Source organism: Ambystoma mexicanum, chromosome 1p, assembly GCF_040938575.1.
Source record: "Ambystoma mexicanum isolate Mex_15411 chromosome 1p, UKY_AmexF1_1, whole genome shotgun sequence".
NCBI classification, from domain to species: Eukaryota; Metazoa; Chordata; class Amphibia; order Caudata; family Ambystomatidae; genus Ambystoma; species Ambystoma mexicanum.
In genome coordinates this window covers 724,484,841-724,629,019 of record NC_090921.1, presented here as the reverse complement: position 1 = coordinate 724,629,019, position 144,179 = coordinate 724,484,841, and positions in this window count along the sequence as shown.

The window sequence follows — 144,179 nt, the reverse complement described above, 5'->3', positions numbered from 1 at the left end:
CTTTTAAATGTTTTAAATGAATTAAGACTTGGCATCCTTTGTGTTCTTTCTTGCACCTTAACGTGAGAGGATTATCCTCTGCACACATGTTCCTCTTCAGCTTAGATAGCTGGCCACGACTTCTCAGTTCCTGACTTAATGCCACACAGCCTCCCAATTCAGCTCCAATAACCTGCTATTCTACTGCGACACAGCCTTCCATGCTCTCTTCATGATTGCTTGGCTTATTATTTCATGAAACCAATGTCCAGTTTCTGAACAACTCTGTCTGCATTCTATTCACTACTTGTAGCTAGCCTATACAATGACTGGATCTATCTTGCGTTTCAGCATGTGTAATTTGATTAAACTTCTGATATCTGCAGCACTTTCTAACATGTGATATTCTTCTTTTACACTTTTAAAGTTCACTTGATTCTTCACTTTGTCATTTCCCCTCTATGATCCATACATCATAAGCATTCAGTATTTCACGACGTTGTGAATACTTTCTTATGACATCATGAGTCCATCTTAGCTCTTTCTCATATTCTTTCAGGTAGTTCCTCCTTCAAGCTGTCATCAACTCGAGGGTACATTCGATATGGTGGTCTCAATGGATACCGTCTTCCAAATACTTGCTGCGGTATTGATACAATAACTGGTGTTAGATAAGACACGGTCTCATGTCTCCAATACAGGGGAGGCAGGCGGTAGGATCTCCTGCGGATGTGTACGTTTGTTCCTCTACACTTGGAATAGTATCCAGGCGGCAGAAGACTTTGTCAAGCATCTACTGTGATAATGTGAGCCTAAGTGGCAGGGGAGAGAGATCCAGCTTTCATGTGGGACCTTCCCTGGTCTTGGAAGCCTTTAAACTAAGCAGTTTCAGCTACTAGAATCAACTCTGCTGTTAAAGCTTTCCCCTCAGCATGTCAAGTCTGAGAGTTAGGCTCTCTGTTGGTTGACCCATTGTACATGAATACGTTTCCAGAAAAACTAGGGCTGTGCCTGAGTTCAGAATTGTGACAGTCTTTACTCTGTTCCATATAGACAAGGACATTATAATAACTTGTTTTGTTGAAGACCTGGCCACGCTTGAAGAATCCTCCACTATCTATATTGCCCCGGTTTGGAGGTTCTGGGTCTAGAAAGCAAGCACATCTGATTTCAGGAAATATTATTAACTCTTTATTTTCTATGGCCCAATCAATAGATGACTGGAACTATCAGTGGCTACTTTTAATCATGGCATAAAAGTGGCAATCAAAGACGCTTACAAAAGAGCGGGTAAGGAACTTCTGGAAGAAAGACTGGGATGCTCCACCTGTATAGTGGCTGTGTCAAGGGCAGTGCGAAGAGGAAGCGCTCTCTAAGACATATGCTATGCCGCAACATGGGCTATACGGTCTATGTTCATTCAACATTTCATACTGATGCTTGGGGTGCAGTCTGAATAGGATAGAGACTTTCAATTAGCCAGTGATGTGCCTTTACCTCACAGTGCGAGGTCCATTTCCGACGGGTCGCTGTGTCCTTTTTTATGAATGGCTACTTGTTCATATTGTGTTAGTGTGTCTATACCCTCACTAGGCAAGGAGTGTCACGAAGATCAATGGAAGAAGAGATAATGTTTAATTACATACCTGGTAATCCCGATTTCACCTTGTTCAACTCATCCCTGTCCATGTCTTCCATTCGGTCCCAACTCAAACATTAATTAGCCTTTGGGTGGCTTGGCAAGGACCAACCAGTGTGGTAGAGTGCTCACCAAGTAAACACTGGGACAAGGATGGTTTGGACTACTCGTGATGGGGCTTATGCGGTAATTAACATTTTTACCAAAATCATAGGAGAAGTGGATCAGACATCAAAGCTCCTACAACCCTTCACTGAGAAATCACCTACAGTGCCATCACATGCCCGTTGACTCTGATCCCTTTAAAAGAAGTGACACCACACAGCGTTTGAACCTGATAAAATCACAGGAACTGGAAAGGGACGCTAGCAAATACTTCACAAAACGTACATAAGGCAGTAAGAGGCAACCCTCGGTGACCTGTTTAAGGACAGACCTCCAATCTACTGTACCACAGACTGCCTGGCCATCACTTCCAGGCTGGGTCCGAAATGTGGATGGTGGAGAGTGTTGGTACAAAAAGGCACCTTTCTCTCGCCTGGGTGCATGAATATCATGACATGTTTCATCAATGAGTGCTTACATTCTGAGCAACCAAGGGGCTGCTAGGAAATCCATTGCAGGGGCCGACTATCGCCCCGGAAGAACGTAAAATGGCTTCAAGAGCCTGAACCGCCATCTTCGAACTGGAACAGATGGGAGGTGTTACGAAAATGATTAAACGTGCATCGTTGTTTCGCCAGAAAGAAAGGTGCATAATTAAATAACATGTCATGTCCAAAAATGTAAATAAAAAGCTTGTAGTAAAGCTCAAATAAATGGCAAATAAGGGGAGCCGGGCCATTTCCACTACTCGTGCTGCACTGCAGCGTGATTTTTCTCTTTCACCTCTTCTGTGTTTACAGCCATCCGGTGGATTGTCCAGGGAAGTCTAACTCCATTATCGCCCCCACCACCACCTCGCCCCCACCCCCTCAGGCCTATTGTTATTTTTTTTCCCTGTACATGCATATTGCAGTTAGGTTTGGCCGCCTTCCCTAAATACAGAAAGTACACACTTTTTCCGCCGTTTATTGGCCCACTTTAACTGCCGCGCTGAAAAGATATATATTTTTCATATATATGTTTTACAGTTAATGCTAACAAAAAGCACTACTGCGGCTTCTCGGGTTTATGGCGCGCGACGCCTCCGCTGCGGCGGCGGCTGGTGCTGAACCAGCAGGGCGAGCTATACCCTGCGCGTACTGCGGCGCAATCTCGCCTTTTACGAGGGAGGATGTGCAGGCAGGTTAATGGCCGCTCGGGGAGCTGTCTCGTGGAAGAGACACTCTCTTCTGCAGCTCTGCAAAGAGGACTAAGAAAGCGCTGGTATGCTCTTCAGCTGCGGATGTGGATGAGGGCGGTCTGGGCTGCCGAGGGGGGGGCCCCCCGGGGGGGCACCTCGGCCTTTAATAGGTGGCATTATATATATATACAGTTATAATTTCCAGGACTCATTTTTGTAACTTTATAATAATAACTTTGTATTTATTTAGCGCTTTTATCCATAGCTCTTTACATAGAACATGTTTGCATACATTATTATTACCCAATCGAAATTGGTACTTTATCAACCTCGGAAGGATGAAAGGCTGAGGCAACCTTGCCGGGATTTGAATCTGCAGATACACAACAGCTCACAGCAGCGAGCTCCCAGTGTGCTGAGCTATCTTACCGCTTAATTATTGTTCATAGTAATACTTCCCCAACAGTAGATCATATTGAGAACAATACACCCTCAAAGGTACACTATGCGAATGGTTAGGAATTGTTTTATAATACATATCTAAAAGTGCAGAGCAGTGGTAATCATTTCACTGGAAAGTTAGGGTGAGGAGCCAGGATTGGCTGCTCTTAAAGAGCAAGGATGGGCCATGGCTGAGGGGCAGGTGCGGGCCTTGATCTATGACCAGAGATGGACAATGAGTGTGGAGCATTGGCAGGCCACTCATAGTTGTGTGTGGGTCTAGTGGTTTACTGCGAGAGAGTGTCACGACGCCTCTCTAATAAAAGGGGCTCTGCTGTCACACACATGGCAGGGCAGCAGAGTCCCAGGAAGCCGCAACTCATGTCTGTGTCATTTGTGGTACTGGGTCTGCCACGTGATAGTAGCCTGTGTGTGTTGGGCTGGCCTGGGTGCCACCAAGGCCGTGGCCGTCGAGTGCTGGGTGCCCGGACTGGGCAGGGTGACCCTGCAGTCAGCGAGCTGCATGACCACAGCCCTCAAAGGACCCTTGTCTGGTGGGCCCGACATCTGGTGTGGCTTGCCCCTGTGACCGGAGGCGGGCCACCACATTGGCAACAAGGGCGGTCCGGCCCCGTGTGTGAACATCACTCGGCTGTGGGAAGCCCGTTCCGGAGCTGGTGCGCCTGGTGCGGTGTCAAGCCACGTGTGTGGAGGAGGGGCGGCCGCAGCCGGTTGTCAATGGACTCGCTACTGGCCAAGGGATCTCATGTTGGACATCCACGCGGGTCGCCTGGTGCCAGCAAGTGGCTGGGCGGCTGGTTTGTGTCCGGCCATTGAGGGAGGTGTTTGCTCCGGCCCCGAACAAAGGAAGGGGGTGGAGCCAACCCTTCTATCGGGCCCACGGCAGCCAAGGCGGAGGAAGACAGTGTTGAGGGCAACTGCCCGGAGAGGAGTGGCCGCCCGGGAGAATCATTTTCTGGTGATTTTTCCACCTGAGTGCGGCCTGCAAGGGGAGGGGCCTGCATGAACTGGGCTGCGACGTCAGAGCCCCATGAACAAAGAGAAGGGGCGGGGCCGAATTCCTCCAGGCCGCAGCAATAAACTATCCCATCATCCCGCCAGTGTGAGGGATGTGAGAGCGCCGCATCAGGACCCGGGCTGCTACATGGGGAAATCAACAAACCACTTACAATATTAAAATAGCATCTCGTTTTGCCAGCAGTGCAGCCTGTAAGGGGTTGTGGTCTCAACTGCTCGACCCCAGAGACAAAGGCAAGGGATGAAGCGGATCGTATTTCACACAGCTGGCCCTGGCGGTGAGGCTGCAAAGGGAGTCCATGAAGAACAGGCCAACAAAAACGGGAGGTGAATAACATTTTGTCCTTCTTCCATCCCAATCTACAACTGCAACTGCAAGGCAATAAGAGGGAGGAAGGTCCTCCCCTGTGGAGGGCTGAAGGGCCCAGGTGGCCGGTGCTCTGAGGGCAGACGCGATCATCAACCCCTCCATGTGTTTCTGCAGTGGCCCTAGACCCCAGCAAGGGTAGCGGCTCCCCGGAGAGTGCTTGTGCGCCCACAAAGCTGTCCACAAGTGGGCAGGCACCCTAAAACCCACCAGCGGTAGTTATATCTTGTGCCCCGCCCAGAGTTCATCATGTCGGAAGACGAGGGGGCATGTCGAGGATAGCTCACACCACTACCTCACTTTGACGTTGTGGGTGCGCCTGCCAGTCTGGGATCCCGGTGGACAGCCTGGGTAGAGAACCTGGAGCTAAACTTTGAGGCAGTGGAAATCAAGGACAAGGCCAAACGCCCAACCCTCCTGTACTCCACCGGACTGGCCGTTCAGAGGCTTTTCAAGACATTAAGGCCCGCAAATCAGACCTATGATGCAGCCAACGCAGCCCTGAATGAATATTTCCGACCCATGGTCAACAGGGACTATGAACGATTCAGGATGAGGTGTGCGAGGCAGGAGGAAGGGGAGAGCTTCAATGCATTTCATGGGAAGCTGCACGGCATTGCGCTGTCCTGTGCCCTGGGAAATTTTGAGGAGGACGAGATCAGGGCGCAGATCATATACGGCTGCAGTTTTTTAAAACTGCACAAGCAAGTCCTGAGGGACCCAGCGCTGACCCTCAACTGGATACTAGACCTTATCCGTGCCCAGGAACTGGCAGAGGTGTGGGCATCAGTCATGGACTTATCCAGACTACACCTCAAGCTGGAGGCCCCCATGCAGCGGGTCAAGCTGGAGGAGGTGTCGGGCCATCGGCAAGGAGGAAAGCCGATGAGGAGGGGAGATTGGCCAAGGAAAGACCCCAGTGCCACAATATGCCATCAGTGCGGATGGGATCTTCCACACCCGCAGGACTGCCCTGCTAAAGGGCACATGTGTGGGAGGTACGGGCAGGTAGATCACTTCGCACGGGTGTGCCTCGTCCCGACACCAGCCAGCATTGCGGGGACATCGGTGGGGAGTGAGCCGAAGGGGAGAAATACCCCCAGAGTGGCTGTGGTCCAAGTGGAGGAAGAGCAAAGGGGAATTCAGTATGATGTGAGGGAAGAGAAAGATGAAGAAAATATATTCTTCTTGTCCTGCAGCAGCGCCAATGGCCAGTTCGATCCCAGAATCTTCTGAGGGCCCGTGGTGTGCGGACTGGAACACACATGTTTGGTTGCAGTGTTTAAAGTTCAAGGTTTTGAGTAGCTATTAGGTCGTGCTCGGACTGGAATGCACCCTATGTTTGCAGTGTTTATGGGGGATCAAAATGGGTGTGCGGACAAGAATGCACCGAGTTAGACCCAGTAGAGGGTCGCGGTTTGTAGTGGGGGGTGATTTTTCTTTTGTTATGATAAAGGAGGGATGTTGTGTGTGGATCTAGTGGTTTACTGTGAGAGAGCGTCATGACATCGTCATGATGCCTCTCTAATAACAGGGGCTCTGCTGGCATGCACACAGCAGTGCAGCAGAGCCCCAGGAAGCGGAAACTCGTGTCTGTGTCATTTGTGGTACTGGGTCTGCCACGTGATCGTGGCCTGTGTTAGTTAGCCCGGCCTGGGTGCCCCCAAGGCCGTGGCTGTCAAGTGCTTGGAGCCCCCAGACGAGGCATCTGTCCAGTGATCCGGACTGGGCAGTGTGAGCCCTGCAAACGGCGAGGTGCGTGATCGCAGCCCCCAAAAGACCCTTGTCGGGTGGTCCCGACACCTGGTGGGGCCCGCCCCGGTGACCGGAGGCCGGCCACCACACTCATGAGGCTCACGGATGGGCCTTCAGTGAGTAATAGGGATTGGCCTTTTGTGCAAAGGAGGGTAGAACGAGTTGTGGAACATTTGGTCAGTCTCAAGTGAGAAGTGCAGCATGGTCCTTGGGTGATAACATGGCATACAACTCAAAATGGCTGCCGAGAGCAGTGAAACAGTGCCTCTCATGTGCAAATAAACGTCAGAGACTGTCAATTCAGCACCTCTGGAGTTAGGATGACATTAGAAACCCTATAGGAAGTACACGTTTTCAGAGGTATACAATTTCACAAAACATTTCCAAAGAAATATTCTACTGGCTCTATGTATTTAAAATCATGTGCAGTTCGATCTGGGGTTGCAGGGGTGGTGGATGGGGAAGTCATAAGCGGCAATGCAAAATTTGCATTTCCCACACAAAATTTAAAAGACCGAATTATGCTCGAGCAAGAACAAAAATCCCTTGACTGATATGCACGAGGAGCTGACGTCTGGTACCGTTCACATAATTTGCTTGGTTTGTTGAAAATCAAAACAACCGAGGCAAGGTCAGAGGGGGCACAGAGGGGTGCACTGAGTTCTTGAAAAATGCAAAAAAGTATTACTTTTTGCTGATCTACTCAAAGAACCAGTCCACAGTTTCAAGCCATGTTCTTTGGTTGAGCGAGACCTGGCTCAAGTCTGCAAACCAGGTTCAAATGTTCAGTCATGGCCCACAGATGTGGCATGGGGCCTGTGGCCTGCAAACCTGGTCTAACCCAGGGTTTAGGGGCCCTGTGAAGCTCGCTTGGCTTGGGAACACTGAGCCTCAAGCCTGGTCTCTGTCAGCTGAAGAGAGAAACAGAAATGCAGATGCCCCAAGTACCCCTAGAGTTAGGGGATTAGAGGATATACTGAAAATAAATCCTAGTTCAGTTTTTTTTATAAAATAAGCTTCTTTAATTCAAGATTCAAGATTCTTTTTACAGAAAAGAAATTGTTTAGGAATTAATCATACCGCCCCTTACTACCAACATAAATGCTCATCACAACCCCTTATGTGTCAATTATACACATCCAAGCTCATTCACTCACATTCAAATCCATTCCAATTCCATAAGAGATACATAATTACCTCAGAAGCAAAACCCACATCAATGGGGTACAAAATATCATCATAAATTAACAAATCCAAATAATGGGCTCTCAAGAAAATTCATGTGAAACATTATCCTTCTTAGCACCGTTCATACCGTTCACCGCTGAATAAACCATACTATAACCATATATATAGTAACCATACTATAGATAACATGTCTGCGGCCAGAGGCCAAGTCCTGTGTTTACTGCAGTAGAAACATGGCGTATAGGATCACACACAACGTGGAATTCAGACACCATGTCCAGAGGAAAGGCTATTGTGCTTGATCTCATTTTACAGTACAAATGTAGTGCCCTTGTAACCAATACACCTGGGATTGTGTTTTATTTATTCTGTGTGTGGAGGTAATCTGCAGCTGAATAAAATGACCGTTTAAAAAAAAAATCAGGTTGAAATGCAATTGTCAGTAGGGACTTTCAAGATTTTGACACACAGAAGCAGAGTTTTACCCATGGCACACATTTATGTAATCTTGCACACACTGCTAAATTATTATACTTTACAAGTTGACCTTACTTTAAATCAAACTGAATGTTGATAAGGCAGTGTGAGTCTAATGTTGGTAATGTGTGCACATTTGCGCTGATATCTCTAGAAGGTGGCAGGAGTTACCATAGAAAGATTACGGCTCTCCTGTCTCCACACAGAGAAACATTGTATTATTCTGAAGCAGTGAACCCCTCCTCAAAGAAGCCCTGAAGTCTTTTTCTGGCCACATTGGTGTTGATGTAGTCAAAATATATATATGCTGAGGTAGAGGGGGTGGAGTGGAAGTAACACAGGAGTCGGGATTGTTTGAGTGGTGTTTCCTATTTGCTCCTATGTTCACTTTGCAGTGCTGCTATTTAATTCCCTGCTCACTGTGCTTAGAGAGGCTCAGCTTCACCTCACCGATGATGCCCAACAAGGCTGAAACACGTGTATGGGGTTGCTGTTGGTACTCTTGTTCAGAGAGGAATTGCCATAGCATTTCGGTGCTGGACTGCCCATGTTGGCAGGACAAAGACTGATATGCAAATGGATATTTCCCATCTGTGAAAGGTACAGTGAGCAAAAAGCAGAGGGCTCTGAACTCTCAATGTGGTTAACAGCCACTGAACAGGTTATCATGCCTTGTTCTTCCGAGAGAGGGGCGCCTGCTACCTTTGTTGAATTATTTGAAGGAACCTGGGGTTGGTCACCCTAGGTTACCTGGGGGCAACCAGACATGGACTCCCTGCTCACTGTGCTTAGAGAGGCTCAGCTTCACCTCACTGATAATGCCCAACCGGGCTGAAACACTTGTATGGGGTTGCTGTTGGTACTCTTGTTCAGAAAGCAATTGCCATAGCATTTCGGTGCTGGACCGCCCCTGTTGGCAGGACAAAGACTGATATGCAAATGGATATTTCCCATCTGTGAAAGGTACAGTGAGCAGAAAGCAGACAGCTGCAAACTCTCAATGTGGTTAACAACCACTGAACAGGTTATCATGCCTTGTTCTTCCGAGAGAGGGGCGCCTGCTACCTTTGTTGAGCTATTTAATGTATGCCAAATGAACCTCACTGAGAATCAAATCCAATCTCGGATTTATTTGAAATGTTTATAAAGGTACACATGTATATAAGATATTTCAGAGAAAGGGCATAGTGTAAAGAGAGGGGATACAGATATACAATCAGGAAAAGATATAATGGTTGAATAGATCAAGACAATTACATATTTTTCACAGCATTCAAAATACTGCCTAAACGGCACATTCCTGTCTGGAATATGAATACACATTTAAAAACATTTGCAATTAGAATAAAGTTCTGAATTGAGTCCAAAATGTTACTGACTGATCACAATTGTCATCTCTTTGCTAAGAAAGCATTAGAGAACAGCAGGGTTTACATACTTTTTTTCAAATGAATATTAAAGGCTTAAAATTACATAGATGTGGCTATAATGCCCATACTCAAACAGGATCTAGCACATGTGCATGTTCACAGCAAATACATTACCTGGAATTTTAAGTCACACCTATTCTCTAGCTACAGTACAGAATGAGTGGGAAGGAATAGGTAGGAAAGGGAGAGATGATAGACCAAGCAAATCGGGTAAGGTTATATCAGGCCGAGCATTATATCTATAGTCTTGAAATCACAAATACGGTTCACTCAAGGAGCCCCGAGCTGATATTTACTCTTCTATGGACTGCTTTTTTGAAACAAAATATACGTTCACTTTTGCTGATAAGACTACCATACCATCCCTTACATTAATTTATTTTATATCTGGGTTTGTCACTTCCCTTCCATTTATTTACAATTTGCTTTTTCTACAGTATCAATACCCTGTATGTCCAATATCGATATGCGTGGCACTACATAACTTGCTAACAATTAGCTGCATTGAAGGAATCGTCCTACTATAGGACAATATTATCACATTCCCTAAACGTATATTATTAGGACCCTTTTTTCCTCTTCATGCCCAGCATAAGTCAGATAAGAATGTTCTTTCATTCTAGAGGTTGTCCAATATAAACAGTGAATGATCCTCTTGTGAGAATATCGCAAATCAAAATCCACTCTCGCATGAGAGTGTTTTTAAACACTTTTATGAATTTCAGGAGGTAGAGTTCCTCTCTTAGTCCCATTTGGAGTGTGTTCCACAGTTCTAGTAAACTACTGCCACCTATTTCCAAATATTTTTCATGTTAAAGTTGCCAGGGACACCGTGTTGGGCACACTGGGCCAAGGCAGCAATTGGGGTAGTGTATTTGACACAAAGGTTAGAAAGGTATTTGCGGTCAGTATTCAATGCTGCTCTCTTTGTGATACAGAGTACCCTGAACTTAATTTGGGACAGTTTTAGGAGGCAATGAAGATTTTGGAGTGCTTCAGTGATCTGGTCAAATTTCTTGACGTCGAAGAATTTTCACCCTGTTCTCTTTCGGATGGCCTGGATTTTTGTAATGTCTTTCTTTCAGTTACCCAGCCGAAAGCTGTTGCAGTAATCCATCTGAGATATAACCGTTATATAACCATTGCCTGGATTATGTGGATTTTACAGCCGGGCTTAGAACATCTTGCAAAGCAGATTGAGTTGTATGTGACACAGTCGCACTGTAATGGAGATTTGTTGAGAAAAGGAGAAGTCTTGGTATACAATGACAGTGAGGTTTCTGAATTCATTGGATGTAAAGGTGATGGTACTAGAACCTAGGGCCTGATCCACAGAACGTTTTCCTATGGGATTGTTCCATTATAATACAATTTGGGAAATAAGGATCTAAGGCTATACATGGATGTATCGGTTGCTTGGATTGGACTACAGAGGATGCTTTACGTCTTTCCTGGGTTGATGCAGAGATGCATTTCTGGAATCTGGGACTGGATGGCAGATGTTCAGTAGGCAATGTTTGAAGACATGGTAGTTGAATTCTCCGATTTGCTTGTTGTCCACACAGATATAAAAATGTACATTATGCTAGTTCAGCAATACTGTGAAGGGATCAGTCTATACGTTGGAGATCCATGTGGAGAGTGGCAAGCTCTTTGTGACTTCTCATTGCCTTGGATTTGAAATTATTCAATTTCACGCTGACTGAGTACTATATAGGAAGCCAGCAATCTGATTAAAGATAGTGCCCTCAATGCCCATACATTAATTTAGTCTAGATAGCAGATAGAGGTATCTACTGTGATGTACGTTGTGATAGACCAAGAAGGATGATTACAATGGGATGATTTGAGTTCATGTTCTGGAGCACTGTTGGCTCTGTACTTCTCGCTAGTCTGTCTCCAGTTTGCTTATCAAAGAATAACCCATGAACTTCAGTGTATTCTTCTAGTTGTTTGATAGCCATCTAATTAATGAGTTTTACTTCCTGAGGAAGATTGAGATTGGGCAGTAGTTGGCCAAGAAAGTTGGGTCTGCATATTGTTACTTGTGGGGGGGTGTAATGATGGCAGGTTTGAGGGAGGGTGGTTGAATAACAATGGAGAGGGAAGCATTGTGCATGGCTGTGAAGGGGGTTCCCAATGCAGACAGAGATATGTCCAGGCCAAGGACCAGCACTATCTGAAATGTCGTCAGGTCTAGAATGATAGTCGCTTGTTTTGTTCTTCCCCTCCCTTTCTGCACCCCTCTCCCTCACCTTTTGTTTTTCTCCGGCTCTACCAGAAATGTCGTCAGGCCTAGTACGGTAGTCGCCTGTCTGTTTCCATTTCCTTCCCACTCTCCCCCTCCCTTCCTTAACTATGTCTTAGCTCTTGCACTATCTGAAATGTCGTCAGGCCGAGTACGATAGTTAATTTCACATCCTTACTGTTCATGGCCTGTAAGAATGTGGTTGTATTTTCCCTTGTTCCCTCCCTTGCCTTGAAGTGCTTTGAAACACATTGTGTATAGGCGCTACATAAATAAACAATCATATCATATCAGACAGACTATGGGTTGTGTTTTCAATGATTTTATCTTTTCAATGGCATTCAATGTAAATTCAACTTTAGGAAGGTGGAATATATGGCCAGCATATTACCCTTTGGCTTAGGTTCAAGGGAAGAAGCACCTGCATTGAGATTCTAATAATTTTGGCTTTAGTAGTTTAGAAGGAGATCTGGTTGACCACAAGGGGTTTGTCTAACAATATATTAGAAAACACCTTTCTAACAAAAGGTTTCCCAGGGCATACACTACTAAAAGTATTAACTTAATTACACTTCTCTGTGGTAATATTAAACCAGGTGAAACAGATAAACACCATCACTGCTACCTCAAAGGCATATCCACATTGCTTGCACCACAATTTTGGTGAACTCTCACTGTACCAACATAACATGGCCTGAGTGCACAATGCGTGAGTTTTCACAGTGCAAACTAGACTGCACTTTAATATTTTATGCAGAGTGCGCAGACATCAGTGATGTCATATATCAGGGCATTCCTGATGTTATGGATATCGTCTGTGATGTAATCTGTTATATCATATGTTGGTGAGCATGTGCAAGGGGATCTAGGTCACCTGGCGTACGTACCACCCACCTTCTTAGCCCTGCCTCTTCCTTTCTGCTCTTAACTCTTAGATCAAGGGCATCTCTCAGCCAGGCATCCAAAGTGAAGAGCAGACGAAGACAAGGGCAATTCCAGTTTGGGCCTGTTTGGACCAGGAGGACCCAGGGCCTGAATCCCCTCCTCAGCTAACAGGTAATCATGCGCCGACATGTGCTTGCCCCCACAGGCCATCCCCACCATCATCAGGCAACACCAACGTCAACTTCTCAGATGCTGTGGTGAGGACAGGTGCTCCATGGCACAGTAAGTTTCGCATTTGTAAATGTTTTATTCTCGTTTTGCAGTGCTTGTGTGCCCACTCCCTCCTCCCTTTGTTCCTTCCTTGTTTGTTGGCCCTCCCTCCATCCCACTTTTCTCACATTGGTTGGCGGTCCCTTTAAATCAGCCACCCAAAGCACACCCTGCCGTTGTAGTCCTCTCGGCCAAGGACCAGAGGCTAAGGAGAGCTCCAGTGATGTCTGCTGGTGTCTGCCGTGGTAGCACGTAGCCTGCAGCCATTGACCTGCTGCGACTGATCAGGTAAGTCAAATCTGGGTGTGTTGTATTGTGCTCTGCTCAAAAACTTAGCCTTTTTCTCCCCCTTCTGGGAAAGTCGAATCTGGGTGTGTTGTATTGTGCTGTAATAAAAATATAGCTTTTTTCCCCTTTAAGGAAAGTCGAATCTGAGTGTGTTTTATTGTGCTGTGCTCAAAAATCTGCATTTCTTTCCCCTTCTGGGAAAGTCGAATCTAGGTGTTTTCACATTCCGGAACTATGGCATTGTTGCTGGTTCTCTCTAGGCTCCCACCTAGATCCCCTAGCCAAGAATGAGTGCCGTTCATTGTTGTGAGTTACTTGTTCCCCGCCTGTGTCTTCATTTGTTGTGACCCCGGCCCCCCTCCTCCTCCTCCCACTGCGCATTCTGAGTTGTGTGCCACAGGGCTGTGTGTCTCCCTCTCTTCACTCACCTCCTTCTCCTCCACCTATCTCCTTCGTACCCCCTATGTGCTCACTGTCTTTTCATTCTTCTCTAACTGCTACTCTATCTCTTACTGTAACGCTCACCTGGTATCCATGGGGACGTCACTCAGCCTGTTCTGACCTCTTAAGACCTCAAACCCTTCCCTGGAGTCTACTCGACTGGAGACTGGGCCTTGTTTTCTTGGAAAGTGTGCTCTCCGTCCTGCTTTCAGCGCAGGGGCGCGTTGATTGATGCAGGCTCGTTGCTGCCTAGTTACTTCACTGGCAAGAGTCCGACAGGTAAGTATAATGAGTCTTTTGAACAGTTCTCTAACTTTGTTCCTTTCCTTCCTTAGATGATGGCCGGCATCCGGGGATGGGTACGTACTGCTGAGATGAGTAGCGCTGAAGGTGAGTGAGAGCGCGAAGCGCGATGTGACCCTTTCGTATTTGTATTGAACTGAGTTCTTTTTCTTTGTCTTTTAGGTGGCGCGACATTTTCAGCGTGGATGGCGGATATAAAGAAGAAATGCAGTGAGTAAGCACGGTATGCGGCGCCTCTAGATGTTTCCACGCTAACCAGGAGTGTCTTTTCCCTCTTGCAGACGGATAAGAAGTTCTGGAGACAGAGTTCCCCCAGAGCGGCTGGGATTCAGGTAAGCATTTGAAGCTCGTACAGTCTTTAAAAATAAGCAAAGATTTGGTGAATGCTTACTAATGCCTTTTTTCTGTTCTTTTCCCTTTTCCTTAGGAAATGGCGTGCCGGGATGGGAATGACTCCGCCGAAGATGCCCGCAGAACAGAAGAAGCGATGAATGATGGGCAGAAGCGCCGCAAGGTAAGGATGTTCCTAACAGTGTTCTTGTTCTTGCAGGAGCTGAGCGCAGAAGAAAGATGCAGGCCTACTGGAGACCGATCCGAACACGGTGAGTGTCACGCTGCAGGTGCAGAAAACACAAAGAATGTTTCTCAGCCTGGGTGTGGCTTAAATAGTCCCTGGGTATCCCAAGTGTCTCTGGGCTGAACCACATCCAAAAGACTAGACTGCACATGCAGTTCTGGGAACCTAAATATGTGGGGGCATCCATCTTGTCCCCATCAATGCACTACAAGTCCAATCCCCAATGTTATCCTATGGGAGGGAGTGAGTGAGTCTGGTGCCACAAGCGCCAAGTCTGACTCCAAGTGGGTCTTTGGAGGGATGGAGAGGCCCTTGAGGGCCATGTAGGTGATTGTGGCCTGGCTCCAGCCTGACATCTTGGAGGGCTGGGGACATGAGGAGCAGGAATCATGACAGCACTCCCCCCCAAGGCCCCTCTCAAGGTGGCTCTTCTGTCTGGTCCTGGTTTGTTTGGATGGTTTTGATGAAATCTTCTAAGCAAGCGAGGTGCATGGATGTACTCACAAGGCTCCCATGTCCTGTCTTGTGGACCATACCCCTTCCAGTCTACTAAGTAGTATAATTTGGATCTGACGTACTTTGAATCCAGGATATCCTTGACTTCGAATTCTGGCTCCCCGGCGACTACTACTGGCTGCGGTGGCGTTGCTACCCGGGTCCTAGGTTGAACAGGTTTAAGGAGAGACACGTGGAACATAGGATGAATCTGCATGTTTGACGGCAAAGCTAGTCTGACCGCCACAGGATTTATCACGCAGGTGACATTGAGTGGACCGAGGTATCTTGGACGGAAAGTTCGGGTTCCGTTACTGGACACATGTTTAGACTCCAGCCAGACTTTGTCTCCCACTTGGTAGTTGGGGGCCTTTGCTCGGTGTTGATCAGCAAACTTCTTTTGGCGATTCTTAGCTTGAAGTAGGTGTTCAGCTGCCCTTTTAAAGGTTTGAGAAATGGTTGTGTGCAATGTTTTGACTGCTGGCATTTCCAGGGTTGTAGGAACGTCCAACTCAGAAGGGAATTGTTATAAGCATATTCAGCTATCCATAATAGGTCAAACCAGCTTCCTTCAGCTTGGTGTAACATGCAATGCAGATACTGCTTGGGCGTCTGATTTGTCCTCTCAGTTTGACCATCCGTTTGGGGATGGTGACTGGTGGATAGCCGGATGTCGATCTGGGCCATAGAGCAACATTTTCTCCAGAAGTTAGATACAAATTGAGTACCTCTGTCTAAGATTAAAACTGAAGGAAACCCATGGAGCTGTACAATGCCTTCAAGAAATACCTTTGCCAGAGTGGAAGCATTTGGGAGCCCCTTAAGAGGAATGAAATGTGCCATTTTTGAAAATAGATCCACAACCACAAGAATAGTGTTAAACCCTTGACTGGGTGGTAAGTCAGTAGTAAAATCGAGGGACAACGTGTGCCAGGGTGCTGGTTGGATTTCCAATGGTTGTAATAGCCCAGCCGGTTTCTGGTTGGATGACTTGTTTTGAGCACACACTCCACAAGATATGATGAATTGGATAATGTCTTTACGCCACGTGGGCCACCAATAATTTCGTTTTACCTTGGCTAGGGTTTAAGCGATTCCGGTGTGGCCCTCGATCAAGGAATCATGATAACCGGACATGACTTGTTCTCGTAGTTCTTGGTTTGGTAAGAATAAACGATTCCTGAAGTAGGGCAACTGATCTTTTATCATGTAATGTTCTCCTTGTGCACTTCACGCTTGTAATTGCTCTGGACTCATCAGGTTTTGGATTTCTTCATGTAATTCTTTCTGAATTATGGTTGCTGTGATTCCTAGGAGCTTGTCACTCGAGATGATTACTATTGGGTCAGGGGTCTGATACCCTTGCTCTTCCACCCCCATACGGGAAAGGGCGACGGCCTTCCTCTTTTTCACCCCTGGTCAAAATGTAATCACGTAGTCATATTCAGCAAAAAAAAGAGCCCAACGTAGTTGTCGTGAGGATTGGGCCTTTGCCGTTTTTAGGTACTGGAGGTTCCGGTGGTCAGTTATTACAGTGATTGTGTGTCTGGCGTCCAAGAGGTAGTGCCGCCATGCCTTAAAGGCTGACTTAATGGCCAGGAGTTCTTTGTCTGTGATACCGTAATTGAGTTGAGGGGGTGTGAATTTATGCGACCAGAAGGCAACATGGTGTAACTGGCCCATTTTGGGGTCCTTTTGTGAGAGGACGGCTCCCATAGCCATGCTTGAGGCGTCCGTTTCCACCAGGTATGGGAGATCAGGGCGAGGGGGCCGTAAGGTTGGGGCAGATGTGAATCTTGCTTTGAGTTCCTGGAAAGCTTCCTCGGCTTTTGTTGTCCACGGGAACATTTTGTTGCTTTTCCTTAGCAAGGACGTGATGGGATGCACGATTTGTGAAAATCCTGGGATGAACCGGCAGTAGAAGTTTCCAAATCCCAGCATACTTTGAAACCCCTTGAATGAATTTGGGGATGGCCAGTTCAGGATAGCATTTACCTTGTGTACATCCATTCGGATTCCATTCGGATTCCATTCTGGCTGAGAATAAAGCCCAGGATTTCCACCTCAGAGACATGGAATGAGCACTTTTCGAGATTGGCGTAGAGCTGTTGTTGACAGAGTTTCTCCAATAGTGATCGGACGTGTTTAACATGGTCCTGCTTTGATGTGGAATATACTAGAATATTGTCGATGTACACTAGAGCACAGACATCAATCAATTCCCATAGGACATCGTTCATGAAGTATAGAAATGCTGCAGGCGCGTTGCAAAGGCCAAAGAGCATTACTTGATATTCGTACAAGCCGTATTTAGTGCAAAAAGCAGTTTTCCATTCGTCCCCTGTTTTACGCGAATATGCCCCCCTCAGGTCTAGTTTTGTGTAGATTTGGGCATCTTTGACTTGATCAAGCAATTCAGGGATCAGTGGCAGGGGGTAGCAGCTTTTTACGGTAATCTGGTTCAGTGCGTGATAGTCGATGCGCGTTCTCAAGTCCCCCTCCTTTTTCGGTACGAAGAATAGAGGACTTGCTGCTGGTGACTTTGAGGGACAGATGAACCTGTTGGCCAGGTATTGGTCAAGATATGCCTTCAGGTGCTGGTTTTCTGGTTTCGTGAGTGCGTAAATTCGCCCACAAGGGATTGGTGCGCCGGGTATCAGGTCGATTTGGCAATCGTATGGTGCTATGCGGTGGTAGGGTATTAGCCTGTTCTTTCTGAAAGACATCTTGAAAGTCCTGGTATTCACTTGGTAGGGTGCCGATTGCCACTGTCGCAAGCGTGGAGGTTCTGGTGTCTATTGGTTGTTTCTCTTGGCGATAACATGTGTGGGTGCAAGTTTCGGGAAAGGCCAATTCCTTTGCTCACCAATCGATTCGAGGATTTTGAGCCACCAACCATGGCATTCCCAAAATCAACCGGAACTGTGGTGCCTTAGTGAGGTCGAAAACGATAGATTCTTGGTGTCCATCCTGGCACAGAAGGGTTAAAACTGCAATGCATTGGGATACTGGACCAGAAGCTATTTCCGTGCCGTCGACAGTGGTAACAGTGTCGGTGGTTGATTTAGGGCATAACGGAAGCCCCATCTTTGCCGCAAGATCCTGGTCGATGTAATTCCCAACGGCTCCACTGTCAATGTACGCTCTTACTGCGTGCATCCGAGATGGTTGTTGATGATTGATCAAGACCACAGATAGTGCAAAATGGGAGGTCTGTAGTTCACTTTCTTCGCTCGACAAGTGGACCCCTACACTTGCCGGGCTGAGGAGTTTTCCGATTCCTTGATGGTATCTTCCTTGTCCGTGGCCCCTACCGCCCTCCTCGGTGGCTTCACAGGGCATTCTTTAAGGAAATTACCTGACCTTCCACAGTACAGACATAACTGCTGCTGTCTCCTTTTATCCCTTTCCGCTTTAGTCAAGGGGGATCTGACCCCCCCGATTTGCATTGGTTCTCCTGAACCTTTCGTTGTGCGGGCAATATTGTCCTTTGAACGCACATACATAGGGCGAGGGTCCAGTCTGGTTCGATCAGCTCTTCGGTCCTGCAACCTATGATCCAGTTGAACAACAAGGTCAATGAATTGTGAGCAGTCTCTCGGGGGGTTCACTACTTGTGCGAGAACATCCTTGAGCTCCCCCAGCAACCCCCAATGAAATAACGTGGTCCTCTTCTACACTGGCCATTCTGCTTCAAATACGAGTCTATTGAATGTGGCTATGTATGTTAATAGGTCTTGATTTCCTTGGTGTAGGGACAGAAGTTCATTGTCTAATGCCTGCCCATGAATACGACGGGCGAATAGCTTTTCCATCTCCTGCTGAAAGCCCCTGAAGTCATGCAGCAAAGGATCATCATGGGCCACAAAGGGTACAGACCAGTCCGCGGCGCTACCACTCAGGTAGGATAGCACAAAAGCGACCCGGCTTAAATCATCAGTGCGTTCTTTGGCTACTATCAGCTCTCTCCTCAGGGTGTTGGTCTCCTGCCTGGCTGCATGTACTTCGGAACGTAGCTGCCCCAACATGTGGGCTAACTGGTCGGTTTCTGACGTTTCCATGACACCCAGGTGGATTTTGATGTGAGGCTTTGTGTTCTGTAACGCTCACCTGGTATCCACGGGGACGTCACTCAGCCTTCTCTGACCTCTTACGACCTCGAACCCTTCCCTGGAGTCTACTCGACTGGAGACTGGGCCTTGTTTTCTTGGAAAGTGTGCTCTCCGTCCTGCTTTCAGCGCAGGGGCGCGTTGATTGATGCAGGCTCGTTGCTGCCTAGTTACTTCACTGGCAAGAGTGTGACCCTTTTGTATTTGTATTGAACTGAGTTATTTTTCTGTGTCTTTTAGGTGCCGCAACGTTTTCAGCGTGGATGCCGGTTATGAAGAAGAAATGCGGTGAGTAAGCGTGGTATGCGGCGCCTCTAGATGTTTCCACGCTAACCTGGAGTGTCTTTTCCCTCTTACAGATGAATGAGAAGTTCTGGAGACAGGGTTCCCCCAGAGCGGCTGGGATTCAGGTAAGCGTTTGAAGCTCGTAGTCTTTAAAAATAAGCAAAGATTTGCTGAATGCTTATTAATGCCTTTTTTCTGTTCTTTTCCCTTTTCCTTAGGAAACGGCGTGCCGGGATGGGAATGACTACGCCGAAGATGCCCGCAGAACAGAAGAAGCGATGAATGATGGGCAGAAGCGCCGCAAGGTAAGGCTGTTCCTAACGGTGTTCTTGTTCTTGCAGGAGCTGAGCGCAGAAGAAAGATGCAGGCCTACTGGAGACCGATCCGAACACAGTGAGTGTCACGCTGCAGGTGCAGAAAACACAAAGCATGTTTGTCAGCCTGGGCGTGGCTTAAATAGTCTCTGGGTATCCCAGGTGTCTCTGGGCTGAACCACACCCAAAAGACTAGACTGCACATGCAGTTCTGGGAACCTAAATATGTGGGGGCATCCATCTTGTCCCCATCAATGCACTACAAGTCCAATCCCCAATGTTATCCTATGGGAGTGAGTCTGGCGCCACAAGTGCCAAGTCTGACTCCAAGTGGGTCTTTGGAGGGATGGAGAGCTCCTTTAGGGCCATGTAGGTGATCGTGGCCTGGCTCCAGCCTGACATCTTGGAGGGCTGGGGACATGAGGGGCAGGAATCATGACACTTACCGTATCCCTCTAACCAAGTCTGGAAGGAAGAAGTTCAAGAGGGACATCCTGCTCTCCAACCCCGGCCTCCCTATTGCTGATACCTACACCAGTGATTCCTCCAGACAGACTCTCACTGACATCCTCTTTGTCGTGCCCTCCTCAGACCTATGGACCCTTCATATGGTCTCTGTTCTCCCTCTTTTCTCCTCCTCTCCCATTAATGGTGGCACTAGGTGGGAGGTCATCTTGGCCCCCTTTCACTCCTCCAAGAACATCATTAATGTCAATCTGAACGGTACCGTCTTAGTTCAGGGCCCTCAGCCCCAATATCCTCCTTTTTGATAGGAGTTTACTGCATCTTATCAACTTCCACCCTTCTCCTGCTACTCCTTCGGCCACCTCTCTGGCAGCCTCATCTTCCTCCTCTGCCCACCCTTGTGCCCCTGTACAGGGTGATCCTCAAGCCTGTACCCCACCACAGGGTGTACCTCTGCAGGGTGTACCTCAAGCCTTTACCCCTTGATGGAAGTCTTTCAAATGTGGCAACCTGCTCCACAACGCTACTCTCAACTCCCGTTTTGCTGTCAAACACTTCTCTGACATCTTCTCGAAGAACTTGACCTAGATGTCCTTGAACTCTCACTGAGACATGGTTTATGGCCAGTTCTAACACAAGTTTTGACCCTCTCCTCCCTGTGGGCTACAGGATCCTCTCCGAACCCAGAACCAAACATCCTGGAGGTGGAGTAGCCCTGATCTTTCCTGAGTGGGTCTCAGCCTCTCTCATCCCTGTGCATCCCTACTCCTCCTTTGAATGCCTTGTCTGCAGGCTCTCTATCTCTTCTGTCCTCTCTCTAACTGTGGCCACCATCAACAGGTCGCACTCGTCTCTCCTTGCCTCTACTTCTCAACTTCTCCTCCTCTGAAATCTCACCATCCACCTAGATGCTTCTAAACCCTCCTTTGGGCTTTTCTGCAACCTCTCCAACACTCTCTATTTCCACTCTGCCCTCTGCCCCAACACACTCTGCCAGACATACTTTGTATGTTATCATCCCCTCAAACATCCCCCTCTCTAACCCTCTCACCAATCCTCTCTCTTGGACTTACCACTTTGTAATTTCCTCTCATCTGAAACTCTCTATCCCTCAGGCAAAGCCCCCCACCCCCGAGCACTGCCACCTACCTTCTTTTTATTTGGCCCATGAAGTGTGTGTCAGTGGATGCCTTTGCCTCTACTTTCTCTGCTCCTCCTACTACTGCAGCTGACTCATACCCTGACACAGCCCTTTCTAATATGCATCTTTCTATTTCCAGAACTCTGAACATCCTTGCCCCTTTCAAGAGAATCTGGCTGAACCCTACCTCCAAGTGCAACTCTTGGTATGATTCCGAACGCGCCGTCCTGAAACGCAAGTGCAGGGTGGCTGAGAGGAAGTGGAGGGCTTCGGCCGACTCGTCTGACAAACTGGCCTTCCGCCTGCTGAATCGGCAATGCAGACTCTCTGTCCTGTCCAAGAAGAGAGCACGCATTCAAGCATGTGTCTCTGCAGCCTCTAAAAACACAACCACACTCTTCAAAATCTGCAAGGAATTGGTCAATCCTGTTGCAGTCTCTACCTTCCCTGTTCCCTCCCACACCTTCTATATGGCTTTGGTCTCTCACTTCTCAGCTAAAACTCAGGACATCCTGTCTTCTATCTCCTCTTCCTCTCCTTACTCCCCTTTGGCCATCTCTTCCTCTCCTCCTCCTTTTTTCTCTTTTTCTCTGACAACACCTGATGAGGTTTCTAGACAAGTCCGATCTATGAAGGTGCCATCCAAACAAGTGCTACCCTGCTCCTCCAGAACCATCAAGGACCATATTAACACCCTCGCTTCAGTCTTGGACGATTTCTGTAATCACTCTTTCACCAATGGAACGTTCCTCTCTCCCCTTAAGCACTCCCTTGTACACCTACTCCTCAGAAAACTGTCTGCCAATCCCACCTGCCCAGCAAACTATTGCCCAATCTCCATCACCCCTTTCCTGGGCAAACCCTTGGAAAAGCTAGCCATCTCCCAGCTTACTCTCCACACTGAATCTGTTGGTTGTCCCCATGACCATCAGTCTGGCTTCAGAGCCGCCAGAGGCACATAAACTGCTCTCCTGAACACCCGTGAAGATCTTCTCTCTAACATTTATTCCAGCATTCCCTCTGCCCTCATCCTCCTTGATCTTTCCTCTGCTTTCGACATGGTTACCCAGACCATCCTGATCAATCGACTCCATGAGAACCTGGGCATCACGGATCAGGCCCTGGAGTGGCTGACCTCCTCCCTTTTGGACCGCCCCTCCCATGTCCAACTCGGTCCCTTTCTCTCTGCCACCTCTCCCTCTACCTGTGGCGTTCCTCAGGACTCTATCCTATCACCCTGGTTTTTCAACCTCTACTTGGCCCCTTTGGCCCACCCGGCCTCTACATTATCCTCTAACTTTCAGTGTTATGTGGATGACACTGAGCTTTCCTTCAGGCTTCCTTCAGCCTCCTCTCCTCTCTCGCTCCTTCCTGACTATCTATCCGCGATTCAGGTTTGGTGCCCCTCCAACAATCTATTCCTTAATTCCAGCAAGATGGAGATCCTTCTCATTGTGACCCTGCCCCTGCTTTCCTTCTCTTACTCTGGCCACCCGCCTTGGGACCTCTTCCTTTGGCTTTCTGTGAAGCAAAAAACTTGTTGTCATCTTCGACTCTCTCTTTTTCTACTCACACCTCAGAGGTTGCCAAACTTGAACCGGACCACCTGAAGTTCCTGAAGCAGCTCAAAACATTCCTCTTCTCCTATGCTTTCTATCTTTCTTACTCCACTGCTGACCTACCTGACCTACCTGTCTGCTGTCCCGACTGGTTGCTTGGCTACCCTCTGAGTCTCACTGGGTACCAGGCACTTTCTTGGTCTGTCAATCTTGCACTGCCTCTGTGCCTACCACGCACTTAGGGGCTGTAACTGTAACCCTACAGTCCATTTTTGTCCTTGCACTATCCAGATCCGCTCTTCCCTGTCTGCACTTACTCAGAGCATTGCTGCTCTGTTTCCCCTCCCCTCTCCCTTGTTCTCCCCCATTCCATTTCTCCTTGCACTTCTCATTCTCGCACTTGCACAATCTGAATGACACTAGGCCTAGCAAGATAGTTTGTCTCGTCCTCCCTCTGTCTTCCCTCCCTTGTTTTGTCATGCCTAGAAACACTTGTGTGCAGCCGCGTTATAAATGACTTATCAAATCATATCATATCATATGTGACATCATGGGCAGTCCGTGGCATTGGACAAGTAAGATCCATATCTGCCACATTTCTGAGGCTTTGAGCTTTCGGACTGCAACAGTAATTCTCTCTCTCTCTCTCTCTCTCTCTCTCTCTCTCTCTCTCTCTCTCTCTCTCTCTCTCTCTCTCTCTATCTCTCTCTCTCTCTTTCTCTCTATCATTTCTCTATCTCTCTTACTCGCCCCTGGTTAAGTTAAAACCTGTTTGCATTGACATTTCCAAACATTTATGTGATAATAACTTTTGACTCACTGGGCACATTCGGATGAGAATGTCCAAATAAAATCCATGGCGTAGGCTTCTCCAAAAGGGACATTTTGCAGAAAATTCATTAAAGGGTTCTAAAGGTATTAAGAAAACAAAGATTAATTTTCCAACAGAGAAAAAGGTGTTTCCATTGAACTATCAAGTGCAAAAACCGATGGCCAGATTTGCAACAAATGAGAAACAAGTTGGGCACAAAACATTGCAGATGTGCTTTAAAAAAAGCTATATATTACTCCCATTATGCATTGCAGCAACTGATGCCTTTCAGAAATCAAAAAAATGCAAGCCCGGGTTAGGTGCAACCAGAGTGCACTGTGCACCCACCCTCCACCAGCACTATAATTTCCCCTCCTTCCCTGCCTCTGACCCTGAAATTCAGCCCTCAACACCCCCCACCCACTTCACCAACTTACCTTCAGCTTGGCTTCCTGTTAAGTCATGGAAATGGAGGAGGGGCTATGAGCAGAGCCCTGCCTTGCATTTCTATGGCAACACTGACTCTCACTGGCCACTGCTGCGAATGAAGCAGCGCAAGCGTTACTCACTTTTCCTTTTGCTATTAGCACCTCAAGGGTTTGCCACGGGGTGCTAATAGCAATAATCCTGCATTCTGCATACTTCAGGGGCCCGGTAATGGCACCGGGGTCCAGCATTAAGTGTAACTTGGGCCCCAACCCGTTACCGGCCGGTGAAGCCTGCAGAACGTGGGATTATTGTTTAATTCATCAATGCAAGCCATATTCACTGCAAATTTCCAGTAAATTTCAATGGATATGAAAGGAAGGTTCCCCAAAACTCTTCTCAAAATGTATACTAAATGACCAAGTGGGTTATTTTGAAAATAGTTGCAGGAATGGATCTACCAATATTAGTACTTTAGTGCTGCAGCGTCCCTTGTTTGAAACTGCAAACGTTTACAAAACAGTGAAGTGAAGCATCAAAACAAGTGGAATTGCCTTTACTCTTCATTTTTACTTGCTTTTTAAAAAGAATTGAAAGGCTGCCTGCAAATTATGCTTGCAGACAGCAAAAACATTTACAATGGATTCAAATGGAATCTGCATTCTTTTATCAGATGATAAAAATAGGCGATTTCCTTAGGAATCCATGGGTTAAACACCATATATATCTTTATATTTTTATTATATTACATGGCCTGCGGTAGTGCACGTGTAGTTATGGTTAAGTTGCTCAACTCATATAAAGAGCACTTTTTGGGCGGCTTATAACTTTACTCTCCCTGTACGAATCCTTACCAAACTTTGCAGAAAAAGTATATGGCCCGCTCCGAATTGTTTTGGTCAGTTTGGTGAGTTTTTGTCCAGGGGGCCAAAGTTATAGGGGGGTCCCAATTATTTTTTTTCCATGGACACAATGGAAAAACTTAAACTTTTTTGCTCATGCCTACAGACTAAATTGCTGGATGGATTTTCACCAAATTTACGGCAGGAGCGGCGGCTTGGTCCAAAAAGACTGCTTTTGTAAATTTAGTGTAAATCCGCCCAGTAGCTTTCTATAAAACGGGCTAAAAGCATGTCAAAACAAATTACTGATATCCGGGTTCAGTCAGCGGACTCATTTCCCTGTTCACACCCACTGATTGGATGGTAAAAAGCACGAAGTACGTCAGATTTTTGGAAACACCCGCCATGCCACCATGGATTCACGGACAGTGGCCTGTGTCCGCGTATCTCGCAGTAAATACATATTAAAAAACACAACATTGCACTTGTCAAACCTATCAAACAATCTCTGGGGAGGTGAGGGGTGATGAATGTGATGCTGGAAATACATCGGAGGGGCAGGGCCTCCGTATCCTTTTCCTTTACTGCTTTTTATCGTGTGTTCTGTCGTGTTATCACGCAGAAGTTCATGTGTGACTCCTGGCGGTGCAGCTCTCTCTTTTGGTTTGGTGTACAGATCCATTGGATACCCTTATGGCACCCATGGGTGGGGTACAAACCTGTGCCCATAGTGTATGTTTTTGGGCACCTGTGTGTGGCCCACAGCGCAGGGTATGGGCTGGTGGCAGCTCTGTGCTGAATTGACTGGTGCCCTGAGCGTCCTCCATTTTTGGATGCCCAGGCCCTGTCATTGGAATCGGTAGATTCCTGATGGAGACAAAATGGCCCCCATGGCCACTTGCCTTCCATCGCCTGTTACCTTGATCTTCCCGAAGTCTCGGGAAGCCCTGACTCTGTCTCTTCCCCCTGACTGGCTGTTGGGTGGAAGTTCCACATATGGTAGTGTGGGGAAGTGCTGACCAGACTGGCTGTAGCCTTCCCAACGACCGTATGTTGTGGGTACGCCTGTGGGTGGGACCTGGGTGAATGGAGTGTGTGACGAATACTCATTCTATGTTGTGGGTGTCTAGTATCTGGTGGTTGACACAATGACTGAGACATCCCTGCCCGAAACCGGTATGAATGCAATATGGAGTGTTGAATGGCTGGGTACTTGTCCCAATACACATAACTTGTTGTGAGTGTCTGGAGAGAAGTGAATGGCCTGAATGCACTGTGTGACTGATTTGGCTGCCTGCCTGCATGCATGCCCTTCGCTGTGATTGGATGCTTGAGTATGACCCAGCGGAATGAATGGGAGATCAACAATATATCTGGGGACATCTCACTGCCAGGAATCGTATTCAGAAGCTGAAGTCCATTACGACGAGTAACTGGAGTAACTGATGCTTGACCTTGAAGCCCTGCTGGATGAGAAGAATTGCTGTTGCTCTCCTTCACATTCTGAAAGCTGCTGTGTCTCCAATGACTGACCCACAGAGGACCTGGTAAGGCTGCCGACCAGAGACGGGGACCGCCGCGACTCCCAGAGAGAAGCGACCGGACTGTTGTCCGCCACTGGCGACGACCGCCATCGCCGACCGGAGCTGCCATGCTCCCGTTTGCCTAAAAACTTCTTTTGATCCAAGGACACGATTGTCCGCATCGTCGCCGCTTTATCCTGCTGGAGAAGGCCTGACCGTCGGCGCGCCGAGGAGCATCCGCCATTGGGTATCCCGCCACCCAAGGACCACAGAGATGCCGACGACTCGTTGCCCTTCAAACTCTTTGCGGTCCAGAACTATCGACACCGAGGTGCCCCGCATGCCTCTTCCTTGCAGGACGTTTACGCTTCCCCGTCAACGAGCACCGCTAGGAATGAAGCTGCCACTTCACCGTCGTAGCTCACCCTGTTCTCCGTCGGACGTTCGACGACCCGTGACTCCTGCCTTAAAGGGAGGGCACTCAAGAAGGGCCGTTGATTCCCCGCCGAGGAACGCTACAATGCCAGGTACTTTGGTGTTGCAAAACTATTGGGAAGTCTAGTGTGAACAATATATGGACTGGGTTTGTATCTTTATCCTACAGGTTGCCCAGGTGGGGGGATCTCCACACAGAACTGTGTTTAACGGTAGTGACCAGTATTCTGTTAATTGTTCAACCATCTTGCTTTCCTTCCTCTCTCTACTGCTGGTTTCCTCTTTATTGATCTGTGTGACATTTTGACAGTATAGTTGATGCGCTTTAATGAGATCTAATAATCGTTGTGGTACCACTTTAGAACTATATATATTTACCATTGTTGATTTTCTGAGCACAAAGTGAGTTATCGTGTTATTGTATATAACCCTGAATATTAATTATATAAAGACTGTGTTTTAACCGATGCAGTGTTCGGACATTCCTTTGTGGGTGCATGGGGACTACACTGTACTTAAGAACCAGCCTGCATCACCTCCTGAGAAGCTAGGCCTTGTTTGCTCGACTACGTTACCAATAATAGAGAATCTTGGCTGGGGTCCTCTGTGCCTCTCCTCTACCATATAGAGAGTGGAAGTACAGACACCCCCTCCAGTCTTTATACTGGTGGCAGCGGTGGGATGCTTATGGTTTTAAGAATCAGTGTAAAACTGTGCCACTTATGAAGGATATCTGCACTTTGTTAAATTAACGTTTAGTTGTGTACAAGATAACTGCATTACAAGCAATGGATTCTATTGTGAATGGTAAATTGACTCGGATGAGCTTAGAGGCTCTCCAGAGTGCTTGTGAAGCCAGGGAGTTAGACTTTGTGGATAAGTCTAAGGCTGAGCTGGTAGCTGCCCTGGTGGACTACCAGATCGATTGTGAAACTCTTGAAGGGGGGGGTGCAACCAATGAGGACTCTACCCCAAGGGTTGTCACCGGATCTGATTTTGGGAATGACACCATTCCTGCTGCCTCTGTTCCAAACCCCAGCACTTCCTTGGAGCTTGAGTTATTAAGGATGGAATTGGCCTTTGAATATCGCAAGTTGGAAATAGATGCTGAACCTAAGAAAGAGGAGTTGGCACAGCAAGTGGAGCTCAAGAATCGGGATCTTAAGCTAAAAGATAGGGATCTTGAACTCAAAGATAAGGACCTTGAACTCAAGTCAGCGGATCCAGTTATAGAAAGCTCGAGTGGAAACTTCAGCTAAACCAGTTGAGAGTATCAAGTCCCCAGCAACCAAGTTTATGAAATATTTGGTTGTGTGTATGCAGAGGGTTCTGACATCCTCCAATGGATTGAAGCGGTTGAAATGGCTTGTGCAATTCACGATGTTGATAAGAGAGATTGGGCTAAGTGTTTGTTAAGCAGAGTGCCTCAAACTGGATATGACTGTATTCTGAAACTGATTGTGGAAGAAAGGGGTAAGTATGAGTGCATGAAGTCTGCTTTAATTGCCAAGTTTGGCAAGACGCCTACCCAGCATCTTAAACGGTTCAGGGATTTTAAGAAACAAGAGAATGTGTCTTGGATTGACTGGGTGAGTGCTGTGCACATGAACATGATGGGGTGGATTGATGGTTACAAAGTGAAAACGTTTGTTGAATTGTCTCACCTCTGGTTTTTTGAGATTTTGTTTTTGGAAGCCTGTTCACCAGAGCTGCGTCAGTAAGTTGCTGACCAGAACATTTTGGACCCCTTTAAGCTGGCTAGGTTGGCTGACAAGGGGGTCTCCCACCGGGTGTCCCCTAAGGACTCGAGTGGGAAGGACAAGGACAAAGAAAAGGGGGCCTCTCAGAAAGCTGAGGAGTCCCAAAAGCAGTCACAGTCGGGTATACCAAAACCTTCCTCTCCTAAAACCCAAAAACCTAGTGGGGATAAGTCTGTTGTGGGTGGGAGTAAGAGTAGTGGTCCGCCTGCTGCAAAGCAGGGCCCCAGTGGTTCCAGTACTGTACCCCGCACTCCCGGCACTTGTTGGGATTGTGGGACCCTGGACCACTGAAGGGGTGACCCCAAGTGTAAGGGTAAGGCACTTGGAGTCCAGGCTGTCAGCCTGACCTATCCCTACTCCGTACCTGAGGTGGAGGCCACTGTCCTGCCTTCCTCTACCGGGATCACCTTTGGTGCTCCCGTAGGGACATGGGCGTAATTTGAGGGGGGTGCAGGGGTGTTTGTCCCCCCCCCAACTTTCATGGCACACCATTTTGTCCCCATTCATTTGGCTGGGGCACCTTTTAAACGGATGTAATGTCCCCCCCAACTGCGTAGAGATTTCCTTAGTATCCCTTGGGGCCTGGGACCAGTACAAAGAAGTACTGGCGACTATCCCACAGAACACTCGTAGGTTTTTGAGAATTGTCCTCTTGAATGGCCAGCCTTCTACTGGTTTGAGAGACACTGGGGCAAGCATGACAGTGGTGGACAGGACCCTGCTCAAGCCAGAGGACTATGTAGGTGCTCCTCTGAGAACCACCAGGTTAGCTGGTGGTCCTCTCACAAGACAGCAAAGCTTCTGGTCCTGCTTCAGGACAACGTGCCTGCGAACATTTTTTTAGGAAACGATTTGGTCGAGTTGTGGATGATCACAGATGGTCTACCCATGGCTGCTGTGGTGGTCACCCGATCGCAGGCCACACAGGGTCCTGCTGCAAGCCCGGTACCCTCAATGATGGGGAAACCCAAGGCGCTAAGGAAACGGAAAAGTAAGAAGGCCAACTCTGTGGAGGGAGCCCCTGCTCTTCCTGCTGTTCCGACAGCACCCATTGGGATCCATGCTCCAGACAGGCTGGGCCCAGTGGTGAATCCCATCTCAACTCCTGTGTGAGAAGAGCCAGAAGACTTTCCTGTGGGAGAGGCTCTCAACCCGGAGGATCATCCCGACCTTCAATGCTTGTTAGCTGAAGGGGGACCCTCCCGGGCAGACTTCTGTAAGGGACAGAGAGAGTGCCACTCTCTCGAGGGTTTGAGGAAACAGGCTCTGTCCAAGGCACAAGGAGAAGTGCCTAGGACATTTCGGAATCTATTGGGAGGGTGAGCTCCTTGTTAGTGAGCCCACTAAGCTTGAACCTGGTGCCCTCAAGAGGTTGGTGGTACCCCAGGTTTACATGCCCTTCTTGCTGCAGTTGGTGCATGAGGTGCCCTTAGCTGGTCATCTTGGGACCAAGAAGACTAAGCAGATGCTCTCTGCCCATTTCTACAGGCCTGGGATGGGAGTAGAAGTGGAGTCCCACTGCAGGACCTGCCCAACTTGTCAGTTGTCTGGCAAGACTGGAGGCAGTGTCATTGCCCCACTGCAGCCATTGCCAGTAGTTGGCACACCGTTTGAGAGGGTGGGCATCGACATCGTCGGTCCCCTTGACCCTCCCACGTCAGGTGGACATCGGTTCTTCCTGGTCTTGGTAGATCATGCCACCAGGTACCCTGAAGCTATACCACTTCGGACTGTAACTGCCAAGGTGTTTGCCAGGGCTCTCATGGGCATTTTCACCCATGTTGGATTCCCTAAGGAGGTTGTCTCTGACAGAGGATCCAATTTCATGTCTAGTTATATGAAAACCATGTGGAAAGAGTGCGGGGTAACCTACAAGTTCTCCACCTCTTACCACCCCCAGACCAATGGTCTGGTTGAGAGATTTAATAAAACTCTCAAGGGCATGCTAGGCGCTTTGGAAGAGCCCCTAAGGAGGAAATGGGATCTCCTCCTGCCATTCCTGCTGTTCGCTTACAGAGAGGTACCTCAAGAGGGTGTTGGTTTCAGCCCTTTGAGTTACTCTTTGGACATCCCGTGAGGGGCCCCTTGCCTTGATCAGAGAAGGTTGGGAGGCCACCCCTTCAGGTCCCGCCAAGCAAGTGGGAGACTATGTGTTAGGCCTCAGACGGAGGGTAACACAGATGATGGGTCAGGCAACAGCAAATCTCAAGGCCAGCCAGGAACTGAATGAGTACTGGCATGACCTTAAAACATTGCAAGTGGCTTGGACTCCGGGACAGGAGGTCCTTGTGATGGAGCCTACCAAGCCTCAGTCTTTGGCAGATAAATGGACTGGACCCTTCAGGATAATCTCCAAGATAGGCAAGGTCAATTATCTGGTTGACATAGGAGCCTCAGGGGTAGCCCCTCAGGTATTCCATGTTAACAGGCTCAAGCCTTTCCACAGGCGAGCCGAAGTCTCATGTCTCTTGCTAGCTTCAGAGCAAGAAGTGGATGAGAGTAAGCCCCTTCCTGATTTGCTGCATAGCAACCCTCAGGATGACTCCATGGAGGGAGAACATCTCTCTCCCGATCTGATGACAGAGCAGCAGAAGGCCTGCAGGGCTTTGCTCCGGCAGTATGCCTCTCTGTTCTCACTGACACCAGGCCTTACACCGTGGTGTAGGCAAAAGATTGACACTGTTGACAGTGTGCCTGTCAAAAGCAGGTGCTACCGTATGTCAGATACAGGTAAGAACCACATCCAGGCTGAGGTCGCCAAGATGTTGGATCTGGGTGTTATTGAACCCTCAACCAGTCGATGGTACAGTCCAGTGGTCCTTGTCACCAAGTCAAGTTCCCAGGCAGTTACCAAGGATTGGAGGTTCTGTGTGGACTACCAAGGAGTCAATGCCGTCACCAAAACTGACGCGCACACATTGCCCAGGGCTGATGAGCTCGTGGACACCATAGGTGCTGCCAAATTTGTGAGCAACTTTGACCTTAACTCAGGCTATTGGCAAATAGCTCTGACGGACCATGCCAAGGAAAAGACGGTGTTCCCAACACCAGAGGGACTCTACCAGTTTAGGGTCATGCCTTTTGAGTTGAAGAATACCCCTGCCACCTTCCAGAGATTGGTCAAACATGCACTCAGTGGGCTTGAGGCCTTTTGTGTGGCCTACCTAGACGACATTGCTGTCTACGGTTCCACCTGGTAAGAGCATTTGTCACACCTGGATAAAGTGTTACAGGCCTTAATAAGGGCTCACCTCACTATCAAGGCCACTAAGTGCCAGATAGCTCAGGGGAAAGTCACGTATCTTCATGAGGTAGGAGGGGGTCAAATCCAACCTCTCCCCAGTAAGGTACAGGATGTACGTGACTGGGAAACTCCCACTACTCAAACCCAGATGAGAGCATTTTTGGGCCTCACTGGGTACTATCGCAGGAAGGTTAATTGGACTGAAGAGTGTCAGAGGACCTTTGATGGCTTGAAAGAATGTCTGTGTAGGGCAGCTGTTTTGTGTGTGCCCGATTACAGCAAGCCCTTTATCGTTCAAACTGACCGGAATTGGAGCTGTCTTGTCCCAGTTAGATGACAAAGGAAGAGAACATCCGATCATATTCATCAGTAGACAACTTAAGGGTAGGGAACCTAGGTGGGCTACTGTTGAAAAGGAATGTTTTAGTATAGTTTGGATTCTTAGGCGTTTTAGATCCTACCTTACCGGGTCTACCTTCAAGGTCCAAACCAATCATAAGCCCCTGAAGTGGCTTATGCAGATGAAGGGTGAAAAACCGAAACTGCTCAGGTGGTCCATTAGCCTGCAAGGGCTAGACTTTACCATTGATAATAGACCAGGGAAGAGTCACGATAATGCAGATGGCCTTTCTAGAAGGTATGTTGACCGTCTGGATGAGGGTGTCTATCTTGTGGGAGATTAGGCACCCTAACCTCAGTCTGGGGGGGCGACTGTGATGTTGGAAATGCATCGGAGGGACAGGGCCTCCGTATCCTTGTCCTTTACTGCTTTTTGACGTGTGTTCTGTTGAATTTTCCACACATGAGTTCATGTGGGACTCCTGGCGGTGCAGCTCTCTCTTTTGGTTTGGTGTACAGATCCATGGGATACCCTTATGGCACCCATGGGTGGGGGTATAACCCTGTGCCCCTAGTGTATGTTTTTGGGCACCCCTGTGTGGCCCACAGAGCAGGGCATGGGCTGGTGGCAGCTCCATGCTGAATTTACTGGTGCCCTGAGCGTCCTCCATTTTTGGATGCCCAGGCCATGTCATTGGAATCGGTAGATTCCTGATGGAGACAAAATGGCCCCCATGGCCTCTTACCTTCCTTCACCTGTTACCTTGATCTTCCCGAAGTCCCGGGAAGCCCTGACTCTGTCCCTTCCCCGTGACTGGCTGTTGGGTGGAAGTTCCATATATGGTAGTGTGGGGAAGTGCTGACCAGACTGGCTGGAGCCTTCCCAACGACCATATGTTGTGGTACGCCTGTGGGTGGGACCTGGGTGAATTGGAGTGTGTGACGAATATGCATTCTATGTTGTGGGTGTCTAGTATCTGGTGGTTGACACAATGACTGAGACAGCCCATGCCCGATACCGGTATGAATGCAGTATGGAGTGTTGAATGGCTGGGTACCTGTCCCAATACACATAACTTGTGGTGAGTGTCTGGAGAGAAGTGAATGGCCTGAATGCACTGTGTGCCTGATTGGCTGCCTGCCTGTATGTGTGCCCTTCGCCGTGATTGGATGCTTGAGTATGACCCAGCGGAATGAATGAGAGATCAACAGTATATCTGGGGACCGCTCACTGCTAGGAATCGTGTTCAGAAGCTGAAGTCCACTACGACGAGTAACTGGAGTAACTGAAGCTTAATCTTGAAGCCCTGCTGGATGAGAAGAAATGCTGTTGCTCTCCTTCACAATCTGAAAGCTGCTGTGTCTCCTAGGACTGACCGAGAGAGGACCTGGTAAAGTGCCCTCTTCCCAAGCTACGAGGGACCATCGTGCACCAGCTGATCTTTGCCAAAGCTCCCTGGTAGACAGACCTTCGACAGGCTGCCGACCTGAGACAGGGACCGCCGCGGAATCCCAGAGAGAAGCTCCCGGACTGTTGTCCACCACTGTTGATGACTGCCGTCGCCGACCAGAAACCGCTGTGCTCCCGTTTGCCTAAGAATTTCATTTGATCCAAGGACCCGCTCGTCCGCATCTTCGCCGCTGTATCCTGCTGGAGAAGGCCTGACTGTCAACGCACCGAGGAGCATCTGCCGGTGGGTTTCACGCCACCCAAGGACTTCAGAGACGCCGACGACACAATGCCGTTGCTGGGCCACAGTTCTTCAAACTCTTTGCAGTCCAGAACTATCGACACTGAGGTGCCCCGCATGCCTCTTCCTTGCAGGATGTTTATGCTTCCCCATCAAAGAGCACCGCTAGGAATGAAGCTGCCACTTCACCGTCGTAGCTCACCCTGTTCTCCATCAGACGTTCGACGACCCGTGACTCCTGCCTTAAAGGGAGGGCACTCAAGAAGGGCCATCAATTCCCCGCCGAGGAACGCTACAATGCCAGGTACCTTGGGGTTGCAGAACTATTGGGAAGTCTACTGTGAACAATATATGGACTGGGCTGTCTTTATCCAACAGGTTGCCCAGGTGGGGTGATCTCCACACAGAGCTGTGTTTAACGGTAGTGACCAGTATTCTGCCAATTGTTCAACCATCTTGCTTTCCTCCCTCTCTCTACTGCTAGTTTCCTCTTTATTGATCTGTGTGACATTTTGACAGTATAGTTGATGCACTTTAATGAGATCTAATAATCGTTGTGGTACCACTTTAGAACTGTATATATTTACCATTGTTGATTTTCAGAGCACAAAGTGAGTTATCGTGATATTGTATATAATCTTGAATATTAATTATATAAAGACTGTGTTTTAACCGATACAGTGTGCGGACATTCCTTTGTGGGCGCATGGGGACTACACTGTACTTAAGAACCAGCCTGCATCACCTCCTAAGAAGCTAGGCCTTGATTGCTCAACTACGTTACCAACAATAGAGAATCTATGTTGGTGTCCTCTGTGCCTCTCCTCTACCATATAGAGAGCAGAAGTACAGACACCCCCCTCCAGTCTTTACAATGATGATGGGATTGGATATGGCCATATGAAGCCAAAAAACTGGTGTTTTCATCTCTGAAGTCCGCAAACAATAACTGATGTCTGGGTACAGTCCTGTGATGTTCACAAACACTTTTGATGTCCAGGGCCATCTATGCCTATTTATGCATTACAAAGTTGGTGAAAAGCAGTTTTTGGATGGCTTATAACTTTGGCACCACTCAATGAATCTAGACCTGATTCTGAATAATTGATGAATCTACACAAAAGGTTTCTAAAACATTTTAGATATAGATATAAATGGTTTTGTTAGGTTTGGTGGGATTTTGTCAAGAGGGTGCTAAATTAGAGGGGGGGTCTCAACATTTTTAAATGGCTTATAACTTTGTTGCCGTTTGATGAATGTGGACAAAAGTTTCAAGAAGGATTATAGACCCAGCCTTAAATGCTTGTTTAAAGTCTGAATGGGTTTTGTCAAGTGGGGGCTACGATATATGACTATTGTATGTACATACGTTTTGAAACTTTTGAAAAAATTAAACATTGGGTGAATTCCAGCAAACTCATGTAAGGAGCATTGGCAAGGACCTTAAGGTATGGTTTTGCAAATGTGCCCATGTTTTATTTTTTGACAAGTGTCATAATGTAGGTACAAAAAATAGTGATATACTTTTGGTGACAGAGGAATAGCCAGGAGCCATGGGTAGTGGCCAGATTGTTCGGGTCATGGCATAGGTCATGACCCAGAATATCTGGCTACTGACTATGCCCACGAGGGATGACAAATGGGGTTAAAATGGCCATGTCCACTTGGGACCGGCTATGTGGTAAAGTTATTAGAAAGTAGGATAGGTTTGAAAGGGAAAAGAAAATTGTGATAATATAGTCATAGGGTTCTCTCTTCGCTTTCTTCAGGGGGCCATAGAAAGTGAAGAGGGCAATTAGCACCAAGGTCCCTTTCCGGGCCCGTTCCTTAATGGCTGGTAAAATCAGCCGTTGAGGTCGGGTCCCGCAAAGGGACCTCGTAGTAAGGTGGTAAGGGTTTACCGGTACCGGTGCCCTTACCGGTACCGTTAAACCCTTACCGCATTCTGTGTAATTAGGCCCTATGTACTTTACTGAGAAATGTAAAGTAGATGGAGTCTATAAGATTTTTTTTAGTTCTATTTTTTAACTGTGAAAGGTTGCTTCTAAAGGAAACTTCCTTTTCTTGTAATTTGATGTATTTTCTTTTTTGCAGGAGAGGTTAGAATGTAAGGTGGGGAGGAAAATGAGGGAAGAGTCACCAAGCACTAATATGGAGGGGCAGGTGGACAGGGGAAGATGTTGCATGTTTGTTACTTCTATGGTAGGGGCAGTGTTTCTCATGCTCCTTGATTACAGCTTCCAAAGCACTTCGAAATTGCTTCCCCCTGCAGAGTGGTGTGTTGCAGTATATACAGAGGACTGTTGTCTTCTGAAGATATGGATCAACAGCCTCTTTTATTGCTTGCAAGGTAGCTGCTGGGATTTTGTGTCTCACAGAAGTAGGCTGTGTGATTACAGTATTGGTTGAGGAAGATGAGGTGGAGAAAGACAGACTACTACTTGCTAAGAAAGGAACAACCTTTCTGAGAGCATTGCAGTGGTTGGATTTGGTGTGGCAGCGCATGGAGGTGGTCCAGTACGAGTACTGTCCAGGCAGGTAGTCTGTGACTGAGTACAAAGTTGCACTTAGTGCATTTCACTTTGGTAGCTTTAGCCTTTGGTACATTCCCAACAGTGGTAAAGAACTGCCACACCCATGATTCTCTCTGGATGCTCAAGGTAGGCGTTTCCTCTACCTCACGTTCTTGGTTGTCTTCATTGTCTTTGGAAGTACTGTGCTTTTTGTGTTGTGTAGGTCCTCCAGCTGTTGGTGGTGGTGGCTCTTGGGGAGGAGGGATGGCAATAGCTGATGCCAATTTTTAAGATGAATTACAGTTTTGCTAATATTCTTCCAAGTATGTACATTGCACTAGATTGTTAATGGATAATGAATAAGTTTAGGTGTAGGAGCTGCGCAAGAGTACATTTTGAGCTCAAAAGTTCCTAGATCTGTAGAAAATGCAGTTCAGTATTGTCCTAGAAGCACGGACCCGATAGCGAAGTGTGGACGCATTCACGGACACGTCACCATGTTGCGCGCGAGTACCTGGACACGTGGCACTGCCCGGAAGGTCCTTGATGATGTCAGACGTTCGCGGACATCAATGGATGCAAAAACAGTGGAAAAAGTTGCAAAAAGTGCATAGAAGTATTAAAAATGATGCTAGAAGGTGGGAAATGGCAACGTTTTAAGGTGAAACTTTGTAAATTGGACAAAAATGTTGCTATATTGGGGTAAGTATGATATTAGTAATCTGTAGGAAAATAGCATGCACTGGTAAAAACCCATGAAAATTTACTGACAAAACTTTGTTAAAGGTACGTTATGGTTAAGTTGCACTAATAAAAACCTTTGAAATTCACTGAAAAATCTTTGTTAAAGGGACGTTATGGTGAAGTTGCACTAATACAAAACCTATGAAATTCATTGAAAAAACTTTGTTAAAGGGACATTATGGTTACAAGTAAAAGCGAAAAACCTCAGCAATTCGCCAGTTATGGTAAGCTAATCAACCATAACTCGCGCCACCACTGTGCACTGCTAAGAGTAACACCTAGAACATCAAAGATGACATCACAAACAAATGTCATTGATGACATCACTGATGACATCGCATGTGAAACACATTTTGATGAAAATTCCCTACAAGGTATGTGTTTATAATATTGGTAACAAGATGTCAGGGGTGATTGGGAGACCTATCATGGACAACTTAATCTATTTAAGAAGGCACTCATCTAAACAACATTGTATTGGAGTGTTGTTGTTAATACAGGAACCTACTCATACATAAACATAGGCAATGGCTGCAGCATGCACCATGGAAGTACAACATTTATAATCTTGTATTTTGGATAGTACAGTAATTAATGCTACCTTATCAAAGTTTTGAGTAATGTTGAACATGTAATAACTAGCTAACAATTCAACACTTTCTAGACACTTATGCTGGTACAAACAATACATATGAATAAGCACAATGCACACAAATCAGAGACACATACAGGGAAACTAAAGTAAGGAAGAAAGAAAAAGCATCATCAGAAAATGTTAATAACATTAAAGTGCATCTTCCTGTATACAAATGAATTGTGTGTTTGAGGCCTGTTTATTGCCCCATGTATGTGCACCATGAGCTGAGACCAAACCCTAAGGAAAGTACTTTAAGAAAATATGACAAGGGTAGTGTCTAGATATTTAGCACCTTTTGAATTTTAATACTGACTGCCAGTGAACAAAACCACCTGGCCTAGATATGTCAGTGAACAAAAACAAGTGGCTGAGATATGTGATGTCATCAGTGATGTCATCACCGACATTTGTGATGTCATCTTTGATGTCCTGGGTGTTAGTCTTAGCAGTGCCCAGTGGTGGCACGAGTTATGGTTGCTTAGCTTACCATAGCTGGGGAATTTCTGAGGTTTTTCGGTTTTACTTGTAACCATAACGTCCCTTTAACAAAAAATGTTTCATTTAATTTTATAGGTTTTTATTAATGTAACTTAACCATAACATCCCTTTAACAAAGTTTTTTTTAGTGAATATATATAGGAACTGTGAGGAGCATAGTGGCTATGATATATTGGCTTTAGGCCTGACCCACTGCCCATGGCAACAATATTTTTTGCCTATTTGTTGCACTGGGAGCCAAAGGCGGAAGACCATGGGCAGTGGCACATGGTCTTTTTGCCTAATTTTTTCAATGTGAAAAGTGGAGATGGATGAAGGCGCTGGATGGTAGGATCTGGTCAATTACTTGGCAGGGGGATATTGATTTCCCCAGGTAAATTGTTGCACTACCAAATTAATTATTGCATCACTAGATTAATTGTTGCTCAGCAGAATTAATCAAGGCGCAGGTACATTTCCTGTTAAATTTCTAGATTTATTGTAGTACAGTAAAGTTAATTGTTAAACCGCCATTATAAGACCAACTGCACTTCATAATTGGTTGCACCATGTTTTTCCTGCAAACTAGATTTTCTTTTGCTAAACTACATTCATTAATCAAGGCACAATTAGAATAGCTCTAACATCAAAAGATGTATTGTTGCACAGCTAGAATCATTGTTGAACCACAAAATGAATGTCTGTCAAACTGTACTTCATCACGTGATTGTTCAAGATTATTTCTTGCACCACTACATTCATTGTTAGAAAGACAGATTAATGATTGCACTGTCAGATTCATTGTTGCACCACTAGTCTTCTTTTCACTGATCTACATTAATAGTTGCACAACAAAACATATTGTTGCATAGCTAGATTCATTGGTGAACAGCCAGATTAGTGGTTGAAAAGCTAGATCAATTTTTGCACATCTAGACTAATACTTACACCAATGCATAGTTGCACTTACAGATTCATGGTTGCGTAATTAGATTAATAGTTACACAGCCAGAGTAGTTATTCAACAGTTAGATTATATATTGCATTGCTAGATTCGATTTGTACAATTATACTTCACACCTTGTTTTCCCCAGATTAATTGTTGCACAGATGGATTAATTGTTGAACCACTATAATAATTGCTACCCAACTGTACTTAGTTAATTGATTGCACCAGAATATTTACTGCACCACTAAATATATTTATCATCAGATAGATTAATCAAAGCAAAGGTAAGAAACAAACTGATATATTATAAAATGAATTGTTGCACAGGTAGATTAATTATTGTGTCACTAGATTAATTGTTGCTCAGCCTCATTGTTCAAGGCACAGGTAGATTCCCCCTAAAATTGCTAGATTAGTTGTTGTACAGCTAGATGTATTGTTGCACCACTAGATATTGCACAGCGGAGTGATGTAGAAAACGTCACTGGATTTCCACCACCAAACATATAAACAACCAGAAACGTCCTAGTCCAGGTGTAATCATAAATTACATCTTTCATCACAAAACAGTGCCTTACCATAAATGTTCACTGGTACTAAAAGGACCAACCAGACCACAATAAGAACCTATATTTTCGAAAACGATGACAACAACTGGATTTGTTCGAAAGTCCACCCCCCAAGAAAGGAAAAACCTGGGGAATTGCTGTTAACATGAAAGAGCTTCAAAGAAAATGTCAGAACCATATGTCTCCTCATCAACACCCACAATATGGCCACACATTCCCCTGAAAGCTATGATCTCTCCTGTGAGGAAATAAAAGACTTACTATTCATCACAGAAATCTGGCTCACATAGGAAAACTCGGTTGTTATACACAAGTCATCCTCCCAGGTGAGAAGATCTAATTTTCCAGCAGGACTGCTGAGAGGAGAAGTTGCTCTTCTTCAAGAAGATTCTATGGACATTAAAGTCTGACCCTATGACAGCATCGCAGACTGCAAATCACGTTTCCACATCTGTTCCACTTCATGCAAGACCATTTAAACCATCTCATCTACAGACCACAATCATGTAACCCATCGTTTAGTGACAATTTTTCTGACACAGTTTTTAACCTTTGTGTGGATCGCTAACACCTCACTGTACTGGGAGACTAACATAGCTGTCTGCAAAAGGAGGATAACACAGCTACAGTGTCACTCTCCTCAATCAACTGGCTAAAGGCCAGATAGCTGGCTGGCTTCTGCAATGAAAATGTCACATTTATCTACTTCCCAGTCTTCTTACCCTGGGGAAGATCACCTCTCTGTTCTGTTCAACATCCTCACCAAAGCACCACCTCCTGCTAAATCAACCAACGCTCCACCACCTTTATACATACCCTGGAAACAAATTCTTTTGGACATGCTCTTCACAGAAAACAGTCATATTAAACATTCTCTGAACAGTTAAAATAGCAAATGAAATACAAGATGTGGGTCTTATAAGGATGACTTAATGTTATCTATTAACAGGTGAAAGGGGGTGGTGACTTGGGAAAGGAGGGTGTAGGGGAATGGTGACAGATACTTCAATGAGGGGAGTATAGGGTGGGAGGCTGGGGAAGTTAGGAGGTTACAGGTGTGGAAGTTGGGAGTTTGACATGTTTATAGGGGATACGGTATTTGGGGGCAGAATTGCATGAGGGACAACACAGAATAGAGGGGGATGTGTCTTACGGGACATGGACAGGCCTGTAAGGTAGATATTTAAGGATTGCTATGGGTGGCTGGATGATTAAAGGAATATCGTCGAATGCCTGTGGTCTGAATGACCTTATTAAAAGGGGGCAGTGTTCCAATATATGAAAAGACACAAACCAGATGTATTTATGCTGCAAGAGACATACCTCATGGAGGAAGTATGTAACCTGTTAGGGTGAGCTCCATATACATGGGTGGCCCATGTGGGTTTCTCCAGAGGGTCCAAAGGTGTGGCCATGTTGGTCAAGCGTTCACTTAACCTGCAAATCTCCATGGTTTCTCAGGGACTCAAGTCGTAGATGGGTTGGGATCTCAGGATTGTTGGGGACAGAAGTTTATATGTTTATTTGCATCTACGCCCCACCTACACTTTTGGCAGAGACTGTGGCAGGGATAGAAATTGTACTAAGAAAGCCCCTATCGGACCGTTGTTTATTGGGGGGGTTAATGCATTGGTAAACCCAGCAATGGATAGGTGGCAAAGTGGGAGGTTCGCAGAAGGGAGTGTTCGCAACTGGGAGATTTTACAGGCAATAAGTCTAATGGACGCATGGAGGGAGTGTCATCTGGGGGCAGAGAATACTTGCTTTTCTCAGCTGCACATGTCTCATTCTCTCGTATTGATTATCTGGTGTGTACGCAGGTGGAAGCATATCAGGTGAAGGGAGTGGATCATCTAGCTAGGGGCGGGGGGTCTCTGACAGTTCTCTCATAGCAATGATGATATCCTCAGGTAGACAAAGGGAACAGGGGATGTGGAGGTTGAAGATGTATTACATGATGGATAATAAGCTGGTGGCTGAACTAAAATACAAAGCTAAGCAATACTTTTGGATCAATCAAGGGTTGTGGCGTCCAAACATATTATGTGGGCGGCGTATAAATCCGTATTGAGGGGTAAGTCAATGGCAGTGATCTCTGTGAAGGAGAAGGAGAGTTGGAGATGGCACACAGATACTGAGGAGGTGGCCCGCAGCTTAGAAAAGCAATGACGGGAGTCACACAGTGAAGAGGTACTGCAGAATCTTAAGAGAGCATTGGGAGAAGTCAAACCCAAAGAAATAGAAAAGGTGGAAGTAGGCAGGTGACATAGAGGGGTAAGGATATATGAAATGGGGGACAAGACTGGGAAAATTCAGGCATGGCTGGCTCACAGAGATGAACAGGGTAGCACAGTGGCTGGGATACGGTTAGGAGAGACTGGGGACAGAGTCAGGGAACCAAGAGATATGGCAAAAGCTTTTGGCACTTTCTACAGACAACTGTATTCATCAACGATGACTAGAAAGGGGGAGGATATACAGACCTTCTTTCAAAGACTCCCTATAAATTGGTTAACTGACATTCAACAGGGTATCTTGGAACTGGAAATTACGGTGGAAGAAATTGGGATGGCAATGGGGCAGCTGGCTAAGGGGAAAGCAATAGGGCCAACTGGACTATCACTGCAACTATGGGGTACCCTAAAGGAGGAATCAACGGAGGCCATGAGGGACATGTTCCTGGAGAGCAGAGATAGGGAGGCCCTTCCGCTGGAACTACGGGAGGCGATTATAGTGGGATACCAAAACAAAGGAAGTCACTGGATTATGTGGATTTTACAGGCCTATGTCGCTTATCAATGTAGAGACTAAAATCCAAGCTAGAGTATTAACGAATACACTTCACAACATGATACCAGATATTGCTCATTTGGATCAATGTGGATCATCCAGAATAGGTCCAGAAGGATGAATATCAGGAGACTTCACATCTCATGGTGGTGGACACTACACGGTCCCAAAATGAGGTGTGTAGAGAAGCAGACATACACGTCATTAATAGAACGCGCCCGCTCACCTCTGTCATACTGGATGAAGAACCCGAAGACACTCTGCATGGCACCTGCTATAATTCCAATGCTGCCACAAGTGTGTGAAAGACGTTATGCACTCAGAAAACCATACCAAATGTACCCTCGAACTGAAGTGGCAGCAGGAGATCTACAGGTACCACTGAATATCTAGGAGCTGTACAGAAAATCTGAGAGGTGCAAAGTGATGTCATAAGGAGAAGAGATGATGATGCACTGAAACAATATGAGAATTCTTAAAAAATATATAAATAATTAAAGAAACAAAGTAAATATATGTGCGAATGAGAAGAAACCATATATACAAAGAAGATAAGTAACCAGATGAGTATTGAATGTATATACGCAGAAAGGCCAGGTAGATCAGTCACATAGAATCTTGCTTCAGAGAAAAACATAAAATGGGTGAAGCGGCCATGTTGAAAAGATGAATGTTGGCTTTGAATAATAGTAAGCGAAAGCCTCTAAGTAGAGAGGCCAAGATTGCAGAGCTGACAGAGGCTGGAAATACAGAATTGTGCACAAACAAAGAATAGCTTTGGCCAGTAATCCAGGATGCCTTATCGAGAAGCTACTGAAGGCTAAGCAACATATGCAGGACATACTTCTCTTAGATTCATTCTATGAGCGAACATTTTTTGGATGCCAAGTATTGACGATTACAGATGCAGAAAAGCATATGTGAGATGGAGCAAGCAAGTCTCCAGAGGCCAAAGAGGGCAATGACACCCAGGATAATTGAATGAAATAGCATTAAGTAAGAAGACAATATTGAAAAAATTGAGGCCTCCTCACACGTGGTGTAAGACCAGGAAACAAGGCCTATTCATAAGCTCTAGGTGAAGATATCGATGTACCTTAACTCTCCTTAAAGTTCCAGAGAAGAGAACATCATGCAAGATTAAGTACAAAGGAGAAGACTTGGCTGAAGACTTGGCTGATGAGAGATGTTACACTAATTGGGTAAGTTGGCAGCAGTCTGACGTGGTTCTACAAACCTGGGTTTTGTTTTGCTTACGTGCTGCTAATGAGCCGAGAGTCCATGGTTGGGAGAGAATGCCAACCTATCAGAGAACTTATGCAATGGTGAGCATATATTGTTGCAGGGTTCAATCCACTGCTGTTAAGCTGCTTTAATCTGTTTTATATGTATTTAGATGGAAGCACAAGGCATGTCTACCAATAGAGGGGCAGTCAATGATGTTATTAGCACTAATAATATCAATGAGTAGATATGTTCCCTTAACCAATCTCCCTGTCCGATAGGTTTTACTATTTGCCACATAGGATGACATCATAGCTGACGCACATTGAAGTATAAAGCCCTTGTGTATCTGAAATGTAATTGAGAGTGTGTGGATTACGATTTGTTGTTCGCCAGGTTTCCCTACTTTATTTGGACTGATAATAAAGTAATATTTTGCCATATTCTTTGAGTCTGTGCGGTTATTTGGGCCCAAGATTATTTTGTTATGGTAATTCCATTCTGCGCATAGAACCACCCCAGAGTACTATTGCACAGGTGCATATCCTATCCCTCGATGCCCACAAGGCCTTTGACTCTATTGAATGGCATTACTTGTTTATATTGTTGGCTAAAATGGGATTTGGGAAAGGGATTCATAAAATTGGTAAAGTTGCTCTATTTTCAACCTAGGGCAATGGTAATGGTGAACTGCTTCCCCTGGGAGAGGAATACAAGACAAGGATGCCCGTTGTCACCTTTGCTGTTTGCAATAGCAATGGAGCCTCTTGTGGAAAGATTTCAGACAGACCAGGAACTGCAGGTATACATGGGTGCGGGGAGTTGAAGGAAAGGATTTCTCTGTATTCGGGTGATATCCTGTTTTGAATCCGGAAGAATCTATGCTGAAAATGATGAACATCATGGAAGATTTTGTCAGCTATGCAGGGTTAAAGATCAACTGGAAAAAATCAATCCATTATCCGATCATGTGGGAGGGAGAGGCAATTAGACCCCTGCTTGAGGTGGAAACGGTGATGGTTCAGAAGGAAGTGTCCCAGATTGACGAGTGTAACCTGACTACAGCGATGAGGAAATTCGTAACAGATAATCAGCACTGGAGTTCTCTGCCCTTATCCCTATTGGGCAGGGCAGTATAACATAGCCAGGCTCCCCAGATTGGTATCCGTGGTATATCATGCACCAAAGGGGGTATCACAGTTTTTCTTTACAACATTGACAGGCTCCTGCAGAATTTCGATGGCAAAATGAGGTACCTAAAGTAAGACTAGAAACCCTATACACTCACTATTGGAAGGGGAATAGGATGACCAAATCTTAAATTGTACTATGGGGCCTCACAATTTCCTATGACAAGTGGGTGGAAATACCACAGGGCCAAGGACATTGAGGTGGACAGGAAAATGCAACTGGGTGGGTCGCATGGGTGGGAATCTCTATAATACCGCAAACCTGAAGTATCCAAACTCCCCCCAATTACGAAAGCAGTGACCAAGGCCTGGCCCAGGCTCATGTGCATTTAGGGTAGACACATCAGCTGATGTCGTGGTCACCTATATGGGACGATGGGCTGATCAAGGGAATCCTGCACCTGGAGTGGGCGGAGGAATGCAGAAGCAAGGGACTCACAGAGGTGGGGATGGTCCTTAACAGCCCAACATTGGAAACGTTCAGGTAGGAGTGGGTAATGAGTAACAAGGACCACTTTAAATGCTTGAAGCTACGACATGCCTTGGATCCACATGCAACGGGAGGAGGACAGACGCTGCAAGTTCTCCCTGCTGAAACTGAATACTTTGAAAGGGGAGATAGAAAAAAAAAACACATTTTGTCCATCCATAAAGCAATAGCATTCCACTCAACCAGACAATTATAAGACATGAGATGAGATAAAATTGTGGGCGATGACTGGAGGGATGCACTGCAGTATCACAGGGAAGAGGAGATTAATACACTTTAAAATGTTACACAGGGTATATTATTCTAAAGACCAGTTGAGAAAAATGGGACGGACGATAGATGCCCTAAATGTATGCATCCGGGGAGCACGTTTTACCATATGATATGGGGGGTGTTAAACTCCAGCATCTCTGGAATGAGGTGGAAAGGGAAATAGAAGCAGTGACGGAGAGGGGGTGGCTATGAAACCGAGAGGGGTATTAATAGGAATGGGGTCTAATAGGGAGCTCTCCAGATATCAAATGATCCTATTAAACACTACATTTATTTTAGCAAAGATAGGGATTGCGGAACAATTGATGTTTCCAGAGGCTCCGTGGTGTTGCCAGGTCTGAAAAAGATCAGGGGCTAAGCTAATGTCGGCACTGGTGGGACTCGGGGCTAGCTATAGCCTTTTGGTTGTAGTTCCTGAGCTTCTATCCGGGGCTACAACCAAAATACCTGGGGCTATAGTCCCCTCACCCCCCCCTCCCCCACACCCCTCTTAGCAACGCCTCATGCTCTGTGCATTGAAAAATGGCGCAGTGAGAACTACTGGTATATAGAAATAGAGGGTGCAATCGTAAATATGATAACATCTGGGGGCAATGACACTGATGGTAGCTTGGCAGCAACAGGTGGGGAGATGGGAAAGGGAAAGAGGCCCACATAGTCGCATTTTCCGTCCTCCGAATAAACTGTACAAATGATGGTCGGCCAAGAGAAGAGGGGAGGGGGCATAAATGGGGGGAGGGAATTGGGAGGGAAGAGGGTGGAAACAATTATTGGTGTTAGCATGTATTATCTCGCACATTTTTTGACAGGTGGATATAATGTTAAATTGTTAATAACAAATGTATTTTTTTAAAAAGCTCATGTTTGGAGGGAGCTGCTGCCCCCCACCCCCATGCTCCGGGTGCCATTTTCTGTTCTGGCTCCACCATTCATTACCCTTCCCCGCACCTCCATTCACCACCCGACACTCTCTCCACTCCCTATTTACACACTGTCCCCTCTCTAAGCACCTTTCTTCTTCCCCACCCTCACCTTGCGCATACCTTATCTGACAGCTGCGCCCATCTTACTTTGGTCCCACCAGCCCCATAGATAGCGACAAGACATGAGACTCCATTCCTGTGTCCCTGCCACCTCTATGACAACCATCTTTCCTTGGAAAACATTCCCTTTCATGAAGGGGCGCAGAAAGACACGTGCCCCTTCATCAAAGCGAAACATCTTCCTTAAACTACAAACTATCAGAACATTGTCCTCCCCGTTCACAAGGTTAAATTGCTAATAGCCTAACCTCCCGCACTTGGGGTCAGTGAAGTGCATTGACATCTCACAGTCCACTCAAGGACCTCTTTGACTGGGCCTTCTTCGACTGGGGTTGGCAGGCCCTTAAGGCCCATCACCGCCAATGGACATGCGTGTTAATGCTGCATTGACTGCCCCCAGCTACTCCAGGTTCTGGAGTTCTATTTAAACGTCTTTGCCAGCTAGCTGAGAAATGAGCATGGTTCCACATGAGAAAAACTGAAAACAAACCACAGGACACCTTGCATCACATACCAGCTATGCCTGTTGCTGGCTCCGACTGCTAGCATGGTAGTGCACTGTCAGGGTTATCTTCTGTAAATCTGAAGGTCCTCATAATTGTATAGTTTCCTAATATTTCTCGAGCCATCTTTTCTGTTTATTTTTTAGGTCTACGTTGTAATAAATTGTTGTTTTGTCTATCATTGCAGTTTGTTAAATTTTGCCTGCTTGTTTCTAAACGGGCATTTTGGCAGGGTTTATGTGAAATGTTAAATGTTAAAGTTATTTGTACCGCGCACCTTTACCGACGGAATTGGTCCCCAGGCGCTCTGGCAGTTCTGCAAATGAGAAAGTGGGGTGGGTTAGTAAGCTGAAGAAGGAATAGGATAGTGAGAGAAGTGGTGTCCTGTTGGAAGCTTCAGTTTGGTTTACACCGTGCACTGAGCTTTGGTGCAAGTATCGGATTGATGTCAGTTCTCATGTGCTGTTGGTGCGGATTATGTGTTGTTTGTTGTTGCGTTGTGGTGAAGTGTGAGCGGCTTGCTGTGCGAGAGGTGGTTGTGTGGGTATATGTGTGGATTAAGTATGCAGAAATGTTTAGCTTTTTGGTTAATGGCTTATATGTCCCGTAGCTGACATTGGCAGTTTGGCTAAGTGCCTAGATTTGAGAATCCTGTATGGTGGGGGAGAGGCCCAGGTCTCACAGTAAACTAAGTTTCACCATACAGTAGACAGAGATGGAGGCTATACCTAGATTTCAGAGCCCTGTATGGTGGGGAAAGATCTAGGTTCCACAGTGAGTGGGTTTCAGCATATACTAGACAGAGATGGAGGCTATCCCTAGATGTGAGAGTCCTGTATAGTAGGAGAGAGGCCTAGGTTTCACAATGCAGTAGCTTTCACCACATACTAAACAAAGAAGGAAGCTACCCCTAGATGTGAGAGTCCTATATAGTGGGAGAGAGGCCTAGGTTTCATCATACGTTTTCGTTTCACCGAACAATGGACAAAGATGGAGGCTACCTAGATGTGAGGGTCCTGTATAGTGGGAGAGAAGCCTAGGTTTCATAATACATTACGTATCACCAAACAATGGACAGAGATGGAAGCTACCTCTAGATGTGACAGTCCCGTATAATGAGAGAGAGGCCTAGGTTTCATAATAAATAATGTTTCACCAAACAATGGACAAAAAGGGAGGCTACCTCTAGATGTGAGAGTCCTGTACAGTGGGAGAGAGGCCTAGGTTTCACAATGCAGTAGGTTTCACCACATACTAAACAAAGAAGGAAGCTACCCCTAGATGTGAGAATCCTGTATAGTGGGAGAGAGGCCTATGTTTCACAATGCAGTAGGGTTCACCATATAATGAACAATGATATAGGCTACCTAGATGTGAGAGTCCTGTATAGTGGGAGAGGGTTTCATAATACATTATGTTTCACCAAACAATGGACAGAGGTGGAAGATACCTCTAGATGTGACAGTCCTGTATAGTGGGAGAGAGGCCTAGGTTTCATAATAAATTATGTTTCACCAAACAATGGACAAAGATGGAGGTTACCTAGATGTGAGGGTCCTGTATAGTGGGAGAGAGGCCTACGTTTCATAATAAATTATGTTTCACCAAACAATGGACAAAGATGGAGGCTACCTAGATGTGAGAGTCCTGTACAGTGGGAGAGAGGCCTAGGTTTCATAATAAATTATGTTTCACCAAACAATGGACAAAGATGGAGACTACCTAGATGTGAGAGTCCTGTATAGTGTGAGAGAGGCATAGGTTTCATAATACATTACGTATCACCAAACAATGAAGAAAGATGGAGGCTACCTCTAGATGTGAGAGTCCTGTACAGTGGGAGAGAGGCCTAGGTTTCATAATAAATTGTTTTTCACCAAACAATGGACAACAATGGAGGCTACCTCTAGATGTGAGAGTACTGTATAGTGAGAGAGAGGCCTACATTTCATAATACATTAAGTTTCACCAAACAATGGACAAAGATGGAGGCTACCTCTAGATGTGAGAGTCCTGTATAGTGGGAGAGAGGCATAGGTTTCACAATGCAGTAGGGTTCACCATATAATGAACAATGATATAGGTTACCTAGATGTGAGAGTCCTGTATAGTGGGAGAGGGTTTCATAATACATTATGTTTCACCAAACAATGGACAGAGATGGAAGATACCTCTAGATGTGGCAGTCATGTATAGTGGGAGAGAGGCCTAGGTTTCATAATAAATTATGTTTCACCAAACAATGGACAAAGATGGAGGTAACCTAGATGTGAGGGTCCTGTACAGTGGGAGAGAGGCCTAGGTTTCATAATAAATTATGTTTCACCAAACAATGGACAAAGATGAAGACTACCTAGATGTGAGAGTTCTGTATAGTGTGAGAGAGGCATAGGTTTCATAATACATTACGTATCACCAAACAATGAAGAAAGATGGAGGCTACCTCTAGATGTGAGAGTCCTGTACAGTGGGAGAGAGGCCTAGGTTTCATAATAAATTGTTTTTCACCAAACAATGGACAACGATGGAGGCAACCTCTAGATGTGAGAGTACTGTATAGTGAGAGAGAGGCCTACATTTCATAATAAATTACGTTTCACCAAACAATGGACAAAGATGGAGGCTACCTCTAGATGTGAGAGTCCTGTATAGTGGGAGAGAGGCATAGGTTTCACAATGCAGTAGGGTTCACCATATAATGAACAATGATATAGGTTACCTAGATGTGAGAGTCCTGTATAGTGGGAGAGAGGTATAGGTTTAACAATGCAGTAGGTTTCAACATATGATCAACAGGGATGCCGGCAAATGTACAGTTGTCTGGGGTACGATGCAGTACTGACAATACTAACAATGCTATAACAGTGTGGCGCAGGACAACATTAACACCATCATCACAGTGTGCAGCCCTCCAGATATGAATCAGGTCAATCTGAACAAATCCCTGGGGTACGGCGCAGGCAAGCAATCACAGTACCATCACAATGTAGTTTAGTTTGCCAAGTGGTAGGCGTTCCAGGACAGAGTGAACGCTCCATCCTTCACCCTGACCACTCCTACCTTGACTGTAGCTGCTATTTGATGGCTGGCCCCTGGCTTCCCCTGCTGACACCTGCAGACACAGTTTGTAGTCTCCACTGTAGGAGCCCCCTTTGCTTCAGGGCCTTTAGCCGCTGGGGCTGCCAGGCAGAGGTCTGTCTAGGTCAGGTCCAGTATAAGGAGGATTTGTCCAATAGGGACCAGGGGGAGGTTGCGGGAGGCAGGACATTCAATGGGGAAGTTGGGATGCAGCTATCAGCCCGCGAGGGTCCCGCAACACAAAGCAGAGCCATGATGGTACAGGGGGGAGCAAGGGGACCACATGCACAATACTCACCTGCATGCCAGCCTGAAAATGGCACAGGGAGCAGGGGTACTCAGGGTTAGTCCCTCACTAGTACACACAGTGAATTTGTCCAATAGAGGCCGGGGTGGTTGCAGGAGGCGGGACATTCAATGGGGAAGCTGGGATGCGGCTATCAGCCTGCGAGGGTCTCTCAACACAAAGCAGCATCATGATGGAACAGGGGGGTCTTGGGGACCACATGCACAACGCTCACCTGTTTCCCAGCTGGAAAATGGCTCAGGGAGCAGGTGTACTCAGGGTTCGGCCCTGACTAGTACACACAGCGAATTTGGCCAATAGGGACCGGGGGAGGTCGCGGGAGGCACGACATTCAATGGGGAAGCTGGGACACAATGCAGCGCCATGATGGTAGAGGGCGGGGAGCGCAGGGGGACCACACGCAAAACACTCACCTGCTTGCCAGCTATTATGAAGCATGCATTTTTCTCCTGGCTGTTTATGAGCTCACCTGCAGGTAACATCAACTGAAACACGGACGGCACGTACATTGCACCACACAGTGGGTGACCAGACATCCCAGTTTGGCCGCGACTGTCCCAGTATTTGATGCTCTGTCGCCCTTTCTCAAGATTATGTTCCCATTGGAAACCCCAGTGGTCCCGGTTTTTGGTAATAGGTCTTCATAGCTGGCAGCCAGAAATGTATAATCTCGCACAGAAGAAATGCTGCATTTTACAACCTAAGATAGTGTTAGTTTATGATAAATTAATTATAATATGTGTTTATTTGAACAGTAACACTAAAACTCCCTTGTTCTCCAAACACCACTGAAGTGTAGTGTCTTGACAGCCATTTTCAAGAGTTAGTCCTACTTTTATGTTAGTTGCCCAGTCCCAGATTTTTACTTCTTAAATGTGGTCACCCTAACCCCATTGCCGAGCTCGGGCTACCTCACCCTCGTTGAAATTGACAACCCCAGGGAAGGGATATAGAGAGGGTTCGCCTTTAAGGAACAAAAACACTCGAACCTAATGAAAAGGCCCCAGAAAACAATAGAATAACTGGCATTTTCGTCGGCCGAGGCAGTTCCCATAGGCAAATCACGTGCATACGTTGAGTGGATAAATAAAATATGGAGAAGCAGCTATACTCAACATCCATCTTAACCATGGCCATAAGAAAGTCACGCTCTTAGAAGTACCCGGAAAGCGGCATGCAACGCTATAACAATGCATACATAAGTAAATAAATCATGACATCAACAAATTGCCTGCTTCTTGGATTCAGTGTGTTCCTCAGTGGCGTGTTATCTGCCACGCCAATGTTTTTGTGGAACCATTTTTATGTTTGCTTTAATGTGAAAATTCTGGAGAACAATAAGTGTACAGCTTTTAGTCTTGGCAAATGGATTGTTATTACTGAACCTCTTCCTCTGGGAATGTTCTGGGGGAGTGAGGTGTGGGTTTCTACTTTCAATATTTCAGCGCAAAGCAAATGCTGTTTCCCAGGCGTATCGGCTCAGCTGCACCTGTGCGTTGTCTGGGCCTACAGTGGGAAGGTGTGACAACAAACGCTCCCAGTGTCCTTGTCATGTTTTGATTTTTTTAATCTTTCTGGATCTCCCTATGCTCTGTGGGTCAGGGTTACACAGGGCCTGATTAAGAGTTTTGCAGTTGTGGTAAAACATCCAGTAGTTTTGAATACCAGGTGTTTTACCGCTCCACACAGTTCTGACACTCACAAGGCATACGGAAAATCAGGCATAATACGTCGAAAGCTAACGCATTCGGTTACAGAGGATTGCCGGATCCAGAAAATACAAGAGGCGTATAACCTGGTACAATGCACTCAGTTCATGCCGCAATAGCCTGACTACTGATACCGCCAAAAATCACACATACACACTAGGAAAAAAATACTCTGCCACATAGGATGTAGTAATGAGTGTCAGGTGATATGAAATGAAACACAGGTGCATACAATTGATCCCCCGGTATAAGAAGACTACCCAAACCTCACACAAGTCCCAGCGCATCATCCAGACTGGTAGAGCCCTGCCACTGTATTTCCGTGTAGCTGAACCTACTGTTTGAGGGTAGGAGGATTTAGATACTCATGCAATAGAGGGCCCTGCAAGTTAATAGGAGAACATGCGGGCCACACATAGCCAGTGTCATATTGTCCCCCTGGGGCCTGACAGAGCCACACGTCCTGAGGTTATATTGGTTTGACCAGCGCAGCATCATTTTCATATTCCAGCTCATTGAGGGGGACCTTGAAAGCCAAACAACTGCACACACTGCCATTCCACCCCATGGAAGTAGGTGCCTGCAATCTTTTTTTTAGAACAGGCTCTGTCCAACAACAGCCAACATTTCCATGCATACTTCCACTCACACAGGAATTAACAGCATGCAGCTGCAAACATAGGCCCACCTGCCTGAGATGTTTTCACAACATTGCACAATGCTTAAACACTATTGGAGCCCTGGATTCCAGACGAATGCAATTAGCACCACACCATGTGTCTTTCACAACCATAAACAATAGCATTCCCTAAATATACTGATGACATGCGATGCAGACATAATCATCACCCAATGGAATATTAGGTTCCCTGGGTTCATGCATGACCCAGATAGGGAAAACACTGCCCGTTCATCAGAAGAGAACACATATAGCACACCGAAATACTCCCTTAAATTACTTGTAGACACAAATCGCCACACAAGTTCAAATACAATGGGATTGCCTGGTCTCGGGGCCTGAGTACGAGTGATGGTAACATTTAATTGAAAGAAGAGCAGTCCACCGGCCTCTCGCTCCCTCCTCTATGTCTGCCTCACCTCTTGATGACCTGTCAAGAGTCCAAGGTTGGTAAGCTAGATGCCAAAAAATAAAAAAATCCCCTTACCACACCGCCCATGATGAATAGCGCCAACCAATCAATCAGCCCTATAGTGATGCACTAGAAATAATATTTTTATGTAGGATGGGCCAAGGGGAAGCCATCAGATAGGCATCCACTAGTGACTAACCATTAAACATTCTAAATGTAGCTTGACCTACTAACCATGCCCAAGTCCTCCTAGGTTGTGTAAATTGAAAATGTAATGTTATGTAATTTCTGATGTAATTTTGTAAGAAACCCAGCGTGTAATCGTTCAGAATATGAGAGATAAAAGAGGAAATGCTTCTATGTTGTCCCGGCTTAGATTTGTTGTTTGAATAAAGGTGGATTTCGATGTGCACCTCCTCCATCATTGAGTATATTTCTGACTGATTGTAAGATCCTCGGCACCTCCTTAACACACGTGGTTTCGAAGGCTAATCAGAAATACAGTCAGAACTTTAAGTTCAGCAAATGCTGCCTTTCGGGCCTTCCCACACATGCCTTTGGTGACACATAGGTGTGCCATCCTCGGCATGATTTTCACTCTCCATAGGCAATATTTCATTGTGTGCATGTGCACATCATGCTTTATGAACAGAACATGAAGTGTGCATAGATATGCACTTGTGTTGTGGCTCCTGGCACAATTTTGAAAACCACAGACTCAAGAGGAGAGACATTTCAGTGCGGCCCACACAACACCATTGAGCCGACATTTGGGCTTTTGAAAGCCAGGTTCTGTTGTCAACAGAGAACAGGAGGAGCCCTCATGGATGCAACTCACAAGGTTGGACACATCCTTATTGTGTGATACACACTTCATGTTCAAGTTCAAGATCCCCTGCATTGTCCACATGGCTTTCTGGGGCCTGGGACCTACCTACTTGCAACGCCGACTACCTAAATACTGTCCCTCAGGAGTCCTCCACTCGTCTACCTCCAACCTTCTGATGAGCCGGTTCTCCAGGCAGAGATTTGGAGGGAGATCCTTATCCTCAGCAGGTGTCTCCCTTTGGAATAGCCTCCCTGCCACCTTCTGTTTTGAGCCTGACCTTCTTAAGTTCCGGAAACCCCTTTAGACCTTCCCCTTCTCCTCTTCCTTCGCTCTCCTACCCTGCTAAACCTTAGCTCTCTGCTCTCTCTTCTTCTTTACAGTTTGCTAACTGGCTGCCTGGTAGTACCTCAGAGACTCACAGGTCCTTGGCACCCCCGCCAGTCCTCTCTCGCACTTGCCTCATGGCCCTACACCCACCCACCTTCAAGGAACTTAGATATAACCTGAGAGAGCGGCTCTCTCTGCACTTACGCCAGTCTCTTCCGACTGGGTGCACTGGGAACTCCCCCTCCATGTTACGCTCTATGCACTTGCATGATTCAAATGCACATGCTTGAAGATCATCTGTCTATTCTCCCTTGTCTTCTCCCCTTAATTGCGCATGTAAAACTGCAGAATCGCTGTCAGGCCTATTTGCTGTGTCTCAACCGTTAAATATATTTTCTGCACTTACTCTGCTTGTGCAGACTATTATTGTCTCTGAATTTCAAGGGCTCTGAGTGACTGTTGTTTTTCCCTTTGTTCCCACCCTCCTCGAGCGCTTTGAAATAATTTCTTGTATATAGGCGCTTTATAAATAAACAATACAATACAATACCCCTAGACTCTTGCAGCAGTAGGCTGCCTCAGTTGGTAGTGTTTCTTACATGGATGAAGCTTGTGGGGGGCAGGGACTTTAATCAGTACCAGCATATTTATCTGAGATGGGGCAGTGGGTATTTCCTGAGCATTCATCTGCCCCATTACACTCCCCCCTCTGATCCGGTCATGGACCTTTCCTATATTTTTGCCTATTCCAGTATAGTCATCTTTAGGTATCCATATTTTGCTCACTCCCCTCAAGCTACCTCCTTGTGCCACATATTCTTCAGGACCACAAGTCATGAAGCAGCGATCCTTCTCAGCTTCACAATCCACCCAATATTCGGTGTGATTGTGGTGGTCAACGGGACATTCCCCTAGAATCTCACTGAGGGTCTCCTCCACTTTCTCAAATGGCACTTTCAAGGGATTCCAACAAAGATTCAGCAACAATGTAGTTTCTAGAACTTTCCCTATATCCAATTCAATAACCAAGAGCCAGTCCCTACTACAGAGCACTCTAAAATGTAACTCCAAATTACAATCTACGGCTATAGTCAAGCCCCCTCTAGGACGTCCCGCCATACCCTTAGAAGCAGGATGTGAAAAGGTATGAAAGCCCTCTATGCTCAGATGGTCGACCATCATGCGTTCTTGGAATAAGTAAATGCGTGGAAGGGTATTGGTAGAGTACATAGGCAGAAATGTGCTCAGATTTATACTCCCACATGTGTTCCATGATATAACTTTTATGTTAGTCATGTCATGCACATCCTGAACCCTGTCTCAGAGTCTCTAGCGTTTTCAGGGGTGGTTGTAGCCAGGACCAGTCCTGTCCATTGTTTAAGAGACTAGAAATCAAGGACAGAACTGGTGCAGAGTTTATAGAAGGATTAGAGCAAGAATGTACCATTTGCCCCACTGGAATAGTCGCGGGTTCCTTGTATGCAAGCAAAATGTCAGCCTCTTTGGCACTAGAGAGTGTCAGCAGGCTAAATCCCAATGACTCAAGGTTTTTTTCTTGTGCTCTAACCATATCGGCTGCCATCTCTGAATGGAAATTACATACCATTCAGAGGTTGTTGTGGGCTGGCAGGGAAATGGCCTCTATATCATCATTGGTTATAGAACGAAGTAGGGGGATTTTCTTAAAGATGTTTAACAAATTAGTTCTGTTTAAACTGGCCACTTGGTCTCCCTTATTGTTGTTTATCCAACCAATCATTTTACCTGTGTTAGTCGTAGCGACTGGCTGTTCAGGAACTAACCTCCCCTTATTCCTTTTAAGAACTAGTTCCTCTGGCTTGGCTGTAGGTATCCCTAGAATATTATCAACCAATGTAATCATTGAGCCTCTGGGCCCTACACCCTAACTTATGTTATTAGAGAGCGGCCCCCTATCTTTGTTAACTGTGGACTGTGACCCAATATTTTGTAGGCCTGTCAGGGATATTTCGCTCACTGCAGGAACTAAAGACTGTGGGCTCAAGGAGGGGAAAACCCCCAATTGCTGTGAGCCAATAGAAATTCTGGCATGTGTTGTGCTAACTATTTTTCCAAAGGCTGTCATCTTGGTTTGTTTTGTCTGTGGGCGATCTTGCACTGTCCTAAGTTGGTTTTCATCCCTATCATCTAAAGTTTGCATCTCTATGTCATTGACTGGTTCCCTCCCCACCGGAGCCCCCCCTTGACCCTTCCCCAGAATGGGCCATATCACCACTCAAAGGGTTATTACCAGTACAAGGCAATTTAGATTGATCTTCTTGAACTGATATATTTCTAATTGCTCTAAGATTGGGTTCCTCCCCTTAATTCTGGTATCTGGCATATTTTTAGTTTTCTTAGGCATCCTCGCCCCTGTTTTCCTCCTGTAAACAGGTGACTGGGGAACTTCATTAATGTTCTAATTAGATACATTAAGAGACCCCTCCACTAGTTTAGCAAATTTGGTGAATCGGAAATTTCCTTGTGTGGTGGTTCCGCCATTTTTCTAATGTGTTTGGATTTTTCTTTACACTTAATCCCTTTTGTCGGCGGCGTCTGGTGAACTGCACCTGATTCTTCACTACTAATACTCGTAACCACCCCTCTCTTAGGTGGTTCTGGGGTTTGTTCGTGATTAGCCTTCTCCATTTGTACCATCACATCCAACAGAGGGGATGGACTGTCTAGAGCGTTAGCCCTCCCACCTTCCTGGAAATTCTCTGCAATATTACGACATGGGCATAGAGTTTCTTCAACTCTTTCCCCCCTGTAGGACGGAGATGGCCGTTCCCCTGAAATCATAAATTCTAACAATGTAGTGAGTTTCGCATCCATCGTGGCCAGCCTAATGTTTTGTTCGACCCTCAATCTATCAGCCTCTTTCAGATTGAGATTGTTATTCATTTTACCCTCCACAAGCCCCTCCAAGAAGGCCAATCGTACAGTTAATTCGTTAAAGGCCGATTGTTGTCCAGCCAAGATGCCTCCCAAGGTTTCCTGTGTCTCACCCAGGGTTTTAAGTGCCAAATTCAAACTAATATGTAGGTTAGAAAGCAGGGGAAAAGTAAAATCGGCACTTCCCTGATTAGCTGTAGGTTGTTGCTCTGTCCTGCCCTCGATAGGGAATAGGCTTTTGTGTGCCTCTGGCTTGTTAGCTGGAGCCCTATCCACAATCTCAGTCCAATCTTCTGTTCCCTCCCATGACTCTGTTTGTGTACCACCCTCTTTAACCTCAATGGGCAACAAAACCCTCTCTTGGTCAAAGGTTTTCTCTGTACAAGGTGGTCCTACAGCTTCCTTACCCCATTCCCCTATAAGATCTGTAACAGTTTTATTTTTTTATCATTTTGGGGAATTCTAAAGAAGCAGCCCCATCCAAAAGACTCCTTAGACCCTTCCGATTGGATTCTGGAAATCTAATTGGCATCTCTAAGTCAATAATTTCTTTTAGTAGATCCCCAGTTGCGTCAACCATTCGCAAAAATGAGTCGTCCATATCCTCCCCACACCCTCTAGACTTGGGTCTTTGCTGACCCGGGGTGGAGGCATCTTTCAATTGGCTCTCCGAACCCCCATCATTAGCTAATACATGCCTCTTGGAAATTGGCCCTATATCATTTTTGGTAGTTCCGAATACAAACACAGTAGTGGAATACTGGGCAGTTAGGGTCTTGCCAGCAGTGTGCTGCCCAGTGATGCTTTCAGCAACCAACTAAAGGAGTCAAAGAAGGTGAGGGATTTTCCCTTCATTTTTCCCCTTAAATTTGCCTCCTTTGGTGGTGTGGATGCATGAAAACGTACCACCCTTTTAATACCAGGTACTCATTGCCTGTAGACACTCTGCATTGGTTAGCTCATACCTAATAGTATATAGGCCAGTATTTCCTAGTGAGGCCTCTTTAGAGTAAAGACACCATTTTTCCAGATGATTAAGGCCATCATTCGAATCTGGCCTGGTTGTCACAATTGAATTAGGGAGCTAATGCTCAGCCTCCATCTTCATAGAAGGCTCCTTTGGTAACAAGCTCTCACATCCTGCCAAATTTTGGACCTTAGGTGGAAGAGAGCATTGCTCCCCTTCTATGAGAATCTCCTCCCCTCTCACAACCATAGATGATGTAACCTGCTGTATCTCCAGCCCCTTTATTACATGTTCATCAGTGGAGCCAAAGCTGCTTCTTAGAGCTGGCATATTTCAGCAATGGAGGCCCCCAAGGTACAGACATTTTTTAAGGGAAAGTGGTATAAAGAGATACTACCCAAAGAGATAACCCCAGTCAAGGTACCAAGTGATACTGCGAGTCAATGTTATACGGCAGGGAATAAACACTGTCACCTTTCTTGTTTATATAAATATATCATAAGGTATAAAACTGTTTAAAACTCTGTAAATAATATCAAGATTATAAGTGAAAAAAAATACCCTAAGATTGCATATAAAAGACAGGCAAAATGCAAGTTTTAAAAATATGAATAAACATACAGAATACAAGATACAAGATCATCTGTTCCATGTACCGCCCCTAGGAATCACAGCACAATAAATAGTGTAATGTCCAATCGGGGAGAGGAAATCCTGACAGCCCCCTTACAGGAATATATAGAGTATTAATACAGTGCAGAAGGTGTTGTAGGACCCAGAACAGTATACGCAACACTGGATAAATAACTTGCCATCCTGAGAACGCCCGATGGCTTGGGGAGCTGCCTTAGTCCGTCTCTCCCCCTGACTGGACGTACGAAGATTGAATTTTAGCTTTTAATTTCTACAACCTTCGTATTCGATTTTTCAAAGTAGTTCCAGTCTTAAGAATTCAATTAAGTACAGGGATTTATATGTGCCGGGATAGGGCCAGGATTACTGGATCAATGGAGCAGACCTCCAACATTCTCCTGCAATACTCCAAACCGTATTGTACAAATGTCAGTCTGAGTATTCACCTTACTGCATACTCCTTGAATCCTCACTAGCATCGGGATTACTCGTTACGGTGCAGAGGGTTATCAGGCGGCGACCATTCAGGGATGTGCTCTGCCTAGCACCCAGCACGAACAGTAAAAACAGGAATGTAGGTACACCACCCTTTTCTCCACTGTCAGGCTTCTCACAACAGGGGTAGTGGGCACGATATTTGTCTGCTATTTCCTGGGCTTCCTACTGCTTTAGTACAAAGTTCACCTGTAGTGACGAGCCGTTCAGGATCCTGGTGTTGTAAAAGAACTCTGTATGGCAAGCTCAACAGCAGTTTGTGGATGTGTTTCTAAGGGGGAAAGTTCCAGGTGTCTCACGTCCCGCATCCAGCCAAACAGCTCAAACAGAAATACAGTGCACTTTACACTACTTTTCAGCTGGGCCAGCCAAGGTTTGACTGAGAACCAAAAGAGGCCCTGTAAATAATGTTCAGTCCACCCATGGGGTCAGCCCCCCCATGCAGGTTTAGCAGGAGGCATTGAGTTCTAGATGGGGGCCTTCACTGGCAGGTTTACAAACGGAGTAGTGTACAGTTTTATTTTTAAATAGTTAATGCCCGTGGAGGCAATGAAGCTTTTATTTAATTTTAAGAAATGACCCATTTGTCCCAGGCTTCTGCTTCTTCTCTTTGTTGGCATGGGTCAGTACATCATTTTAGTGGCCTTTTAGTTGGTGGGTACAGAGCTTGCAGTGGTGCTTGCTGCATTTGGGCCACTGATGTTTGCTGACGGAGCAGTGGTCTGACCTGTTCCTGAGTACTATGGGCCCTCTACATCACTTGCAATATCCTCTCTGAATACACGTGTGACATATGGTTAGTTGGTGTGCAGATATGTTCAGCCATGGTACATACAGTAGGTTCAACTGCAAACCTGACTGTTTTGTAATCCACATATTGTTGGGTACATATAAGGCCCATTTCAGAACTCCCCTTCAAACCAAAAACCACATTTAAATAGTTCTACATCACAAGGTTGTGCCCTTCATGGAAACACACGCCATGCTTTATTTCTTCTGATTGCCTAAAAGTGAGGCAATACATTTTAGGAACAGCTTCTGTACTGATAAAGTACTTGAGGAGCAAAGAATTCTGTTTTCCACTTAACACGGCTTTTGTTTCCGTTTACTGTGAACCATCGTGCCCAAAATTGCAACAAATGAAAGAAATCATGCGGTGGTTCTTTTTCTCATGTCAATATCAAAGAAAGCCTGGGTAGCATCCTTTTGAGTCCATAAATCAATCGTATAGGCAAACCCCCCTAGAAGATTAAGTTAAATGAAACTGTGGTCTAAAGAAACCACATTTGTAAACTTGAAATGCAAGGAAATGAACACACGTGTGAATTTGCACTTCTGAAAACCAGGAAAAGGCTGTTTAAAAGTGAAATGACAAATTACTGTTTGTGCTCGCACAGAATGGTATTGAATATGTGGGTGGGGGTTTTGCTATATAATGCACTGTATATATATCCCCAAGACTTAGTTTCCTTTGAGAAAAAAAGAACTCCGAAATCAGCAGAACTGTTTCTTGGCCCAAGCATTGACTTCAAGGATGCCCTGCCTCCCATGGAAAAAGTTGCACCCATAAGTGAACCAGCCCACTAGGAAACCTGAAAGGCCCAAGAGTGTGAAAATTCACTGCCCCGCTAGACTTGCCAGCATCCCTGCAGAAAGGAACAAAGAAACGCAGTAGGGCTGGTGCATGACTGAGAGGTGTGATTTCCTCCAGCACCCACCCTGGGGGGCGAACTGCAAGAACTTCAAAGGGCATTGTAAAAATCCTTGGTTCCAAGCCAGGCCTGTCAGAGACAGCAGGCTGTGGGGGTTTGCAGGACCGCCCACACAGTAACAAATTCACCCCATTGACTTTAAAGAACTTTGGTACATTAAGACATTTTTTCCAGCACCCTGAATAAGTAGCAACCTCATATTATGTCAGTATCTCATGTGATCTTTAGACCAAACAGAACGAGACCTAGTACATGTTTCTAGCACTTGGTGACCTGAAATGGCCATGAAAAATGCATTTCAGGGTGAATTATATATGGGATGAATTTGAAACTAAGTGGAAAGATGCAAACTGTTATTGGGAAATGGTGTAGCCATAGGCAGATTTTTAAATATGCTTTTCATGGAAATTGGCGAAATTGTGCCAAAAGGCAATGCGACATCGCACAGAGATGGCGATCAGACTGTCCAATTCCCTGTGATTTATGAAATCCATACATCTGCTTCTTATAATGGTAACGAGTATAAATGTGAAGTTTGGGTCCATAACTCATTTCAGGTAAAACGTAGCTTTGTGATCCAAAGAAAGGTCATAAATGCACACACATAAATGAAGTCATTTCCCCTGGACCAATCAGCCCAGGGGAAGGTGGGCGGACCAATAGTGTGGCCTATCCTAGGATAGGAGTAATTCCAGAGTAATTGCCCCTAGATTGTAAAATTCTATGATGTCACTTTGGCTATATAAGGGGAAGACAGAGAAATACAAGTGACAATCCACTGAAACTCACCTTCAAGATCCAGGAAATCAGATCCATCCACCCAGATCCAGGCACACCCAAGAGTCTAGGGAGAAAGGAGGGGAGGCAGCTGATCCCATTTAAGAGAGCCCGGTAACCAGATCCCTTGCCTAGCTGTCCAGCATCCCATCCAGCTGTCCATAGTGACCAAACCTTGCCTAGCTGTCCAGCATCCCATCCAGGAGAGTCCAGTGACCTGGTCCCTTGGCCTAGCTGTCCAGGGACCTCGCTGGCTGTCCAGAATTCCAAATTAAAGCTTACATTGTAAGTATCACATAACCCCAGTCCCTAAATTGCATATCCCGCTATTTTGACCCCTTGTGCCCCATTGAAATCTCATTCAAATCCCAAATTGTCAGTGTAATCTTTTCACCTTTCCATAGACAAATTTGTATTAGTCTGTGTATGTTAGTGCAATTCTTTGATAAGTATTTCCATAGTCTGTGTAAATCCTTAGCATTTTTTGCAAGTAAATCAAATAATTCCCCCTATAAAGAGATTCATGGTGAGCTGGTTGCCATTCGAAATCAACCACCTCATGTCAAGTGCCTTTCTTTAATAATTATAGCCATTAAAATATAATCTCAACAGAAATAGTCCTTGTGCAACAGAAACCGAATGTGCCTGTGTATTGTGCTTTCCTATAAATTCTGATCTGTATATGTCCCATAGAAAAACCCAAACAGTAATTCCATTAAGAGTAATCACTTTCCATCAGAATCCTATCTGTAATGTGCCTTTGTTTCTTGCCCTAAAAAATGATTTTCGATTTTGACAGCCAAGCCTTTTCCATGGCTACTGTCACCCCAAGTTCCATGTAGAAACGAATTGCCATTTTGTCAAGTGTGTTTTCTTTTGCATTTCTGTCTTTTACAAATCAATTTTCTTATCTGTGACGCATCCACTAGTACCCTGCTCAGTATTCTGTATGCTTCATTGTCTCTTAAGTGCAGCCACATGAATTTCAGTCCTAGCTATCCCACTGCAATTGTAAACTGCTGCACAAGTAATAAGTAAATTCCGATTATGCCATTTTGCTCAAAAATAAGGTTTTCGTTTAGTTTATGGCCTCCCATTTTGGGGTGGTGGGCTGAATTCTAAATCTGATGTCCCCCCTTCATTCTGACTCATTACCACTGCTTTCAATTCTAAAAGAATTTAGTCAGCAGATGTGTGGGGTTGAGTGTTGCAGGGGGGGGTGCTCAATTTCAATGCCATCTGTTGATTTTAAAAGTGTTTTCTCTTCTGTTTTGCTATTAAAGGTTTATGAATATTGTGTTCTAAACTTGAATTAACTGTTTTGTGGGATGTTTGCATTTGTAGTGCCACACAGTGGTGGCTGCCAATCAAATTGTTTGATTTGCTTGATTTTTAATTGAATTCTAAAATTAATAAATATCATACTGTTAAACAGCGGCCTGGTTCATAGTTCATTGCGACACAGGTGTTGGTTAAGGTGGATGTGAGACGCTTTGGGGGCCTCATCAAATAAAGAACCTGTGGTTAATTAAAGATACGTGTTTTTATTGTGCGCTCATTCATTGTCAGTGGAAGAAGTCCCTGGCTGGAGTGTGCCGTGTTATAAAAATGTTACAATGTGCTACCCATACATGTGGGACAGTTATGCTTGATGCATTGGACATATACGTATGTGTGATATCGAGCCTCTAGTACATGGCCACAATCATGAACGATGGTGCCTGGTGGTGGAATATGTGGTGGGAAGTGGCATGGTTCTTGCTTTTGGCTTGTGGGATTCATGTTGCATATTGAAATATATAAACGCTATGTTATCTCACGTGTATATCTTGTGGGAGGGTTACATGGCGCAGGCCATACCTGCTCAGCTGTCTTCATTTTGGCAGGATGCCTATTGACTTTACGCTGCATGGACATTTGACCATTGCCACATATGTCTGTGCATCTCTACACGGTATTGATAACTGTATGTAGATAGGGAAAGCACTGTCAGCGACCTGTGTGCCTGTCCTGACCTCAGCATCACTGCTTCCTGAAAAAACAGTGATGACTATTACTGTTGCTGCCTTTTGCACACACAGGCCCATGAAAGGGTCTCGAACGGTTCCTACACCAGTTACCAAGCACTCCTCTCTGTGGTGAGATATGATTTTGTGGACCTGTCTCTTCAGGTCATTGCATAACTTTTTAATATCTCTTGTGCGGAATGTCCCTTGATAGCCATTACATGTCCTGCCCCCTTCCCAAATCTGTGTACGCTTGGCTGGGGCTGTTTTAGACATCCAATGACCAACAATCCTGGGTTCCTCATTGACCACTTCCTCGGCTTGTACAGTTAGCTCCTGCTTGGAGAACATTTTATTTTCTGTTGCCTCAAATCAGATCATTGAATATTTGTGTGATCCCCAGACTGCTAGCCATTTTAAATGGATGTCTTACGCTGGCTGTGATTTCTGATGGATTGAATTGAATTGAATTGATATTTGATTTCTATTGCGTTCATACACAAGTGTTTCAGAGCGCGACAAGACAAGGGAAGGAGAACAGGGGAGAACTAAACAACGATCTTACTAGGCCCAGTGGCATTGAGAACGTGCAAGTGCATGGGAGATCGGGAGGGGGAAAAGTGCATGGGAGGGGGAGAAAAGGAGAGTGCGGAGCAATGAGAAAACAGATAAATAATAATAATTTAATAAATTATAAAGGCAACAAACAATGGTAGTGCAGACAGCAAGTGGCATGTGCTGGGTTTAAGGCAGCAGACTGGGTAGATCTGATAAGTACAGGAAGAAAAAGGGGGAGCAACTGTATGGCTACAGATACAGTCCCCAATGCAAGGGGTGTCCTGGAGGCAGTGCTGGAGGGTGGCAAGGTGAGCAGGTACCTGGGCCCGGAGGACAGAGGGTGGCCAGGTGCACGGTGCCAAGGGAGAACAGAATTAGCAGGGGAGAAGAGGGGCAAAGGCAGAAGCAAAGAATAAGGTCTTGAGGTGATTCCGGGAACCAGAGATGGCCCTCCTCAAGTTTTAGAGTGGCAGGGAGACTGTTCCAGAGGGAGGCTGAAGACAGGGATCTATCCCCATCTTGTTTCTTTGAAAAACAACTGACCCTGAGGGAGTTAGAGGTAGAGGAGCGGAGAGCTGGATAGGGGAGATATTTGTGGAGGGATAGCTGAAGGTATGTTGGACCCAGGCCCCAGAAAGCCTTGTTGACAATGCAGAGGGTTTTAAATGTAATTCTTGCATCCACAGGGAGCCAATGGAGAGATTTCAGAGCTGTAAAGATACGATCCCACGGCTTGAGGCCAAGGACAAGTCTCGCAGTCCAGTTCTGCATAAGTTGCAAAGGGCGGAGAGTAGAGGCAGGTAGATTTAGAAAGAGGCTGTTGCAATAGTCCAATCTAGAGAGAACCAGAGCTTTGGAGACAGTGAGCCTCTGGGGGAAGGAGAGGAATGGCTGAGTACCTATGAGTAGGTGCAGTAGGAAGTTTGACTTTTTTGAGACATCAGCAATGTGGGCCAAAAAGAAAAGCATGGAATCAAAGGTGACCCGAGGTTCTTAGCCACACAGGTGGGAATATGAGGAGGGCCAAGGGAGGCCGGCCAGAGAGTGAGGGTTAAGGATGTTGATGGTGTGCTGATGAGCAGGATCTCCGTCTTGCTTGCATTTAAACAAAGATAGTTGGCAGCACACCAATCTTGAATGACAGTTAGGCAATCTAAGATGAGAGAGGTAGAGGAGGTGGCCGAGGGCAGCCTGAAAATGAGTTGAGTGTCGTCCGCATAGCACTGGACATTTGAGCAGAAAATGGCAATGCAGTGGGTGAGAGTTGCCAAGTATTGGTTGAAAAGCCAGGGTGAGAGGTTATACCCTTGGGGAACACCACAGGTGGAGAGGAAGATAGATGACAGGAAGGACCCAATTTGGACCTGGGAGAGTCGATCGGAGAGGAAAGAGGTCAGCGAGACTAGAGCCTGATCGGTGATAGCCAGGTGGTCACAGAGATGGTTGAGCAGGATGGTATGGTCGACTGTGTCGAAGTCAGAGGAGAGATCGAGTAGGATGAGTACAGAGGAAATGCTAGAGTCAAGGTTGGAGAGCAGATCCTCACGGATGTTCAGGAGAGCAGTTTCCGTGCTTCTGTCAGCTATGAAGCCAGACTGATGGTCATGGAGACAGCCAACAGAATAAGAATGAAGGTTTAGCTGAGAGATGGCCAGCTTTTCCAGGAGTTTGCGAAGAAAGGGAGTAATGGAAATTGGTTGATAGTTGGCCGGACAAGAAGGATTAGCTTTGGGTTTCTTGAGAAGAGGATGCACAAGGGAGTGCTCAATAGGAGAGGGGAATGATTCTGAGGCAAAGGAGTGGTTGGGAAAATCAGCAAGGGCCGGAGCGAGGGTATCAATGTGGTCCTTGATAGTTTTAGAGAAACATGGATGGACCTGTTTTGATGAGTCTTTCATAGAATGGACTTGTCTAGCGACCTCATCATGGGAGAAAAGAGGAAAAGACGAGAAGGAGGGTGGGGGGATGGCTGAAGGAGGGTCACCAAGTACAGACGGTGAGGGCAGAGGAGAGGGAGTGGAGGAGAGGGTGGACAGGATGTCCTGGGTTTTTGAGATAAAGTGAGTGGCAAGGACATTGCAAAGAGACTGGGAGGCAGGAGGAGGGGTAGAGACTGCAGCAGGGTTGGCCAGCTCCTTGCAGATTTTAAAGAATTCGACCGAGTTGTTAGATGCCGCAGAGACATAGGCGTTAATGTGGGCTCTCTTCTTGGTACGGACAGAGAGTCGGCATTGCCTTTGGAGTAGGCGACAGGCCAGTTTGTCAGAGGATGAACAGGAATCCCTCCATTTTCTCTCAGCCGCCCTACACATACCTTTGAGTGTAGCTTGGTAGGAGTCATACCAGGAATTGCACTTGGCTTTGGACTTCAAGCGGATCCTCATGACAGGGGCAAGAGTATCAAGAGTATCATAAATAGAAGAGTAGCGAAGAGAGAGGGCTGTTTGAGGGTCTGAGTCAGGCAGAGGATGAAGGGGGGTGGGGAGAAGTGAAAGCCTCAACGGACACATGCTTCATAGGCCAGATGTCCAAGAAGGTAGGTGGCAGTGATGGGGTAGGCTTGGCTTGGGGGGAAGAGAGAGAGAGAGGAGATGAGGCAGTGGTCACTCCAGGGGAGAGGAATGGACAGAGGGATTGAGAGGGGGAGGCCAGAGGAGATCGATATATCATGTGTGTGCCCTGCAAAGTGTGTTCGGCCAGAGGGGAGGATAGAGAGGGAGAGGGAATCTCAGAGGTCGCGAAATAGCACAGAGAGGGACAGAGAGAGTGAAGGTGAATATTTTGGTCACGGAGGAGGAAGAGTTGAGTGGTTGAAGCTGGGTGGGAGGAGGAGAGGTCAGCCCACTCACAGAGAAAATGGGTGATTTGACCAGGGGGCTGGTAGAGAAAAGTAACAGTAAGAGAGTGGCTTGGAGAGCCTGCATGCAAGGCATTCGAAAGAGGAGTAAATCTGAGTGGGAATGATAGTGACATGAATCCACTCAGGAAAGATCAGGGCTACACCCCCCCCCGTGCGGTGAGGATCTTGTAGGCATCAGGGAGGAGAGTGTCAAAGCTCATGACAGAACTGGCAGTGAACCATGTCTCCATAAAACCGAGGGCATCAAGGTCCAGATTTTCAAGGAGGTGGCAGATGTAAGAGGAGTGTTTGACAGCAGAGCAAGAGTTGAGAGTGGCAAGATGAAGAAGGTTGCCAGCCCTAAACATCTTCCAGGGAGGGGTACAAATCAGAGGTATGCCTGCGGAGGTGTGGAAGGAGCCCGAAGTAGGGCAGAGAGGAGGGAAGAGTAGGCAAGGTAGCCAAGGAGTGGGAGGAGGGGACAGCCGGAGATGATAGGAAGTTAATGAGGTGAGGGAACCGCCTATCGAAGAGGAGGAGATTGGCCTCAACTACTAGGAGATTGGATTCAACTACGGTGCTGTCTGACCAGTGAGCTGTTTCTTCCACATGTGAACTGTTCCCTGGATGTAATGCTGTTGCATTTTCAAATCCGATAATTTCAGCTACTGCAAGTCTGATGGTAAAGGCCTAATAATCTGCCATGTCCCTCTTTACTATATGTGGCATCAGTATTTACTGCATTGCCATTTTCTGGATGTTTTCCAACGACCTCTTAATCAGGCCCCATGTACTACATTTTCCTTTGGTACCACTGCCTGGCTAGATTTATGAGAGTATGTATTTGTTGGCAGTGCTCTCCAATTTTGTGGGTATAAAAAAATCAATTTAGCTGGGATTGGTGTCAACTGGACACCCTCCAAAAGTCCAGGTCACACTAGCAGCCGAACCTTATTGGTAGGACTGGCAATGATTACAGAACTAGCCAAATATGGTCATGACTCAGATTTCCCCTTAGGCAGAACCTGTTTGGACGAGACATGTGGAGTCTTTGTTACTGGCTAGCTTTCTCTGTGGAATTCACATTTCTAGGGCGCACAGAGGTCTTGCAAGACAAAGCTAATCAAGTTTAATCAGTGATACCAAGCATTAGTTGAGAAGAACATGTGTTTTTGCATGACTATGTACCTATAATTGGAGTCTGAATTCCAAACCTAATCATGATTTCACATTCCAAAAATATTTCTATATCTCCCAAAGGCATTTCATGCACTTTTAGTTCTTAGCCAAAGAACAAGCTGAGTTAATGGAAACCCAGATCCATACAGACCAGCAAAGCCAAGACATCCCATAGGGCCACAAGCCCATCCCAAAGCAAGATGGGCTCTTTACAAATTCCATTGACATAACCTATGTGACAGAGGATTTGGCTCAGTATTTTGAAGAAGCTGAAAATAAAAGGCCCTGCTAACAAGTCCTTGGCATGAGCTGCTGTTAAATGCAAACACTGCAGAAGGCTTTGCAGAGGTAATATGTTGGTGGACCTCAGCAGGACCTTTGGAGATATTCACTAATACAAGTTCCAAGGTCAGGATACTCATGCGCTGCTCATCTCCTTCTTGATCCATGTCTCTGCCTACCAGCTGATGAAAAGGAAAAAGACTGGGTCATCAGAGAACTTAGACCATCACAGCTTCCCGCTGAACCAGAGAGCAGCAGCAGAGCCCAAATTATCGAGGGGAGCAATTGGTGCATATCCAGGCTGTGTCGTCCTTAGCAAGAAAGCAACCTGAAATCCCCACTCTCCCCAGTTCCAACAGCAGGGTCTGTTGCTGGTACCTGGTGTGCGCCTGTCATCACAGCCTTTCCTGTAAACAGCCACTGGTGGATGCACATAGAGGTCTCGTTCCCCCACTCACACAAATCATCATCTATCCTTGAACCCTGAACTAGTGTAACTACAGGACATCAGAAGCAGCCTCCATCCTGTGAAAAAGAGTCTCTGTGCTGTGATTTCCCGCTGAACTGTAGCCACTGAACCCAAGTCCTTCTCTCCCTGACACCAGTCTAGTGCCCTCATAATCCAGTCCATGGACAACTAGACTGTTGCCTCACAAAGCAACCAAAAGGTGCTGACTCTCCATACACTCATGTCAACCCCGAAAGGAATGTCGGGATATCTGCTCCCAAGCTTTTGTATTACTCTTGTGGACTATTCATTTATATTGACATTATTACTTTTACTCTGCTTTTAATCTTGGCGGCATATGTTGTGCAACCGAGGAGCTATTTCCCTCTAAAGGTAGATACCTCTCTAGGGACATTGATCTTTACTGACCATCATAATAATTGCTTTCTCGTGCATCCGGTGCCACCCCACAGACATGAAGGTGATTGATTCAGCCTGGCTTGGGTAAAGAGTGCCACAGTGGATTCCTTGAAGCAAGGGATAGAGACTATCTAGTTGAAGGCTTGTTCTTAGAGACCTTTGAGGCACATGGGGCGCGTGAGGCTTGATTGACTATTCAGGAGATCTCAAAGTATGCATTCTGTAATGAGTAATGCACACGAGCCTCTCTAGAAGGTTCTGCAGCAGCCTCTGTTAGACTGCATGGCATAATGTAGCCAAGGCAGTACCACACAATAATTGCCTGTACTTTATGAGACCAAGGGAAGTATTGTAACACGCCTTTTCAGCTAACTGATTTTACATGAAAAATCCATTCTCTGTTACATGCATAAACTGATCAGTGTCTAAGTAAACTCCCAGACCCCCCTCCCTCCATTCACAGCAGCTGAGCCAGGGAATCTGTCAAGTCCTGCTTAGCCTACATCAGACACAGTACCCAGCACTGTTTGCTGCAGTAACTCACAGTCGGACCCAGAACTATCAGTCACACTCATCTTACCCAGCAACTTAAGTCTGGCCATGGGTCTACTTGGGGACATTTTCGAAACCTTAACAATACGGTACTGACCTTTGCTAAGTAAGGTACTTTCTAGAGGATATGGAATTCATCTCAAGGAATACTCATCTTGGAACTCTCACCCAGGGTGGTTTGGATGGATTTTTCTCACAGCTACCAGATGTCATCAGGCGGCTTCTCACCAACTCCATCAGTGGCACCTCTTGTGGTGGATGTGATGTCTCTGCCACATATACAGAGCATGTGACTCCATAGTTTTGCCCCGGTGACAGACACTGTGGAATGGTATAACTGACATATCCAAAAATGCAGAACAAAGTTTGAACACACATTTAGATAGTTGGGAGGAATAACACACACATCACAAGGAAGATTACAAAGGTTAGTAACTTGTTATTTTAATGGATGCCATGCTACCACAGGTTTGATCCCATAGCCCTAACCAGAGAATAGAGGGAAATGTTCCTTATGTCAGAATGCCTACAAGCCGACAGCATCCAACCTGAGCATTTGCCTTTGCCAGACTGTTGAGATAATAATTCTGTGTGAGCATGTCAAGGGCATGTGAGATGCCCACATTGCGGTCTAATAAGATAACCAGCAATGAATCATGTGACAGATTTCCATTTTCTAGAGGGAACTTTTCAGTTTTGTTTGCATATTTCAGGAACCAAAGTGAACGGATTTTGCATGAAAGTTGGGTCTTCCAAACAGGCTCACTTTCATAAAGACCTCTGTGCCTTATAAGGTAGTATTTGTGGTTTCGTTCAAGGCGTGGCTTCCAACCCATGGTTAATGCTACTGAATCAGTAGCATCCATGCAGAGAGAAATATTTATAATGTTTGCGCAGGACCAATATCCTTACACCTTCTTCCAAATACATATTTTCGTAAGGAAAGTTAATTAATATTGCACAGCTGTCAATCAGCCCCACTACTATTGGTTGCAACAAATCTATTAATCAGAGAAAGTATTTTGTTGATTTATTTATTTATTATTTATTTATGCAATATGCCTTGCCTTCAAGCAAACCTTCAGCTTATTAACAGATTCATTACCACGGAATGTAGATAACAAATCCATAAACAAACCCTGCCGCCAATAACACACATTTACGAACCCCAATATGAACACTTGCAGCAGAAGAGCAAAAACCAATTACATGAATAACATCCTTTAACAATATCAGCAATCATAATCATACAACAAAGTAATACAACTCTTCCAAGGTCTTCCAAATATTAATAATTGCAGTGATTATGTACAATTGGGAGACTTTATATAGTTTCTGCCAGAAAATATATCCGGTAATTAACCTAAAATCTTCAGCAAAATGGTCAAGGAACTGCGATCTCAGAGGGCCCAGCTTCTCACATTCTATATAGAAATGGCAAAGGGTCTCAATGTAGCCTGATTGTTTGCATAGCTTGCATACTCGAAGGATGTATTCTCTTGTACCCAATCTATCCCAAGTAGACAGTAGGTTTAGCCTAAAACGCTTAAAGCGTTTGCCCCCCTCCTTACGGGGAATTTTTTTGCATATTCCTGCTGGTGATTATAAACATGAGACATCTTTACAAAATCTATCAAAGAACGCATACTTTCTAAAAACAGATAAAAAACGGATAATCACATTCCCTATTCCACAACTGTAATTTGTGAAAAACACCTTTCTAAAAATCCCTAGACTATCAACAAATTCCAAAGAGACATCCAAAGTTTTCATTAAATCGATACATTCTAATCAGAAATTCCTATCACACACGCATCATGGGTTATAATACTTTTCAAAGGCCCACATAGGGTAGAAAGGTCCCTATGTGTGCATAAGATCTTGTCAAAAACCTCATCACGAGTCTGGCGGCATCCTGGCGGTAATACCCCCGAGTTACCACCAGCGCAAATAGCGTTACTACTACTCGTTCCAGTGCTATGAGCGCCGGATCATGAGTAGCGATTTGGCGGTTTTTGCCCATTCCCCATTGGGTCCATAGGGGAATGGGCAATAACCCCTGGGCATAGGACCCAATGGGGTTGGGGTGCTATTAGCGCTGGTGGTAATTGTGCTAGCGGTAATAGTGCTGAAACCGGCCAAAAACAGGTGGTAAATGGACATTTTCACCTCCATCTTTTTGTTGTCGGTAAAACTCCAACTTACCGCCCAACCCATAATACGACCAGCCCTTAAATGCGTTGGTAATAGCATTAGCACCAAATTCAAGGGCAACCGCCCAACTCGTGATGAGGCCCTGAGTCTCCTCTTCTAAACGTGGACCCCTAGAGAATCTACAGTGAGTTCTAGTCTGATGGCTTGAAGGGGGGGTGCTTTGAGCAAACCCCCACAGATATCTTAGTATAAAGCCTTCAAGTCAATATACTACCTGCCAGTCCACCGTTAAATTATTCTCAAAGCCATGAATCAAAACAGGAATGATTTTCATCTGATATAATTCTAGCAATGGCAACCACGAATTATGTCCCTCCAACCGTTTTTAATGTATAATTTTAAAGATCAAATGGGTGGAATGTTTTTTTTAAGCTTTTATACATATTTATACTGCTCGGATTCCTGTCAATGCTGAAGACCAACTGTTTTAACTCTTCCATCACCTCAATAACCACACCATTCAGTACCCCCTTGTAGTATTTGGGTTTATACCTTTTATCATGAATAATTATTATTTTAGTGTTTAAAGTTAGAGCATTCTCTGGAGAGGGCAATTACTAGCGGCCTCCAACTTTGCGGAAGCCCAAAATGCATTTAATTCAACAGGATTGTGTGACCAGCATAAGCCACCCACTGAACCTTCATACGACCAAACATGGGAGGCAAATGTATTATAAGGTCTGGCATAACAGTAAAGTCAGAGAGGAAATGATTGAACAGAAATGGTGTGAAAACGGACCTCTGCTTGACCCCTCTAGTCATGAAGACCCTCATCGTTCAATCGAATCCAGATGCCATTTTTTCATATAGCATAATTATCAGATTCAGAAGTCCTCTTGCTATATTTAAAGACTGTTGATGTATCTGTTGATTTAATTGACCACTAAGTATCAAAACATATTTTAGAACGGGGTTTATTTTTAAAATGGAGCCCCATGGCAAACAAATAGCATTTCAATTCCTCTATCATATCTGGTGGAGATGTCCCAGCAGCTGAAATTGAAAGCTGAATAGATATAAACATAAATGGGGTCATTGCCAGTTTCCCAGTATTCTGCTGGTAATTCCGTCAGGATACCGGGAAACTGACCCTACCCTTACTGGCGCCTGACATCTCGGTATTACCAGGACATTCCAGGTGCCAGCAATGGTGTTAAGTCCCCAGTCCGATAGACTGATAGAATTGCCTGTATTTCCGGCACCGGTAATACCAACTGTTTTTTGCCAGTGGGGGCCTGATTTACCTCCACCTCTTGGCTGGTGGTAAATCAGTGACCTCCCACCAGCAAACTTGTAGTTTGTCGGACCAGGAAAATTGCCGGTTACGGAATTAGGGGCAATTTTCCTGGACCGGTGAGCTTGTATTGAGGAAAAGTGTATATAAAAAACGTTGAAGTCGTTTTTTATGGCAACTCCCTTTGAAGTCAATGTTCAACCCCACCGCTGCCCTATAACTCGTAAAGTACATGGTCCATGAAAAGTATTATGTTAATAATAAAAAGACAGCTAATGGTTAATTTCATGATCTAGCGATGGGGTTTTATTTCAATTTATAAAGCCCCGTGTTAACCTGCATTGGGATTTAAAATGCTGTCTCACATCTTAGTGTCCTATCATCCTACAAATGATTTGGTAAGCAAATCTAAACAAAGAACGTTAGAATACAAAAGAAGAATATGGTGGTGCACAGACAAATGAAGTTATAATCAATTCGGATTTTACTGAATTTTATACCAACCAACCATCATTGCCTGATTATATTAAACAGGGCATCTACTGAATGCATTCTTCACTTGAAAGATGATGGAAATTGGTGTCAGTCACAATCAGGAAAGTCCTCTGAGAGCCTTAAGTGTGACTTTAGCATCTCATCTGCAGGGGGATAGGCTAATTTATAAGGGATGGCTGAGTCAGTAGCATTTCTATGCAGGCTGTCTGTCAGCAAAGGGTGGACAAGGCAATGGAAGGTAGTGACTGTCTAAACTTCAAATTTCCCAGAATGACACAGTTAGAATTGTCAAAAGCAAATCAAAGCGGTACCACATCTCTAAGTGTAGGCAAGAACTCCACTGGCTTCGCATCACTGCTCTTGTCTTCAAAGCAGAAATATCGATACACAACTGTCTTCATGGCACCTGGCCAGCTTACCTTAAATCCATGATTCTTCCATATGTCCCAATTAGATCTCTGCGCTCCTCCGAGATGGGGTTAGTAAGATCTTTATGTTTCAATCGGACCAATGGTCTAGGTAAATCCTTTCCAGTTGTGGCAGCTAAAATATGAAACTCCCTTCCTTCTAATCTGAGACTTGAGGAAAACCATCTCAGCTTTTGTCGTAAACCGAAAACGTTCCTCGTTGATTAAATCCCTTCCTGCTCTTAATCCTGCTGAGCTCTTGGTGTCTCGTCTACTTTGTGTCTGTCTCACTTCTTCGGCACCTTATAAATAAATAAGTATGCAAATAAATAAATAAATAAATAAATAAATACATAAATAAAATAAACACTGACAACGACTCATTTTTCTCCAAGTGGCAGGACATGGACAGATCTAGGACAGGCAGGGAGCTATGATTAAGGAAAGCTTGTTACCACCATCTTGGACCGCTTCCTTCATGTGTTGGTCTGTTGCAAAAATCGGTTAAGATTTTGATGTAAATTGAGTGCTCACTCTCCAATTATTTGATTCCTGTTGGAGTTCTTGGCATCTCAGATTGCTCATACAGAGGGGGCACTTTCCTCAATGCCCCTGACCACTCCAAGGGACGCCAACTGGGAGAATATTGACGCTTGTTTGTATTATGACCCTTTGTCTAGGACACCCACGGACCCTGACTGGGTACATTGTTCCTGTAGGTGAGTTAGTCCCACACTGGTGCTGGTAGTGCAGAAGAGAAATTCAGATTTGTACCGTTCATGGATTAGCCCTCAGCTCTATAGTAAGTCTAGAGGCATTTCATCTAACACTGTTGATTCTCAGCATTTCATCAAGAAGCACGCAAGACGAGATTCCGGAATGTTAGCCAAGGTGACAGCAGCTTGAACCTGCAGCTCCTGGTCCCCTCCCTGAAGCTATTTCATAGTTGATAATGAATTCAAAAAAGAAGATTCAGGAACCAGAAAATCCTAATTCCAAAAAACAGAAACAACTGATGGAGATGGAAGAGTAGAATCCGAGCAGTCAGGACATTTATAAGCTTCTGAAGCAGGTGTCCCTGGACATGATAGAAGTGAAAACTACCTTGACAGAACTGAACTCTAAGGTGTGTCATCTGGATGGTAGAGTGGAAGAGCTGGAAAGGAAATCACATTCAATGACTTCAGAGATGGCAGGAAGCTACAGGGCCTATAACAACTTAAAAAAGGACCTCCATGATGAGAAAGACCGGAGATTGGAAATGGACTTCAAATTGCGAGAAAGAAATGTCAGACTGGTTGGAGTAGAGGAAGACCCTGGAGTGGAGAAACTGATTTCAGCAGTTGTTGGGATTTTCAAAGATTGCTTTGGTCTAACGGTGATTAAGGAGGAGGATATAGACCATGTTTACAGGATTGGTAAGCAGCCTGGCTCCAGACCTAGGCATATCGTGGTGGTCTTTGTTTTGACCAGGAAGAAGGAAGGTTTGCTGCTTGCTGCTCGGTCTAAGGGACCTACCATCTACAAGGGTAAACCTATTTTTATCTTCCCGGATTACCCTAAAGAAGTCATGGCAGCTCGGAAATGCTTTAAGGGTGTTAAGGACTTGGCGAAGTCCCTGAAAGTGAAGTCTTTCTTGAATATACATAACGCTTTGACATTGATGCTGCCAGAGGGAGAGAGAATTACTTCTGACCCAAAGGAAGCTTTATCTTGGCTTGAGTCATTACGGGATAATACTAAAGCAATTGATGCTTGATTTGACATCTTATATTTCATAAGGGGCTTCCTCCCCCTCCTCGTGTTTTTTTTTTTTTTTTTTTTTAACATAAATTACATTGGTGAAGATGGCGCCGAGTGCTTACTTCAGTTATACGTTTGAAATTCCCCTACGTTAGGTATCGGAATGCAACTCTTGATCTCCTTTCCACGAGCAACACATCTCGGAAGAAGGGACCTTCATTGTTGATGCGTGATGTACGGTGCTGCATTACGCTCCAGTACGCTCCGCGTCACGTGTCTCTGCTTCGGCGTTGAGTAAGTCCGGAATATGGCTGGGATTCCTCCTTCCGTGTCGCGTCTGCAATTCGGCCTGCGACGTGGAATGAAGACGCGTCCAGACTCTGCGGCGCCCCTCCTTTGATGACAGTTTGGTGTTGCACTTGTAATGAGGAGGTACGTGATCAGTAGTTATCAGCCATTACGTTTGGCCTGGGGAGAGACTCTTCTACATCGGAATTGCTGTCGGCTCACAATCTTTGAAGTATCTGCGTGCGGTAATTATCTCTAAGCTTGGTAATTGCACCCGCTAGATATTGTTAGAGGTATAAGTGGGCTGCTGCTCGTGGAAGTGGCACGTGACGGCGTCCTTTACAAAAACCCTCTATGGATCAGTGGTACATGTCAGGCGTAATTTCGAAGAGCGTACCATATGACATCTGGGACAAATGGGGTGTGCAGCCGTGGAAGCATGAGTATTGCAATGGATTATGGCTATTTTCCGTACATATGCATGCTGAGTCCATTTTTTTTGATAACAATGGAGACAATATTGATGCTCTGCTGCGGAGGTTTGTTTTACACTTGGCATTGGCCTCATGGCGGATCCTGGAGTCAATGTAGAATAGTTACAATTAAAGGATAGTTCCGGGACTTTTTTTTTATTGTCCCTACGGGTCGGCCATGTGTTTGTAAGCATAAATCGGTAGATCGTAGGAAACTTTCCTATGGACCTTACCCGACTTTTCGCCCATTATCGCACTCGAAATCAGCCTCCATTTTGTGATAATCCTATCATTCCGCCGCATCGACCTGGCTCACCTGCCTTTGCGGCACTAAATCAAATCCCCCGCCCCTGAGCCTGACATCAGCAGACGCGTACTGCCCATTTCAAGCACGTCTCGTGTCAACAATCGCTGCGCCTCAGCTATTGACGTGTTGCCATGGAAATGGCAGGACGCCTCTTTCCCCAATAAGTATAAACAGACCGTTTCACAACATACAGCAGCAGATTTTCGATTCCATTCCTCTCTCTGTGTTACTTTGAGTATTCTGTGACTCGTTTCTGTGCTCTGGTCAGCTACCTTCGCCGCTTGTAGCCCGTGTGAACACCTGTACCATCTCTGTAAATTATTTTACTATCTTTACCGCACAATGGCCACAATAATGCCGTATATGTACGAGCCCGAGTACACCGAGGAGGAACTACTGGAAAGGCAAGCACGCGAAAACGATGGGGATTCGGACGGCAGTTGGGAGGACCAGTCAACGGATGAAGAGCCTGGACCATGTCGCATGGACGGCGTCTCCACCTGGTGCACGTGCAATCGGTGCGAGCTAATGCCAACTGAGGAGGAGAACTGCTGCTGCCGTGAAAATTCCGGGTGCTTGGCCTACATTTCGGAAAGCGAGCAAAGTCTGCAGGAAGGCGAGCAAAGTCCGCAATGCATCACCGAGCTGCCAGAGTTCAGGGAAGCCTGCCTCTCACGGACAGTGTTGAGGATGATGATGGTGCTTATGCACGAACTTCGTGGCACTGTTCGTCCGCGTAATCCGAGTAACGAGTAAGTATACTCTGTTTGTGATGTCAGTGATGCCACCACTATTTCATGGTCGTCTCCCACATATAAAATTACATTTACATATCATTCGAACGCATGTAAATTGGTTCCATATAGTGCATTTTCTAGGTATAATTTTTTTCTAAGAAAAATGACATGTGTTACCTGAATCGACATTGATAAGAAAGTTTGGTCAGTTTAATACAGTTTGCATCTTTTTTTTTCACAGGTGGTACAGGCTGGTGGCCTATCGTTGCTTCACTTGGTGGCTTCACGGGAGGCTCGGACACCGCGTTCGGAGAGTAATACCTGCCTGTGCGGTACTTGCCATTAGACAACATTTCCCCAGTGACAGTGGACAATACCGCGGATTTTCCCTCGATGTGCTGCAACCTCAACTTTACAATGTGTAATGTTTATTATTTATGTTTAATTAAAATCTAAAATAAAGCCCAACATATATTTTAACAATGGTTGTTTTGATTTTTTAAATGAATCTAGTGTGTCTCCGTTGAATAGCCTTCCAGTGCCTTGTCTTGTCACACCACATGTCTCCGGCCAGCATCCTCCCTCACGCTGGCCGCACACCTTCAATCCACATAACCGTTGAACCCATATATGCAGCAGTCATACATATATTATTTTGTGGGTTGGCATCAAGCGTTGGCAATAAAAAGCTGTTGGATTTTATTGATACAAAACATGGTTATAGGTAAATAATAAATATGGTTGATCATAATAAATCCTCTTTTTGGGCACCGGGTACAGAGATGACCCCCATATATTCTCCTGGGAGGGTGAGGTATTTATAAACTCACCCCCCTGCCTTCCATGTAGTAGATCCTGCAGCCATCCTCTTACATTCAGTTAGATGGCCTCTCCTTGGTGAGGCCCTGCGGCAAACGGGTCTTGTCTGCACGACCACCGCCCCGATCCACCCCCCGCCCTATCAAAGGCAGTTCGCACCAGGGTACTTGCGCTGCTGGCAAGTGGAGCTGTCAGGGAGCGATAAAGGCCAAGAGGTGCCAAAGACCATGTACACTTCAAAGTGGTCTATAGAGCATGGGTTGTTGTTCCCATGTCTACCTCCAGACCCCGTGTCTCCTGCCAAGCATCCCCCCTCACGCTGGACGCCCCCCTGCAATCCACATAAGTGTGTCTCCATTCACGAGTCTTCCTGTGTCTTGTCTGCACGACCACCGCCCCGATCCACCCCCCGCCCTATCAAAGGCAGTTCGCACCAGGGTACTTGCGCTGCTGGCAAGTGGAGCTGTCAGGGAGCGATAAAGGCCAAGAGGTGCCAAAGACCATGTACACTTCAAAGTGGTCTATAGAGCATGGGTTGTTGTTCCCATGTCTACCTCCAGACCCCGTGTCTCCTGCCAAGCATCCCCCCTCACGCTGGACGCCCCCCTGCAATCCGCATAATGCCACGACATATACACGTCATTCATTCACAAACACACCCCTGTTTCGAATTCTTTATAACCCACTTCATATTTCTAATGAGAACTTCTTTGCGCTTTGCTAGTCAACCCGTGAAGGTGCTGGTTATCTGCTCTTCGTCTCTGTGAACTTCCGTGACCACTTTGAGCAAACTCGTCAGTTTGCAACCTGTGAACTGCTCCCTGTTCTACGACAAGAAACTACTCTGATCCCTGCATCTAACTGTTTGTTCGTCAAGGTAAGTCCATGTACCATAATCATTTTGCGTCCAATTTTTTAATTTATATCTATTTGCTAGTAGTCATCAAATTGCATCCATGTTTTCTTTTCGTTCACGACAGTACATGCAAGGAACTAGTCACATGTTCTGAGTTTAGTCAAATTACTTTTTCTATTTTTTGAAAGTTATTGAAATACTTATCCGCATGTGAATAACGTGTATAGTTCCAAGAACCAAAACGGACCTTGCATTGAACCTTTTATGTGTCATTTAATGTTTTAACACATTGGTATTCATAGAGAATTGTTGATCTTTACTTTTCAGAACTTTCCATAATGCCTGCCTGTTCCATTGGCGGTTGCCCTTCGAAGACCCATAACAAATCTGAAGATACTATAATGCATGTTTTCCCTAAGACAATAGATCAGATAAGAGAATGGGTCCGATATTGCGGATATCCAGCCTCTGAGCTAGAAAGTAGAGTCCTTGAAGTCTTTGCGGACAAGAGGGGTGATCGATACCGCATCTGCAGCAGGCACTTTAGCCCAGACATGTACTCCACATCATTGCTAATAAAGAAGAAAACACCGCGAGCGAGGCGAAAATTGCTCTCAACCGCTATTCCCACTCTATTCGTCCACATCCCTCCACTGGTGAGTCAAGTTTACGTATTTGTCTCTCGGCCTTGCGGTAGTGTGTAGCATTAGCTAACAATAATTTCCCCATTTATGTATCCACTCAATATGAAGGCGGAAGATTCTCCATCCGTGTCGTTATTGCAGTCATCAGCCACTTCAAGCGCCTATCGGGTAATCTTACTTAGCTATTCTGACACTGACTTGTTTTAGGCATGTAAATCAATAGTTTTAATTGATCGTGTAATCATTTTACCTAATGGTACACCACAGTACTCGTCCTCTAGTCTTTGTTTTCAGTTATAATTATTGTTATCCAAAATAATGCAAGTACTGTCTTTCAGGGAGATGCTGAGGAGTCCAACGCATTGACGACAACCGTAGATGTCACTCAGATGCTCGAGGTACGTTTCCGGACAGTTCCATCGATGGAGATCATCAGATCTTGCATTCTTGTAGCGTGATTGTTACACACAATGTTTCTTTCGTTTTTAGCCATTGGTATGTCCTTCTGTCGTCACCCTCCTATGTGTCTTCTTTTTTCAATATTGTGTTCATTACTAATGAAAGTCCTATGTTTCAGGGAGTCGATGGAGCATTAGTCCAAGAAGAAGGGGGAGCATGCAGTTACGGGTCGGCGCAACAGCTTGCAGAAGTGTGCACCGCAGTTACAGCGTCCCTTGATGTTCTTATGCATTTCGAGGTATGGATACTGACAGATCAATCATGCGAGATCAAATGACGTGATTACATCCGCTATACTTCCTTCTTTATTAACGCAAGTACTATGTTTCAGGGAGCTGACGGAGCTTCTTCAACAAGAACATCACCCCTAGTAGTTGATGCAGATCTCTGGGTGGTGACACTTCCAACGATGGAGCAAATCGAATCATATTTAGATATCCATTATTTATTTTAGACAACTGATCATTTGTGCAGGTCTATTTAGATGAGCCGTTGACGCCTGCAGAAAGTTTATGTTCTTTTAAACAAAATAGAAAACCATACTAATGCAATTACTGTGTTTCAGGGAGTTGCTGAAGCGTCATCTTCAATAATATCATCAATGGAAGTCTATGCGGAGCCCGAGGTATGGATCTTGACAGTTCCATCTAACTAGATCAACTATGCGTGAACTATTGTCGTTTGAATGTTCTACACAATGCGTTCATTCGTGTTTTGCTATTGAGATGTACGTATGGGTATTGGTCCCCAAGTACATTTTGTGTTTTCAATATTATTATACATACTAATGAAAGTTCTATGTTTCAGGGAGTCGATGGAGCCTCAGTGAGTGATGGATGTGCTTATCATGAAAATATAGTCGTTGCAGCGCGAGAGGAAGTGGAGACATGCACACACGAGTCGGAGCAACAGCGTCCAGATGTTGAAGTTCGAGGCAAGAAAGTTTCAAAGAAAAGAAAGCAAAAGAAGGTTAGTGTCCTGTTCACTATATTATGTTGTCTTTCACTGTCAATAGTTCAATACTGTAAGTTGTGTTTAAACTGAACATCCCTTTTCCAATCTGTCCTCTAGTTGCGAGTGGGTGTAAGAACTAGATCTACACAGACAGTGAAGCGAACGAGAGATGTTGCTTGTCAAACCTTTTGGCAGGGACTTGAGACTGGAGATGCATCGTGCCAATGGGAAGAATATGAAGTGATTGACAACGGAGCTATACCACCACCAGCCATTGATAGTGAATGTCCTCCTGGTAGTTCGGATGCAGTCGGAGATCAATTCACAGAATCCACACCCGCAAAAAATAAGAGCGCGCGAAAGTTGAAGACATTGTTTTTTTCTCCCATCTCCGGACAAGGAACAGATGTTGCAATGGAAGAGAATGAAGTGGACGACAATGAAACACCATCAATATCACTCAGCATAGCGGAAGACGATATCAGAGATTGTACCTTTCATGCGAGTGACATGTCCTCAACGTTACAGGCCGAACCAGCTGGGATGCAGAGTGACAGTATAAGGAAAGAGGCCAAATTCATTGTATTCGATAGCTGTTTGATGGATATTATTATGATGATGAAATGTGGGCATTGGGTTGGTGGGGAAGTATGTGGGGAGCCATTGATTAATGTGACTCGTGCAATTCGAGGCACTAACCTTAAAATACATGCCACCTGTACACAATATCATCCGTTCGCATGGTCTGCACAACCCATGCTGGGGCAACTGCCAGCAGGCAATCTACTTTGTGCAGCGGCCGCACTTTTTAGTGGTTCAAGTTTTAAAAAGTTACAGTATTTCTTTCAGTTTGTGGGAATCCATTTCATTGCGAAAAGTCAGTTCTACAAATACCAAACCGATTATCTATTTCCAGCCATCCGCGAAGCTTGGAGAATGGAAAAAATGTCAATGGAAAGTACATTCGCGGGCAAACGCTTCAGGCTAGCCGGTGATGGACAGTGCGACAGCCCAGGATTTTCAGCCAAGTACTGCACCTACCACTTTCAGGACATGGAAAGTAAGAAAATTGTGAGTTCGGTGGTCGTGCAGGTGTCACAAAGTACATCCTCAGTGGCCATGGAGAAAGTTGGCTTTGTAGCATCATTGCAAGAACTACAATCGCGGGGAATGGTGATCGACCTGATAGCCACGGACAGACACGTTTCAATTGCCAAGACAATGAGAGAAGAGTACAAAAATATAAATCACCAATTTGACGTATGGCATCTTGCAAAAACAATCAATAAAAAATTGTCGGCTGCAGGAAAAAAAAAAGATATGCAAGGTATTTCACAGTGGTCCAAGTCAATCAGCAACCATCTTTGGTGGAGCTCAAAAACATGTGAAGGGTCGTTGGAAATTCTACTGGAAAAATGGCGGTCAGTAATGTTGCACTGTAGCAACGTACATCGATGGTCGACAAATGAGCATTTCCACAAATGTGAACATGGCCATTTGTCCACAGAGGAGGCACGGAAGAAGAAGTGGTTGATTCCTTCATCACCCACTCACAAGGCCATTGAAAAGATTGTATTTGATAAAACTATAACAAGAGATTTGAGGGGACTCACGGAATTCTGCCACACAGGAGATTTGGAGGTGTTCCACAATATGTGCCTAAAGTACAGGCCCAAAAGATTGCATTTTGGCATGGAAGGCATGATAAATCGGACTCTTCTAGCGGTCTTGGCACATAACCATAATGTTGGCCGTCAACAAAGTAGGACGACCGGAACTTTAGGGACGCTTCGCTACAATAAGGCCTTCACTAAAAGAAGTAAACAATGGGTGATCAAACCAGTGTTTGAGGATATGCAATATGAGTTTATTGAGAGACTTATCGTAGATGTCCTCGATAGGCACATACATGGAGTGGTGAACGAACCTATGCAGGGGACAACTGCATTGCCACCCAACATTGCCTCTGTTCCATGTCCACCTAAAGCAGAGCTCATTGAGAAATACACATCACGGTTTAAATGATTGTAATTTGATTGTCTGTTCTCTCGAGTCTCCTCATGTTGCAGGCCCATTGCAATTAAACCAAACAGTAATATAAATCATTTTTACAAAAATTATAGAATGTTTCCGTATTACAAACACATGGCCGACCCATAGGGACAATAAAAAAAAAGGCACGCAGACAAGATGCCCTTACACTAACTGGAGCTAACTAGAAATGTGTGCTCGCTCAAAGTGAAGGTCAGCTGCTTTGATGTTTTGCTCGGGTGGCGGAACGGCCCACGACCCAGTATAAGGTTCTATTGTGATTTGACCTTGACAGGCCGGGACCATCCTGAAAGACTAAGAAAAGATAATGAATAAAATTTCAGAAACGAAACGATGAGCCTCGTTCATTAGAAGAAGTAACGTCGGCAAAGAAGGAGTGGTGTTTCGGGTCTGCCCTACACAGAGACACAATGGAAAATGCAAATATAATGTAAGTAACTTTTGATGAGTTTATACCGCAATTTCATTACTATACAGTGGCTTTAAAGACGGGTTCAGTTGTACTTGTTCGTTCTATGTGGCATATTGTTTTCTACCGCGCACTATCTTGAGGAGAAACATCTGCTTTTAATGAAGCACCTCAAAACCTTCCTCTTTGCTTCTGCTTTCTCTCTCCCTCTCCCCTGCTACAACTGGTCCACTGTCTGCGACCTCGGTCCTGGGCCCTTCCACTCTCCACCTGCACTGCCTCCCTGTCAACCCCTGCACTGGGGGACTGTCTCAGTATCCTACAGCCCCCCCTTCCCAGCACTTGTTCTGCACTTACCTTGCACTTGCCACCAGCTGGCCCTATTTATTTATTATTTTATGCTACTTACCTTGTACTCCACTCCCCCCCCTCCCTGCCTCGCCACGCCTTTAAACACTTGTGTACACCCAGTAGCGCTGTCCTCGCTATGATTTTAATAAGGATCTGATGGTGAGACTAATTTCATTTTTTATGTTTTTAGGTACATCATTCACTACTGTCTGTGTCACGAGTACCGGACACCGGCGGACGGCTTCTACAGCCGCCAGTTGCTTCTCCGCGTGAACAACGTTACCACCCTGACCATTTTATGGGACGATCGCCAAGTACAAGTATGCCCTTACGCGGTACTAACGGTTAGATGCAACATACCTACCGTTGTGGTGGCCTAGTGCCTCGTTGTTGGAACAGCCATGCGATTATCAGTGCGACCGAAGAGCTTATTTTTATCGTAAACCAACACCCTGTGTACTGCACACGAACATCGCTTCCCTCAAGACGAACTAATTTGGATCGAGAGCAAAGAAAAATGCAAATCGCTGAATATTCTCTAAACATTTGATGTCCAATAAACGTACTTTGCCAAATGTACAATCTTGCCGTTTGCTTTTAAACCACGGTTTCACATTCCGAATTGTGGCGTGTATTGTGAGATGCTCTAAGACCCTGTGTACAGCAAAGGACCATCGCGTTCCTCAATACGAACTTTTTGGAACATGAGCAAATAAAAATGCAAATCGCTGAATATTCTCTAAACATTTGATGTCAAATAAATGTACTTTACCACATTTACAATCTTGCGGTTTGATTTCAAAGTACAGTTTCATATTCCGAATTGTGGTGCGCTGTATTGTGAGCTGATCTGTGTTGATTTCCGGGGTCTGTGTGGAGTCGCGTAGAAGACGCCTGGGCGCGTTTGCCTACGCAGCTCAGTCACGTCACGGATAGAGGCGGGGAATATGAATGTTTTGATAAAGTCTGTTTCAGGGGCGGGGGATTTGATTTAGTGCCGCAAAGGCAGGTGAGCCAGGTCGATGCGGCGGAATGATAGGATTATCACAAAATGGAGGCTGATTTCGAGTGCGATAATGGGCGAAAAGTCGGGTAAGGTCCATAGGAAAGTTTCCTACGATCTACCGATTTATGCTTACAAACACATGGCCGACCCGTAGGGACAATAAAAAAAAAGTCCCGGAACTATCCTTTAATGCACCTGCACCAGTTGTTTGGTCCGGGTGAAGGAATGGGCATGTTTCTGACCCATGAAGATATGTGGTACCTTTCATTCTGCCATTGCAAAAGGTGACAATGTGGGTTGGAGGTCGCACACTGTACTTTGGTCCATGATACAGCAGGGAGGGGCCAGGGGCGGAGATTTTACATTATGATTGTCTGCTATGTACTTTGCTTTTTGTTTTACCTTTTTTGTGTTTTTGTTTCACCTTTTTGGAGGGGAGGGGGAGGTGATATCTCGGCTTACATGTTTTCCTGAGTGTTGTTTGGACTACTAGTGGAGTGGTCCGCATGTTGTTTCAGATATATTTGTTGTTGCGCCCTTATCACCTGATACATCTACCGGAGAGACTTCTGAAAGGTTTTATGTTATACTGATATGTTTCCTTGAAATTTACAAGGGCTTTTTAAGTTTAGGGTTTTCTGGTTGGGGATATTTATATGAGATTGGGAGGGGTACTGGGGGTGGCTTGGGGTTTGTTCTGGTTGACGTTGGATTCATACTTCCGCAGGTGGGCGTGGGGGAGGGTATTTAATTTTTATCAGTACAGAATTTTTGTTTTGGTTTTTTACTGTTTTATTTTTTTCCTTGCAATAATGTCTGGGAGGAGTGACCAGTTATCTGTTTCCTCGTGGAATATAAATGGTCTAAACAATCCACTCAAAAGACAAACGATTTTTAATTGTTTAAAGGATATGCACGGTGATGTACATTTTCTTCAAGAGACCCATTTACTGTTAGTGGATGCTAATATACTGCGCAAAAGTTGGATTGGGGAATTTTTTGTCTCTTGCTATTCATCCAGGAGTAGGGGGGTTGCTATTTTGATTCGGAAGAACTCCCCGATTAAGGTCTTGAAATCTCGCACTGATAAAGAGGGTAGGGTCATCGTGCTCTTGGTGGAAGTTCGGGGAGTACAGTATATTCTTTGCAATGTTTATGCCCCTTCAGTAGATGATGGCACATTTTTTGGGACAGTGGCTCAAATGCTACAAGATTTTGCTTGTCAGAATGTTATTATGGGAGGTGACTTTAATTTGGTTATTGATAATGTCAAGGATCGCAGTGGGCCGCATATTGCTATCAGAAGAGACCCGACTTTTTGTTCCTTTAGCTCACTTATTTCTGAATTTGCATTACAAGACTGTTGGAGATTGCTTCATGGGGATTTGAGAGAATATACATTTTATTCTAGTTCTCATGGCTCACATTCTCGTATAGATATGTTTTTCTCGGCTGGTTCAGCAACCCTGAATTTGAAAAGCTGTGAGATTGGTTGTATTGCTGTCACTGACCATGCACCAGTGTTTATGAACGTAGATTTGCAGTTCGGTACTCCTAGATCGTTTTGTTGGAGAATGAACACCTCAATTCTTCGAGATGAAAAGATTGTGGAGAAAATCAGATCTGAGGCTGATCATTTTGTTGTGGAAAATAGGACAGATGGTATGACTGTTGGGACAGTATGGGAGGCATTTAAATGTACAATGCGGGGCTTAATTCTAGGTTTGTCCAGTAGCAGGAAGAAATCTATGGTGGACATAAGTATGGATTTGGAACAAAGTATTAAGCAACTTTCACTGGAGATGATTAATGACTTTGGGAACATGGAAAAAAAGAGAAGATTGAGGGAACTACAGAGAGAATTGAATGAAACCTTGGAAATGAGGTCTGAGAAGGATTTGTTTAAATTGAAATGTTCGTATTTTGAATATGGTGAAAAGTGCGATCGCTGGCTTGCCTATAGATTAAGACAACAGCAATCAGAAAGATCTATCACTTCTATTAATAGAGAGAATGGTCAGGTGACTTGTGACCCGAAATTGATTAATGAGATTTTTAGGGAGTATTATATGAAACTCTATCAAAGTGAGTTGGGTGTCAATGGATTGAATAGTTCCTTTTTTGATGGATTGGAGATACCTAGAGTGAATGATTTGGAGAATGCAATGCTGAGTGAGGCTTTGACTGTGGATGAATTGAAAACTGCGATTGGGAAATTGAACTCGGGCAAGTCTCCGGGTCCGGATGGTCTGCCTGCTGAATTTTATAAAATCTTACCTGATTCAGTGGTAGAACTTATGCGGGATATGTTCATAGAATCCAGAGTGGGAGGTTTACTTCCTGCTTCTACTAGCCATGCCATTATATCGGTTTTTCTGAAAAAGGGTAAAGATGGTTGTTTGACTTCGAATTACCGCCCGATCAATTTGATTAATACTGATAATAAGATCCTTGCAAAACTATTGGCCCTTCGTTTGCAAAAGTCTCTTGTGAAGTTAGTGCACACTAATCAATCGGGTTTTGTTCATGATCGGAGGACATCTAGCAATATTAGGAACTTATTGTTGTTGATGACACATGCACAGGATATAGATGATGATGTTGCGGTGCTTTCCTTGGACGCAGAGAAGGCGTTTGATCGTGTTGATTGGAACTATCTTTTTTCAGTATTGCGTGCTATGAATTTGGGAGAGGAGTTTATTTCATGGATCGTCTTGCTATATGCTTGTCCGACTGCCGCTGTCAGAACTAATGGGCAATTGTCAGACTCCTTTGTGCTACGGAGGGGTACGAGACAGGGATGTCCTTTATCCCCCCTGATATTTGTTTTGGCCATGGAACCATTGGCAATTGCCTTAAGGAGTGACGTGGGGATACAGGGTCTGAGTTTTCATGGTGCTGACCAAAAGTTGTGGTTTTATGCGGATGACCTACTTTTGTTGTTACGGAATTTAACAGTGTCCCTTCCGGCCTTGCTGAATGTTTTGGAAAGATTTCATGCGGTGGCTGGATTTAAGGTTAACTGGTCTAAATCGGAGGCGTTACCAATTTCAGGATATTGTGACAAGAACTTGATTACTGGGATTGGGTTTCAATGGTGTGAAAGGAAACTGAAACACTTGGGTATATGGCTAACCCCACTGGTGGATGAGATGGTTGTGGTAAACATGAACGAGGTATGTACTGATTTGAAAATGAGCATCCTGAGGTGGTCTTTGCTTCATTTGTCCCTATGGGGCAAGGTGAACGCTATAAAAATGAATGCGGCTCCAAGGATTAATTTTGTTCTAGGTATGCTTCCGATGAAAATTGGTCAACATTACTGGAAAAAAATTGATGGTTTGTTGCAGTCATTTCTGTGGGACAATAAGCCGCCTAGGCTTAAATTGTGGAAACTTCAGTTGCCAGTAGAAAAAGGTGGTCTGGGTGTACCGAACTTCAGGGCATATCATTTAGCCTTTTCAAGTCATTTTATTGTGCCTTTTTTGATGGATTTGCCTGATAAATGGGTAATTGCAGAGGCAAGTATGTTGGGTCCGCTCCCTCCAAGGGCTATTCTCACAGTGACAAATAAGTCATGTAATAAATCGCCTTTGACGGTTTTTCTGAGAGAGACGTGGAGACAGGTTCATGAGTTGTTGGGCTCGGTTGCTTCAAAGACCATTCACTCATCCATTTGGTTGAACCCATTGATTGCAATCGGGGGAAGGTCTTTATTCTGGCCGGATTGGTTTCTAGGCGGGGTGCTTTGGATTGATGATGTTCTGGTGGATGGAGGGTGGATTGGGGAACGTGAGTTACGAGCAAAGTTTCACATTGATAATTTCAGAACTGAAGACTTCAGGAAATTGAAAAGATGTATCGGTGATGTGGCAGAGCTAGGAAGTTCAATGGTGAATCTCTATCTTATGGAGAGGGAGCCAGGTGGTTGTTCGATTGCTAGCAGGATATATAATTGTATTGTGTCTGCTTATAAGGAAAATTCAAACTTGAGAGCTGAATGGGGAAGGAGGTTAGGGTGTGTGATTTCGCCTGAGATGTGGTTGGATATGTGTGCGAATGTTAAACTCTGTGCAATTGATATGGTGGAACGGTCAAGACAGATAAAGATCCTCAATAGAGTGTTTTGGAGCCCGGAGCGAATGTTTAAGAGGGGGTTGATAGACTCGGATGAATGCTGGTGTTGTGGGAATGAACAGGGAAGTCTGGAACATCTGTTGTGGGAATGTGTGCGTGTACGGGGATTTTGGCACAATGTTTGTGGTGCCTGTCTGCGTGTTTTGAATTTGGATGTTGAATTGGATTTTATGACAATGATTTTGGGAGGTGGAGATTTGCTGGATGATCTCTCTGTGTCACGGAAAAAGTTTTTACTTCGTGGAGCTTGTCTGGGTAAAAAGTTGGTCCTCAGGGGCTGGAAATCACGGAATGCGCCTTCTCTTGATGATTGGGTGGAGGGCATGTCTGCCCTTGCATCCATGGAAAGGGTGGTTTACAAGAGGCAAGGGAAGTTGAGGTTGTATGGAAAGGTGTGGGATGACTTTCTGGATATTTACTGATTTATTGCAAGTTATGTACATATAATATTCTGTTATTCTGTGTATTTTTGCTGAGTATTTATTGTTCTGATTGTTTGATTATATATGTGTAAATTTTATAAATAAACAAATAAAAAAAAAAAAAAAAAAAGAAGCACGCAAGACAGTTTTGAGTCAACACGCCAACGCCAGACCCCTAACTGGCCCTGCGACACCTCACGCATGTGGTTGCCTTCTCTGCTCCAGCACCAGCTATGCTTGCTAAGTCTGCCTGATGCATCAGTTGAGATGTGCTTTTTGGAGATGTCCCTGCTGATTGAGTCTTTCAGAGCCACTTTCCAAGTTAATATGCCTTGACAGAACATGCTACTTCTGCTGCACTGAAGAGCACCAAGAAGACCTGCTTTACGCTTGTTTCACCATCCAACGAGACTTGTGAAATGGTGCACTTTGTCCCCTCCCCAAGGTGTCATAGGTACTCAGACCCTTACCTTGTTCCCTAGAGGCTCACTAGGTCCTCATTTCCTACCTCCACAAAGACATTTCAAAGTAACCATTTTCATTTTTTGTTTCCCTTTTACCTTCATCTGTTTATCTATTTTGCATATCCCTCTGGCAGTACATGCACAGTGTGCCTGCCCTGCTGACTGTAGTATATCTTCCGGCTGTATTACTAGATAGTTCCTTGCATGGGTGTGTGATGATTGGTGTGATTAGTGAGTCTGTGATTTTAGTAAAGACTGTTATTTTTATGGAGACTTGCTTGGACATTCATTTTAGTTTTGTAATTACTGCACTGTTGCAGTTTGGAAGCTTTGAATGCTGACCTTCATCTTAGAGTATCGCCCGTCCTCGGTCCGTTCTGCCAATGACGTGCATGGGGTATAGTATTCCCTTTCTGCCCGTTTTCCTTTATGACATGATTGAAATGAGTCATGGTAAAAGTCTGGGCGCATGCATGGTAGTCTTTCCTCGCCCTTCCTGGCCGCTCATGGAATGGCTCTTCAGGGTTTCAGGAACATCTTTTGGCCGCTCATGGAATGGCTCTTCAGGGTTTCAGGAACATCTTTGTGGGTCACCTAATAGCAAGTTTCAATGCATAACATGACCCATCTCAAAACCGTATGCTTAGAATCAGCTTTTCATATGCAGACAATGCTTCTTATTTCTGGCAATGTAAATGTTAAAGGCCCTCTCATAAACTATGAGACCACCTCAGAAAGAAGGAGGACCTAACACTGAAGGCAACCTTCGGCATAGAGAAAACCAAGAAAAGTGATGACGCACGCAAGGCCTGCAAGACTTTCCTAACCAAGGCTATTGCCACCAAAAATGCACATTCCTGTGTAAGTAGTGTGTGCAGATAAAGGGAAAAAAAATGTGTAGGCTCAAAAGGAGCACCGTCCAGAACGTCAGAACTAAGTTGAGGTCCCATAAAGCAACCATAAGAAACCTCGGTAGCAAGGTGTTAACTATGCCTTTTAGAAATGCACCATTGTTAAGGGCAAAAAAAGAAAACCTTCCTCATAATGCTAAAACTGTGCCTGTGGGACATTACTGTGGGTCAAAGTCCCTTTTGCTGGTCCAGTGGAGAGTTTGTGGCAATGACAAACATCAATGAAATGGTTACATTTGCAAAGAGCTGAAAACATAATTCCAAGAACCTCTCCAGGGCAGGCCCAATTCTGCTATCTCTGCCCCTAGTTATGCATGTACGGTCAGTTACATGCCTTGCTTGTGAGGTATGCTGCTGCAAAGAATCATAACTGGAGGAATGGGTATCAAGGCTCTGGAAGATAGCTCAGGGGCAACGCCCTCGCCTTGGAAGCAAGATGACGCGGAGCAACACAGCTTCAATCTACAGGTCCATGCTTAGAAACCTCTGGGTCTTAGCCATGATTTAAATAACCAATTATGAAAGTTCCCCATGCTCAATTCGACACAATCAAATGGTTGCCCCTCTCTGATTCCATTTTCTCAACATCAGAGAAATTAGTGTATATCAAGGAAAGTTTACCCCCCCCAGGCTTTCTACCCTCCCTGAAGGGAATGCGTTGTTGAAAAAACTCAGATTTCTTGTTTGAGGCCAATATAAGGAACTCCAGACTAGGAGTAAATCTCCTCCAGAATCCCCACCTTCTGCTCCCTCTTGGGTGAAACTCTTGCAGCATCTAAGTGCATCCGCTTGGGCATTCTGATTGCCCACCAGATGAGCTGCTGTCATGGGCACCTCGGTTTCCATCGCTTAGAAGAAGAGGGCCTCCACCGTTTGAGTGATCCCACACTATACCTCATGCGTATGTATTGCTGCTATGTGATGATGTTGTCTGCCAGCACCTGCACATTTGGCCCTTTAATTGATGATAAGAAAGATAGCAATGCTAGGCGAGCTGCAGAAGGTTGATGTGATGGGACTTCTTCTTTCTTTTGAACAGACCATTCACCTAAAGGTAAATATGATGCGTGCCTTAGCCCTTCAGCAGTATTTTTCTGCTACAGGGCCATGGCTCGGGTAATTGAACACCTCAAAGGATATTGATTGGGTGACCCACCACTGAAGGTCCTACAAAATCAATGAGACCACATGCAGAAGACCTCACATGTGTTCTGTGAACTGAGACCATTGGTTTTTCAGCTACCACTTCAGTTCTGAGAAATAGAAAAAAGCAGGAAGGCATGAGGCCTTGCATCCTTGGGAAAATCCCAGGCGGGACCTCCAAACTGGAGAAGAACTGTGCTGATGTGGCTCTTTTGCACGCCCCTCTCTATGTAAGGAAATACTGTACTCAAGTCTGTTTCCAGAACCCACCCTATGAATTGAGGCTTACTCAAAGGGATCAGGAAGGACACATAGAGTGGGGGAGGGCACATGTCTTTCTGATGTCTTTGTGCACGTGTCCCTATGATGTCGCCCGGATGCGCAAGTCATCAGGAAAAGGAAAACCATTGCCCGGGCCCTATGACAATAGGCTGCCCCCGCTACCATTACCTTCACAAGCACTCCAGGGAATGAAGTGAGGCAAGGGGTAGCACAGCAATGTGTTAGCGAGTGCTCATCGCACCCACTCAAAGGTACTGTCAATGCTTTTAGTGGATCAGGAGATGAAATGACATGTCTTAGAGACCCAATCAAATGAGGCAGTCATGCAGCAGTACAGCATGACCATTTTAAATATGTCTTCTGGAGAAGCTTATGGAGGAACATCACAACCTTATCAGGGACAAAGAAGTGACAGGAATACAAGCCTTTCAAAACGTCTGGAGGAGATGCATGCTGCCATGCACCCTTTACCAAAAGCTGAGCTATCTCCTCCACGAGGCGTGGTTACAGAGATGGCATTGGCAACCAGGGAAGGTTGGAGAGTAATATATGCAGTAACGGGAGACAATAACGCTGATCAATGATTTGGAGGGCGCAGTGGTTCAATGGTCCTTGCTCCTAGTCCTCCTACCCCCCCCCCCCCCCCCACATAGGTGAATAAAGTGATAGAAAGGTCCAGTTAAAGGCATTGTGTAGTATTGATGCTTTGTGAAATGGGATTTTGCCACGGTTGGCTCCCATGAACCGGACAGGTGAACATTCTTCTTCTGCTGTTGCTGCATTTGCTGCCAGGCCTGAACTCCTGCTTCTTTGCAGGACACGATTTGGCCAATAGTGGCCTCTACTATAGATGGGCATGGAAGAATAGGAATGGTCCAACATCCCATGGAATGTCAGTGTGTCCGTGGAGGCATCACCGTTCTCCAAGCTATCCATAATTTGCTTGCCAAGTGATTGGTACAATCAAACCGCACATCTAAGTGTTTGGCTTGCCCATCCTGGGCAAAACACAAATCCTGCAGGCGGGAGTGTGTTCTAATCACAGAACCTGCTATGACTCTCTGTCAGAGGGAATGGTCAGGCAGCCATAGTTTGATTGCCGCAGTAGAAAGCTGCAATACAAAACTCTCCACCTTGGGTTGCAGTGCTGGTCTGTGCTTTTGAGAGATTGTCTTGGAGGCAGCCGTACTAGAGGCAGGGTTTTCCAAAATTGCCATCATCAGCCGAGTTAGTTCCTCTCTGAAGGGGCCAAATATTGACTTTTGATGGATCAGGCTCCAGGATATCTGTCAAAATATGGACTTTGCAATCTGTAGCAGGCAGGACCAGGGGCTCCACTATCCAGGTCACAGAATTCACCAAGCTCTTTCCCCAAAGCTGATACAGATGACACCAATTTTGTTGCCTGGAGAGGTATCCAGACTATAGTGTCCTCATGCCTGTGGGGCATTGGCCTGTTCTGTCCCTTGAGGGGGCATGGGCTCAATCTCTGACAAGCCTGTGCAAATTGAACATTGCTGCTTGGAAAGGCTCCCTCTTTGTCGAGGAAGAGGCTGCAATGGGGAATGTGTTGCTGTCCCTACATTTCACTAGTCATGGGGCAGATTACTCCACTGAACTTGAATTTGGATTAGTGGCATGCTTACGAGGATGGCATGAGTAGGTATATGAAGTGGATGAATCACTCCTGGAACTTGAGGACATTGGGCCTCATTACAACTCTGGGGTAGCCGTGCCGGTAAAACCGGCAGGCCGCCGCCAGACTTGTGCTGTTTTCCAGCAACTGGCTTCACAGAAACACCAGGAGATTACGACCCCGGTGTTCCTGGAAGTCACCCGCCGGAAAAATGTAAATCCCCATTCCCATTTGAGTCCCATAGGACTCAATGGGAATGGGGATGAGGGAAGCACCGGCACCGTTAATAACGGTGCCGGTGTTTCCCGGAAAGTCTGCAGGCTGTTGCCATCCCACCCACCAGGTCAGGCCGGGACGACACCCACCCGCACACTCAGAGAGTCAGGAAGACTTATCGGCACCGTTGTTACTGGACCGGCATGCTCGGAATGAGGCCCATGGTCTTCTTTTTGCTTTGCTTTTTCATTCTCTCTCACTGTATCGTAAAATATAGAAAGAGGCTCCAGAGTGGAAGGCTTCCATGGCCCTTAAGGGAGTGGACTTCTCTGGACTCGTTTTCATGGGCATCTTCTTGCTCAAGGCCAGTAAAACATGGGCCACAGCTCGTGCTCTGCCATTGGGGGTATAGATTGACAGGATCTGCTATCCGCTGTGTTGTGCTACTGTGCCAAGGACCACACACAGTGTATGTGCAGACGCTGACATTTGCCCCACACAGTCTTCACATGCGTTGAAGCCTGACACAGGAGTAGATATGGCTCAGGTCAAAAAAGGTAAAGGCGAAAGTTCAAAAACCTCAGCGTCTACTACTGCAGAGAACAGGAACTGAGATCACAGTGGTCATTTGGCTTCATTTAGGCACCAGGGGTGTCACTTATGAGGCAGGAGGAGGCACTGACACCATGATGAAGTTGGCAAGAGACATGTGATGCCACATAATGGTTGTGAGGAAACGTTCTGAATCAGGCTGCACCTTCACGCGAGGAATCTGCGGGAGGAAAGTGTCTATTAGAATTCTGATTTTGGCTTACTTCTTGTTGATCGCCATGTTTTTATGTGTTTATTGCATTTTCTGGCTATCAATGTTTTAAAGGGAAAATCACATGAACATTTCAAAATTAACCATCCCACTACAGATTTGTCCCACATTATTTGAGCCTAAAGGGGAGAAATACATATGTGAAAGGTGGTGGTTGAAATATTCGGTTTTAAAACATTTTTGTTGCTGTCCTTTTTCTGCAGGTATACTATCCTACACTTCAAAATACGGTTACACATCTTACTGCTCTTTGTACGTATTCATATTGTCTCATTTCTTAAGAGCAAGCTGATTCCATGATCTTATGAGTGGGTGAATATGCAGTGGGTGGGGGGGGGGGGGTGAAATAAGTAGTTTATTAAACGCACTTGAAGATCATGAATAATACAATATTTATGGTTAAATTATGTATTGTAAATATATAAATACATGGACCTAGAAAAGGACTGTGCATACATTGTTTATATATTTTATTTCAGTTGATGTTGCCCTAGAATACGAGAAGAGCCCACTGTAAAATACTCATTACAATCCATTTCGATGCAAATTGTAATCACTCCTGATGAGTGTTGCTGTAAAATCACTGTTACGGAAACATACATCTATAATTCGGTGTTGGCCACAGAAAGGACTGAGATTATTATGCAGGTGGTGATTTATTTAATATTAGTACCTGGCGAGGGGGTGTGGCAGCCTTCCAACCAATGAGGAGGCTCAGAAGGGGGTAATTAACCACACTGGAAAATATCCCCCTCCGAGCTTCCTCTGAGCAGGAGGCCGCCATTTTATGAATGAAGTTAAGTGCACACCGCCGCTTCCTCTGCCTCTTCCCACCCCCGCCTTTTCCACATATTCTCCCCCCTCCCAATCCCCACCCAACTTACCTGGGCTGCTCTGTCCTTCGCTGACGCATCTCTGCTGCGTAGTCCCTTCTCCGCGATCCATGGCGGCCATGAGTTTTGCATTTTCGAGTTGAGAAATGGTTTACATGCCATTTCTCAACTCGAGTAAAATAAATGATTAGTACCCCAGTACAATGTGCCAGGGTCCTAATAGCAACAGAAAACTCAGAGGGGGGGCATTACTGGTCTGGTAATGCCCCAGGCTTAAATTAAAGCACTCGCTTCGTTCAGGCTAATAACTGCCTCCCAGGGCATTACCAGATCGGTAATCCCCCCGGGCCCCCTCCTCTGGTTCTATTGCTTAAATTTGTTCTGAAGATCTGACAGATTAAACTATTTCTCCAGGCCCTCGGCCACCACTGTTTATGGTATTGGTGCTATATTTAGATTAATTATTTGCATGTGTCTTGCATTTTGCTCATTTTAATAGTGTCTGCAATATTGGTGTTACATATGGCAAAATATAGGTATTTCTGAGTTAAATATCTAGATCAACATTATTTAGCTGCATCCAATTGTAGTGTTCCTCATTGATTGAATTACTTTTGCGTTTATTTAATTATCACGTCTATGGTTAAACGATTTGAATTATGATAATTGGAATTTTAAATGAGTTCCATTTTCATACTTTGTTAGTTACTATATATATCCCTTAATGCGTAAATGATAAATGGTTATTTTCCCTCAGTTGCATTACTTATTTAAGGGAATTAATGAAGTGGATTGCAGGCAAAAGAGAGAATTTGTTCTCCACACCAGCAATTGTATGTCTTTATTTGATCACATATATTATTCTGAAGATAACCCAGAAAGGAAGGCTTGTCCATGGCTGTACTGTGCAATCTTTAAAAGTAGGTAGCTAGCTTTAGTCTGGCACAAGAAACAATGCCACTTCCTCCCTAATTAGTTGGATAGGAGTGCCCACTGAAAGCCCTAATGTCCACTCCAAAAAGGCATTCTCCATCTTAAAGTTAGATGCTCTTTCACCCTTACCTCTGCCCCGTAGAGTATATGCAGGTCTCGGGAGGATAGCTCAGGGGCAACGCGTTTGCCTTGGAAGCAAAACAACACGGAGCAACACAGGTTCGATCCCTGGGGCAGTGCTTAGAAACCACTAGGTTTTAAGCGTGTTATAAATAACCCATTACAATTTACAATATATGTCCACACATTTTCTGTCCACCTGCAGGTAATGAAGGTACTTACGATGGAATCCTCTCAATGCCACCACATCTGGTTGCACTCTATTAGACATGGAGGAAGAGAGGCTCTTCCAGCTATGCTGATCACCAAGAATCAGACGCAGAGATCTCAATCCACTCACATCTATGGGCCCGACACCCAGTAGCCATTTCCTTAAACATTCTTGTTTTGGTATGAGAGAAACACACCATTTCGGGTTTTTGAGGGATACCTGTCCAGTTAATTTATGGATGAATGTCGGCTACTTTCGTTTAACCTATGTTGGTGCGTGACTGTGTGTTTTCCCACATTGTCAGGTTCAGGATGTCTGCATACAATAACCTGGGAATGTGCATATCCTCTCATTTTGGAGGAAAGGTTCCTATTTTTCTTTGAAGGTTAAATCAGGGTTGGACAAGAGCCCATCTTGGTTTTAAACCCCTGTTGGTTCAGTCACACTTGTACTGTAATCTCGGAGTGTACCTTTATTAATATATCATATATTATAGTATACCATGGACCGTTATCCATCATCCAATACTTCAGTCGTATTTCCTTTGCTTTCCATTGTAGCTATCCTCCTTTTTAAAATAAATCGGTAAAACCTCATCTTTTCACCAACCTTTGCCCTTGCAATGTCTTAGAGCATGGTCCTCTAAAAGTGATCAACCCCAACTCCACTTTTATTATCCCAGAGATAAGAGGTCACAGATCCACATGCAGGCCCAGACCAGTTTAGGCACAATCCCAGCAAGGTGCTTTCTACCACTTGTATCCACTCGGATAATACCCACTGGATGACCCCGTCAATGAGCGGGATGATGGACTGGAGGAAAACCCTGAACTGGGAGACGTCACAGAGGAAGACCCAGTGGATTCAGCAGAGAACAAAGAGCCACCGCTGTCCACCACCGCCTCTGAGGACAATGGAAGTATTGCGCAATACTCAAGGGAGCTGCACACGATTTAATAGCTGCACCCAAGATGGGACGACAAGACCCCCGATGACCTTAAACCTATCACTATCTGTATCACAGTTATGGACTACATTAAGAAACAACTGAAAGATACTCTACTGGTATAATAGCTAGTCATCCGAATGGCTGCATTGAAAAACGTATACAGTGGGTTATGGGGGGAGGGTTCACAACCAAAGCTCTCACAGATAAGAGAGCAACATTATGAATGCTATGTGAAAAAAGATAATGTCCATTCCAGCTTAAATTATCCACATACCAAAAGCAATTCATGAGTAGATCCATCGTAGGTAGGTGGGATGATGGAATGAGATGCAGGTACTAATTGTTAATGCCACAAGACATCAGTGCAGAAGCTCAAGCAACTGTCCAAGAGGGGCAAGTAACCTCTAATATGATTGTTAAAGGTAGCCTTGGTCTACTGGAAGCTGCAGGCAGACAAGCTGCTCATGCAGTGGTCATAGAGTTATTTGTGGTGACAGGTTACCGAAATTCAGAGACACTGGCAAGATGAAGAAAGACAGGAACATGAAGAAATATGTCCCTAGATGAGAACATGTCGCTAACAGCCTAGAGAAGGATAAGAAAGTCGTTCAGAACACTTTTGGGTTGCCTCTACAGCAGGCGAAGGGACAACTGCAACAAGTCGGGTGTGACGGACACAACCACCTACCAACAGGGTTTTCTAGAATCCCACAAGCAACAAGGCCAGCAGGGGTGTCACCCCTACGATCAGCAGGGCCAATGTCACCATAATACTAGGCGACATGCAAGAAGAGGAGGTGGCACCGATGAAGGCAGCACTGCCAAAAAGCAATGACTGCATGCATTAGATGCCCTCCCATCTTACGCCAGTAGAATACCGGAAGAACGGTAGCAGCATTGGCCAGCAATGGATCACTGTCCTGCAGGACACTTAAATTGGTACCTGGAACCCCCTACTTCTAGCTCTCACTTGGCTTCACCCCATGCCCACCTCGGCACTTCTCCACTCTTGCATTGCACCACAATGCTCTCCAAACAGGAAACATGTGCCTTGCAAGACCAAGGAAGGTATACAGTGTAGTTCATAGCCACTGCTTTTAAGAAATCCACAACAATGTGCTTTTGGAAGTTCAAATATTCTTTAGGCCATGACCTTGTCATGCAGTTATTTATTTATTTATTTATTTATTTATTTATTTTTTGCGGTATCAGTCTTGAAAGTACAGTTCTTTGCCTACAATTAAAAACACATGGGCTCACTTATTATAAGTATGCAGATGACACTACAGCCATATACTAAATGACCAGCAAGGAAAATGACAGCACCTACCTCAGCAACTGTCTGTCACAAATAAGCAAATGCTTGATGACTAAACATCTAAAACTCAACTCAAATAAAAAAAGAAAAGAAAAACAAACATAAATAATGATAGTCTTGCCTCATGCCACCCCTGAAACACCCCCACCTTGGCTAACAGCATTTATCGGGGTATGCCGAACTACATGACAAAACATACTAAAACTGATCCAAAACACAGCAGCTAGACTATTTATTTTTTTCATTTGTAAAGCGCCATACAACCTGGAGGCATTGAGATGCTGTTGCGCATACAAGTCATGATACAGGTGTGAGGAGCACTATTAGTTAAACAGCAGGGTTTAGGTGGAAAGGGCGGGGAGATAAGCTTACGGAAACATTGGGTACACAGTGAATAGTGTTACATACATATTGGTCAGTCTGAGCATTCTGAGGTAGGGAGACAATGGGTAGTAGAGAAGTTGTTAAGGGAGGGGAGGTTATGTGAAGAGCTGGGGTTTGAGGGCTTTTCGAAAGACCCAATAGGATTGTTTAGCCCTTAGGGAAGGGGGCAGGTCACTCCACAGTTTGACCGTACGGTAGGGGAAGCTTGCAGCTCCTGCTCTTCATCTTCTTATTTTAGGCACAAGCAGTCGGTCTGAATTTGGAGGACCTGGTAGGTCTAGTGGAATGGGCTTTAGTGACTTTATGAGTGAGGTATGGAGGTGCTGTACTAGAGAGGCCCTTGTGGGCAATGGACAGGGTTTTGAAGTGGATTTGTTTCTGGATGGGCAGCCAGTGAGTTTCTCTTCTAGCATTGGAGATATGTTCCTGTTTTGGGATGTTTAGGGTTGCACTCAAGGCATTATTTTGAATAGTTTGTAGTTGTCTGATGTTGCTGGTGATCGTGCCTGTAAAGAGGACATTACAATAGTCTAGCTTTGAGCCAATGACAGACCGGGCGATGGTGAGACAGTTGTTTTGTGAGAGGAAGGGTCTTGTTGCATTGAGGACCTTGGGTGCATAAGCTGGCGAGGATGTAATGGCGTTCACTTGTCTCGACAGGGTAAGCGAGTTGACAAGGAAGACACCGGGTGTCTTTACTGTTGATGAGACTGGGATCACACACTGGTCAATTTGGAAAGAGGTGTATTGAGAATTGAGAGACTTATGGGCATGAGGAGAGTCGACAATAAGAATGTCAGTCTTGTCTCTGTTTAGGCAGAGGTGGTTTGCTGCCATCCATGCCTGGATAGTGTAGTAAATGTTGGTGAGAGTATTGGAGTCCTCTGACTAGTTGCCTGAGTGTGGGATTAGGATTTGCGTGTCTTCAGCATAGTTGGTGTAGGCTATGCAGAGGGTGTCTAAGATGTTGAAGAGGGGTCTGGTGAAGATGTTGTAGAGGATGGGTGCGATGCAGGTGCCTTGGGGGACACCGCGGGAAATGGGGGAAGGAGAGTGGTTGGCTGTGTCTGAGAAGACTCATGACTCTGCCATTCAGAAAGGAGTCAATCCAGGCAATGGCAGGAGGGGAGAAGTTGGCATGGTTAGTGAGGAGTTGGCAAAGGATTTGGTGGTTGACCAGATCAAATGCTGCAGATAGATCTAGGAGCAGGAAGGAGCAGCGCACAGTTTCCTTTGTCCCTAATCTCATCAATCTGGTTCTTGTGGTCTAGAAGTGCAGGTTCCGTTCCATGTCCAGGATGGTAACCCGATTGGTGCATCCCTAGGATTTCGTTTTCTTCCAGGAATTGTTGAACCTGCACATAAGCAGCGTAGTCTAGAATTTTGAGTAGAAAGGGGACTGTTGTAATTGGCAGGTAGCTGGTTGTTATGGTTGGGACTAGTGTGGTGTTTTTTTAGGAGACGGAGAACCCAGGCCTCTTTAAGGCTGTCTGGTATGGTGCTGCAAGTGAAAGAGGCGTTAATGAAGACAGTGACGATAGGGACTAGCACATCAGCACAGTCTTTAATGAGGGAGGCATGGCAGATGTCGCCTTTGCATTTAGAGGGGTTCAGGCTCTGAATTAACTTAATGACTTTGTTCTCAGTGAGGTCTCTGGGAGCGAAACGTTTGGAGGAAGGAGTTGGGCGGGGAGGAGTTGGGTTGCAGTTAGTAGTTGCTTGGTTGTTCTTGAATATGGCTTGTTGATGAAGTATTTTTTGATTAAGGGTGTCAATTTTGCCTAATAGTGCATCTTGGATATCGGATCACCATGATGCATCTTTACTGATGATGGCAGGGGGTGAGATGGGAGGTTCAAGTTCCACTACTACTCAGACTCAACAGGAGGGAACACATAACACCAGATCTAAACAAAAGAATTAATTTCAAGTCCCTCTGCATTCCCCAGAGATGCTTTCAACACCAAACAGCAGAATTTACCTAAACCAATATTTCATATTACTACCTAAATCGAAATCCAAGATTCAGAAATTACATGCTACTAGATGAAACAGGGGAGTATGCAGAATGACAGAGATGCTCTGCCTTTTCCATACTGGCAGCAAAGGTGTGGAATAGGCTTCCAAGAGAAATCCATACATTACAGCCCACCTAAAATTCAGGAAAAGTCTAAAAACGTTGCTTTTCAACACATAATCAACACAAATCATCAAATTCTGAATGTGCAGCAGAAGCAGCTTAAAATCAACCAACCCGAGATGTGCTCTCATGAGTCCCACACTCATGCTTTTCAGTAATTTATCACATTTGAAAAACACACATCCCTTCATCGACAACCATATCCCCTCAAACGTATCCCAATTGTTTCTCCTCTCTATTTTTCGTACTTGTAATGTGTAGGTTTTATTTCCTATCACCTCCTCCTCAAGCACCCCTTTCCTTTCGAAAGACTAAGGTCTAGTGATACCTTGGCAGGGTCACAAATGCCACCTTTCTGACAAATCCAGGCTCTGTAAAACCAATAGTTTAAGGCTTTTGCTGGGATGAGTCTTTTGCAGGGGATCTTCTGTGAACCAGATAAGGTCTCTACTCACCCAGTACCAGTGCTTTCTAATAAAAATAAACCGGCCTTGTAAGGGAAAGGAAAAAACCAAAGGAAAACCTCCAATTGGAGTAAAATATCCTTGGTGTAAAGTAGAAGTCCTGAAGAAGTGCGAAGCCCAGTGTAAGCGGCAATACTGTTGACCCAACACAGGTAAGGGAATTAGAATGCCTACAGATTCACGAGGTAAAACAGGAACTGAAGGCAAGGGATTTCCAAGACAGGTTCACATGTAGGATGGACAAAAGCCAGGCAGAACAGAACAGGTCTCAACAGGCACAGCGATGGAAGAACTGAGAAAAAGGAAAGAGGTAAGCAAGGATCTAACGTAGAACAAGGGAATTAGCAAAGAGCGACATCAAAAATAGAGCAAGGAACGTTACCGGCAACAAAACAAGTTGAAATGTAAAGCGTTGACTCTATCAGGGTGTTTTCAAGTCCCAGGTGTGTGGAAGCTCCCGCTCCAGAGCGTAACGTGGCATGAGTCACCTGGTGTCATGTTTTGGTTGGCAAGAAGGTCCTTGTGGTTGGCATGAGGAACGCCATCTATCATATAGGGACCACGTTCTGACAAACAGAGTGGTGATGGGTGAAATCTAAATATTGGATAACAAAACATAATGCCAAAAACACAACACTGGATTCCAACCCATTGAAACTACAAAGAAATTCAACATCTTCATGGCATCAAGCAAAGGTGTGGTCACTAGCTTGCGTCCAATTTGTGAACCTCGTAGGCCAACCACGCCCTCATCGACCAGACCTCAAATTCTCCACCTTCCTAACCACATGCAAACTCACATTAGCCACTTGCACAACGTTTTTAATGGCCCTCTCCCCAGACCTAAACAACAGAACTCTATACTACTAACTCTAACTGACACACCCACTCCCCTGTCCAATTCATGCCCACCCCCAAAGCACCAGGTTTCCTCTCTGGACACCAAGCCCTCAGTACTCCTAAAACATCACACCTAGAAAGCTGTGAAGCACTCACATCTCAGGGTACTTCCCATCTGCACCATCAACACACAAGCACTGTAATATTACTGTTTCCCTCTCCTCCAAACTAAACAAACCCACCCACGCTCTCGGATCCGCAAGAACACCTGGGGACTATACAAGTGGCAGTGGTGTGCAATGCATGGGATCTACTTGAAATGACCGAATCCAAAAGTCTGAGTCCCAAAAGTCTGTTTCTTTTGTTTTCTTTTAAATTTTCCATTTGTTCGCATGTATATATGTGGGGGGAGACGCCCCACAGCCCCCACCTTACACCTGTAAATTTTTATTAACTTTACCCCCCTACACACACATATATATATATATGTAAACAAATAGGGGTCGGACTTTTGGGTTCAGACTTTTTGCCCTACCATGCATGTCCTAATAAAACGGTATCGGTCAGCACTTGCTTGGCCAAATGCCTCCCTATAATAACAGAAGGCAATCTATAGTGGCCGCTGGATACCTGTCATAGCCTTTTTGGCTGGCAAGTTTAGAGTGAAGCAATTTACCCTAGCAGAGAGCCCCTTTCAGTATTTCTATTGTACACAACTAGCTGCAGCAAGAGACTGTGATGAGGCTGTGTTGACTGTGCCGATCGGATTGCCTGAACATCTATAATAAGCTCGCAGCTCCTTCAAGTTGAAGGCTGTCCTGTTACAGCCTTGTCACATCTGTGACTGGAAGCATTCAATAAATCACTATTGGAAGCAACAAAAAGGTAACTGTTTTGCTGTGACTTGACAAGTGGAGCTACAAGACACCAGTGATCATTTATTATTCAAAAGGTGCCACTTGCAGAGGCCTGCCAGAGCGCTGGGCCAAGGATGGCAGCTAAGGAGAGCAATCCTGGGAGGCGCAGGCAGCGATAAATGGCGGCCGGCAGAGGAGAATTGACCAGCATGGATCATTGGAGGTTGTGCTGTAGGCTGGTACCTGGACAGGCCTGAGGGGCTGGGCTAGAGTCAGTCGCATTTCAGGTGATGAAACCCCAGGCCTGACTCTTCTCTGCACCCTAATGTCTTCAGCAGACACCATCCGGTCTGGGGAAGAGTCGGTTGTAAGTCAGACAGAGATGGACATGTGACAACCTCCCAGCCCTGTGGCCTTCTTTTAAAAGCACCAGTTTATGCGTAAAATCTTCTTCTGGGAACAGGCAGGATCTGCAGGGTCCACACAGGGGACAGGGCAGATGTACAGGGTCCACACAGTTATATAGGCCCCACCTGTAGGAAGCACTGAGGCAGAGGCCTTGGTATGTAGTAGGTGATGAACTTCCGGTTGCTGCCTGGTCCAATATGTGAAGTTGGTTCAGTGGCCCTTCATCAAAGTCCTGCTAGGGAGCCTTCACACATGTCACGGCTTTTTCCCTCCTCCTAGTCATTTTAAGGGGCCGCAGGTAAGAAAGGGTGATATTCTGCAAATCTGTTTTGTATCTGTTTTAGATCATGCGAAATTCACCGATTTGTTCCACGTTTGCCCTCACCTGGAACATTCACGCTTTGTGCATCGAAACGTTTTGCAATTTGGCGATTTCATTATTTCACAATAATTACACAGTCGCAATTGTTCCAATATTGTGCAATTGATGCAATTTGACCATGAGATTGTTGAATCCTGGGTTACCTGCATGTGAGAAAAGTGGTATTACCCAAAAAAACGAATTTGAAAATAACGAATTCCCAAAGACTGAGTTTTTTGGGTCGAATTTCAGGGGGATTTGTGTACCTTTTTTTTAAAATAAATAGATTGGGGGGGGGCTAGATTAAGGGTATACATAAAGGTAGAGGGAAGTGGGCGGGGGGGGGGTGCAAAGGTTCTCCCCCACAATATATGTTTTTTTTTTTTTTTTAATCAAAAAAGGCAAAAGACATTTTCGGAATTCGACGCATAATTCACCAACTTCGATTGGCCGATAGACATTTTGCAGGGCAGGAGCTCATCCAACAACACCAGGAGAGGACCCCCAGTAATCCCTGTGGGATACATGCCACCTGTGCTGTTGTGGTCCAGAAAATGGGTGTGTACATTTGTGCCTTTACCAATTACTCATAGTGAAGATCAGGAAACCCACCTAACTGACCATGCATATGAAGGGCGGTGTTAGGCATCTCGCATATGCACATGTATAATCAATAGCAAAATGAAACAGTCAGTAAAGTTTAGTCCAGACGCAGAAGTACATGTGAGCGCCCTCTCTAGGGAATCGGAATCAAAGTTTACAAGAGGGGGAGCTGGCCTAATCCTTGCACCAGTCCATGTCCCTGCCTGAGCCCTCCTTTTCTAAGCAGAGTGACCCTTAAGCAAGTGGAGGGGAGAGGGCAGCATAGCTCGGCGTAGATGTGAGAGGGTGCATTGAGTTAAAACATGATTGGGAAATCAGGGGACGTTACAGTGTCACAGATGCAATTAGTGACATGACTGAAGTGATCCAGGGACATGGAAATGAATGCATCAATATCATCTTAAAACAAGTTATCACCAGTGAAAGCTCAGGGAACAGCAATAATGTATTAAAATTAAATATTTGTTAACCCGTTTGCAAACGAACTAGAAAATAAACAACTTAGTCCAACGCACCTGGTTTTGAATACATTGCGCTCTCTACGCGCTTGGAGTCAAAGTAGAGTAAATGCCTTCAACACTTGAACCCAGTTTGCACCTCAACTTTACCTCGACAAATTGGGGGAGTTACGACTACAGGACTAGCACTGCTTTCTCACCACTCATAATGAACAAGTTGTGAAGTGGTTTGAATCATTTCTTAAAGAGAGAACTCAAAGGGTTATACTCGATGGCTTTATCTCACAAATGGTGGAACTTGATTGCGGGGTGCCACAGGGCTCGTCTCTGTCCCCACTTATCTTTAATCTTTATTTTCGTCCAGTTTTTAGGATTTTCAGGAAATATGGTTTGCTATTTCATTCATATGCGGATGATACGCAACCATGGGCCTCATTACACGGTAGGCGGTAAGGGTTTACCGGTACCGGTAAGGGCACCGGTACCGGTAAACCCTTACCGCCTTACTACGAGGTCCCTTTGCGGGACCCGATCTTAACGGCTGGTGTAGACCATCCGTTAAAGTTGGGACCCGCAAAGGGACCTTGGCGCTAATTACGGTACCGCAATTTGCGGTACCGTAATTAGCTCCTTCCCCATTCCCATTGAGCCCTATGGGGCAAAAATGGGAATGGGGAAGGGCCATGGAGAAAGGGGGAATTACCACCCCGCCAACCTCGGAATGGGGTGGTAATTCCCCTTTTCTCCATGGTGGTACCGGTATGGTACCGGCGACAACCATGGTGCTAATAGCACCATGGTTTACCGCATAACGTGTAATGAGGCCCTATATATTGAGTTACAAAATAGTGAAGAGGACTTTGAAAGAATTAATCAATGTATGAAGGAACTTAATGAATGTATGAATAACAACCATCTACAATTAAACTCTGCTAAAACAGAAATTATACTGTTTAGTTCAAAGAACAAAAAAACAGCAGAAACTCAAAGCTCTCCCCCTATGATTCTTGGAGAACAACTGCAATATGCTAACACAGTAAAAAACCTAGGTTGCTGGTGGCAAGCAAATTTGAATAATGATGCCCAAGTAGGGGCTAAAGTGAAAACAGTTCACTTTGCACTTCGATCATTAAGGAAAATACTCCCCTATATTCCAATAGAAGATAAAGCAGTGGTGGTGGGGGCAATGACCAACTCCCACCTAGATTATTGTAACAGTTTACTAGCAGGGATTCCTCAGAAGCAAATGATGAGACTCCAAAGAGCACAAAATGCAGCAGTGAGAGCCATTGGAAACTTAAAGAAAAGTGATCATGTGTGATGGTGGAACATAGGATCACATTTAAGATGGCATAGTTAGCGTTTAAATGTACTAAAGGGCTGGCCCCCGCATATTTAGCTGATAAAATAATATTTTATCAGCCGAAAAGGAACCTACGTTCGGAGGACAACCTCTTACTTTGCATTCCACAAACAAAATGCACTACAAGAGGAGACAGAAGCTTTGGTGTCTGTTTGGAATCAACTTCCTCTTGAAATTAGAAAGTGTGAAAGCCTGGAGCTCTTTAGAAAGAGATTGAAGAAAGTGTGAAAGCCTGGAGTTCTTTAGAAAGAGATTGAAGAAAGTGTGAAAGCCTGGAGTTCTTTAGAAAGAGATTGAAGAAAGTGTGAAAGCCTGGAGTTCTTTAGAAAGAGATTGAAAACCTTTCTATTTAGATAAATGTAAACAGGTAAACACTCAGACATCTTCTTTTTCTTCTCTTATGAACTCCGCAATCTCTTATAGTTGCCATCTGCGCCCGAATATGGTTGACTCCGTTTGGTGCGCGTAATAAATTATCCAAAATCAAAATCAATTAATTGGCTGGATTTCCCACCATATCGAAGATAGTTACGGTAATAAAGTGTGTTGGTAGTTTCCCAATTACCGCCAAACTCCTAATGAGGTCCAATAACCTGAAAGCTGGCCTTCAGGAACACAGTCGTATTTGTTGTTATTGGCTCTGTTGCCTTTGTGCAGTCTCACTAATCTTGAGTCAGTCACATTCCTGGGAACACAGATTCAGTTGTTTGTTGTGAGTGCCACGCTTCTGATCAGTCTCACTAACCTTTTGTGTATCTCACTCCTAAGAGTTTGACTTCCCTGAATTAGTAGAAGTCTCTTATCTGAGAGGAACGTCATACTAATTGGTAGCAAGTTCCATATTTTGGCGCACAGCCTGGTTCATTATATCCAAGTGCCGCATCTTAAAAAACAGTTTTAATAATTCCTCTAGAATCTCAACTCTGGGAGCACAGTTTCACTTGTTGGCTGTGAGACTTACACCGTTGAATAGGCTCACTCATTTTGCATGAATCGCATCCCTTTGAATATAATCTCAAGAAATGAGTGTAAGAAGGAGTGAGAAAGGAAGAAACAACGGAAAGAATGAAGGAAAGAAGGGGGGTACGAGGGGGGAGGGAGAGAAAAGGAGGAGAAGGAAGGAAGGAAGGAAGGAAGAAAGGAAGGAAGGAAGAGAGGGAGGGAGGGAGGGAGGGAGGGAGGGGGGGAAGGAAGGAAGGAAGGAAGGAAGGAAGGAAGGAAGGAAGGAAGGAAGGAAGGAAGGAAGGAAGGAAGGAAGGAAGGAAGGAAGGAAGGAAGGAAGGAAGGAAGGAAGGAAGGAAGGAAGGAAGGAAGGAAGGAAGGAAGGAAGGAAGGAAATACATTTGTTGCTGTTCTATCGAGTGACACTGGTGCTCACTTTATTGTTTTAAAAAGAAAGTGACATGTGGGAGTGATGCCTGCAAATGGGTGTGAAAAGGGAAAACATGAGATAATTTTGAAGGTTGCACTAGGGAAGATGTGCAAACAACTAGGAACAATCTCAGTGTTAAGTCCGAGCTCCTTTCCTACTCACACAACTCAATTTTTTCTGTGTGAGGCAATGTGCACTTGTTCTTGGCAGGGTCAGCTCCGTGGTTGGTTCTGCCTCTGCAGATAGAAGTTCTTCTGTGGTGCTGCAACTAACACTGAGCTTGGGATCCGGTCTGTGTTCTTACCGGACCCCCTATTCTGCATATCTGCACTTTCAACTTTGCTTTGGGGCTTGGTGCATGATGGACCAATCCTGCTCTGAGTTCTTGTCCATGTGATTGATTTATAGTACGTTGTTACATGCTCCTTTGCTGGAAGGGCACCAACCTCTTGAACGATATGATGAACTGAAACCCACAGGCATCCCACAAGCCCCCGATAACCATTCAGCCCACATTGAAACCCAGTGCCAATAACTTACCCAGGTCCATGAAAGTGTCATATGAGCGAAACATCTGTCAGTGAGCGTAGGCATACATGGCATGCCATGTCGTCAGGTATCCTTTCTACCGTCCAACCTTGCAGCGCTGAGTATGGTCCATAAAAAGAAAATGCTGCCCATGACCGTACAACACCATGCCAACTCCTCAAAGCAAACCACAACATGCACCTGACAACAATGCCCATGAGACACAAAATGTCATTGTCACACCCAGGAAGGTGTGCACACATCAGAGGGCACACATACCAGTGGTCGAATAGACATCCCTCTGCACATGAGCCCACCCTTCTCACATTAGTCTGTGGTCAGTATCCTCCAACATCCCAAATTCTTCCTCACCTGCCCCCCACCGTGATAGCACCACCTGCTGGAAGACCGCTGGCAAGGACACATCTGCCACCAGTACCTGCACAGCAGCTGCAACCACCAGCCAGGCTGCCTCCGCCTCAGCAGTAGAGAGAACCCTTGCAAACACTGTTCCTGATGCAGCAGCTCCGCTTGCCCTCAGCAGCACCAGCTTGCAGGTCTTTGTGGGGACAAGTGGCATGGCTGACACTCCAGCTGCCACACATCCGGTTAGACTGCCACTCAGTCTGCAGGCCCCTCCTGCCCCCTCCTCATCTACTTCACTGATTCAATGCCAGCAGCATCAGGAAACTGGTTATGGAATTGATGACGCTGACATTTCACCTGTGGATGCTGGTTGGTTTAGTGGTAGGTACATATGTGAAACCCAGTCTGCCCAGTACACCCTTTAAGGCTGAACTAATTGAGCAGTGCCTGTAGCACATTGAAAACATAGCTGATCACCAGCTACAATACTGCAGGCAATCAGGGATGCTGTGCAGGGTTCATCCTGATGCAATGACTAGCTAAGGCAGTGGACAGGCAGTGCTGCAACCTCACAATAGCAGCAGCCCAAACATAGCGGTGGGTTCAGAGGGTAAAAGAGTTGGTGGAGGCTATATTGTAAGACACTGCTGCTGAGATTGCAGCATATCCTGGGGTAGAATTCAAACATATCTACTGTCACCCCACAGAGGGCTCATGGACACAGAGACCCCGTCATTCGTTCCAACACTATCACACCAGCTGAGCAATCTGGCATGTGGAAATGGTCACCAAAATAAAACAGCAGTACATGAGACACGCAGGTTGGGTTTAAGGTTGGAGGGAGGATAACCGTGTTGGGGATGAGGATGGAGGGAGGGCTTGGAATTTGGGGATGAGGATGGGGAGAGTAAGGCTTTTGGGGAAGAGGTTGGGGTGAGGGTAGGTCTGTAGTATAGTGTAAGGTATAAGTAACCTGGAAAGAGACTGCGCCTAATTTTTGCAAATTAGTTTTATTTCTCATAAAAATGCCCTTATAGTTGATGACACGTGTTTCGGTCCTCCAAGGACCTTTTTCAAATCAGGGCTATTGATTAATCTTAACATAATATAGTCATAAAACATAGACAAAAAATGAAAACATAAGCAAATAATCACATTCGTAGACATGCGTATATATCCAAAAATAAAGTGATGATATAGATAATAAGATTAAGTATGCATTCAAAGAAAAAATACATAAACACAAAAGTGCATGGATGTAAGAAATAAAAAGCCAGACAATAATTGGATGGGGAATAGGGGTAGTTGAAAGCAGGGGTGAGATTCGGAGAAAAATAGATGCAAAGTCTTTGTTAGTTTTGATACATGATGCATTTACAATAAAAACATTGTTATGGTCATTCATATTCTTTCATGTCACAGAATATATGGAGAAGCGTGTTACCTTGTAGTCATGTAAGATGCCCCTGTCACTTAATGTGAAAAATGAGCTTCCATATGTCAAAAGGGTAAATCCCTGTAAGTAAAAAATCATATCATGAACAAACTCTTATCTTACCCTAATATGAAAACTAGATAGTGAAAAATGCACTTAGTATTCGGTTTCCAACTGCAAAATAAATGTAACCTGCATAAGTTGCACGTATTCTTAAATATCAAAGTCTGTTAAGTGAAAACTACACGTAAAAAAGTGTTCGCACTCCTAATAACTCAAGGTGCACTTTCGCGTATGAAATTACACGTGGAAAAGCGTTAACACGTACGGAGACTCGCAATGCACTTTCGCGTGAAAAAATACACGCATAAATGGAGTTGCTGGTCTGATCCGTGAAAGATATGCACATACGCGTGCAAAAAATATGTAATCATTACAATAACGGGATCCTGATACGTTAAAGTAACCGTTAAGTAATAAGCGCACGTACGCATGCACAAACTAGTGGGGAACAAAAGATAGTCGCATCTTGGCTAAACGCGTGAATGCTTAAACGCGTGAAATCATAGTGGTGGGTTGACACGTATTCTATACTGGAGGCGCACAATCGCGTGCGCGATATTACATGTTAAAGCATTTAAGTGAGTCTATGCAAGTAATAAACGCATGTTTGTGTGCGCGAAAATCGCATGAATCTTCGGATACATGAAAAGTCAGATGCTCTCTTACCTGCTGTTCAGAATAAGCGCGTACGATCGCAAAGTTGCTACAAGTCTCGCGGGGGCGCCATTATGCGTCCTCTCTGTCATTATATCTGTTGCTGAGGTAGCAGATACCACAGTCTGTCCTTTCTCCATGTTTAGTCGCGTGTTCACTGGCGGCCATATTGTAATGGAGTGAACATATCATAAAGATATATGGTGAGTCACATAAAGTAAAGTAGTAAGTTTGAAAAAAGGTCTGCACATCAAGGACTTTTAATGTTAATGTTAATGTATTAGGTATGTCAGCAAAGCAGAATTGAAGAGAAATGCTTCTGTGTTAACATATCAAATAATGTCATAGTCGGAAAGGCCTTAGTGTATGATAGTGTGAATGAGATGGTAAACATGTTTCTAAACACTATAGTTACAACTTAATTATTGTTATAAAAAGGACACCATTTCATTATCAGTGTTAAGTCCAAGTACTGTGGAGTTGAGTTTGCAAATTATTTTCACCTCAGTTTGTCAGAGTCTCTTTTCTCTGTCACCTCCACGTCTTCCGAGGGTTACTTTTTGAAGGCCAATGAATTTAATATCAGCTTTATTATCCAATTGATGTTTCTCTTGCCAATGACAAGCAAGAGGAAGTCTAGGGTCCTGGCTTCCAATTTTAGCAAGATGTTCACGCACCCTAGTCCTGAGTTCCCTGATGGTGCTCCCAATGTAGACTAATTTGCATACACATATAATCGCGTACACCACATATTTCGTCCTACAATTTATGGGTTGCTCGATTTTTATAGTTTTATTGTTGCTGCTCTTGAAACAATCAGTTTTTTCATGTGCATGTTTGCAAATGGTGCATGTTCCACATTTCCTGAAGCCATTAGTGGGTTGTAACCAATTGGATGTTCCCTCTGTTAGGTCTGGTAAGTCTGAAGGACTTATTTTGTTTTTTAGTGTCTGTGCTCTCTTAAAGATGATTCTTGGTTTGTCGTCAATAAACTTAGAAATGTGGTCATCCAATTTCAAAAGATGCCAGTGTTTGGCCAAAATCTTTCTCACGTGTTTGTGATCGTTTCCAAATTTAGTGATGAATCCTATAGTAGGTGGCTCCAAGGTTTTGTTCTTAATAGCCAGAGTCTGTTCCTGTGTTAGTTGCAGACTTTTATCCAATGCCTTGGTAACACATTTCTTTGAATATCCTCTTGCGCCAGAAATCTCGATTGTAGAAGCCTGCATTCTTTCTCAAAGTGTTCTTTGGTCTGACAGTTTCTTCTTGCTCTTGTAAATTCTCCTGCTGGTATGTTAAGAATCGTTGTTCGATGATGGCAACTAGTAGCATGTAAGGTAGCGTTGACCTCCATAGGTTTACGAAATGTGCGTGTTCTTATCTGGTTCTGTTCAATATATATGGTGAGGTCCAAAAAATCAATGCTATTTGCATCACAGACACCAGTGAATTGAATACCCATTTCGTTAACATTGATTCTGTTTAGGAAGGCCGTGAATTCTAATTCTGTGCCTTTCCATAGTATCAACACATCGTCAATATATCTTGACCAATATACAAGATCCTTCTGATACACGTTATCCTTGTATATAACTGAATCCTCAAAAAGTCCCATAAAGAGGTTTGCTAGGGCTGGGGCATATTTAGTGCCCATAGCAACGTCTCTAGTTTGTCTATAAAAGACATTGTTAAAGTTAAAGATGTTACATTGTAGGGATAGCTCTAACATTTCCTTAATCATTACAATTTGGTGGTACATCGAGGCTGACTCCTCCCTGAAGGTATAGTCAATAGTTTTCAGAGCCCATGAGTGTTGAATCGAAGTATATAGTGCTTTCACATCCATGGTTGCAAAAAGGCAATCTTGTTCCCAGTTCCAAGATTGTAGCTTAGTGATGACATCTGTAGTGTCCTTGAGATATGCCTTTAGGTGGGTGGCGCTGGGTCTCAGAATGTTGTCCAGATACTGTGAGATATTCTCTGTTGCCCAACCAATCCCGCTGACAATAGGGCGGCCCTCTGGTATCAAATCATATTGCTTGTGGATTTTTGGTAAGAAATATATTATTGGTATAGTCGGGTTTTTGATTGTGAGAAAGCTCTTTTCATTGTCTGAAATAAGACCTTTTCGATGCCATTCAAGAATTTTAAGTTCCAATTTCTGTGCAATCTCATTTGTAGGGTTAATTAGTAATTTTTCATAACAACCTGGGGTGTTGAGGTGACTATTAGCCATTTTCAAATAATTGTCCCGGTCCATAACAACGATGTTCCCTCCCTTATCCACTTCCTTGATAATTATTGAGTGGTCGGTTTCCAATTGATGTAAAGCTTCTTGTTCTCTGTGGGTGAGATTGGGTTTTGTTTTTGATTGTAGGTTTCTCTGATCCATTTTATAAAGATCTTGAGATACTGCCTTGTAGAAGGTGTCAATGGCATTATCAGTTGCTAATTGGGGTACACATTTAGATGTAGGTTTCAGCTCCTTCATTGATAAGGTATCAGGTTGCACATTAAAGTCTCTTAATACATTAGTGATGTCATAGTCCATTGGTTCTGCGATTGATCTGAGTAGGTGAATATTTTCAATCTCTTTAATACTCAGCTCACTTGGAATGACTTTTGGTTGATGTGTGTACATGCCTGGTGCCTTAGTGGAAAAGAACTTTTTTAGTTTCAATTTTCGAACAAACTTGAAAAGATCAATATGTTGTCTCGTTATGGTTTGTAGACAGCGCAAAAGAAAGTCCTTTGTTCAGAAGCCTGCTCTCTTCAGATGAAATCGGTCTAGATGATAAATTGAGAATCAAGTTTGGCCCTTTTTAACTCTGTTCGCTTCTCTTGAAGTTGCTCTTGTAAGCCTTTTGTTTGCATTTTCTTGTGATTCTTGACTGGTTAGATCTTGAACCCCCCCTCCTTCCTCTCCTCCTGGTGTGCTGGGTGTTGCTCCAATGTTCTGTGGTAACTGAAAATGGACCTGTTTCGGTATGGGATTTCTGTTACCTTTTTTATACCTCTTGATTTGATTCATGAATCCCGAGGTTGATCTTCCACTTGAACTCACTTTTAACCCTGATGTATCAGTTGTGTTAGTTGGTTCTTCTGTGTTCTGTGTTTCACCTTCCGAATCTGCATCCGAACTGGCCGATGATGTATTGGGTGTGCTGGTTTTGGACCCAAATTTAGTCGTTGAGTTATATTTCGCCTTAAAGGTGTATACCCTATCATCTTGGTAATCTCTTTAGTCCCGATAGTGTTTCCTCAGTTTTCTCAGTTTTACTTCATCTTGATAATTCTTTAAAATGTCGTGCATGGTATTATAATTTTTTGCCTTTGTTGATTCTTGTGATTTTTTATCTGCAATTTCTTTTTTGGTTTTATCAATTAGTTCAATCGTCCTCTTGTGTTCCCGCGTTGCGTGTTCAATTAGAAGTTCCAACATCTTCTGAGAACTTCCATTGAGGTTTTGTTCCCACATCTCTGCTAAGTCATTGTCCAAATCATTATTGAAATTGGGGAAGATCAGAATGCGTAATCCTCTGGGAATTACTTCATTTTTGGTATAATTTTCCAGGGATACTATCTCCCAGTATTTGTCGATTTCTTTTTTAGAAAGTCGTTCCAATTTGAAGAATAGTGCTCTCAAATCCTCGTGCTTGTATATGGGGTTAAAGAATGCATGTTTATTGCTGCCCTTAGGTGTAAAGAGATTTTCCATTTCTTCCTGTCTGTTCCTAAGGTATTCCGCCATTATGTTCTGTGTGGTGTCTGCCGTTGACCACAACCAAAGTAAGTAAGTTAGACCAAACCTTCCAAGCCAAGGTTTTTGAGGAACTAAGTCTGTAGTCTAGTCTGAAAATAAAGTCATATGTGAACATGAAATGAGAACAAAGTCATATTTGAGTTGGTGTGAAATATTTAACATTTGAACTTACACAGTCATGTGAGATATGTGCCATCCAAAGTCCTTAAAGGGGTAGTTCGCTCAGAAATTGTATTGGCCCAATCGAACAGGCATTTATATTTGAGCATACATTGATCGATCTTTAAAAGAAATCCAATGCATCTTACCTTCGTTTTTTCTCACTTTTACCCATGCGAAAATGACAGGTCAGGTTCTGCCATCTTGTGCTTATCTCAACAAATAATACATCACCCTAAATTCAAGTGCACTCATTGCAGTTACTCGGATCACCCACCCCTAAAGCTGACATCACTAGTCAGAATTATATGATCCACCTATTTTAATGACCTTCATACCGTGTCCCCACCCACGTCATAAAGTTACCTAACACAGAACCAGGAACATAAACACACACATCCATACACAATGGAAAGGTTTTGTTTCTTTTCACAAAAAGGATTTTAAAAAGTATATTTACAAGGAAACAGCAATAGTGGGGAATGTAACAAGAACATTTATTTTTGACAGAACACTCAAAGAGGAGATTATGTCCACAAAAACATGTATAACTTTTGCCAATGGAGGGCGTAGCTACCATACATCTCATCTTCACATTTTTTGTATGACTTTGAAAGCTGATCTTATAATGCCGATTCCGTTCATCGGTCGATTAATCCCAGTCTTTGCATTCTTCTGAGAAAGTTCTTATATTCCATCACCGATGTTTAATCGACGCAGATGGCATTCCGTAAGTGAGAAGAAAGTAGTGGTTTCACTTTCAAATGCAACACTTGACATCGGCATGTTTTCAGATCCTAAAGGCTGCCATGTTACTCCGTATTACTGCAACCACGAAAAGACAGATTGATGTCTGGCGATCATCCCAGATAATGGTTATCACACATGTGTTGTTGATAATTATTGTCCAATTCTGGGTGAAGAAGCTGTCAACCGCAAGATTGAACCCATCACAGGTGCACATCGGTAGAATATAACTATGAAAAATCGAGAATGCAAAAATGTACTTCAGTACCCACTTTATAATACAATATACACAGTACATAAAAATGTTAACTATCAATTTACATCACAATGAACACGTTCAATGTCTGTGCCTTGCGTCAAATTGAACGTTCATCCATCACATCTTTAATCATGTAGCATGCAGCACACATGCCTTCCTCACTCGCTTACATATTGTGTAAAGGTAGGCTTACATTTTGTCTTGAATTTCCATTCTCTCTATGAGATGGATGATCAACCGCATCGAAAGACAAATCTCAGTAATAGAAACTTAACTTTGTTATTTCCTCTTTCAATATAGTGAATCTTATCAATTCTTTGTGGATATTCAATACATTGGCCCTCATTCCGAGTATGGTGGTAGCCATGGAGCAATTAGCTCCATGTCTGCCTCCCATGCCGGTACCGCCTCCAGCATTGTTCAATGGGGATTTACAGGTCCATTCCGACCCTGGAGGGACCAGTAAATCCCCATTGAAAATGCCATTCCCCATTCCCATTTGAGCCCCCATAGGGCTCAATGGGAATGGGGAGGGCGCAAATAACGGCTTCGCAAATGGCAAGCCCGTTATTTGCGCCCTGGTCCCCTAACGGGACCCATAAGGTACATTTGGACTGACCAAACGTACCTTACGGGTCCCGTTAGGGGACCTCAGAATCAGGCGGTAGGGGATTACCGGCACCGGTCTCCTTACCGGTGCACGGTATCCCCTACCGCCAAACTCAGAATGAGGGCCATTGTGTCCTTTAAATTGTTACTATGGTTGTTTAAAGGACAAATAATGAGGAGACCCTGTATAGGGTGTTCACAGCGAGCCAGGGGTTGGTTTTGTTTTAGGAAACACAGACCACAAAATTGAACAATATTATTAACTATTTTCAGTGGCGAGCTGTGCAGTGAAACCTAATGAAATATTTCAAGTATTTCACATAGCCAAATATGTACTTCCATTAATGGTATCAAGGTGCCTGGTAACACATCATTTACGTATTCTTTCACAGATGCACCTAGGCCAGGTGCACACAGGCTCTGACTGGTCTCTATGGAAATGGGGCAATGCCTGAAACAAACATGCAAAATAATAGTGTGTGACAGTTTTTTGGTCAAAGCGGGCCACTTTTTGTCTCAGAAAACAGAATTCGAAAACACATCATGAAAACAGTCTTTTCCACCTTGACCCCAACAAAACGACTTTGGAAAGCCTGTCCATTGGTTAAATAATGTTATCATCGGGTCTATGCAACCTATTGTAACATTAGTCGATGCACCTAGTTCCCAACACCTGATAAGTATGCATTGTTGTTAGCTAAGTAGCTATTCTCTACCCACCTTAAATGTGGATTCAAAGTGCACAAAATCATTTCAGTAACCATATTTGACATATAAGACCGTTACAGCATGAAATACAGATGCATCGATATACATTATTGAAAAAAGTGGTGGGTTAATATATAGTGATGGCACGGAGGGATTCGGAAGGGGGGGCAAAGGGGCAATTTCGCACCAGGCTGGGTGGACTGTTGCACCCAGGGCCACATGTGCAATGAACAATAATTTAAAAAAGATGACATTACTAAAATTCCAGCATTCCTAGAATGAGTTCAGTTTTTAAAGGCTTACTGGCTTCGCTGTACATCTATTCCAGCATTCATCTTGATTTCTGAATTGATGCAGGCAGGCCTGGGGGTCCCGCACATGTGTGCCTCCCCAGTAAGATGAAAATGAGCAAATGCCACAGGAACATGTTCATAGTGCACATTGGCAAAGTATACATTTAAATGACATATTCTAACACTGTGGCACATACACCTTTGGTCTATTGCAATCTGCAGCCACTTTGAATGATTCCTACTTGCCAACAAGTTACTGCCAACCCCGTAACACTATTTCCACTGCTAACTTCCCAGTGCCACCGGGATATTACGACAGACAGCGGAAACAGTAAATTCCCATTTCCATGGAGTCCTGTAAAACTCCATGGAAATGGGGACTTGGACATACCAGCACATTGCTAATGGTCTGAAAACCCAGCAGCTCAGGCCTTCCGGGGATCCGTGGCTCCTAGCGTCATTGTTGTACTTTGGCGGTCTATAAAGGGTGCCGGTACATTGCTACTGGCACCCTTATTTCTGGACCACCATACTCAGAATGGGAGCCCATATATTAAAATATTTTTTCATTGATTTCATTCTGTTTGTCTGTTGCTCCAATGTTCTGCTAAGATTCTTGAACTATTGTGAGTTCTTTACAAATAAATAGTTTGGTAGCACTCTCAGTAATAACCATGAATAATACAATTATGGTAGATTGTGGTATTCACTTTTGTGCACAGGTCAATAACACTCAGAAAGGTTTAGCAGTCAGGTATTACATATTATTATAACAGTACCATTAATGGTAATATTTTATGCACATAATAGACAATATTGTCCCCCTAAAGCTTTTACTTTGAAAGGCAGCGAGAATGTATACATCTGAGATGCCATCCTTTTCACCCCTTTCTGAAAAATGTAAGATTTTTGAAGGAAAGCTCTTCTGCTTTGTGCACAGCACATACATATTATCGGTCAGACTTACTCCCTCTCCATCACAATATCCATGGATGACACCTCACGCAGTTACCTCTGCTTCCATGAATTGAAATATGCAGGAAACATTACAATAGAGGGCAACATTTCTGCAAATTAAATGTCAAGTCCACTCAGCATATTTCACTGTGTTGTCCATGAGCAGTCCCCATAGCTACAATTACCATCAACTGACCGACCACAACTTTTTCTCTTGTCTTGCATTACATTAATGGCAAATACATGTGATCTGGCATGTACATGTGAACCAGGGCAATGGAATGGGGATATTTACAAGCAATTACTCAATGGGAAATGTTGGCAAATGAAAGGTGCTGTGTGCCAGATAAGGGAAGGGGAATCAGTAAAGAGTGAATGGATGGCGAAAAATAGTAACATGGGTATGATACATTATTGTGTTTGCATGGCCAGTATATTCAATCTCAGGTGTATTACAAATTCAAAATCCATCTACTTGAATATTAGCTTTGCCACACTCTTTTTGCTTATTTTGGTAAACTACTTTTTGTAACAAACAATCATGAACGTTCCTGCAGTTTGTGCTTGTTCCCTACCAAAGTTATTGTTGTGTGCAATTACAGCCAGTCTTGTTCTGGCCTCCATACCATCTATGCTAAAATGCAACCTTTTAGGCCTGTACTTTAGGCACGTATTATGGAACACATCCAAATCTCCAGTGTGGCAGAATTCGGTTAGTTCACTCATGTGTCTTGAAAGCATTTTGTTGTACATAATCCTCTCAAGTGCTGTGTGAGGAGGGGAGCCTGGCACTAACCACCTTTTCTTACACTACTGCTTCTTGCTCAATGGTCCTTGTGCACAATTGTGGAAAGGCTAGTTTTCTTCCCAAGAGTGTATGTTTGAACAATGGTGCAGCATTGAATACCATTTTACAAGCAGAATATCTACAGATCCATCACAAGTTTTTGAGGTCCACCAAAGATGGTTGTTAATAGACTGTGACCAATTGAACATGTTTTCTGTGGCCTTTTTTACCTACAGCTGTAATTTTCTTAGAAATGGATTTTGCAACATGCCATATATCATATTGATGCTTTATGTGTGGGAACTGCTCTTGCATGGCCTTTGCTATTCCTACCTGCCTGTCAGTGGATCCCAAGTCTATTTGCATTCCTCTGGACTGCAGAAGTTCAATGGATTTAATGAAACCATATTTTTCCATGGCAACAGAATATGTACATTCAGACACTTGCACGCAGACTGAACTATATTTTTGCTCATCATGTCTTGGAAGTGGTAAGTGCAGTATTTAGCAGAAAAAACAGTACTGTCGCACTGTCCATCACCAGCAAGCGTGAGCCTTTTGCCAGCGAGAGCATTGTACATTGAAATCTTTTAGAGTGTCCAGGCCTGGCAAATAGCAGGGAACAAGAAATTAATCTGATATTTGTAGTATTGGGTTTTAGCAAGGAACTCAAGCCCCACAAATTTACAGAAACTTGAAATTTCACTAAACGTTGATCCGCTAAACAACAAAGCAGATGAACAAAGCACATTTCTAGCAGATACATTTCCAAGTTTTGGTTGAGAAGACCGTGAAAATGTGTTATGAAGGTGTACACAGCTACCATTTATCTTCAGGTTGGTGCCTTTGACTACACAAGTAAACTTCACCAATGGCTCCCTACAAATCCTCCTATGTAATTTATTATCACATTTGATCATTTTCATAATCTCACTCAGCAGCAGTCGAATACAATGCATTTTGTCTCCCTTAATAGCCAATTGTCCTGCAGTACAGTGGTTTGCGATTCCATGGCGGTGTACAAATCCTTCACACTAAGCAGAGTGAAGTCCAGATCATGTGCACAATCGTCCATCAGCTTTGAAGATTCCTCAGTTATTTCTATGTTTGATATTTCCAGATTTTTTCATGTATTGGGGAACATTGTCGCTTTCTTAAATATAATTTATTTAGAGGCTGTGGATTGTGTGAGTGGGACTGCAAGCAATTCTGAAACATCTTCTGTTGTGTCTGTCTCTTCTGGATGACGTTGTGTACTATAACAATAATCCATGGTTACTGTTCATGGGTCACTGGTGACATTCTATTCAAATTCCGACCACTGGACATCTGCATCACGACTCTGAATATTGAGAGGTCCATGCTGAGCATCAAAATGTAGCCGCTCCAAAGTGACATCTCTTTGGCAAGCAACATCATTAGTTTGTGTTGTTGTCTAAGTGGTTATGCTCTTCTTCTTCCCAGCCCTCTACTGAATGAAAAACAACCATGCTTGATTTATAGCACACAAACAAAATGGAAACCATTAAAACATATTAAATCATACATGAAAGGTAGAATGGATGATAACTGATACTTTAGAAAATCTTATGTATACCTGTGGTCCATGTGTCCCTTCAATTTCAACCACTTCTGCAGTGAATTGTTTGTACATAACAAATTAAACAAAAATGGTTAAATTGTTAAACAATTTAATGTTAAAATCTTTGATCTCATTAAGTACCTCTTGAGAAAGTTAATTTAATGATTATCGACCTTACAATATCAGTTCAACTTTGAAAAAAAGATATGGTTAACTGTTGGATTAGAATGTACACATTATTTTTAACATAACGTTTTAGTATCCGTACTGGCTGACCTAGTGCAGCTCGTGGACATTGGTGAACTCATTCTATTACATCTGTCTGCTGCATTTTATACTATTGATCATAACATCTTGATCAGCAGACTCGTGGATGTGGAGATAGTGGTTCAGGTACTTGACTGGTTTTGTTCCTTCCTTTTGCATCGTTCACAGTCCCTTTCCCTGCCTCCCTTCAGGTCCTCTCCTCTTTCCATCACCTGTGGTGTCCCTCAGGGGTTGGCTCTTTTCCCCCTACTCTTTAACATCTATATCCACCCTTTGATCCAGCTCATTCACTCATTTGGGTTTGCTTGTTTTTCCCATGCAGATGATATGCAAATTATGGTGCCTCCTGATCTAGCCCGCCCCAACACGGCGGTTCGCTGCTGGGCGTGCCTTCAGTCGATCCATGCCCGGATGGGTGACAATTGGCTGTGCCTCAACGGGGAGAAGACGGAGGTTTTGGTTGCCAGGGCCTTGCCTAACACCTCTCTTTGGTCTTCTAAGTTTTGCCCCGTCTCCATCCCCGTCCATCATCCATCGTTAAGGACCTGGGGGTGATGCTGTCAGCATCACTTATTATGGCAGATCAGGTCAGCGTAGTCTGCAAAGCTGTTCAGTTCATACCCTGGGTTCTTTGTAAAGTCCTTCCTTTTCTTCCGAGTCACCTTCGCTCTCTGGTGGTTTCTTTGTTGTTCTCAGGCTCTATGGAATACTGTAATTCAAAGGGTCTTAAAAGGGTCGTCAAAGGGGAGTCTGGAGACAACCGGTCTGGGGTGGCCATGCAGCAAATGGTTCTCGTGCCAAAGATCCCTTTGAGATGTACATGGTATTTGGAACCTTGAGCGTTGCCATGCACACAGCCTGCTTGCAAGCGCATGGCCACAGGTGCAAACTGCCATTGGTACTAGAGTAAGAGGTGGATGTGTGATGATGGGAGCGCAATATACCCAGAACATAGAAAAAGGACACAGAGATATGTAAATTGCAGGGAATAGGTCTTCAAAGGCGAGTCTGGAGACAGTGGGACTGGGGTGGCGATGCGGCCAATGGTCCCTGTGCCAAAGAACCTTTTGAGGTGTACATGGTATTCAGCACCTTGAGCATTCCCATGAACCTAGTTCCCTTGCGAGCACACAGCCGCAGGTGCCAACTGCCATTGATACTGGAGGGGGGGTGGGTGTGGATGAGGGGAGCGTAATAGGCCAGGAACATAGTCAAAGTACACAAAGATATGTAGATTGTCAGGACAGGGTCTTCAAAGGGGAGTCTGGAGTCACTGGGTCTGGAGTGGCCATGCAGGCATTGGTCCCCGGCCAAAAAACACTTTGAGGTATCCATGGTATTCGGCACCCTGAGCATTCCCATGCACCCAGCCCCCTTGTGAATGCACAGCCAGAGGTGCAAATGGCCACTGATTGTAACACTAACCTGGTATCCACAGGGATGTCACTCAGCCTGTTCTGACCTCTTACGACCTCGAACCCTTCCCTGGAGTCTACTCGACTGGAGACTGGGCCTGAAACACAGGATTGGTAGAGTTTAACTCCCTATTTTCTCTGTGTGCTTGAACCCCTTCTTCCCCGGGGTCCAACCCTTCCCTTTGATCCACAGCTCACCTTGTTTTCCTGGAAAGTGTGCTCTCCATCCTGCTTTCAGCGCAGGGGTGCTTTGATTGATGCGGGCTCGTTGCTGCCTAGTTACTTCAATGGCAAGAGTCCAACAGGTAAGTATAATGAGTCTTTTGAACAGTTCTCTAACTTCATTCCTTTCCTTCCTTAGATGATGGCCGGCGTCCGGGGATGGCGACGTGCTGCTGAGATGAGTAGCGCTGAAGGTGAGTGAGAACACGATGCGCGATGTGACCCTTTCGTATTTGTATTGAACTGAGTTCTTTTTCTGTGTCTTTTAGGTGCCACAACGTTTTCAGCGTGGATGCCGGTTATGAAGAAGAAATGCGGTGAGTAAGCGTGGCATGCGGTGCCTCTAGATGTTTCCACGCTAACCTGGAGTGTCTTTTCCCTCTTGCAGATGGATGAGACATTCTGGAGACAGAGTTCCCCTAGAGCGGCTGGGATTCAGGTAAGCGCTTGAAGCTCGTACAGTTTTTAAAAATAAGCGAAGATTTGCTGAATGCTTACTAATGCCTTTTTTGTTCTTTTCCCTTTTCCCTAGGAAGCGGCGTGCTGGGATGGGAATGACACTGCCGAAGATGCCCGCAGAACAGAAGGAGCAATGAATGATGGGCAGAAGTGCTGCAAGGTAAGACCGTTCCTAATGGTGTTCTTGTTCTTGCAGGAGCTGAGCGCAGAAGAAAGATGCAGACCTACTGGAGATCGATCCGAACACGGTGAGTGTCACGCTGCAGGTGCAGAAAACGCAAAGCATGTTTCTCAGCCTGGGCGCGGCTTAAATAGTCTCTGGGTATCCCGGGTGTCTCTGGGCTGAACCACACCCAAAAGACGAGACTGCACATGCAGTTCTGGGAACCGAAATATGTGGGGGCATCCATCTTGTCTCATCAATGCACTACAAGTCCAATCTCCAATGTTATCCTGTGGGAGTGAGTGGGTCTGCTGCCACAAGCGCCAAGTCTGACTCCAAGTGGGTCTTTGGAGGGATGGAGAGGCCCTTGAGGGCCATGTAGGTGATCGTGGCCTGGCTCCAGCCTGACATCTTGGAGGGCTGGGGACATGAGGGGCAGGAATCATGACAGCACTCCCCCCCCAAGTCCCCTCTCAAGGTGGCTCTTCTGTCTGGTCCTGGTTTGTTTGGATGGTTTTGATGAAATCGTCTAAGCAAGCGAGTTGCATGGATGTACTCAACAGGCTCCCATGTCCTGTCTTGTGGACCATACCCCTTCCAGTCTACTATTTTTTAAATTTTTTTATTTTGTTTGCATTTTTAAAGCGCTCACACAGCCCGAGGCATTGAGGCACTAAGTAGTATAATTTGGATCTGACGTACTTTGAATCCAGGATGTCCTTGTCTTCGAATTCTGGCTCCCCGCTGACTACTACTGGCTGCGGTGGCGTTGCAACCCGGGTCCCAGGTTGAACAGGTTTAAGGAGAGACACGTGGAACACAGGATGAATCTGCATGTTTAACGGCAAAGCTAGTCTGACCGCCACAGGATTTATCACGGAGGTGACGTTAAATGGACCCAGGAATCTTGGACGGAAAGTTCGGCTTCCTTTAATGGACACGTGTTTAGACGCCATCCAGACTTTGTCTCCCACTTGGTAGTTGGGGCCTTTGCTCGGTGTTGATCAGAAAACTTCTTTTGGCGATTATTAGCTTGAAGTAGGTGTTCAGCTGCCCTTTTAAAATTTTGAGAAATGGTCATGTGCAAGGTTTTGACTGCTGGCATTTCCAGGGTTGTAGGAAAGTCCAACTCAGAAGTAAGTTGGTGCCTGCCATACATGGTATAAATGGGTGTCTGCCCAGTGCTGGTGTGTAGGGAATTATTATAAGCATATTCAGCTATCCATAATAGGTCGGACCAGATTCCTTCAGCTTGGTGTAACATGCAACACAGATATTGCTCGAGCGTCTGATTTGTCCTCTCAGTTTGACCATCCATTTGGGGATGGTGACTGGTGGATAGCTGGATGTCGATCTGGGCCATAGAGCAGCATTTTCTCCAGAAGTTAGATATGAATTGAGTACCTCGGTCTGAGACCAAAACTGAAGGAAATCCATGGAGCCATACGATGCCTTCAAGAAATACCTTTGCCAGAGTGGAAGCATTTGGGAGCCCCTTAAGAGGAATGAAATGTGCCATTTTTGAAAATAGGTCCACGACCACAAGAATAGTGTTAAACCCTTGACTGGGTGGTAAGTCAATAATAGAATTGAGGGACAACGTGTGCCAGGGTGCTGGTGGGATTTCCAATGATTGTAATAGCCCAGCCGGTTTCTGCTTGGATGACTTGTTTTGAGCACACACTCCACAAGATAGGATGAATTGGATAATGTCTTTACGCCATGTGAGCTACCAATAATTTCGTTTTACCTTGGCTAGGGTTTTAGTGATTCCGGGGTGGCCCTCCATCAAGGAATCATGATAACCGGACATGAGTTGTGCTCGTAGTCCTTGGTTTGGTAAGAATAAACAATTCCTGAAGTAGGGCAACTGATCTTTTATCATGTAATGTTCTCCTTGTGAACTCCACGCTTGTAATTGCTCCGGACTCATCAGGTTTTGGATTTCTTCATGTAATTCTTTCTGATTTATGGTTGCTGTGATTCCTAGGAGCTTGTCACTCGGGATGATTGCTATTGGGTCAGGGGTCTGATACCCTTGCTCTTCCACCCCCATACGGAAAGGGCATCGGCCTTCCCGTTTTTCACCCCTGGTCGAAATGTAATCACGTAGTCATATTCAGCAAAATAAAGATCCCAACGTAGTTGTCGTGAGGATTGGGCCTTTGCCGTTTTTAGGTACTGGAGGTTCCGGTGGTCAGTTATTATGGTGATTGTGTGTCTGGCGCCCAAGAGGTAGTGCCGCCATACCTTAAAGGCTGACTTAATGGCCAGGAGTTCTTTGTCTGTGATAGCGTAATTGAGTTCAGGGGGCTTGGTGGCAACAGGGTGTAACTGGCCCGTTTGGGGTCCTTTTGTGAGAGGACAGCTCCCAAAGCCATGCTTGAGGCGTCCGTTTCCACCAGGTATGGGAGATCAGGGTGAGGGTGGCGTAAGATTTGGGCAGATGTGAATCTTGCTTTGAGTTCCTGGAAAGCTTCCTCTGCTTCTGTTGTCCACTGGAACCTTTTGTTGCTTTTCCTTAGCAATGACGTGATGGGATGCACGATTTGCGAAAATCCTGGGATGAACCGGCCGTAGAAGTTTGCAAAACCCAGCATACCTTGAACCCCCTTGAATGAATTCAGGGATGGCCAGTTCAGGATAGCATCTACCTTGTGTACATCCATTCGGATTCCATTCGGGCTGAGAATGAAGCCCAGGAATTCCACCTCGGAGACGTGGAATGAGCACTTTTCGAGCTTGGCGTAGAGCTGGTGTTGACAGAGTTTCTCCAATACGGATCGGACGTGTTTTACGTGGTCCTGCTTTGATGCGGAATATACTAGAATATCGTCGATGTACACTAGAGCACAGACATCAATCAATTCCCGCAGGACATCGTTCATGAAGTATTGAAATGCTGCAGGCACGTTGCAAAGGCCAAAGGGCATTACTTGATATTCGTACAAGCCGTACTTGGTGCGAAAAGCAGTTTTCCATTTGTCCCCCTGTTTTACGCGAACAAGGTGATATGCTCCCCTCAGGTCTAGTTTTGTGTAGATTTGGGCATCTTGACTTGATCAAGCAATTCAGGGATCAGTGGCAGGGGGTAGCGGTATTTTACGGTAATCGGTTCAGTGTGCGATAGTCGATGCACGTTCTCAAGTCCCCCTCCTTTTTCGGTACGAAGAATAGAGGACTGGCTGCTGGAGACTTCGAGGGACGGATGAACCAGTTGGCCAGGTATTGGTCAAGATTGGCCTTCAGGTGCTGGTTTTCTGGTTCTGTGAGTGCGTAAATTCGCCCACAAGGGATTTGTGCGCCGGGCATCAGGTCGATTTGGCAATCGTATGGTCTATGCAGTGGCAGGGTATTAGCCTGTTCTTTCTGAAAGACATCTTGAAAGTCCTGGTATTCACTTGGCAGGGTGCCGATTGCCACAGTCGCAAGCATGTAGGTTCTGGTGTCTATTTGTTGTTTCTCTTGGTGCTAACATGTGTGGGCGCAAGTCTCGGGAAAGGCCAATTATTTTGCTCGCCAATCAATTCGAGGATTGTGAGCTACCAACCATGGCATTCCCAAAATCAACCGGAACTGTGGTGCCTTAATGAGGTCGTAAACGATTCTTGGTGTCCATCCTGGAACAGAGGGTTAAAGTTGTAGTGCATTGGGATGCTGGACCAGAAGCTATTTCCGTGCTGTCGACAGTGGTAACAGTGTCGGTGGTTGATTTAGGACGTAACGGAAGCCCCATCTTTGCCGCAAGATCCTGGTCAATGTAATTTCCAACTGCTCCACTGTCAATGTACGCTCTTACTGCGTGCATCCGAGATGGTTGTTGGTGATTGATCAAGACCACAGATAGTGCAAAATGGGAGGTCTGTAGTTCACTTTCTTCGCTCGACAAGTGGACCCCTACACTTGCCGGGCTGGGGAGTTTTCTGATTCCTTGATGGTATCTTCCTTGTCCGTGGCCCCTACCTTCCTCCTCGATGGCTTCACAGGGCACTCTTTAAGGAAATGACCTGACCTTCCACAGTACATTCATAACTGCTGCTGTCTCCTTTTATCCCTTTCCGCTTTAGTCAAGGGGGATCTGACCCCCCCCGATTTGCATTGGGTCTCCAGAACCTTCCGTTGTGTGGACAATATTGTCCTTTGAACACACATACATGGGGCGAGCGTCCGGTCTGGTTCGATCTGCTGTTTGGTCCTGCAACCTATGACCAACAAGGTCAATAAATTCTGAGCAGTCTTTCGGTGGGTTCACTACTTGTGTGAGAACATTCCTTGAGCTCCCCCTGCAGCCCCTGATGAAATAACGTGGTTCTCTTCTCCACTGGCCATTCTGCTTCAACTACGAGTCTATGGAACATGGCTATGTATGTTAATAGGTATTGATTCCCTTGGCGTAGGGACAGAAGTTCGTTGTCCAATGCCTGCCCATGAGTACGACGGGCAAACAGCTTTTCCATCTCCTGCTGAAAGCCCCTGAAGTCATGCAGCAAAGGATCGCCATGGGCCACAAAGGGTACAGACCAGTCCGCGGCGCTACCACTCAGGTAGGATAGCACAAAAGCAACCCGTGATTGGTCATTCGGAAAGGCCCCTGATCTACAAAGGAAGTGCAGGCTGCACTGGTTCATCAACGTTGCAAACCTCTTGGGATCCCCCGTAAATCGTTCAGGCGGGGCCAAGGAAACTGCCCCAGGAAGGGTTATCTGAACAGGATTGGCTGATGGTGCTGGCATCGAGGGCACGCTTCCCGGCAATGGTGCGTACCCTGCTTGTGACTGGAGAAGTTGCCGGCTTAAATCATCAGTGTATTCTTTGGCTACTATCAGCTCTCTCCTCAGGGTGTTGGTCTCCTGCCTGGCTGCATGCACGTAGCTGCCCCAACATGTGGGCTAACTGGTCAGTTTCTGGCATTTCTATGACGCCCAGGTGGATTTTGATGTGAGGCTTTGCGTTCTGTAACACTCACCTGGTATCCACGGGGACGTCACTCAGCCTGTTCTGACCTCTTACGACCTCGAACCCTTCCCTGGAGTCTACTCGACTGGAGACTGGGCCTGAAACATAGGATTGGTAGAGCTTAACTCTGTATTGTCTCTGTGTGCTTGAACACCTTCTTCCCCGGGGTCCAACCCTTCCCTTTGATCCACAGCTCACCTTGTTTTCTTGGAAAGTGTGCTCTCCGTCCTGCTTTCAGCGCAGGGGCGCGTTGATTGATGTGGGCTCATTGCTGCCTTGTTACTTCACTGGCAAGAGTCCAACAGGTAAGTATAATGAGTCTTTTGAACAGTTCTCTAACTTCGTTCCTTTCCTTCCTTAGATGATGGCCGGCGTCCGGGGATGGCGACGTGCTGCTGAGATGAGTACCGATGAAGGTGAGTGAGAACACGATGCGTGATGCAACCCTTTCGTATTTGTATTGAACTGAGTTCTTTTTCTGTGTCTTTTAGGTGCCGCAACATTTTCAGCGTGGATGCCGGTTATGAAGAAGAAATGCGGTGAGTAAGCGCAGTATGCGGTGCCTCTAGATGTTTTCACGCTAACCTGGAGTGTCTTTTCCCTCTTGCAGAGGGATGAGAGGTTCCGGAGACAGAGTTCCCCCAGAGCGGCTGGGATTCAGGTAAGTGTTTGAAGCTTGTACAGTCTTTAAAAATAAGCAAAGATTTGCTGAATGCTTACTAATGCCTTTTTTGTTCTTTTATCTTTTCCTTAGGAAGCCGCGTGGCAAAATGGGAATGACACGGCCGAAGATGCCCACAGAAAGAGCGATGAATGATGGGCAGAAGCGCCGCAAGGTAAGGCTGTTCCTAACGGTGTTCTTGTTCTTGCAGGAGCTGAGCGCAGAAGAAAGATGCAGTCCTACTGGAGACAAATCCAAACACGGTGAGTGTCACGCTGCAGGTGCAGAAAATACAAAACATGTTTCTCAGCCTGGGCGTGGCTTAAATAGTCTCTGGGTATCCCAGGTGTCTCTGGGCTGAACCACACCCAAAAGACTAGACTGCACATGCAGTTCTGGGAACCAAAATATGTGAGGCATCCATCTTGTCCCCATCAATGCACTACAAGTCCAATCCCCAATGTTATCCTTTGGGAGTGAGTGTGTCTGGTGCCACAAGCGCCAAGTCTGTCTCCAAGTGGGTCTTTGGAGGGATGGAGAGGCCCTTGACGGCCATGTAGATGATTGTGGCCTGGCTCCAGCCTGACATCCTGGAGGGCTGGGGACATGAGGGGCAGGAATCATGACACTGATACTGAGGGGGGGTGGGGTGGATGTGGATGAGGGTTGCGCAATTGGTCAGTAAACTTATTAAGGCACACCAATCGTTCATGTTCCTCTTAGATGTTTGTGTTGTGGATTTACACAAATTTTATAACAACCTTTCTTATTAACTCTTTTATTTATATTTATTTACTTTGGTGAAGTGGATGGCAATGAAAAACTACAACCTGTACTATTCTGGTCGAGGTACTACCTGTATAATTCTCTGTTATTTTATGTAGTCACTGAGGAATTTCTAACGAGTGGCTCGGACCACACAGGTATTAGTCGTCGAACGTGTAATGCTAGCCTTCCGTGAATCAACCATCTAAACACACAATAAGCCAAAAGATTGTACCACCTGTGTAAGAGATACAGAAATAGTTTTCATGAATGGACCAGATAATTGCATTTATTTTGTTTGTACAACCAATGTAAGGCATTGTTATGCATTAAAAAGTATCTTTTCATGCAAGGTACTGACAGTACTTGTGATTTCAAGTAGGGATCAATTAGAAATGTGAAAGCTCAATCCAGCAAAACAGTTTGGGAGATAGTGAAATATTGTTTTTAACTTTTTAAGTAAAATAAATGTTTTTAAAAAAGGATGGTAAATCTAATGATGAATACTTTGGTTTGAAATTAGAAAGAGAAATGTATTCAATTAACAGTAAAAGTCTTTCATCAGTGATCCATCGCAGTTCTAATGATGTGGGAAAACAACATATGCTGTTAACCGTCTCGGCTGTCAATCACCAACATATCTAGAGTAAATGTACTCGTTACTTGGATTACAAGGGCGAACTGTAGCTCAAAGTTTGTGCATAAGGACCATCATCATTCGCAACACAGATCTTGTAAGGCGGGCTGCTCTGAAGTCATGAAGCTCAGTAATGCATAGCGGTGGTGTGTCTTCTTTGGCTATGTGGGCCAAGCAGACAGAGTTTTCTCTGAAACAGCAGTTCTCCAATACAGTTGGCATAACCTCACAACGATGGCATGGACACCAGATGGAAATGTCTTCCATGTGAATAGGTTCAGGCTCCAGTGATTGATCATCACGACTTTCATCTGATTCCCATAGTCGCAGCTTCTTTCTCTTTGAAAGATTTCCTCTGTTGATTATTTGGGCTCATACAGGTAGAGCTGAATTGTTGCCATATGTGCTCCGAGACACACAACCGGCCCAGAGTCAGAGTTTGCTCAGAAGCACTTTAAGACAAGATAGCAGCACTCATGAGATGGATGGGGGTGCAGATATATACTTCAATACCAATCAATAAGGACAACTCAACGGTTTGGAAAAGGGAGTCCGTTTAATGACAAGTACAAAAAAACAGGGAGTCATGAATATCAGCAATGGTGCGATCTTCCTTCTCGCTTCAACTCCTGTGAACTTCATAAAAATCCTAACATTTATACTGAAAACTCATCATCATTGACGTGTAGCACTCAAAAGTTGACATGCAATTCTATTGGTTCGGAAAAGGTAACTTTACTATAGGTACTATATCTGTATAAGGTATCGGAGAGAGGGGATTGGGTAAATACTTTCAGGTGGGCATCTTCCTTCCTTCAAAAATGACTACTGCAGATGTCACTAGAAGTACAACGTCCCATTGGTTCTACTAACTATAGGACCCTAGATTATTTGTCCTAGATTTCTTGTTCCACTGTGATTGGGTTGGCACCAACCCCATGCATACTTTCCCACTTTGCTTAGCAGCACACAGAATGGTCAGCCAGGTGCAGGGTGGCCCTCAACTCACCCGTCCTTCCTCCAATCAATCATCACTTTAGTGGCTATGTGTCAATTATTTCACTGTGGTTGGCATCGAGACTGACTCTTCTGTCTAGATATCTTCTCCTGGCTCACATCCTTGCGTATGTGTGGGGGTCTTGCTCTGTTCGTTCGGCTGGTCACATCATTCAGACACTGTGGATTTGCCTTTTCTTCAACACTTTGTGCATTTGATTTTATGTTCACCCACCACCTGCCTTTGCCTTCTTATCTTGCCACTTCAAAGCAGCGTATTCTGGTCCTTGCTTCAGTTAATTGTAGCTACTGCTCATTCTTTTTGATGGATACAACCTTGGTTCCCTGGGAACGAGTTGCCTCTGCTGAGTTTCGTTTCTGCTGTTCAGCTCCTGATTTAGTTGAATGTGAAACCTCGAATGGCCTGATTCTGCTTTTTGTGCAAAGTGGAAGTATACTTCATATAAAGTGTTTTATTTGAGGTAGATATATATATGGTGCTTGCAGCACTATCCCTCTACTAAGCATAGCAAGCCACGCAATTATCTTACCTTTCTTGCGGTTCCAAGCATATGTACACGTGTAAACTGGTCAAATATCTTTGCCATGCTTACAGCTTAAGCTTCTTACATTTGCCATTGCTGTCACACTCTAAGTTATGATATCCTAGTTGATGGCATTTCGTCTCTTTGCGTCATTCTCTGGTTGTCATTTCTTCTATACGTGAGTCAGTCCGGGTTCTCGTGATGTCACCATTCGTCTACCATTAGGACCTTTTTGGTTTCTTCAGGGACTGTACTCAGGCGATTTTCGGTTCATCTCATTTGTTGATATGGCTTTCTCAATGGGTACCTAACTGTCCATGGTTTCCTCGGTACTGGTACTTCGGTAGGCATCGTTCTTATGACAGGTACTGGACAGAGCCCCACTGCGGCTCTCTGCTAGTTTATTCGCTGATCATACGTCACATATCTCGGTGTGAAGGTTCCTGGTACTTCAAAATGGACGGTTGGAGACCGACCTGTATTTTGGACTTCCTCTTCACTCCCCCCTCTGGGCGATTCATCGACCACTTTCACCTCCTTCTTTGGATCCATCTTCTTTGGTTCCACTGTATTCACCTTCACTTCATCGTCTGGCTCCATTCTTCCTTCATCTTCTTGGTCTATACATGATGGTCTGAAGAAATGTCTCTTTGGAGTCCATGTTTTTATGACTCCTTTTAGGCTTCCTGCTGTTCTCACGTGTTTGTCTTTATTCCATTTCATCACTTGACACTGTCCATTTGGACTGCAGTAAACCCATCTTCCCACATAATTTCTATGCTTCTTGGGATATAGAAACCTTGTTCCTTCTGGTGCATGAATGTTGGCTTTCACAATATCTCTTATTTCTTCGTCAGTCAAGCCTTTGGGCTTCCATCCTGGCTCAACATCAATCATGATCTTCATCCCTATGGCTTTTTTCGTGGTTTTCTGGCACTGGGAGATTATTACCTTGATAGCACAGAATCCCAGCAGTATAATCACTAACAGGGCTCCTAGAAACTTGAATGCATCTGCCATCCTTTGTGGAACCCATGAGAATATTGATCCAAACCAACTGTCATCATAAACTTCGTCCGTCTCATCAATCATCTTGTTCTGCAGTTTTGACAGCATACTTATGGCTTCTGTTAGAGTTCCATTTTCCTCATCGTGAGAAGGTATAAATGTGCAACATGATACTCCAATTTTTGCACAAACTCCTCCATCCATGGCTGTGATCATGTCAAGCAAAAACTGAAAAATGCAGGAAAACTCTAGCCTCTGGACCAGATTATTATTATAACATCAAAACCAGAATCATTTTCCAGAGAAAAAAATTATAATAACGTATCAAAATTTATTTGAAATGATACAAAAATTGAAAAAAGAGTGAATCAATCACACATTATTAAACACTATAATACATTTTAAACACAGCTATACAGCAGCATAATGTGCCTGAAGTAGGCTGAAAAATCATCAAACACACTTTCCATTCATGGTGCAACATTTAAACACGGCTCGACAGTCAGTGACATTCATTCATATTGCTAAAAGACAAAAAGACAATACTAAAAACATATGAGGAGAAAAATTCATAACTACTGCCCACAAATACATTCATTATTTTTGTATTTGTAAAACACACAATAGAATTTATTGGAACACAATATATTGTAAAGGTGGATCGCACCATCCATGGCTGTGATCATGTCAAGCACATATCTATTCTGGAGAGTCATCAGTCGGACTGCTCTGAACTCCTCCTTGATCGTGCTGAATCCTTTTATGGATGTGTTGATGGTCTGCAGTAGTTCCCATCTTGTTATCTGCAACCATTTAGTATTTGCTCCAACTTGAAATCTTGGCATGAAAATTGTTGTGAACACTGATGAGGTGAGGCTAAATAGCCTGTGTTCATATGGGATTGCATGAAAATCTTCTTCTGATTGGGCCGAAAAGTAATTCTCCCTTTTCATTTGGGTCAACAGTTCCACAGATCTCTTCTTCCTCAGGTGAGCATCTACTTTCGGGAAACTGTCAATGTTCAAGTCACTCTTCGGGATCACCAACTCTGGAACGTGGACATTCACTATTGTGCATATACCTCCCCAATTTCTCAGCAGTCTGATGTATGCTTTGGATCCACATGCCCAATAATGATCCATAATCACTGCAGTTCTATGCATCATTCCTGGAGCATCAAAGAATCGTCCACAGTTCTGATTCTCTCCCATCTTCCTTGTGCCATTATTCCTTAAACACAATTTTGAGCTCTCCAGTGGTACTATCTGCAAAGGTCCTCCTCTGTCTTCGACCCATGTCAGCAGTTTTGCAAGCCTTGGCCACAATGGCTTGCATATCCTTTGTGAATTTTCAATTGCTTCCTTGCAGGCTCCTAGGACCATCCATGCCCTGCAAATTACTACTCCTTTCTCCCCTCTGTCTGGTGAAAGCACTGTTCCCCAAATCTGCATTTGGCCTCTGTTCTTCCAACTTTGAGCCTCTTCTTGAGTTTTTCCTTGGACATTTAGCTTCTTGGTCACTTCCCATCTGATTTACGCTCCTTTCACTCCAGGTTTCTCTTACCTGATCACATGATTCCTAGTATGAGCTCTGTCTCTTATCTTTATGTCTTGAACATAATCATCTTCATCAGGATCAGTTTTTTCAGTTGCCCATTTCAGTGAGGCATCACTACCCATGAACTAGCCTCTGATTTTGCACATTGCTACATGCGAAAAACAGTGTGCTGTCTGGACATCAATTTCCACAGCTATGAAGATCTTGGACTTCCCCATGCTGTATGGTAGGAGTGCACAAACAAAGCATTCCCCTCTGAACTTCGTCTTCCAACTTCCTTCATGTGTTGGTACCAAATGTTGTTTCCCAAATGTGCTGTGCTTTACAAGTAATCATTTAGTTTGTCGTTGTCTCCGTGCATGCTTCTCTTAATTCTTAAAGTTTTCATGTAGTTAGCTATAACTACATCCCTGAATGCATCTATATGGCTCTTTCTTACTGGAGGATTCTCAAGTATCCTGGTCCATGGTGCAGGCCTCCTCATCTCTGCCATTTGAGTAGACAGAAGTCTGGCAGTTCTTTCCTTGCCCTCATGTGTCTTTTTTGTGGGTGTCATACGCACATCATTAGGTGGCTGTACTTGTACTGGAACGCTTCGTACACAAATAAAAAATGCAGTTCTGATCGTTAATGACAGTAAAATGATGATGAATATAATCCACAAATACATTATGCCCCTGTAGATTAAGTGGCAGCTTTTACGTCCAGGCAACTCTGACTGTCTCTCCTCCTGCGGGAGGACTAGAGTACTGTTCTGGACCCCCATCTCGATCATCTAAAACATGTGTTAAATTTTAATACAAATTCTAAATAATATTGTCTCTGGATCTTGTTTGTTCTATTTGTGGCTGTAGAGCTTAAACAATTGTCTCTCCTTGTCAGACCACCGGATTTGTCTATTAGTTCTGCATACAGTTTTCTTGTTTAGAATATGTGGAGTGTCAAAATCAAGCAATAATTCAACAAGTCTCTTTACTGTACATGCTCAAAATGTATCAGCTCCCAGTCTACGCCTCTGATCTGCTTCATTACCTAAGACATGCTGTGTCCTTGTCAGTACAAAAATAAAAATACAAATAAAAATAAAATAAATTAAATCTTTGAAACTGCTCTCGCGACTGTCCCTCAGCGGAAAGTTTAAAATCTTCTCAAATAGTTCTATTGATGGTTAGAAGTTCTATTTGCATCACAATACCATGCAGGAGCATGCCCATCTGTGCAGAATTTGCTGGGTCTCTGATGTATGTGAGGACCTCAACATTGATCGGTCTCCCCACAAGCTCTGGAAAATCCTCGATTAGGCAGAAGAATTGCTGGAATTTGGGACTGTTTGCTTTTCACTTCACTTTGAACAGTGTTTTCAATTTCCATTTGCGTGGAGAGCCACTTGTATAACTACGCTATTTAGGATGATGCACAGACGTTCTGTATTTGCTGGATCTCGAATAAAAGTTAATACGTCTGTCGTTCTCGTGACAAGTTCTGGACACTCTTGAATTAGACGAAAGAACAATACGTTGATAAGCTATTTCGCCTCCTTCTCCACTTAGGACATTTGGCTTTTCCTTGCTGTACTCAGGAAGTAGGAGGAACTGCTGGGCAATCACAGTGAGCAATCTCCTTATAGTCTTTTCGTTTTCAGGATCTTGAAGAAAGTCAGTGACAGAGGTGATCCTCCCCACCACTGACGGGTACGATCTCAGCACTAGATCGAAGTATGTCATTACATCCTTGGTGATGTCGCTACTGTGGGACACCATAAGTGATTCTGAACACGATTATCGCACGGAAATAGTCAGGATACTGTTTTTTCTCCCAGCTTATGTGTCCTCGATCAAAATTTTGCATGTTCTCTTTTCCTTATTAAGGCTTCAGCGTGCCTCAGTCCAAAGTTCAAATTTGGCAGGCTATGTTGTGGTTTATAAATGCAAAAAAATACATATTCTTCTTCACCCTGCAACTAGGATGCACAGAGTGTCCGATTTCATGTCCTTATACTCCTTTTTGCTCAGAGGAATATCCTAAGTAAAACCACAACTTTTACACAAAAATTCTTTGTCTTTGCTTTGCTGCTGCTCATGCATCCTTCTTCCTCATCATAGATCTCGTCTGCACTTGCTGTGGTTCTTCCCCGTCGTCTGTAATCTCTTCACTCTGGGGTGCAGGCAGGGGGCCTTCTCTGATGTATGGCTTGATGTCGCCAAACGATCCAAGCTCTTCTTCCTAGTAGTTTTACTGCAGAGGGAGTGCAGTCTTTCACTGTAAAGCAGTGGTCTTCAAACTTTTTTGGTCGGGGCCCCCCTGAACAAAATTTGGGCAGGTCGGGACCCCCCAGAAATGCCAAATCGACAGTATGTATTTCGCGCCGTCACCTGCTCCATCACAGTTGCTGGGCTCCCTCATCCCACTCCTACCCAGTCCCTGGTCTCTCCGCACCCCATCAAACACCCTGGGCTCTCCCCACTCTGCTTCCACCACTATCCCATGGTTCCCGCCCATTGTGCTCCCACCATAGTCCCTGGGTTCCCCCCACATCCCTTTCCCAACACAGTCTGAGGGCCAGTGGTGGCTGGTGATTTTTTTAAGTGGAGGGGCATAACTATTTCCCCCAAAAATGCCATAGCGACCGAGCATAGTGAGGGAGCCCGAACCAATAAAAGAGGGTTCGGGGGGGGTTCCCCTGTGAATTTGTTTAAAAATAATGGGTTAAAATGTTGCATTGTAGAGCATACTTGTAACAAAAAAATGGGTAAATAGCCAAACAGTTTGCAATTAGTGTTGGGGGGGCCCAGGGGACAGGCATGACATTGTTTTACTGGACATCTATGATAGATATCCAGTAAAAAGATACCATCTCTGTCCCCTGGGCCCCACTGGGCCTAACACAATCAACATAATTATGTGTGTATGCAAGGCGCTGCTCGTTCATACAGCAATCACTCTATCATTCACACGAGCATATATCACCACACACTCACTCATAACATAAGCATACATGCATCCATACATATGTTTAAATAAAAACAATGAACATAAACGTACCTTCTGCATTGGCCTGCGTGTGGATGCTGAAACGCCCTGCTCCAGGCTGCTCTGTCTGGATGTGCGAGGAGGCGCAGGAGTCCCCCTCGGACATGCAGACATGCAGTGCCCCAGACGGCATTTCCAATGAGTGAAGCAATGCTAGCGAAGCAAAATGCCCCAGAACTCGCATGGCTCAGTGAGCATGTGCGGCTTGGGAACTAAACTGAACTGTCAAAGGGAAACAGTCTTTCCCTTTGACAGTTCAGCCAGCCAAGGAGCATTCCATCAGCTGGAAAAAGCAGCTGAGGGAGTGCTCACTGTTTCACTGGGCTGGCTCCCTAGCTCCTCCATAATGGGTGAGGGGCCACTGGGTGGCGCCCCCTCACCATTATGGATGAGGCGCCAGGCTCGGACTGGCCTATAGGGCAATGCATGTACCAAAAATGTAAAATGCTAGTGTGGGCCAGTCAAAATGGGCCACCATTTTGGCCAATGTGGACCAGTTTGATGAGTTAGAGTTAGTTAACTATGCAGTTAGTAATTTTGACCATTTTTGCTGAATATATCACAATTTACTTACATTTCAACACAAAGCACCCCCTTGGGTACTATTGAAACAGTGAGCATCATTACAACTCTGGTAGTAAAACCTGCCGCCGGAGTTGTATCCGGGTCCGGCACCCACGAATATGCAATTACCGGGTCATGCTGAGTTAGGTGGACCTGATAATTGCCCTTAGCGTGTGCCGGTACTGGTAGATCCCCATTCCCATTGAGCCCCATAGGCTCGTACTATGGTGGTACGGTAGCAATGGTGCCGGTAGCTTAGCTGTAATGAGTAATGAGTAGTTGTAATGAGGCCCATTTCATTGTTGCCTGAGACAGATTCATGCTTCAGCCCGACCATGTGAGCCACCTTCTATGGCGAACTCTGCAGCAGCTAAACTTTGTTCGCACGGGAAATAGCCTCTCATCACTGGGTCATCACTGGGTCCAAATTTCTACTATACTATGGCTGGGGCTTGTACACCAATGTGATTCTCTGCGTGAGTACTGCTGTCATAACGCTGCCATTTGTGTGTGAGAACAGGTAAAATTCCTCTGCATAATTGGGGATCCCTAAAACTGGTGCCATGCAAATGGCTCTATTAAGCTCAGCAAATCCTTCCTCCATGGTCTCAGACCATTCGATCTTTCGTCACTTGTGCCTTCTTTAGGGCCTGAAGCAATGGCTTGCTGTAGGAACTGTAGTCGAAGACCCATGCCCTGACATAATTGCAAAGGCCTAAGAAGCTCTGCATTTGCTTTACCGTGTGTGGCTTGGCTGTGTTTAGTATGGCTTGAGCTCTTTCTGGGGTAACTCTTTTCCCTTCATGAGAGATCAGCTGACCTATGTAGAGTACGTCTCGTTGACAATACTGTAACTTCTCTTTGTCAACCTTATATGCTTTCTCAGCCTATGTAGTCAATAGCTGGACAGAATCGGGTCTGCATTGCTCCTCTGTCATGCTACAAATTAATATGTTGTCCACATATTGCAAGACAACACTCTCTAATGTAATATTCCTTAGGTCCATCTGCAGGACTCTGTTAAAGATAGAAGGAGACTCACAGTACCCCTCGGGTATCCTTGTGCTTTTCAGATGCATCTGTCTGAACGTGAATGATGTCAGATCTTGTGAGTCACGGTGCAACGGGATTGAGAAAAATACATTTTTCAAGTCAATCACTGTAAAATATTTTGCCTCAACCGGTATATTACATAGAATTGTAGCCGGGTTTGGGACTAAAGGGAACTTGGCCTCAACAATATTATTTATGATCCTTAGATCTTGAATTAGCCTCCAAGACCCCCTTTTGATTTTTTGATAGGGTAAATCGTGGTATTGCATGACGACTCTGACGTCACTAAGATGCCTTTGTCCATCATAGACAAAATTGTCTTAAAAGTCCCTTCATCTGCCTCCCTGGATATAGGATATTGTCGTGCTTTCGGTAGAATTGCTCCTGGCTACAGTTTAATCTTCACTTCTCTGACTCCTTTCAATAGGCCTATGTCATAGGGTCCTGTGGTCCACACTGAGACAGGCACCTTGGCCATGTCATTCTCGAAATATTCAGGGCAGTTCTGTGCTAACATCATTCTCTGAGGCACTTCTCTTTTGATAATTTTCACCCAAAAGGTGAGGCTCACCTCCACTGTTGTTTCTCCTTCGTCTGCTTGTTCATCAAACAGATCGTCATCAGTGACGTCAGTCAATCTATACCCCTCTTCAATGGCGATTACTGTGCACCATTGTCAGCCTTCATCATCATGACCATCAATCAAAACCACTTTTCCTCGCATTGCAGCAGTGTGTATCACCAAGGGAAATACTTGTCCCCTTTCCTGGTGCACAGATATTCTTGGCCTGAACAAAAATTCATCTGGGGTCCTCATAGTTTTTTCAGCAAGGCCTGGCAACCCTGCCATTAGCATGTGCATTCCATACGTGAATATGTCTGGCTCTAATGGAATGGCTCTCATGGCTATGTGTCCTGCGTATGCTCTAATAATTTACATCTGATAAAGACAGTCTTCGGCTGATTCCGGCGCTCCTCAATATGTCCATATGTAATAGATGCAGGTCAGCGAAACTAACATTTTGAAATTAGGAGTAGCTGTTTGTAAGAATGACCCTAAGTGGAAACAATGTACACATGCAGTGTCAGTGGTAATCGCGTGTATAGCAGACATAATTAAGCTCTGAAATGCGAGCAGTGTGAGGTACATGATACAGTTAGTGCCGCTTTAGCAAAAACTATGGGGTGAGGCTTCTTACCTAGGTACATTGTTTCCACTTAGGGTCATTCTTACAAACAGCTACTCCTAATTTCAATTTCAAAATGTGATAACCAGATCCACCTACACCAGTTAATTGGAACAGGCTACTCAAGTAAGTGTTTATATTGTATATATATCTAGAGATCGGTCCTTTTTCTTTAAAAATAATAACCCCTACTCAGCCACCCATTTGTTTAAATATTTTTAAATAAAAAGTGTCACAAATTGGATATCCATTTTTTTCTTTATAATTAAAGTAATTTTTCCTTTCTTTTTTCTTTGATCCTCACTAGGCACCCTTGTAGAACAAAAACAAATACCATCAGTTCAACTGATTTTCTTTCTTTTGAACCATTTTCAATTCAATTTTTTTTAAAAAAACCCTGAAGATCTGCCATACACCAGACAGTGAAAAACGTGTTGGGTATTTGAACTTGCATTTTTTGAGACCAACTGAATTCTGTGATGCAACAGTGTTTAACTACTACATTGAACTGGGATGCAATTAATTGGATGGAACTAAAACCAAACCTGTGAAGCATATATAGTAAACGAATTTGCCGTTTTTTGCATATTTAAAACCTGTGACGCAACAGCGTTTGCTTTATTTTGAAATTTATAATTTCAACCATTTCCTGTTTGGAATAATATCAAGGCTAAGACTATAGAACTAACATCTGGCACATCTTTATTTCTGCAAAAGATTTTGAAACTACCATTTGAAGTACATACATTGTCGTACCTTTACCACTATGGCGTAAACTACGTTTACGCCATGGTGGTTGGCGGACTTACCGCCCCATTCCGAGGTTGGCGGGGCGGTAAGTCCCCAATCCCCATTTACCCTTCCCTATTCCCATTTTTGCCCCATAGGGCATAATGGGAGTGGGGAAGGCGTTAATTACGCCACCGTAAATTACGGTGGCGTAATTAACATCAAGGTCCCTTAGCGCCATGGATTTTAACACCTGCTAAAGGCAGGTGTTAAAACCTCCATGGCGCTAAGGGACCTCGGAATCAGGCGGTAAGGGTTGGCGCTGTTTACGCCACCGTAAACCCCTTACCGTCTGAGTCGTAATGAGGCCCATAGTCTTTTTTCTCTGCAGAGCGCGAAAATTCCTTTACGCTCTAATAATTAAGCATACATTTGAATAGTGCATTCCTGGAGTTGAGCATACTATGCCCTCCTCCATGAACGAGATTGTCATATTTTGTTTTGTCATTAGATCTCGACCCAAAATATTTACTGGGTTTGTTGTGAATATAATAGAGGCACATTCATCTCACATTCTCCTATAGAGACTGAAAGTGCATTTGTAAAGAGAACACGACTTTTATAGCATTGCTGGACAAAACGTGCCATCGCGTATACACAAACGTGTTGCACTCTTGTCCACTAAGAAGGAATATTCTTTATCCCCTATAACAACATCCACCCTTGGTTCCCGGTGAGGGTCTGGTGTCACTGAAAGGAAAGAACACATCAGGGTTCCCAGTGAGCTGTCCTAGTTCATATATGATCTTTTCCCACCTTGGGCAAATGGACTTCCCCCCATCGCCGGTGTTACTCCTCATACCAGGGTTCACGGTCTGTCCTGTGCTCACTGTCTGTGAAAGTTGCATCAGTGACTGTTGGGACTGTCCTTGTGGAAAACTCGCAGAATTCTGAGACTGCAAGCCTTGTTGTGCTCCTGGCATCTGTTGTTGCACTGTGTGATTTTGTGCAACTCCCTACTGTAAGAATGCAGGTAGATTCACCGTACCTGCTCCTATCCCTTGGCCATTCTGCATCATGCCTTGATTCCCGCATGTGTGCACTAAATGCCTTTTCATCCCACACAACCAACATACTGGCGGTGGTCTGATCACTTGCCCATTAGACATATCTTGATTGCCATTTTGCATATTTAGAAAACCCCCTTGATTATTCTGGAAACCTCCCTGATTGCTCTGTCACCCTCTCCCTCGAAATCATCTTACCCTGGGGCAAAACTTGGTATTGCCCTGATTATTTTGCTGTGGAATATTAACTTGTGGCATGCTCGACTCAGCTGTGTTAGTTATCATGGCTCCTTCGAGAGCATATTTTGACAATTTCTT